This window comes from Acipenser ruthenus, chromosome 12, assembly GCF_902713425.1.
Source record: "Acipenser ruthenus chromosome 12, fAciRut3.2 maternal haplotype, whole genome shotgun sequence".
NCBI classification, from domain to species: domain Eukaryota; kingdom Metazoa; phylum Chordata; class Actinopteri; order Acipenseriformes; family Acipenseridae; genus Acipenser; species Acipenser ruthenus.
The window spans coordinates 16,783,944-16,917,596 of NC_081200.1; the positions used below are offsets into that span (position 1 = coordinate 16,783,944).

The 133,653-nt window shown below is 40.5% G+C and overlaps 3 protein-coding genes across 5 annotated transcripts in view; 2 read left to right on the plus strand and 1 right to left on the minus strand.

Annotated features, from left to right (window-relative positions):
• Positions 1–19,659: 19,659 nt before the first annotated feature.
• Positions 19,660–103,007, plus strand: LOC117416464 (sushi, nidogen and EGF-like domain-containing protein 1). 3 transcript variants are annotated; one of them, XM_034027546.3, is made up of 34 exons: positions 19,661–20,155; positions 47,118–47,405; positions 48,239–48,379; positions 49,917–50,079; positions 51,592–51,717; positions 52,155–52,268; positions 52,738–52,851; positions 54,950–55,063; positions 55,480–55,593; positions 55,984–56,100; positions 57,402–57,494; positions 58,437–58,550; positions 59,499–59,615; positions 60,558–60,674; positions 66,556–66,672; positions 67,662–67,778; positions 68,968–69,141; positions 69,814–69,927; positions 71,608–71,721; positions 72,434–72,547; positions 72,964–73,080; positions 75,231–75,518; positions 77,248–77,431; positions 79,697–79,809; positions 80,400–80,678; positions 82,050–82,191; positions 89,819–89,901; positions 90,684–90,779; positions 91,382–91,498; positions 91,891–91,978; positions 98,765–98,844; positions 100,091–100,123; positions 100,695–100,718; positions 101,909–103,007. In XM_034027546.3, exons 1-32 carry the CDS (start codon positions 19,943–19,945, stop codon positions 100,117–100,119), a joined length of 4,311 nt encoding a protein of 1,436 aa, XP_033883437.3. In that variant the 5' UTR covers positions 19,661–19,942; the 3' UTR covers positions 100,120–100,123; positions 100,695–100,718; positions 101,909–103,007. The 3 variants fall into 3 exon arrangements, with proteins under 3 accessions (XP_058890597.1, XP_033883437.3, XP_033883436.3); XM_059034614.1 differs by having other exon boundaries at positions 19,660–20,155; positions 90,690–90,779; positions 100,695–103,007; XM_034027545.3 differs by having other exon boundaries at positions 100,695–103,007.
• A 9,314-nt stretch (positions 103,008–112,321) lies between these two features.
• Positions 112,322–117,993, plus strand: LOC117416536 (RING finger protein 227-like). The gene is made up of 4 exons (XM_034027672.3): positions 112,322–112,454; positions 113,998–114,357; positions 116,063–116,164; positions 117,009–117,993. Exons 2-4 carry the CDS (start codon positions 114,038–114,040, stop codon positions 117,046–117,048), a joined length of 462 nt encoding a protein of 153 aa, XP_033883563.2. The 5' UTR covers positions 112,322–112,454; positions 113,998–114,037; the 3' UTR covers positions 117,049–117,993.
• Positions 117,994–118,111: 118 nt separating this feature from the next.
• Positions 118,112–133,653, minus strand: part of aire (autoimmune regulator) — an 18,105-nt gene continuing 2,563 nt past the window's right edge. Inside the window, exons 3-14 of the mRNA XM_059034214.1 lie at positions 133,037–133,211; positions 132,214–132,366; positions 131,146–131,217; positions 130,099–130,224; positions 129,510–129,649; positions 128,179–128,300; positions 127,118–127,199; positions 124,880–125,026; positions 124,015–124,160; positions 123,831–123,927; positions 120,232–120,321; positions 118,112–119,512 (exon numbers count right to left, since the gene is read on the minus strand). Of these exons, the coding sequence (XP_058890197.1) occupies positions 119,432–119,512; positions 120,232–120,321; positions 123,831–123,927; positions 124,015–124,160; positions 124,880–125,026; positions 127,118–127,199; positions 128,179–128,300; positions 129,510–129,649; positions 130,099–130,224; positions 131,146–131,217; positions 132,214–132,366; positions 133,037–133,211 (1,431 nt within the window). The 3' untranslated portion in view covers positions 118,112–119,431. The remainder of the gene's footprint in view (positions 119,513–120,231; positions 120,322–123,830; positions 123,928–124,014; positions 124,161–124,879; positions 125,027–127,117; positions 127,200–128,178; positions 128,301–129,509; positions 129,650–130,098; positions 130,225–131,145; positions 131,218–132,213; positions 132,367–133,036; positions 133,212–133,653) is intronic.

A 133,653-nucleotide genomic window follows, 5' to 3' on the forward strand; every position in this document is an offset into this window, starting at 1 on the left:
GGAAAATACAAATGTAATACCATAACTGTAAAAAGCAACGTGTTTTGAGCTTGAGAGTGTTTTGAAAGTGACTAGTAGTGTGTTTTGAGTGTAAACTACGGGTGTATTGCCTATGCATGCACTGTTTCAGTGCGGCAGAGTAGACATCATGGAACAAGTGACTAAGAAAATGATGAAAAAAAATGTAAAAACGTGATGTGTCAAAGACAACTTTTGTGTCGATCCCCTGTCGTTTACAATGGTCCCACAAATGGGGGCCCACAAATCTGTTTGGCGCCAGGCCCACAAAAGGTTAATCCGGCCCTGGCTGTGGTAGTTGTAGTTAGAGCTCTGGACTCTGACGGCTGGGTTTAAGCTATATAATGGCTGTTCGTGTACAATATTTGTATGACTCTATAGTACTTTGACAAGGTATTAATAAAAAATAACAATAATAATAATAATAATAATAATAATAATAATAATAATAATAAAAATAATAATAACAATAATAATAATAATAATAATAGTGATGTTCCCACCTCTGAACGCTAGATCACCATTGACGGTTTACACAGTTTCTCACTCAATTCTAATATTCTTTTGTCACTATAAATCGACGATAGGAAGTAGTACAGTACTTCAGGCGGGGGAAACCGGTCGCAGAGGTCCTGGTGCTGCCAAGCGCAGAGGCCGGGTCGCTATAGATGCTATGACAGACTGGGGTGTTTTGTCACGGTTCTTTCGGGTCTTGAACAGTCTTTCGAAACCAAGCACTCTGGACAACAGTATTTTATTGTAAACAGGGCGGTGCCTGTATGTTTATTTTCTTATTATGGTGTTCTCTTTATCAAGAGTCACACAAATCAAATATCAACAACGTAAGCAAAATAAACCAAACAAAACCTAGCTCTTTATTAAGAGCACTAACTAAACCTTTTAATTATCTTTCTATAAGTCAGACAGCTAAGCTGTTTACTGACAAAACAGAACACCTAAACTAGGCAACAATTGTTTTTCCCCTAGGTAGAACACCAACCTTTAATCTATTTCCAGCATGTATCGGTCTCTCTGTATGTCATACCCTTTGCACACACTCACGTTTAAAAAAACCCATGCTCTTTTATGGCTGCCTAATTGGAGACAGGTGAAAACCCTTGTCTCAAAATGGTCGCCCCTGTGGAGCTCTGGGAATTGTAGTCTTTCTGACATTGGCAGTCAAAGACTACAACTTACTTGTGTAACCCAAATTCAATGGAGAGGATACAGGCTTCTCTTCACTCTTGGACCAATATACACACTGTCCACCACTTTCCCATATACTTTATAGTTCACTTTGTCACAATGCAAATACACAGCCACTATGCTATAATAAAACGCTATGCTATGGCAGGTAGGGTGATACTTGGACGAGCTGACTGTCCCGTTAAAGTGACAAGAAAAAAGAAAACATACAGCCAGTCATCCCGGGTTAAGCTGCACATTTAATGTCATCATAAAAACAGGTACTTGGATTTTTTCTGCGATGGCGTTAAAACATTCTACATGAAAAAAAAAAAGATTTATCAAAAGGTATTGCAGCTAAACATCACATTGCGCAGGGGGAAAACAACAATATAAATGATAAATTCACTTAACATTGATTCTTACTGTAGCAGGTGGGACATTACGACCCTGGGGAGGTGGCTTAGCCTTAACTAGTTTAGTGATTAGTGATTAATTATTACCTGATTGCTTTTACCTATAAAACACCATTTTTGGCTGTATTCAGGAAAGGCTGCTTAGTTTTTTTTAATCCTCTCCTCCTGTCTGCTGTGTTTTCCGATCGGAGTTCCATCTGCGACTTGGTAAGTTGGCTGCGCCGCTTCACCCAGTGCAATTTCATTTATTTGTTTAATGGTTTGTTTGTATAACGTGCTTTTTAATCTTGCCTCCTGTTTGTTTAGGATGGGTGTGTCTGTTTGTGTGCACCGTCTGGAGAATTCTGGAGTGCCAGCCACTGTTTCTCTTACCGTTGTTTTGTATTTTATTGTTGAACGGTATGTTGTTTCGTTTGATAGTGTTTTATTTATTTTGTGTTTTTTTTAAATTTCTTTTACTAGTGCACGCTTTCATGGTGTCTAGTTCACGGACTTAACATCACGATTAGACAGATTCTCGTTGAATACCTTTTATCAGAGCTATCGAAGATTGCTTTAATCTGGTTGTTGGAACTTTGTTCCTCCGACTGTTATCAATCGGGATAAATTGTCACTTTAAACTGAGTTTGAGTCCACATCATTTATTATGGTTTAAAGCATTGTATTGGGGTTTGTTTTGGTTGTTTTTGAGTTTTGCTGTGTTACTTTACACATTCACTTTGTTCCTGTTGAGCATGTATTCTTTTTTTTCTATTTTGAAGTTTACCTGGTTGGTGTGTGGTCGGAGGGAGGTTCTAATAGAGCTACAGTTTACATTATCAGTACATCTGATGAGCATAAACATATCTTTGTTAGCTAGAAGATTCTGTCTGATACCTCATTCAATTTTTGTGTTACTTGATAATAAAAAACTTTTTTAACTGCACTGCTGTCTCTGTTATCCTTCATTAATTTGAGGGGGACTTGAAGGTTTCATTATCTTTGCAACTTCAAGGCAGAGGTTACATTACCAAGAGTTGGCTTCTTTAGAAAGAAATGTGTAATTGGTTGTTTTTTCTCAGTTTCATGTTAGTGCTGCTCTGTACACCAGAGTACAGAGTAACTTGGGAAACTGACTAATGAGAAACGTCTTTGTGGTGCGAACTTTACTTTTTTGTGTCCTTAAGTCCGACTGTTTTTCAAATTCAACACAATGAATGAAACTTAGTATTCAGACTCACTTGTAACAGAGTAATAAAAAAATACAAGTCTTAATTATATATTATTATTATTATTATTATTATTATTATTATTTATTTCTTAGCAGACACCCTTATCCAGGGCGACTTACAGTCGTAAACAAAAATACATTTCAAGAATCACAGTACAAGTATTAATACAATTAAGAGCAAGATAAAATACAATGACTTTGGTTCTAGCAAGTACAAGTATATGACAAAATACGATTCAATAACGGAGCAGATAACAGTGTCAGTGATAGTTACATCAGGATATAATTAAATACAAAATACTACAGATTAAATAACACTTGTGACAGATTACAGTACATGATTAAATGCAGTAAAATAGGGAGCAGATAAGAGCAAGTAAAGCACATTAAGGAAGAGTGATAATGTCCAGTGGGAAAAGAGGAGTTCTACAGGTGCTGTCAGAAGAGGTGAGTTTTGAGGAGGCGCCGGAAGGTGGTCAGGGACTGGGCAGTCCTGACATCTGTAGGAAGGTCATTCCACAACTGCGGGGCGAGGGTGGAGAAGGAGCGGGCTCTGGAGGCAGGGGAGCGTAGAGGAGGTAGAGCCAGTCTTCTAGTGCAGGAGGAGCGGAGAGGTCGAGTGGGAGTGTAGTGAGAGACGAGGGTCTGGAGGTAGCTGGGTGCAATCTGGTCAAGGCATCTGTAGGCTAGTACAAGAGTCTTGAACTGGATGCGAGCGGTGATCGGGAGCCAGTGGAGTGAGCGGAGCAGTGGAGTTGTGTGGGAGAAGCGAGGCAGAGAGAACACCAGGTGAGCAGCAGAGTTCTGGATGAGCTGGAGCGGACGGGTGGCGGACGCAGGGAGGCCAGCCAGGAGGGAGTTGCAGTAGTCTAGGCGGGAGAGTACCAGGGCCTGGACCAGGAGCTGGGTGAAGTAGTTGGCGAGGAAGGGTCAGATTCTTTGTATGTTGCTCAAGAAGAATTGGCAAGTGCGTGCCAGAGTGGAGATGTGCTGGGAATAAGAGAGGCAGGGGTCCAGGGTGACTCTGAGGTTCTTAGCTGAGGAGGAGGGAGAGAGTGTGGTAGATTCCAGAGGAACAGAGATAGAGAGATCAGAGGAGGAGGAAAAAGAAAAGGAGGTCAGATTTAGAGAGGTTGAGTTTGAGGTGATTCGAGTGCATCCAGGAAGAGATAGCAGACAGACAGGTAGAGATACGGGAGGGGATGGTGGAGTCAGGTGGGGAAGGAGAGAAATCTGAATATCAACAGCATAGAAATGGTATGAGAAACCATAGGATGTGATGAGGGGGCCCAGGGAGCGGGTGTAGAGAGAACAGGAGAGGACCCAAGACTGACCCTTGGTGGACTCCTGTTGAGAGAGGGCGAGGTGTGGAGGTTGCTCCATGCCAGGTTACCTGGTAAGTGCGGTTGGAGAGGTAGGAGGAGAACCAGGCCAGAGCAGTGCCAGAGATTCACAGGTCAGCGAGAGAGGATAGTAGAATAGAGTGATCGACAGTGTCAAAGGCAGCAGAGAGGTCGAGGAGAATTAGGACAGAGGAGAGAGAGGCAGCTCGGGCAGAGTTTAGTGAGTTGGTGACAGACAGGAGGGCGGTTTCAGTGGAGTGAGCAGAGTGGAAGCCAGATTGGAGAGGGTCGAGCAGAGAGTGGTTGGACAGGAAAGCAGAGAGCTGGCAGTGTACAGCCCTCTCGAGGGTTTTGGAGAGGAATGGTAGGAGGGAGACAGGACGGTAGCTCTGGAGGGAGGTGGAGTCGAGGGTAGGTTTTTTGAGGAGGGGAGTGATAGAGGCTTGTTTGAAGGCAGGCGGAAAGAGACCAGAAAGGAGAGAGGTTGAGAAGGGAGGAGATGAAGAGAAGTAGAGCAGGAGCAGCAGCTTGAAAGAGGGGGGAGGGGGTCCAGGGCACACGTGGTGGGTTTGTGACCCTGGAGGAGGGAGGAGAGGTCAGAGTCTGAGAGGGGAGAGAAGGAAGGTTAGTTAGTAGGGGATGCAGTGGGTGTAGGGGTTGGAGCTTGAGGGGTTGGGTGGGAGGGAGAGGTGTTAAAGAGTTTGCGGATATCTGAGATTTTAGAAGAGAAGAAAGAGGCAAAGTCATCAGATAGATAGATAGAGGAGGGAGGAGGAGGGGGAGGGCTGAGGAGGGAGGAGAAGGTAGAGAATAGTTTACGTGGGTTGTTAGTGGAGGCTTGGATTATAGATTGGAAATAAGAGCATTTAGCAGAGGAGAGAGTAGAGGAGAAGGAGGAGAGGAGAGAGCGGTGGAGGTCTAGGGCAGCAGGGAGTTTGGTTCTCTTCCATTTCTTTTCAGCAGATCGCAGTGTGGTTCTTGCTGAGCGGAGCACAGAGGTGGGAGGTGAGAGAGATAGCGGTGGACGCAAGGACAGAGGGGGAGAGAGAGCGGAGGTTACGGCGGGAGGTGACAGTGGGGGTAGGAGGAGCAGGTAGAGAGGGGAGAGACAGAGAAAAAGAGATGAAATAGTGGTCAGAGAGGTCCAGGGGTGTGACAGAGAGGGTGGAGGGGCAACAGGCCCTGGAGAAGGTGAGGTCCAGTTGATGGCCAGCTTTGTGGGTAGGGGGGATGGAGAGAGACAGAAGTCGAAGGAGTGAAGGAGAGGGAGGAATCCGGCAGAGTGGCTGGGGTTGGAGAGATGGATATTGAAATCACCTAACAGGACAGTTGGGGTAGACAGATAGGGGAGTAGATAGTCGAGTTCATCAAGAAAGTGAGAGAGAGGTCCAGGGGGACAGTACAGTACAATTAGCAGGAGTTGACAGGGAGAGGTTAGTTGGACAGCATGCAATTCAAAGGTGTTAACAGAGTGAGGAGAGGTCAGAGGGGAAAGAAAAGAGTAAGGAGAGAGAGAGGAGAAGACCAGTCCCACCTCCCTGTCCAGTGAGACGCGGGGTATGGGACATGACGTAGAGAGAGGACAGGGCGGCAGGAGTTACAGTGTTATCTGGACAGCCAGGTTTTAGTAAGAGCAAGGAAATCGAGAGAGAGGTGGGAGGCAAAGGCAGAGATAAAATCTACTTTGTTAGCAGAAGAGTGACAGTTCCAGAGTGCACCAGAGAGAGTGCGAGGGGTGAGAGGGGGGAGAGGCAGAGGAATAAGGTTAGAGGGGTTGGAGGAGCAGCGGCAGAGAGAGGGCAGAGGACAAGAGTGAGAGGACAGAACAGGGATGTGAGAGACAGTCATAGCAGGACAGGCGAGACAAATAGGCACAGTGGGAGATTTGGGGGGGGGGGGTTAATCCTCCCTGCCTAAGAAAAATTAAAATAACATGTATGTTTAGTTATTGTATTGATTTATATTTGTTAATTGTTTTATTATTAATTATCCCCTGCACCTGGGGATCATTGTAAATTAGAGCCAGATGCAGGGTATTTAAAGAAAGCAGCCAGTCTGGTCTGGACTGCTGTGTGAAGAGCCCGACTGGGTGTAATCAGTCGTTGCACCTGAAAAAGGTACTGTGTGTTTTTTTTCTGTGTATTTTTGTGTTATGGCAGGTAAAGGGCTTAGCCATCCTGCGAGCTAGTCAGGTACCTGCATAAGTTTAGTTAGTGCTCGAAAAGAGCTAAGTGTTTGTTTTATTTTGGTTATTGTTTATTAAAAACAGCGCGAAAGCGCTTTAAAACCTCCATTTCTGTGTGTTGGGTTTGCTTTTAAAGGGGCAACAAACCGCAGAGAGTGCAGCCGGTTCACTATATATATATATATATATATATATATATATATATATATATATATATATATATATATATATATATATATAATTATTATTTATTTCTTAGCAGACGCCTTTATCCAGGGCGACTTACAATTGTTACAAGATATCACATTATTTTTACATACAATTACCCATTTATACAGTTGGTTTTTACTGGAGCAATCTAGGTAAAGTACCTTGCTCAAGGGTACAGCAGCATTGTCCCCCACCGGGGATTGAACCCATGACCCTCCGGTCAGGAGTCCAGAGCCCTAACCAGTACTCCACACTGCTGCATATATATAATGTGTGTGTATTTTACTGTACATTCTTGGGTTCAATAAATGCAGGGGGAAAAGTGTGGAATAGCCTCCCCAAACGAAAGACTCAAGTGCCACCTTGATAAAACTGAAATACTCGCGCAACTTTTATAAGGGTAATGCTGGTTTTACCCATAATATTAATACCAGTGCTGTGTCTCCTCCTGTGATTTGGCATTAACTTTCAACCACTTTTAACACACCGTGGGTAACAAGCCCTGTGGTGGTAATCCCCCCAGCAGGTTTACCAGTGAAGTGTTTGGAATACATTTGAGAAAGTCCTGGAGCAAACAAATTGATTGTCCTTTAAAGTAACTTCCATGAACTGTGCATACTGTTACAAACTTAGGGTCCAATTCGTTGTTGAATAGCTGAACCATTATTAGCAGCGTTACCAATGAAGGCAAAACATATTGCAGTGACCATTATTATTATTATTATTTATTTCTTAGCAGACGCCCTTATCCAGGGCGACTTACAATTGTTACAAGATATCACATTATTTTTACATACAATAACATTATTTTTTTTACATACAATTACCCATTTATACAGTTGGGTTTTTACCGGAGCAATCTAGGTAAAGTACCTTGCTCAAGGGTACAGCAGCAGTGTCCCCCACTGGGGATTGAACCCACAACCCTCCGGTCAAGAGTCCAGAGCCCTAACCACTACTCCACACTGCTGCCCTATAGCTGATACAGAATCACATTCATACTGATATCACAGGAACACAGTTGCCAGTGTGTATTTGTTCACTATTGTAGCCTCCTGTGTGCTGTCATAGTCCTGGACCATTGGCAATTTTGTACCACTGCATCATCTATAAGAGCACTGGACTTCTACTCTTTGGGGTTCTCTTAGAGATATAACATCTTTTACCTCTTTTAACCATGAATATTGCGCATTAAATCCCTTTATGAACCCTTTCATGCATGAGTTATTCACTGAAAGAAGTAATTTTGGACACATAATAAATACTATATTTTTCAATGAAAATTCCATTGCTTCATATGAGAAGACATTGCATCCTCACGAGGCCATCATGCATTTGTCCCCATATAAAGACTAAAGGGAGTTTTTTTGTCTCTGTTTTACAGAAACTTTGTTCAAGTTTCTGTAAAACAGCATCCCCACAATAAAGAGTTGCATGTTGTGTCATCATGGTCTCAGAACAACATTGTATGAATTAAGGTTTCCATGCAAAGTATGGATTTTCACCAGCACTCATTCAGTAAGATAACGGAGCACAAAGAAACTGCATATTGGAATAGCAAGTCGTCTCTTTTGGATCTTTGCTAACGACTAGTTTTAAAGTGCTATCATTATTTCAGGTTAGTTTAGTTTACAAAGGCTCAAATGTTACTTATTTACAAATAAAAAATACATTTGTTCTCCATAAACAAATATTTAATACCTCATCTAATGACTGTAATTGTTAGACTGTTGTTGTTTTTGTTATCCTGTTTTGTAATACTGTGTTAATTAATTACCTTAACTGATTACACAATGGAAGCAGAATGACTGAGGTCACTCTGGGTTGCTGTAATGCGAGTTGCTGCAGCTCACAGCTGCTGTGACACCAGCACAGGAAGGCCTGCTGTGATGTCAGTGAGCCAGAACAGACCAGGGCTCTGCTGGGGTCATTGTTACAGGAGGGTTCAAGTGCATCTCTTGTTTCAAGTTCTGTTAAAGCCCCCAGGGCCTGCCTTGCAGTGATTCTGATTGTTTTCCAGCAGCATCACCCCTCACACCTGGCTAGGATCATGGCATGGAGTCAGCATTTCCAACCCACATGAAAAATTCATAGAAGAATGGCTGTGGCAACAGTTAACCCTTGCCTGTCTTGTGGGTATTACATAGCAACCTGTGAATGATATGGCACATTTCAGAATTTTTGTCTCAGGAATTATTTCTCCTTATAGTAACTGTTCAAAACTTTACTTTTTTTAATTATGCCCCACTTAAGCTCAAATATCCTGTCTCCCGGTTGAACCCTGTGTCTAAAGGCTGTTTCATACTTCAATTGTGCAGTATACAAACCATGTGATACAGAACTCTTGTGTGATTCACGTTATTGTCTGACCCAGATCTTTCTAAACCATATTGTTACACCGTGTTTTCTTTCATGGTTCAACCATGATCAGCCCTGATTTGGCATTGAGTATTGGTATCACAATGTGCAAGTCTCCTGACTTTATCACTTTGTCAAAAATCTTTGTCAGTGGGCTGGAGAGAATATCCCAAGTTTCTTCCAGTACTCTTGGGTAAATGCCATCTGGTTTGAGGCATGTGTTGGTCTTGAGAACCCCCAGTACTGTTAGTACTTTGGTTTGATTTATATTACATGTATCCAGAATAGTGTGAGGATGCCCTCACTGTGAAAGCCTGTAAAGTAGTGTCACAAAGACGGCCAGAGTGGGTGGCGTCAGACCAGACAGGAATACACAGACAGAGACGGTGGTGATGATGAGCTGAGTGCAATGGCTGCACTCAGCGTTTATTAACAAATAAAAAGGTTTTAAACGGTACAAAATAGGACACGGCACTGGTAGCCAAAAGAAACATATAAACAAAATGGACTAAACACTTAACAAACGGTGCACGGAGACAAACAAACACGGTGAGTACAAACAACTATTATATTTACGATCTTACTTTCAATTACTCCTCTCTCTCTCACCCGTTCTCCACTCCCGAACACCTAACCCTGACTGAACGAAATGTGCGTCTATATATACTATTGTGCTGGGATTCAATTACTAATTAATTATTCACTTGAATCCCAGCACGTGAATTAATTCTGTGCAACCCCGTGCTCACATATTACATTTAACCAGCACGTGAAGTGATTTGTGCTCTCCTCGTGCCTAAATACAAATCTACAATTTAAACACACGTGAAACACAGACCTGTTTATATCCCGTGTACCAATCTATACACCGACATTAACACACGCAACATCCAACATACAACATAGATCACACAAATGCACACAGGGGCGGGGCACTTTGCCACATATACCCCCCCTTGTGCGCAGCACACATGGCCTCAACGGCCACCTCCCCCCTTAAAAACCCAGCAGTCCAGAACAAAGTCTCGGGCTGGGAAGGGAGGCTTCAGTGGGCCCTTGGCTGGCAATGCTGTCAGCACCCCTGCCGGTAGTGGCACGGCTGACAGCCTGTTGGTCCCGTCCTGCAGCGAAAAAGCTGCGGGGGCAGGTGGTCCCCCGACCTCCCCCTTCTTCGTAGCCGGCAGCTCCCTCCTGTGGGGCTCCGGCCACAAGAACTCCTGCAGCGAAACTGCTGCTGGGGAAAGTGGTCTCCAGACCTCCTCCCCCTTCTTCGTGGCCGACAGCTCCCCTTTCTGGGGCTCCGGCCACCGTACTCCCTGCGGAGGTACGGGCAGCAGAGGCAGCTTCTGCTCCTCTGCTCCGGGCGGTGGTGGAGGCAGAGGCAGCTCCAGCTCCTCTGCTCCTGGCGGTGGTGGAGGCAGAGGCAGCTCCAGCTCCTCTGCTCCTGGCGGTGGTGGAGGCAGAGGCAGCTCCAGCTCCTCTGCTCCTTGCGGTGGTGGTGGCGGAGGCAGAGGCAGCTCCTGCTCCTTGCGGTGGTGGTGGCGGAGGCAGAGGCAGCTCCTACTCCTCTGCTCCTGGAGGTGGTGGAGGCAGAGGCAGCTCCTGCTCCTCTGCTCCTTGCGGTGGTGGTGGCGGAGGCAGAGGCAGCTCCTGCTCCTCTGCTCCTTGCGGTGGTGGTGGCGGAGGCAGAGGCAGCTCCTGCTCCTCTGCTCCTGGAGGTGGTGGAGGCAGAGGCAGCTCCTGCTCCTCTGCTCCTGGAGGTGGTGGAGGTAGAGGCAGCTCCAGCTCCTCTGCTCCTGGCGGTGCTGGCTCCCTCTGCTGTGGCGGCTGGGCATGTGCGCGCCGTGCTGCCTTCAGCAGCATAGCGAGAGGCTGCTGGGGGACACCAGCATCCTGCCCTTCTCCCCCCAAAAAATTTTCAGGGGGTTGAGCCTGTAACCCCTCCCCTTCCGGCTCTTGGGGCTGAACCAGCAGGCATTTTCCCTCTGCTGGTGGCTTGGGTCCCAGGGCTGTGGAAGCCCCGACTTGCCTCCCTTTGGGCTGTGGACGCACCGACTCCTCCCTTTTGGGCTGTGGACGCACCGACTCCTCCCTTTTGGGCTGTGGACGCACCGACTCCTCCCTTTTGGGCTGTGGACGCACCGACTCCTCCCTTTTGGGCTGTGGACGCACCGACTCCCCCCTCTTGGGCTGTGGACGTTCGGGCTCCCCCCACTCAGGCGTAGGACGTTCGGGCTCCTCCCACTCAGGCGTAGGACGTTTGGGCTCCTCCCACTCAGGCGTAGGACGTTCGGGCTCCTCCCACTCAGGCGTAGGACGTTCGGGCTCCTCCCACTCAGGCGTAGGACGTTCAGGCTCCTCCCATTTGGGCTGTGGACGCTCAGGCTCCTCCCGCTTGGGCTGTGGACGCTCAGGCTCCTCCCCATAGCTGCGGAAGGGACAGTGGGCGAACAGGTGATCCTGGTCGCAGAGGAGGCACCCCGGCGATGGCTTGTTACATCGCCGTGGATGCCTAGCCCTTAGGTGGCACTCCTCCTCCCTGTCCTTCACCTCTTTATCCGTCTCTGCCTCCCGCTTGGGCTGTGAAGGCAAAACCAGCAGGCATTCACCCTCTGCTGGTGGAGATGGGGACAGCAGGTACTCACCCTCTGCTGGTGGAGATGGGGACAGCAGGTACTCACCCTCTGCTGGTGGTCCTGCTACCTGGGCTGCTGTTCCATTTATGGTTGCCTCCAGGTAGCTGAGGACAAACTCCACACCTTCCTCCAAGGTGTTTGGGGTGTGTTCCTCCTGATAGGCCTCCCATCTCTCACTGTCCATCATCCACAGGGCCCAGACGACCATGGGCAGAGACTGGGCCTCCAGCCCAGCATTCTCTAGGAACCAGCCCCGCAGTTTGATGGCGTCTTCTGCCATTTACTTTTTTTTTAATCCAGACCCCTCCTGGTCTGACGCTTGGAGGCGCGGTTATCCCACGATGACACCACGTGTCACAAAGACGGCCAGAGTGGGTGGCGTCAGACCAGACAGGAATACACAGACAGAGACGGTGGTGATGATGAGCTGAGTGCAATGGCTGCACTCAGCGTTTATTAACAAATAAAAAGGGTTTTAAACGGTACAAAACAGGACACGGCACTGGTAGCCAAAAGAAACATATAAACAAAACGGACTAAACACTTAACAAACGGTGCACGGAGACAAACAAACACGGTGAGTACAAACAACTATTATATTTACGATCTTACTTTCAATTACTCCTCTCTCTCTCACCCGTTCTCCACTCCCGAACACCTAACCCTGACTGAACGAAATGTGCGTCTATATATACTATTGTGCTGGGATTCAATTACTAATTAATTATTCACTTGAATCCCAGCACGTGAATTAATTCTGTGCAACCCCGTGCTCACATATTACATTTAACCAGCACGTGAAGTGATTTGTGCTCTCCTCGTGCCTAAATACAAATCTACAATTTAAACACACGTGAAACACAGACCTGTTTATATCCCGTGTACCAATCTATACACCGACATTAACACACGCAACATCCAACATACAACACAGATCACACAAATGCACACAGGGGCGGGGCACTTTGCCACAAGTAGTCATTCAATACTTCTGTTATTGCTTCATCATCCTCAGCTATGTTTCCCTTTTTCACTTTTTCCTCTACTGTACTTTTACAGTTGTGGTATTGGAAGACCTTTTTCTGCCTGCTTACTATGCAGTAATACTCTGAGATGCCACAGGCCAGCGGTATTATTAGTCTCACAGACCCAGGACACAGGAATTGGATTTTAAGTGCGGTTGCGCTATTTTTAATACACGAAACAAACAAAAACAAAATAAACAAAACAAACACCTAGCTCTTTTTTTTTAGCACTTAACTAAAACAGAACACTGGAACCTACCTATAAACAGGACAGCTAAGCTGTTTACCTGTGACAAAGAAAAAAAAAAAAACACTCAAACAAAACAAAACCACACCGGTTTTCCTTTCCTTTCCTTTCCTTTCTTTTCTTTTTCTACGCTTGTGTACCAACAAGCGGGCTCCTGTACACACCACACAGCAGCCCCAAGCAGACGGACTGCAATCTTTAAATACCCTGCACCTGGTTCTAATTTACAATAACTACCAGGTGTAGGGGGTAATTAACAATAAAACAATCAACAAATCTTATTAAACAATAAAGCAAAACAATTAAACTACTAATAAAAATGTGCCTGCGCACATGTTTTACGCAGAGAGGATTTTAACCCCCTCCCTGCTGTGTTACAATATATATATATATATATATATATATATATATATATATATATATATATATATATATATTACTGTACATTTTATGCAATATTCTAGGAGTTTTATTAAATGTTTTATTTTTATTTTTTTTAACGTTTGGTCCATAGTGAAATACTGTAAACATTATTTGTTACTTAAAATGTTATACAAATGCTTATTTATAAAGATTTATTAGACACTGATAAGGCATATGAATGTATAACAATACCTGTGCTTTTTTTGGTCACTATTCACTTCTTCACGAACTATAACTTTCACTGTATTTCTAGATGTTGTACCCTGTGTGATTAAACTTTGAATGCTTTTGATTTCATTTTATAAACTATACTATACTATTAATTTTATGAAAACACAAAATATCCTGGACTATGTGTATTTCTGGGCAGTGAAATAAATGTTACTTGAATGGTGATGCCTTGCAATCGTGTGGGTGAAGCCTGAGTGTTTAATCTGGGGATAACATACAATCAGGTCTACCCTTGCACCTCCATGCAAGGAAAAGACACCTTACACTCCCTGGGAGTGGATGCGTTCTCTTGCATTTCAGTACCAATCCCTGCTTTTCCTATGACGGATGTTTTCAGTGTCGATCTTATTCATTCACTATAACCAAAGGAACAACAGAGGAGTATCTGCAAGGATTGTTAAAACAAAAACTATTGCTTCAAATAAATTACCAATCAAATTCACCTTTAACACAATGCGCTTTTCATACAGGAAAATCTGAGACTAAAGAAATTACATTAAAATATATATATATAATATATATATATATATATATAGGTAAGATTTACTGAAATGATTTTGTTAGCACCATGTACTTTAAGTCTGCAACTTTTAAGAACCCACAGGGCTCACATAGTCAAGGCACCCACAGAGAGATACATTTGTATTTGTCCTCCCACAAGAGAGGAAAATTGAATGGGGATAGTTCACCTCGCCATGCCACAGTGACCCTCTACTGGTCAGATGCCAACATGCGGAGACCAGGGTTCCATAAATATAGTAAGTGAAAGAAGCAATTGCTTTGACAGCATTGATCTTTTAGTGACATTAAAATCGGAATGCTGAAACTTTAGATCCACTTTATGGAATGCTTTCATATTTCTCAGAAGCAAATGTATTCTATAGCATGAGCACAGTGGATTAGTTAGACCAATTACTGTACATACCCTTATAAAAGTTTACCACAGTAAATTTGCAGTCCCTTTTCTGTTTTTTAATATGCTTTACCATACCACTCTGCATTTTACAATGTTTATGCTTTACCACATTTTCACTATGCTTCATTACACTTTGCTATCCTTTCACTATGGGGAACTGTTATAACGGCAGTTGCATTTTCTCTAAGTTACAGTTTTCCCTAAAGTCTAACCTGTATATGTAAACTGCACTACATTCAGATGGAGACTTTAACAGTGTTCACTGTTTCAACGTACAGTTCATGTCATTACTGACTAATAAAGGGATTTATTTCATGCCTTTATCTTATGTGTTAATGTTCTTTCAATGGAATATATTGAATCCACTGACATTTGCTAGTTTCATGCTCCTGCTGCTGTTCCAGAGGTGTAACAGTGTTTGATGAAGTCATTTATAACCTCCTACTGCTGCATAGCAAGAGCATGCCTATTTGACTCAAAGAGGAGATAATAAATATGGACCGCTTCGCTCGGAGTGCGTATGGTAATACCAGAGCAAACCGCCCTCTCAGGGATTAAATAACCATGATTAAGGGTCCTGTGAAGTGGTTATCTGTGGCTCCCAGGGGAAGAGGGCTGCCCCAGTTTGTGCTGGCTCTGGCTCCACAGTGAATAGACACATCAAACCCTTAAATCTGAAGCTATTAGATGTGTGCTTTTCACAGCATTCCCGCTGTGCTCATTAGACTGTGTCCCTGCCTTTTTCTTCCAGTCACTTCCCTTCTGCAAACACCACTCATCAGTGTTAAAAACAGGCTGTTCCTCAGTACCTGTCTGGAAACTCAGAGGTATCACACATTTAGGCTGGACGGTGGTGCAATGGGTGAACACACTAACTTGTGGGGGAGTCCTGTATGCTTCTTTATTTAATGTTAAAATATGTCTATTCCTTATATCCCATACTTTACAACATATTGCTTGTGTCTTTGAGCAACTTGTAAAACTTTTAGTACACGGTACAACTCCACCCCCTTTGGGACATGCTTAGGTTACCTTGAGGTTGATCTTGATTGCAAAAAACGTCTGTTCAATACAGGCTGTATTTCAGTTTTAGTTGTGACTGCAAAATGAATGGTGTCATTGTTATAGCACAATGGTGGCCAATACACCAAGCACTGCGATCCATTTTGGTGGTTCTCAACAGGCTCTGCATTCCACCAGTAAGCTATGAGCAACAATTACCGGGTTTTAGTATAATCGTGTCCAATATGTTAAGATAGCAATAATAAAACAAAACAACCACAATAACAAAAATGTAACAAACGCGTAATCAAAGTATTTTTAATATTAAGCATAGGTAGTTATAAAACAGAAACCTACCAGCATTTTTCATCAGAGAGTCTTGAAACCTGGTGTAGGCTCAGTGTAACTTGTAACATGTTGTCTATTAAAAATCCATAACGGTAACGCTGAACATTTGCCTTTGACAATTTTTTCCAACTCAGGCTCAAAACATGTTACAGCACATCAAAGCTCAGCCTCCAGGTTTGGTCAGAAAGTTTTCCGGGCTTTTTTGACTTGAAGTCGGTCATTGCTGAAAACGTGGTCTTGCATACATACGTAGAACCAAACATTGACATTATTTTGGCATACACAAGCTTCATTTCTTGGTAAGCTAAAGCTTTCCAATATACAAAGCTGGATGAAGTTCCTACAGATGACTGAAACTCCAGTAGATTGTTCTCCAACGAAGCCACGTCAACGATGAACAATGTAGCCAAGGACGGTACAGAATCAATGGGAAAAGTTTGCAGTGAATTGATGAATGCAATGGCATCATTAATCCTATAAAATCATTGAATCTTTTTTCAAAATTGATTTTCAGAGCAATTACCCATGTCTGGTAACACTGGAAATCGGCTGCAGGTTGTGGCTTATCAGGCAGGGCCTGGGAGAGCTGTTTAAAGTGAGTCACATCCCGTTGTCTCAGCTTCCGCACATACAGGTCGAGTTTACAGACAAAGGCTTTGATCAGGGCAACCGGGTTGATTACGCACTTGTCCTTTCTCTGTAATTGAGCATTCAGGTCGTTCAAGTCCTTGCTCACGTCGGTCATAAAAGCCAGATCACGTACCCATTCAATATCTGTCAGAAATTCGTCAAATTTGTTTATGTTTTTACTATCCAGATATTCCTTGATCTGGGGAAGCAATGCAATGAAGCTCTCAAGAACTTTCCCTCTACTCAAACACTGTACTTCAGAGTGCAGAATCAGATCACCATGTTCTGTGTCAACTTCCTCCAGAAACAAAATGAACTGTCTGTGAAACAGCACCTTAGCTCGGATAGTGTTGACAATAATGACAACAGTATTCATGATTGACATAAGTCGCTGATCTGAAGCCTTGGAACACAACTCTTCTTGGTGGAGTATGCAATGAAACTTCAAAATTGGGTAGTTTTTGGCGCATTTGGGCTACAAAACCACTCTACCAATCATTGCAGGACCTACATCTGTGGTGGTAGATACAAGCTTTTCCAGAGGAAGTCCATTTTCCAATAAAACACTGTTGACAGCATCAAAAATTTCATGACCTCTGGTACTGTCGTGCAGGCCTCACAGAGCCAACAGGCCTCGCCAAGCTTTCTTTGTTCACACCTCAAACCCAGATACACAGCTGCACTGTATCACAAATGTCTGTACTTTCATCAAGCGCACTTTAAGCAAACCCATCAAGTTTTCAGAAATTTAATTGATCCTGCGCATCATTGTGTTACGACTGAGCTATAAATATCAAACTCGCTGCATGATTGCATGATTCATAGACTGAAAAATACAATCCTTGACTATTTCAGTATCAGAAAATTGTCATTTTTTCTTTGCAAATAGCCAAGCGACCTCAAAGCTAGCCAACGTGATCATTTCTGTCTCCATCATGGCTATTTTTAGCTCTGCTTGCTGAGTGATTAGCTGTTGTTTGAAACTGCCGATTTTAACTGCCCGTTCAGCAGACCCAGGTAGAAATTTATCTGCAAAATCAGCATGGTTTGTGGAGATATGGTGCTTCAGATTACCAGTATGAGCAATCCCCAAATTTGTATTGCACAGTTGGATAATGGCATATTCCTAAAGCTACCAACCATCCTGATTTTCCCAGGACAGTCCCCTTTTTAGGGAGCACGTCCTGGTGTCCCCACAGGTTTAGTAAAATGTTACTTTTGTCCCGCTTTTGGGTAGTTGTCCTGCCTATGTCCCATTTTTCATGAACGTCTGTGTTTGGCCATAGGCTCAACGGTAATAAGGCACCACCATGATCAACTGTGGTAAATCTAAAGCAGAACCAAGCCGTTGTGGGCTCTTTCTGAGCTGCTCTGACTGGGGGGTTCAGTTATTTAACGCACCCACTGTTGCTTAATTACCACTTGTCACCATGACAATCCTAGATGCAACTTCTGCCCTTCATTCTGTTTCCTGACAGATGGTGTCAGTCAGCTCGCAGGCAGTTGCTGTTATCTAGAAGTTCCGTGGCGCGAACAAAATTATTAAGGAGGTGAGCGGAATTTTTTTTTTTATCAAAAATGTGTGACACAGATACACAGTTTTACAGGGTTAAAGCCGCTCATCTAAACTCCCCTGGGTTTAGGCTCCACACAGTTGGTAGCTTTACATACACTTTTCATTAATGTTTCGCTTTGGAGCCAGTTTTACCTTCTTTGAAACTGTTGGGATATTTTCATCTGTGCTACTGGACGACACAGAAGGCTCTCCCGCATCTTTTAAAACTCGTACCACAAAACAATCCATTGAAACCTCAACACAAACTCCTAACTGCACACCAGGAGCCATTGGAGGAACTTTCTTTGCTGACCTCACTGTAGGTGAGACTACTAGAGCCTAAAGTACACACATAAAGTATTAGTGCCATCTATTGTTAGAAGTTAAGATTTATTTTAATGTATGAATTGTTAGTCAGGGTTTTTTATTTGCCATCCGTAACAAAAGCTGTTGTAGGCATATATGTTAGTGCTTGTTCTGATTTGTCCCGAGATTCACCAAATATCTTTTGCAATCCACCCGTGGATGCACATATTGGCCACCACTGTTATAGCAACTTGGTGTGCTTTGTTTTCTCTGAGATGGTGACTGAACTTGTCACCCTGGTGTCATATGATATGGAGCAACCCTTGTCTAGATACAGTATTTCTTATTGTCCACTGTAACGTTTTCACTGATTTTCAAAACTTTTGTATAAAGCTGTTTAATGTCTATTTTCTTCACCTGCTTACTGAGTGAGGTATTTCTATTGTATTGATGGCAGTACAGAGCTAATCTAGCCTACGTTATATATGTCTGTGGGAGGCAACTTGAACTGAAAAGCAGCCTGTACCTAGGTAGAAGCACCTTAACACAGATGATATGAACAGCTTTTTGATTGAGTAATAAGAACAGGATGGTTTCATCAAAATTTAAAGCAACTGTGGAGCAAATGTGCACCCTGTTTTTAAAGTGATAAAAAAGCAAGCTAGTTTTCTTCCTGGCAAAAACTCTTCCAGTACTATCTACAGCTATGGCCAAAGGATTTGCATCACCCTATAGAACTAATTTTGCTTTGAATAAAACCTGCTGAAAAAGGTTATGTTACCATATTGAATTACAAACTGCTTTGCAGTTTTCCATATACTTAATGATAAACTGACAAAAAATGTGACATTTTGAGATCTAAAATGCTATTATCATTTTGTAGTTTTTTTTTTTATTACGTGATGTTAAATAAAATATCTAAATTATGTTCCTATATTTTTTTGTGTCTCAATCTTAAAATTCTAGGTGATGCAAAACTCTTGGCCATAGCTGTACACTAGGGAATTCCCTTTAACTGTTTTGGCACACCTCTTCTGGGGCATATGAGCATGCTGATTGTTTGCATTCAATTGAACTCAATTCTTCACTTAAATCTGGGTCTGTGGAGCCAGTCAGTGCTAGTTTCAGAGCAAGAAAGTTACTGTTTCTACCAACACTTAATTGATTTACAAAAAATAAATATAAATAATCTCTGAAGAATTAGACCAGAAAGACATTTAGCTTTTTTTTTCAGTGGGAAAAATTGCTGTCAGGTTTCCTTTAAAAGTGACTCTTTGATTATCATAGCCCCGCCCAGTGGTTATCGAGTTACTAGCCTCCCTTTTCTGATAGGCCATGGGGATCTAATTATGCAACCTAGGGAATCCCAAAGGGGCGGAGCCAGGACTGAAAGGGCACTTTTGGCAGGCAGAATAGAGCTTTTATTGAGCAGATTTTTTAGCTAACCACCAGGGACTAACACTAGATTGTAAAAATTTCAGAGCTGAATCACTCCACTTTCTTTCATTTTTTTTTTTTTTAAATATTCACGTTTACCAAAAAATAGTTTCTGAAGACCCAGCCGGTACAGGAAAACAAGAATCTGCCCTAGTGAGAGGGGGAGCGCTGTGCTGGTGTCTCTGGAAAAGCCAGCTGGAAAGGAGCTATAGGTTGTAGCCCCCACCCCCTCCCCACAAACTCTTTGCAGGAGGTGTGGAGATGGGGCTGGGAGTCACGCTGCCCTGCTTGTGGACTTTAATCTCCCTGGAATTGTTGGCTCTGGTGGAGGGGACTGTGCCTCTGGAGGACTTCTACCCCTTCGGAGTCGAGCATGGAGACTCCAGCACAGGAAAGCAAGACGACGGGGGCTCAGGTCTGCTGGAGATCTCTGTCAACTTCCCCTTCTTTGGGGACAGGCACTCAGGGCTCTATGTGAGTACACACATTGAATTCATAGTTCTGCGGTATTTCACCTGCTTGTGGCCTGGGGCTATTGTGGAGTGTAGATAAAGTGACTAGTGCTTTGAAGCCCAATGGAATCGGTGACATAGATAGTGGAGGGTCCTGCATAGATGAGTTTGTTTCACCTGTTGCATCTATGAGCATCCTGAAGCAAATTAATGGCTGTATAACCATTGGTACACTCTGTAGGCTGCCTGCTGCCTCAAAGTTAGATTTAGTAGTAAAGGGCTAAAGATATGGGATGAGGAGATGAGACTATGGATCAGGGGTGGCCAATCACAGTCCTGGAGGGTCATTGCTCTTCAGGATAACAGGTTAAATAGTACACTTAACTGCTTCAGGGTCTGGATGGAGGTTTAATTGGTTGAAATAAACAATTCAGGACTGGAAGGGCCAACCTTGGTCATCCCTGCTATGGATGGTCTGGGATATAAACACGTGTCCAGTATAATTGATGAATTGATGGTGCATCTATAAAACAGGAAACGGGCTCATACTCAACCAGAGGCAAAGTGTTGTGTTATAAAATTGAATTTGTAGTATCTTTCGAGGTTTTCTGTTTGTTTGTTTGTTTGAGAAGCATTTGGAAATCAGGTGTGTCATTTATTTTTAAGCAATTTCAAAAGTGAACAATATAAGCCCACAGACATTATTTTACAGGGTGACTCTTCTGGGATGCAGATACAAAATATGGCTTTTTTAATGCTGGTATTCAGACAGCCCTGAAATCTGAGTGTGCCCTCAAGTATGACTAACAAAGAATGGTTCAAATTCTAACCCGCATAAAAATGAGTAAACTGTCAAGTGTGGTTCTCTTCCTAATTTAAAATGTGTTTACCCGAAACACATTACTTTACTTTTGCTGTATCTCATATTGTCCATATCACAGACTTTTTTTTCTAAATATTCTCTATTGTTTAGATGTTTTTTTGTTTTTATTCACACATCATGGGTTAATAAATTAGGGAATTACTTTTTTCAACTTTTACTTGGGAGTGTTCGCCAGTTCATGCTCCGTCCTACAGCAATGCTGGTTCTCTGATTGAAGTGAGTGGTGTATTGTTATTATTATTATTTATTTCTTAGCAGACGCCCTTATCCAGGGTGACTTACAATTGTTACAAGATATCACATTATTTTTACATACAATTACCCATTTAAACAGTTGGGTTTTTACTGGAGCAATCTAGGTAAAGTACCTTGCTCAAGGGTACAGCAGCAGTGTCCCCCACCAGGAATTGAACCAATGACCCTCCAGTCAAGAGTCCAGAGCCCTAACCACTACTCCACATTGCTGCCCCTAAGATATCACATTATTTTTACATACAATTACATTATTTTTTACGAACGTCTTACCATTCAAGAGCAAGCTCACTAGTTGAAAGGCAACTAGTATTAACCCATCAGCAACTAGAAGGAGATCCATTACACTACTGCACAGTTCATTTTCTTTATCATTTAGTCAATATTACAGCAGCGGGACCACATGTTAAGGATCCATGATGAGAACTCTGAGTTTGCTTTCTGATTAAAGCCCGTACTTGTGGATGTATTATTGTAATTATCCCTCAAATGTTGGTGAGTGTAGAAGCTGTGAGATGTGGAGAACACATTTCTGATGCTTCATCCAGTAGTTCAGGGGAAGCTGAGAGATATTATGAGATGTGGAGAACACATTTCTGATGCTTCATCCAGTAGTTCAAGAGGAGCTGAGAGATGCTGTGAGATGCTGAGACCACAGGTTGCTGCCCAGAGCTCAATTGAAACTCTCAAGGTGTAGGTATGAAAGACAAATGGCCAATAGCTCAATGGAAGCTCTATCAAATAATGTGGCTTGTGTTTATGAGGTGAAATAATTTCAGCCATTCTTGTTTGACTCTCCAAATATGGTAGAGCTGTTACATTTCTGATTTCTCATCTAAAGGAATAGTGAGGAGTATCTACATTACTACATTTAAAAACCAAGAAAAAACACTTTATTGATGACAATTTGTTGTAAATATATCCCCTGGTTTCTTCAGTCGGGCAATGTTGAGTCTTCCTGAGAGATCTTGAATGGGTCTGGTATTAGCTTCTACTGTATACTGGAGCTAAGTGAATCAGGGCAGATCCAGAATAGATATGAATTAAAGACAGGTGCTGTTTAGCTAGCTCAAAGTTCTAAGGTAAAGAGATTAGTGGCTGGTGTCCCAGAGCTCAATGGGGAGCTGTGGTTGTTGCTTATAGCTCTATAAACTGTGAGATACAATAATTAATCACAGCTGCTCCTATAGCTCTTTGTGAGTATGTGGACTTCAGATATCAATGTGTGTGTCCTAAAAGCAGTGAGGTATGGAGATCAGTTTTGGACTTGGTTACATACATTTTGAGACATGGATGAGACTGTTTTTTAGTCATATATATATATATATATATATATATATATATATATATATATATATATATATATATATATATATATATATATCATAGCCTCGAGGGGGAGCTGTATCTCAATTTAAACTTGGATTCAAAAGCTGGAATCCTGTGCTGTTGTTCAGAAAGAATAAAATCCACTATACTTTGTAAGAATCTTTGGAACTGCTCGCCCAAAGGATGATTATCAATAAGCCTTTCTATTGGCCCACAGCATGAGTTGAACATAGAAACAGCTAAATCCTAGTTAGAAAAACACTTTTTTAAAACAAATTTGAGCTGAGATTTGGGGGTCCTCCATGTGTGTGGAAGTGTCTGTTCAAACAGGTCAAGCTGACAGAAAAAGTAATGTAATTTCATACATCTTGTGTCATTTTGCACATTATCACAGAACTGCTCAGCTTCGCTTTTCAGTCCTGTTGTTCCACATGGTATAGAACTTTCAAATAGAACGTCCAGGTTTAGAAAAGCAAAACATTGAAGCGGTACATACATATTTAAATGAGAAAATAACATTCACTGGTTGTCTAATTGCTATAAAACCCACATTATCGGTTATGACCTTTATACGTGACCTTGTCTATACATTAGCTCTTACCTTTCCCACACAATCAGCTACCTGTTGGTAATGCCTTCTAATCAGGGTGCTGTTGCTTAAAGACAACCAATTGAAAAAACTGACATATAACATTAAAGTACAATGTATAAAATGTTTTTATTCCTGGGACAACCTGAAATACCCCCCAAAGGTCAATGTAGAGTCCTGCACGATTTTTACGACCCGCTTCCGACCTGGACCCGCTACTACAGGACCCGACCCGAACCCACAACCCGATACAACACCGACTTCTTAGCCGCGACCCGACTCGACCCGCTTTAATAAGACCTGCAACCCAACCCAAACCCGCAAGTGTTTGTCCTTTACCTACCATTCTCCACGGATTGAGTTTTTACAATAGGCTATACAGCGTGGTAGCTTTTTTTAGTGGTCTGAATGTATTTTAAAATTGTAACATTAACTCTACTATTAATCTCTACTTACTTTACTATAAAATACCTGTCTATTCCTTTTGTGCCACTAGTTGAAAGGGAGCTACACCCTTGCATGGCTATGACATTATAGACCAACTTACTTACCTGATCTATTAATATTACTACACCTTAATAGTAACAATTATCTAAAATGTATTTCTGTAGGTAAAAATGTCAACATCAAACTGAAACAGCATTTAAATCACTCGACAATCTTTTTTTTTTTTCATCTCTGTCACTAAGAATTACAGAAAAATTGGCAAATATACTGTGGTATTTATTTAGTTAGAGAACAGAACAAAGAAAACTCTGAGGCAAGCAGTAGTAGTAACTATTCAAAAGCCATCTGAGAAATCACCACGCAAGTCTCACTCATCATGTAATATACTGTATATGCATCAGCGGCATCTACTTATTAAACTAAATATAGCCTTATAAAACTGACCAGTGAGTATGCAATGTTTAAACTTCCTTAAAAAAGCTATTTTGTGTAATTATTTTCAAGTAAAAAGTGTAGCCATTTTATAAGCAAAATAACCCACCCAGGGCGTGCGGTAATAATGGTCTTACCGCACACCCTGTCATGGGTTATTTCTTACATAATGACAGGTTTTACAAGCAACGAATCCAGTCACATTCATTATTTTCATTCGCTATGATTCCAAAAGAATTCCACACTTCTGATTTACCTCTCAAACTGTTATCCACTACATGATATAAACCGAGCTATCTTTTGTTTCACCTCGACCACAGGCATTTTTAATATCTGGTGGTAAAAAGCTATGTATCAAACAAGCGATAACAACACTGCTTAGTCAGCTGACTCCTCCCTAATTGCCTCCTGCTTTAATGCTGGAAATACTGGTACATTTACATTCTAATACGTTATTTGGGAAGGGTTATAGACGAGTACGCTGAAAGGACAGAAAACGTTTTAGGTGATTCAAATTCACCCGAAAATTATTTTTTTGACCCGAACCCGAACCAGAAACCATGAAAAAGTTCACATTCTGACCCGAACCTGACCCGCTTTTGCGGTTCTCCCACGGGTACCTGACCCGATGCAGGACTGTAGGTCAACGTATCCCTTACATATAAGCCCACCCTACAGGGATAATTAGGTACTGCAAATAAACAGAAAATAGGTCAAATCAGGTCAGAACAACTGCATTGAAATAATTAAATATAAACCAGGCAGTTTTATTATCTAAAATAGCTCATTTACTATCACAATTCAAGAGTTTCCTATAAGGGGGGCACACGTGGCACTTAGGCTTGCTCAGGTCGCTCAGCCCTGCTTTATGATATAGTAGAGTTCTTTATAATGAAAAACAATTCAGACTCAGAAGTACCAGACTGTATATCTGTGAAAGGGGCTCTTCATTATTTTTGGATAATCAGTTAATTACAAACTAAAATAAAATCCCCTCCCTCCCTCCCTCCCTCCCTATTTTTGAATAATATAAAAACACATTTTGATAATAAAAGTAATTTTGATTCTAGATTATATCACTGTCCCCTTTTAAACACAGCCCCATAATGAAACCCGGCAGTTGCTGGTTGCTTAATAAATCAAGGCTTGGCACTTCTCTGCGGTGGTCTGCTCTGGCTGATGTTCTCCAGTGTTTACTCCAGATCCTCTCCCTGGATGTTTAGTTTATTTTAGTTCTTGACGCCAGGATCACTGCTCCTTTTTGTTTGTGTTTATGGGAGTTTAGATAATTCGTCTGATCCTTTCCCTACCTCAAGATTATTTGAGGAAACAGAAAGAGGCCCTCCCTTTCAAATGAACAGCTGCTGCATTTTCACCACTGCAACCAATTCAACAGAACAGAACGATACTGGTAATAAATATGTTAGTCTGAAACTACTGTATGTCTCATACAGTGCTGCACAAGAGGCATTACACATCCAATAAACAACAAAAACTGCATGTCAGCAATCAAAACCTTTTATTGTTCAGAACAACAATGACGATAGTGTGTTCTGTGCAGTAAACAACATGCAAGATAATGTGTCAAGGATTAAGCTGTAATTATCTGCATTTTAATTGGTTATGATTATTTAGCTGCTTGTAAAGGTAGTGAGTATCTGTCTGTATAGCATGGTCGGGTGTATCTGTTTATGTAGCACGGAGGTCAGATATATCTGTCTATATAGCGCGGAGGTCAGGTGTATCTGTCTGTATAGCATGGTCGGGTGTATCTCTTTATATAGTACAGAGGTCAGGTGTATCTGTCTATATAGCCTGGAGATCTGGCTGGTTTTATCCAATTGGGATTAAAGTTGTAAAAGACTTAAGTTAACTGATATTATCAACATTTAGGGATATCAGTTTCACAGTTAGATTTTAACACATGCATAGTGAATGTGTAGGTCACAGTGATCTACTTTTTTATGACACAGACCGCTTACATTTTTTATTTACACCTGTGGTGGGGGGTGAATGCTACTGACATACTTTGAACTTGTAGCTGGTAAACTTAGTCGGTAAATGAATCATGAAAAAGTACTTATTTTGATCGCACCTACAGTACTGTGTCAAATTCTGGTCACCACAGTATCAAAAGGACATTGTGGCTCTGGAGAGAGAAGAGCAACCAGACTCATCACAGGGCTTAAAGGAATGAGCTCTGAAGATAGACTGAAATAACTGTATCTATTTAGCCTAGAAGAAAGAACAATTAGGAGGAATTTAGCTTAGCTTTAGAATCTTAAAAGAAGTTGACAAAGTTAACCCTAGCCAATACTTTAAGAGCAGCCAAAAAATCAGGACTAGATGGCACAGTTGTAAATGAAAATATACTTAGGACAGAGGGTAGGAGACACATCTTCACACAGGGAGTGGTGAAGGTATGGAATGGGTTACCTAGTCATGTGTTGATGCTGAATCATCTGGAATCTTTAAGATCCAACTAAACAAAGTTTTGAGATCAATCAACTACTAGGAACCGGATGAGTATAGATGGGCCGTATGGCCTCCGCTTGTTCGTAAATGTTCTTGTGTTCTTATGTTCTTATGTAAATGTTCTTGTGTTCTTATGTTCTTATGTAAAAGTTATTGTGTTCTATGTTTTTATGTAATATGGGCTGCAGTGTGGAGTAGTGGTTAGGCCTCTGGATTTGACTGGAGGGTTGTGGGTTCAATCCCAGATGGGGGACACTGCTGCTGTACCCTTGAGCAAGGTACTTTACCTAGATTGCGCCAGTAAAAACCCAGCTGTATAAATGGGTAATTGTATGTAAAAATAATGTGTAAAAAATAATGTAATTGTATGTAAAAATAATGTGATATCTTGTAACAATTGTAAGTCACCCTGGATAAGGGTGTCTGCTATAAAATAATAATACTATCTGTGCTGGTCTAAAATGTTATTACAGTACCGGTACTACACCACTGGATTAATACAACTACAGTATGCCTTGTGTGAATGGATTCATAACCTTGACATTTAAAACTGAATTAATTATTTTTGTAATTAAACACATATTTCAACAGTACTGAAACCTAGTTTCTACATTAAAGCCAGAGCTTTTGCCTCCCAAAACCTTATGCTGGGGGTCCCTTATTGAGTTACATTTAGAGCTTACAGTACATCCAATAACAAACCAAAAGCAAAAGGATTTGGTTGTTGCATTGCTCCTTTGGATATCATCATCCAAACTAAATGGTTACAGTCAAACATAATATGTGTATATACTGTTTTGAACAAGTTACAATGACATACCACGATCATCAACGTGTAATTAAACCTCAGTACCTGACAGCTGTTATTACATGTAAGATAATTGACCACAATTACAATGAACTTGTCAGAGCTAGGGGCAGGATAAAGATCTATACCTTATTTTCAATAGGTGTGTGTGTGTTTTGTTGAGATTCTTTTGGCCAAGAGTATATAATAATAAATATCCCTCCTATTGCTGAAATGCAGTTATTTCTTTTTAACATTCTATTTCAATTTTCACTCTTTTACTCATAATCTTTTCTGAAACATGTGTGACAATGATGGTAAAGCATAAAGAAGCATAGGAATTAACATAAACTAAACATATATGCACTCGACATTACTATCTGCTTAGGACTGTACATATGCTGTTATAAACAGGACCTCGTTTCCAATAGTGACGCAACTTAGTAAGGACCCTCCATATCACGAGTCAATTGAAAGTATAAAAAGGTTTTCATCTGTCTCATTTTAACTGCTTATCCAGTTGTGGAAACTTGGAAACAACATTCTTTACTTGAGAGTGTCATTTATATGAAGGAACAATACACTTAAAGTTTTACAAGGGCGTACTCTGAATGCAGGTCACAGTGATCAGCAAATCAGATCCCTCTAGTAGGGGCAAGTGGCGTGCTAAGAAGGGATAAACGTTGATGGGCCAAACTGCCTCTTCTCGTTCCCAAAAGTTTCTTATGACACTGACAGCTTAAATGTTGTATTTAGAGCTGTGTGGGGGGATGAATGCCTCTGACATACTTTGAACTCAGGCTAATTGAATCATGGACAAACTCTCCCTTTAAAGCTTGACTCTGAAAATATTTTTAGACAAGCACAAATCTATATACCATGTTTTTCTAATTGTATTACTCCATCTTTATTATCTGAAACAGGCAAAAATCCAGATTTTTTTGTAAAAACAGATACACGACATCAAATGGAATTGTTCGCCCCTATAATTTCAATATAATAACTTATAATAATAAGTGAAATCATCCAATTCTGATTCCCAGAAGAATCAAACATAGAGCAAAGCAGACCAATCCCAGGGCTTAAAGGAATGAGCTCGGACACTACTGCATTTATTTAGTCAAAAACAAAGAAGAGTGCGGGGGGACTTGATTGAAGTCTTTAAAATCTGCAAAGGAGTTCACATAGTTAACCCTAACTATCCTCCACATTACTCACAAGTATATTCTTTCTTCTTGTACATTTTTGTTAACATACTGGACATGCATTCTCTGGCAGTACTGATGTAGTTCCACAAAGGATTTCACAAGGATGTCATCTTTTAACAGCCTTTTTGACACAGAAATATTCTTCATACTCCAAAGACACCTACTGGAATCATTGATACCCCCTGACACTCTAGGGATACCACTGTTTTTTTTTTTCATCTATTTAAATCCATTTTGGAAAAAGTCTGTCATATAGAGTCAATATTAGCCTTTTTGGTGAAAGTTGAATTATGGATTAGCAGTGGAGAAAAAAGTGGTTTACTTTTTAAAACTGGTTGTCATTTTTATGAGTTTATAGCAAGTATTCTGTGAGAGCTGTCACTCACCCATAATTTATCCACTATTCAATAGTGCTAAATTAAATTGATTGTAGAGAAAAATTATTTCATAGATCTTATGGGTCATGCACTTTCATTCATTATATACCTCAAATGTGCAGCTTTGGAAAAGAAACCTCATGTTATAACAAACACACATTGTATTTTAAACATCAGGTACTACATTAAGTAACAGAAAGTTCTCAGTTTGCTCACCTTGCCTTTAGGAAGTCTGTTACTGGCTTTGCTTGTCATGTCTCCCCAGTAGTGTCTTTGAGGTCAAAGCATGTCAGTCATTAGGGGAAGCAGCTGGCTGGTTACTGAAAGGAAGGATAGCCCTGAAAGGGTGGGGGCGATTTCTTTTCTCTAGGTGAAATGACCCTGGAAGTACAAGACCGTCTAAAAGCATGGCTTGCAAACAGAAATTTTAAACAGAGAAATACTACAGAAACCTAATAAATTAAATGACAGTCATTTTCCACTAGAAGTCATTGTCATGCCTGGCGTTTGTCAATTAATTTAATAAGTTTCTTTTTGTATCTTTTGATCTTCTACCATTGCTTGTTCTTATGGTTAACCCAATTAAATTAGAACAACCAAGGCGGTCATTTTGCAAAAATTAGGGAGATAAAATACTGTCATACCTATTCTGACCAGGAGCAGTCAAATTGACCGATACATATAAACCATATTATAACAATTAAATGTTGCAGTATTATTTATATTCATCAGTCAGGGCTTGCCGCCATGTATTGAAGTTTGATTATATCAGTCTGCATTCCTCAAGTGAGCGGCCTTCTGACATTTCTATTGTTTCAATGAGCCTCTTGATAGCCCATCTCAGCCTTGACAGCTCACTCTGGCTTGTCTGCACTCTGGTTACTATACAAGTCACTTGTTCTTCTAAGAAATTAATTGTTACCCCAATACATATTAAAATTGGATTGTGGAAGATGCAGGACAGCAAAGCAGTGTTCGTAATTACTGCAGATTTTGCCAAACAACGATTCTGATGCAGCAGAACGGACAATGACAAAGCAGACTTAGTTTGCGAAGATTAATCTTCCAGCAGCAGTGACACCGAGGCCGCAAGAGAGCCCATGGGAGAAGAAGCAATCCTGTGGCAGCCCCTGCTAGCATGCCAGCCACTTCACCTGCACCAGCCCCTGCACTTGATCCAGCCGCTACTTTACCTGAGGCAGCCACTTCTTCAGCGGTAGCGCCAGCTCCACCTGGCACTCAAGAGGCTGGTAATGCTGGCACTGTTTGGAACAGTATAAATCCTGGTGTTTAAGCTGCAGGTAGAAGGGGTGAACATAATATTTTGAAGAAAGTTCCAGTGCCCATGGCATATGCAAAACGCAACATTGATGAGAGCGCATTGAGTGCTTTTCGGCTATTGCTTGAGATGGATACGCTTCACCACATACAACGCTGCACTGAAGCAGAAGCCCACCGACAACTACAAGATGATTCCTGGTCAATGCCATTGGAGGAATTAGAAGCTTTCATTGCACTAGTATATGCGCATGGAGCATTTGGTGCCAGAAGCCTGGGTTATTGTTGATAGCTGTGCCAAATGCTCAAAGACAGTCTGCGGTAAGTGCACTGCATATTTTGAAAAGCACAGGAGCTGCATGATTTGTGCCAGCACTTACACTTTGTAAACGATTGTAAATGAAGCCCATTTTGTTGTTTATTTAAATAAATCCATGTTTATTTATTCATGTCATCGATTATAGTACGTCTGTCTATAAACGCATAGTTTTGGTTGCATATATGCGCTTTGTTATGTAGGCAATATAAACCTGTTTATTTTAAATCTTTTTTTATACTTATTTACATCGTTTCAGTTGTACAGTTTTGTATGTACATGATACACCTGTATATACACACATTTATTTTCAAATATTAGTTTATTTAATTTTTTACCATTTTTTGAGGTTGTGCTTTATGTAATATGTTTGTATGTAAACACATTTCTGTTCAAATGTCCGTTTATTTACAATGTTTTGGTTGTGTAGATGCTTTGTATGACGTTCCTGAATAAAACTACGACTTATATTCAATTGTTTGTCTTTTCATTATAATATTTATGCTGTTTTTAATACGCCGGTCAAATTAACCGCTCATGGTTGTTCTAGGTATGCCTATAAACGTGGTTGTTCTTGTGTTAAGGGGTTCATATTTAGTTTTTGTCAGAAACCCTAATAGTTCTCGATTTAATTCAGAATTGGAGTGACTTACTATTCATGAAGTCAATATTTATAAACACCACTGTAAATTTGCAATTTATCAGACTACCTTAATTGCCTAACCTCTATTGCCCACTGAATGTAAACCTACTTAGAAATGTCTGCAATGGTTAAATGAATCAAAGCTGATAACTGTGCAGGTGTTCCAGGACGATTGGTTCTGTAGCTTGTTATGCTGGTTCAAGAAACAGCACTAAATTAAAAGTCCCTTTCATTGTAGATTATTACAGCCAGCTGAAGCTCATGGAAATCATTGTCAAGCAGGGCCTGAGCTGGCCTCTCGACCTGGCAGTGGCATGCGGAGCATGCAGGGACTGAGGCTGCCAAGTCTCACTGTTAGCTAGCAGTGCCACGCTACACTTCACACATTGTTCAGATTTCCGAGCAAACACACGTTAAAGCCAGTTTGAAACGCTTACCAAACAGCATGCACAGCTGCCCCACTCACTCTGTCAATCAAAGCACATGACTTGAATTTCAAGACTTCCGTATATGTTTTAAAAGGGAAGTCTCATTTAAAGAGCTTATTTGAATTCAGCTCCCATAGTTTACTGTAGAGGTGGAACGACTACTATTTTGAGTCAAGGTAAAAATAGTCAACCAGTCACCGCTTAAAAAAAATATTAATAGGTAATGTATTTGATAATGTCTGCTGCTCTATTTGTGAACATACTGTTTTATAACACTTTGCTGTTTGTGTGTTATATTTTAAAACCGCATGGAATCTGAACTATTTATTAATATTCAGAAATGTCATTTGTATGTTACTTGCCTTTTCCATCCTTCTAAAAATGCTTCACAATTACTTTCTGTTTCAATTAAAACAGCTGAATACAATTAAAAATATTGAAATTGCTAGTTTGCTACTAGTGTACACTTTAAACACACACAAACATTGTTATTTGTGTTAAGTTTGTGATTTTGATGGTCGTGAAGTGTTTTGCAATTGAAGGGTGTGATTGGTCGATTACCAGTTTCTGAGGTTGTCTGTCACTTTTCTTTCAACTAGTCAGCTGTTGCCCCTGCAGTGGTAACATGTGAAAATAGACAGGTATATGGTCATTAAAATCATTGAATCCCCACATAATTGGAGTAGGTAGTATAACAAAATGTCAAAGTCTCAATAACAAGTTACAGTAACATGCACCCCACAATACATTTCCAAACGAAAAATTGCAACTCTCAGTATAATGAAAACATTAATGACCATTACGTTGATCAGCCATGGGTGAAGAACATCACTAAATATTAAACTTTCACAATTATTATTATTATTATTATTATTATTTATTTCTTAGCAGACGCCCTTATCCAGGGCGACTTACAATCGTAAGCAAAAACATTTCAAGCGTTACAATACAAGTAATACAATAAGAGCAAGAAATACAATAACTTTTGTTCAAGTAAAGTACAAGTTTGACAAACCACAATTCAATAATACAGCAGGTAATAGTGATAGTTACATCAGGATATGATTAAATAGTGATAGTTGCATCAGGATGTGATTAAATACAAAGTACTACAGGTTAAAAACTTGGCAGATTACAGTATTCTTAAGTACAGGATTAAATGCAGTAAAATAGGGGCTGATAAGAGCAAAATAAAGCACATTTACATGAAGGGTGATAGTGTCCCAGGATACAAACAGAGGAGTTCTACAGGTGCTCTTTGAAGAGGTGAGTCTTAAGGAGGCGCCGGAACAATATTGTATACAGAGATCCAAATCAACACAGATTCAAACAGGCAGTCTGAAAGACTGCCTCCATACACCCCAGATTAATGATAAAGGTCCTTAGAAAGTTTCTTTTCATTTTGACATTTTCTAGACAGATGTAAAAATGTTAGTGAGTTTAATGCTTTAAAAAGTTTGAGTCAGGCACAAGCATATTGTAATGATTCCTTTAAGACCTGTCTAGGGCATATATATGCCTTTAATAAATGTCCCTTATTGAGCCCCGCCCCTGTATTGTTGTGGGTAGGCTTGCACATCCTGGCTTAATGAAGCATTGCAGTGATCCTGCTCCCTGTTAGGTGAAGAAGGGTAAAACAACCCCTGTACTGTAACAAGCCTTGTTAGCTTTAGGTTTATGCACTGGTAAATATGCTGGACTATGTTCAGAAGCAGTGAAATAAATGTTACATGACCCGCAATCCTGTGTGTGAAGTGAAGTGTTAATGCTGTGGATTGTTGTACAACCTACCCTTGCACCTCCACCCACTAAAAATACATCTTACAACATGTCAGTCCTGATCTGAACACCCCTTAATACAACAGCTGTAAGTGCTGGAGAGCTAAGACTGTATTAATATACAATGCAAGCAAGCTCTGGTCATAATACATTATTGCATATGGGCTCAGCACTGAATCCAGCAGGTTTTTGATCTAGTTGAAATACAGTTGGGTTGGGGAGTGGAGAGTAAATTACATTTATCAAATCCCAGGCAGTGCAGAGTAGGTCAAGTTACTATTTCAAAATGACTATAGGGCATAAATTCAAGTTGAACATAAAAATAATTAAAAACAGAAGTTAGGAAGCTCTTTCTTTCTAGAAAATAATACATGTGTGGAGGAGCCTACTGGGGTTATTCAACTAACAAGTGCTGCACTGTGGTTACAGTGTAAAAGGAAAAGTCTCGATGGACTCAATGGCCTCTCATTTCTGACAGCAGCAGAGCCCATGATATCTTGTGAACTGTTCAAGTGATTGCAGCTAACAAAGGAATGCCATAAATCTGACCATTTGTGCTCTTCTATTTGTTATAGAGGTCTCAAATGTGCAGTTTTGAAAGTAAACATTTTATTTTAAAGCATACCTGGTACTACAGTAGATTAAAGAAATATCTGTTTGCAAACCATGCTTTCAGAGTGTGTTGCAACTTCATGGTATTTCACAGGGACAGTAAAATTGTCCTCACACCTTCGACAGCTTCTTTCTTGCCATTAACCAACCTTTTGCTTCCCTTATTGACTGATATGCTTTCAGCCAGTAACATGCTTTGACCCAAAAGATGCAGCTGAAGTGAAATGACCTAGGAAGTGCTATTTTCCAGAGAATAAGGCATGACACATGGAGCCTGAGCACTTCCTTGTTTTAAAATGAAAATATAACATGTATTTCTTTCAAAGCTAAACATGTGAGATCTGTGTTGCTAATGGAAGTGCACAACATGCAAGATTTATGGAATTACTTTGTTAGATACTATTACTTTAATGTAGTTCACACTTTTTATTAATCAGCCCTTTTAACTGTCTTAAGTAGCCGACTAAACAATTTACTGAAAAAAAACATTGTATTTTCTAAATCAGTGTGAAGTTGGCTATGATCGTCGCTATTGAGTTATTTTTTCACAGTTCCTGTTTATACTATATATTATCAATTCCTCAACTTTCAAATGGGACACCTTCTACTTAAACTACAGCACTTAGTGTCTGCCAAAGAAAATACACATTGCAATTAGATATTTTAATCCAATCTGCACATTGGAACTGGAGAAACTCAGATCGTCTTGCTGGATTTCAGAAATCCAATTCCTGCTAGTTTGTGGTGAGATTTCCATGCTTTTACCCCCAAAACTTGCTCATTTAGACTCACAGGATAAAATCCCATAATAAACATTGGTAAATACATGTAGCAGCAGTGTGTGGATTAACCGAGGTGTGCCATTCTCATAAAATTGAAATGCTAAACCTATTCAGCAGACCTGCATTCAGCCCTGCAGTCCACAGCCACTATGAGGTTCCAGCAACCCAATGTGCAGGAACCCTAAGTATATCATAATATCCTTACTGAACACTGTTTTTGTAGTACATCTTACGTCTACATACTTGTCATACATTTTATTTTGATGTTTTTTCTAAGACGGATAGGGAAAGTTTTTTAATTTTAATTTCTTAATAGAGCCACTTTTAAATAAGGGATAATGGTATTAGGGTGTATGAGGTAAATATGTAAACAATACAATTATCACTGTTAGACTACAACTTATTGTAATATTTATATAATTATTTAGCTTTTTTTAATTTAATAGTCACCAATTTGTTTTTTGTATTTTTCTCTCCAATTTAGTAGTGTCCAATTATTTTGTTTGGCTCAGCTCACCGCTACCACTCCTGCGCTGACTTGGGAGGAGCGAAGACGCGCACACGCTGTCCTCCAAATCGTGTGCCGTCAGCCGACCGCTTTTTTTCACACTGCAGACTCACTGTGCAGCCACCTCAGAGCTACAGCGTCGGAGGACAATGCAGCTCTGGGCAGCTTACAGGCAAGCCCGCAGGCGCCCGGCCAAACTACAGGGGTTGCTGGTGCACGGTGAGCCAAGAACACCCTGACCGACCTAACCCTCCCTCCCCCCGGGCGGTGCATGGACAATTCTGCGCTGCCCCCTGAGAGCCCTCTCCTCGGTCGGCAAAGGAATAGCCTGGACTCGAACCGACGACGTCCAGACTATAGGGCGCATCCTGCAAGCCCCCAATTATTTAGCTTTGTTTGTCTGGAATAATCACTGTACTCCACTAAAAGACTTTTTGACAGCAGGATTTGATTGTCCATGTGAAGCATTTCATCAGTAAGCATTGGTTTTAGAACAGGTGTCATTAATTAGTGTTATCTTCTCAACCATTCCATTATTGAGTAATAATCATCTCAGCCAATAATGTTTCGATTAGAGCAGTCATTATCCCACAGGTAGATGACCTCTAAAAGTTAACAGGTCTTTAGAAAATGTTTACATTTTTTACTGGATCTTAAAAGATATAAGAGAGCTGAAACCAGAATTACCGTCTTTAGGGTTTGGTCATATTAAAGAATGGTGGGCTATTGGTTAGATCAGGTAATTATAGATTATAGAAAGATTGATTGATATTTGTAATGCTATTTCCTTTTAGTGTTCCATATTGTTTTGTTGCTTATTTCTGTTTCCTTTTGGCTGTCTAGCAAAGCAATGTGTTCTCTTGTTTTGGAAAGGGATCTGTGGCTGATAAAAGTAAAGGGCAGAAATAAGACAACGTGATTGATCAAAGTGATTGCAGCACTCATCTGCCATATCTCATCTCTCTTACTGTAGCGTCAGCGTCATCCATGACAATCATTGTTCATTGAACATATCCATCAAATGCTGCTTTCCTTTAAAACACCACAATCATTTCTTGAGAACCCCCTCTGTGAAGAGGAACCCAGCTGGTCACAGTTGAGCTCCAATTCAGCATTGTGTAAGTTTGTGTTATTTTAGGAAAGATTGCCAGAAAGATCCTGGGTTTTGCTTTGGGCAGTTTTATTTGGAGCCAAGCAATTTATAGACTAAAATAAACTATCATCTGGGAAACCTCAGGCCAAAATAAACCCAGGGTAAAAAGGTTCCCAAGAATCTGTCTTGGAAAACATCAGAGCTTCCCCCATCAGAGACAAGCTTTCACAAAAGAGCTATCTGTCTTTCCCCAGGATTATCACCCCAGTATTTCATTATACAATAGAAAAGTCTACACATACATACACAGCTGGGCATGCTGTACCCACAGTGCACCTTAATAATGAAAACTAAAACTGTCCATTCTACAACTCTCCAGCACTGTCACCATGTTTAATGTTCAGTGCTGTTATGCAATGTCAGTGAGATGAGATGAGGTTAAAAGCTGTATAATAATAATAATAATAATGTATAACCACGAATGCAGAAGAACATTTTGAGTTTTGAAAGAAACACATGCTGTAGCAAACTTAAAAAAACAAAAAAAACATGGTATCTAGTGCTGTTTTGGGTTATGTTCTCAGTTTCTATGCCTTATTCTCAGGATATCTGTTACATTTGCGCTTCCTGGGTAATAGTGGTTGAGATGCTTGTTTGCGGTGTGCGAGGTCATCAGTTCACCCAACCTCCGCCCCATTACATTGATGCTGTGACTCAGATATCATAGATTTATTGCATTTGACCACTGAGGTTAAAGATGGGAAGCGTATAAGTGACAGTATTGTGTACTCTGTCAGTGAGATGAGATGAGATTAAAAGCTCTATAACCATGAATGCACAGTGGTTAAGGTGCTCACTTATGGTGTACAAGCTTGCAGGTTCTCACCCAGCCTCAGCTTTCCAGCACTATTACTCTGCAACCCAATGGATGGAACTCAAAAACTCCAGTCTTAGCTCCCCAGACTGCCAACCAACCAATTTGCCTCTGAAGGAGAGACAGAAAGACAAAGGGCTGCAGTTTCCAGTGCTATCAGCCCCTCACCTGATGCAAGTGCTTTGTCTATCAGTGTGGTGTAACTGTGCCCTGTAGCAGGCAGAAAGACACAGGGTTTTAGTCACAGGGTTTCAGTCTCCAGCTACCGCATGCCAGGCATCACAAAACCATCCGGTCAGTGGTGTTAATGCATTCAATTTACAAAGTCAATATTTTAAAGAACCTAAAGCTAATGAAATATTTCCAGTAAATGTTACCTAATACTGTATGTATTACAACCACTTCGTAGTCTCAAATTTTCTTAAATGAAAGCCAAACACAGGACAGCAAACATGCACAGTATTTGACTTTTCAATGTTTTTTTTTCCTGATGCAATTGGTGAATAATAGTTGAACTCTGCTCTGTGCTCATAGTTCATTCTTGCATTCCCATGTTCACTTAGCTTCTCACAGTCTTTCTATTTCAGGAGGTGTTGTGACGGAACTTTCCCATTGTGATTAGTAACAGAGAGAGACCAAGTGAGAAGATTAACAGTGACCTCTAGGAGATAAAGTTCACAACGTCTGGCCTACTCATTAATCAATCTCTGAATGCTCTGAAATACACACTTACCATAATGTCTGCATCTTTCATGTAGAAAATGTCAAATTTGGTAAGATTTACTATTTAATTAGCTATAACGATTAGGAATTATTTGAATGAGCTGGTTGTTATAATTAAAATTGTACAATACAAGTATCACTTTATTATCTTCCCCATATTACAAACTACCTGGAATGTAATTTTACTGTTTTTGCAAACCAACTGTTATTACACATCCGCTAACTGAAGTCATGTTGTGATTCTAGGGGCGAGGCTACGATCTCCCTTTGTTACCTTCATCGGCTAAACTACTGTGCCTGCCTACTTCCACAATGTCCTGATGTTCTTTCTTCCCTGCTCCTTCCCTCCGCCTCCTTTGCAACAGAATCTCCCTTCCAATGCCCCATATCACAACAGATAAGATTTATGGAATTCTTTTGAAAAAAGTATTCCACCCGTCCTCGCTCTCTCCATATTTAACCCAATCTTTGTTCTATCAGTCAGCTCTCCCCCTCTCTCCTCTCTTCCTCCCCTTGCACCCCTAAGCCTTGTTAGCTCCAATCCAATCTTCACACAGTCCACTTATTGTTAACAAGGTCTTGCGTTGTTCAAAATACCTCTCAAAGATCAAGAAGGGCTTTATCCATGAGTGTAGCCAAGTCAGCTCAGAAATGTTTAAACTCCCTGCCTCCGGAATGAGATGTGGGGGTGGGGGTTGTAAAACAGTTGAACGTTTAAAGTTAGGGTGTTAAAGGCATAATTCATCTTTACTGGCTTCTGTGTAATGATACGCTAGTGACATGTGCCATGGTGCTATAGGATTGCTATAGTATTGCCCTTCATTTTCATTTTCTATTTATCAGAGAACTGTTACATTTATTTAATATGTTCTTAGGTATTGATGTGTATTAAGATGACAGACAGAGATCAATACTAAAGCAGTAAAAGCTGCAGTATTTTGAATTATAATAATACAACGTATGATATGGTAACAGAGCACACAGATGTTTTATGATCCAATATAGCATTAAGAGACATGTATATTGTATTTTCTAAAAAAAAAAAAAAAAGTATGAAGCATATCTTACATTTCACAAACCATTTCAATGACTTTTTATTTTCAGTACTGTGGAAACTTCTCAGTTTCCTATATTTGACTTCCATATTCTGGTTCTGTGACTTTTTGCTTTCTGGATGATGAAGACCTAATACTTTAAGATAGTGGCTTCATACTTGGTCCAAAACTGTATTCCATGATTCTATATGTAAAGTTTGGTCGTGGCGTCGTACAAGGAAAATGAACCATGATATAAATGATGCAGATCTTTCTTACATACCAGTATACATTTTACATCAGGTTTAAAAGCCATTTGATCAGAGAAGCAGTGTGCACCTGTATGCTTTCTTTTTCACATAAAGTATGAATACTTATTTTCTTATGGCTGAGTGAATCAAATGTTTCATTTCTGAGAATTGAGGTCCTTGTTATATTGTATGATATTATATGCATTTATATATAGAAATGCAGACAGTTTTAGTTTGTTTGAATGCGGTTTTCCCTAAAAGGTCTTCAAATTAAACCAGACTAGGATTCCATGTATTCCTCTGGTATATTCAATACTGCTGGATTTGTGATTCTAGGATTACATTTGAAAAAAAAATGAAGTTTTATAAGCATCAGAACATAGCCTACTTTGTAAAAACAGTTCCACAATAACAACAGATTTGCTAAATGTCTTAATTAGTCAGATTTATATTAAAGTATTTGTAGCTTCTAAAATAATGTCGCAAATCTTACCTGTTGTGCACTTTGATTGAATTGATATCACATGTGACATTTTCTATAATTTTTTTTCATAGTAAACGTGTATTTTAATTATAAAACAAGATATTTGTTGCTACTGAGTTTAATTAACGTCTGTTTGCAAGTCATGCTTTCAGGTAATCCTGGATCATTTATCCTGTCATTAATCAACCAGATACTCCCACTATTGACTGACATGCTGAAAGCCAGTAACATGCTTTGACCCAGAAGACACTGCTCAGGTGAAAAAAATGGAAGGGGGAACAGACTTCCTGAGAGTAAGACATGGAAGCTGAGAACTTTCTTCAAACTAATGCATTACCAGATATCATGAATTAAAATGATTAAAAGTGAACACAACTTATGTAGCAAATTGACGTGTAAGGTTTATGGAACTATTTGTTGGTAAGCTACAACCCCTTGGAAACTGTATGTTAATAATATTGTGTTCAATGGTGAATTTGAGACAGAGCCAAGGATATGTTGACAGGCTCATAAAAGTCACCAATTTAAACACAAAATTCAGAGAAGTTGAAATCCAGGGACCCTACTATACTGTCTTTTGTCTCCATTGGGTCAGTTAGTGTGACTGATATATCAGAGCAACACATAGTACACTGGTACTGGTTCAGCAGTGTAATATTGATGGTAACGAATCTTACATTTTGTAAACAACGCTCACACTCCAGTGTATATTAAAAACTTCTTTCACACCACAGAGTAAAACTTCTTTGGGTGGTCTCTGACTTGTATGCATCTTTAGAGGAGCTGTAGGGTAGTTAAGAACATAAGAACATAAGAAAGTTTACAAACGAGAGGAGGCCATTCAGCCCATTTTGCTCGTTTGGTTGTTAGTAGTTTATTGATCCCAGAATCTCATCAAGCAGCTTCTTGAAGGATCCCAGGGTGTCAGCTTCAACAACATTACTGGGGAGTTGGTTCCAGACCCTCACAATTCTCTGTGTAAAAAAGTGCCTCCTATTTTCTGTTCTGAATCAAGGGTGCCCGCAGCCGTACGCACGTTATGCACTGTGCGTACCATTGGATCTTAATATTTAAGTAATCTTGTGCGATCCGCAGACGGATATTGTATTTATGAAGCAACCCGGGGTTTCGCTCTGCAGTTTATTTACGTTCTGAATGTTTCGCCGGGTTACAGAAGGAAGGAGGGAATACACGGCCGTCAATCTGTCTGGGTCCACCAATCCTGCACAGGCACTCAACCGCCTGATTTTTACTTAAGGGGCGGAGTTCAGCTAATGCCTTACCTGGTTTGTTGAACACTGACAGGGGCGGAGTTTAGAGGAAGGGGAGTGTTGGTGTGTGGAGAGGAGATAAAAAAAAAGTTGATCAATAGAGAAGTGTGAACGAACGATTATTTAGAATATATAGAGACAGTTATTTATTATTGTTTATTTAATTTGACATGGTCCACGTCGGGCAGTGGTCTTTTTTTATTTTATGCTTTTCAAATAGTACAATATGAGCAAACGGAAGCAAGTGAGTTTATTTGATGCCGGCTTCAAAAAAGTGCTTTATTCTGATGATTAGAGCAGGAAGGGTGAATCAGATCAAAATAACAATATTACAACAAGTACCGAATCGTCTGTTTCAGGGACTTTCAGAAGTGAGATTTTCAGTACTGAAAAGACGACAGGACCAGCATTCAGTGTAAGTACTAGTAGTATATCTGAGATTGAAGATGTGCAAGATATTGGCCTTGTCAGTGCAGATGCACTTAAAACGGCACCCGACGCAATAAAATTAAGTGCTTTTCAAAACCGGTTTCAGCCAAAAAAGGGACGGACAGCACCATTCCGCTGTATTTTTGGAAAGAAACGACGAGTCCCAGATGAATTCTTTGACGAGGCCTTGTGTCCAACATTGCAATACAGTGACGCAAAGGATGATGTGTTTTGTGTTGCCTGTTTCATATTTTCATCTGGTGACATAGTACTACGATCACGACCTCTTGTGGACTGGAGCAACGCAAAGAAAATCATTACAAAACATCTTACAACACAAACGCATCTGAGTGCTCAAATACGTGCTGTTGAATTTTTACGTGTTTGTGATAACAAGCAACAGTCCATAATTTCATCTTTGAATAAAGCCCACCAGGAATATGCAGAATGCAGTAAGTCAGCTCTGAGAGCAATTGTAGATTTAATAGCGGTTTGCGGTAAACAAAACGTTTCAATCGGGGGTTACACCGACGAGCGTAGCAACTTCAGAGCTTTTTTAGAGTACCGAGTGAAAGGAGATGAGGCACTGACAAGGCACTTACAGCAAGCACCAGGCAACGCGAAGTACTGCAGCCATCGTACAAAACGAAATTATTGATCTGTGCGGAAAGCAAATACGTGATGGCATTCTACTTAAATGCAGAAATGCTAAATTGCTCTCGTTGCTGGCAGACGAGAGTGCTGACATTAGCTGCACAGAACAAGTGTCCCTTATTCTAAGATATGTGGATCAGTCACCATCAGGGCAGTTCTCTGTGTGAGAGGACTTTGTGGCTTTTATTTCAACAAGCGATACAACAGGTGAAACGCTTACCACCCTGCATCTGAACCACCTGCAGCAGTCCAATTTGAACCCCTCCAACCTGGTCGGACAAGGCTACGATGGTGCTGGAAATATGAGTGGCAAAATACGTGGAGTGCAGGCCCGCATCAGAGAGAAATACCCCTCAGCAGCATATGTGCAGTGCAGAAACCGCAATTACACACTCAACAAGAATCCCTTTAGTTCGCAATACACTGAATACCGTTCAAGAGATTGTGGCTTTTGTGACTGCATCTCCAAAACGAATGCAGTGTTTTTGGATAAAAGTGACACAAAGCAGCATCTGCAGAAGTTTTCTGACACCCGCTGGTCTCAGCATGATGCGTGCCTCTCCACTGTCATCATAAACTATGAAAATGTGTTTGCCACCATCGATCATTTAAAAACAGACACAGACCACAAGTGTAGTGACACCGCTGTATCCATAGCCAGAGCAATGGAGTCATTTGAATTTCTGGTCTGTATTATTGTGTGCCAAGGGTTACTGCAGTATCTCACTCCACTCAGCAATGCTCTTCAGAACCCGTTTTGCGATCACGTGAAAGCCAGTCAACAAGCCAGCAATGTAGTTTCTCTGCTTGGGGACAAAAGGGCGTACAGCACCTATACCAACCTGTGGGAAGATGCATGTGCACTGGCTGAAAAAATGGAAATAACTGTCTCAATGCCTCGTATTGCAAGACTTCAAACACAGAGCTCGAATGTCCCAGCTGTAATGCCACAAGAATACTGGCGCTTAAATCTATTTCTTCAATTTTTGGATCATCTAACCACACAGTTGAATGATCAAGTGTGCAGTTCTTTGCCTCGACTTAAAGCCCAATATCTTCTCCCCAACAAGTTGCCAATGCTGACCCAAGCAATGTGGAGTGAGATAAGAGGAGTACGAGGCTATGATGCCCCGCGTGTACAAACAGCTGATAGAGCTTGAGCTCTGGAGGCACTGCAATACTGCCAAGAGCAGCAGTGAAATATGTGAAATATGAGAGGACACAGTGATACTGTACCCTAACATCCACAACATCTTAAAAGTACTGCTTACCATGCCTGTGTCCACTGCTTCAGCTGAACGCTCCTTCAGCTGATTGAGGCGCTTGAAAACTTACCTGCGCAGCACCATGTCAGAGACGCGACTCACCGGACTAGCACTGATGAATATTCACCACGATGTAGCGATCGACAGTGAGAAGGTGTTGCGGGACTTTGATGCAATGGGAACCCAAGGAATTCCTCTGCTCTTTCAGGATTGAGCAAAGTAAAAACACATTTATAGTTCTATTAATATTAAAATGAAAAACACATCATTATTATTATCATAATCATTATTATTATTGCACAATTTTTTTTGCTACAACATGCAGGAAAATAAAGTTTTATGTTTAGTTAAATGGGATGAGTAAAGGTTACATTAGTGATTGTAAAAGTAATTAGAAATGTATGGTTTGTGGTTTCCCCTCTGGTTTAAATATATATTTCAAATAGATTTATGTATACTTTTTATTGTTGTAGTATGCTATTTGGTTTACCGTTTAGTATTTTATGCGATGTCAGTGTGATTCAGTTTTTCGTACCATGTGAAATATTTCTGGGGGCGCTCCTGTTCTGAATGCCCCTTTATCTAATCTCCATTTGTGACCCCTGGTCCTTCTTATTATTATTATTTGTTTATTTAGCAGACGCCTTTATCCAAGGCGACTTACAGAGACTAGGGTGTGTGAACTATGCATCAGCTGCAGAGTCACTTACAGCTACGCCTCACCTGAAAGACGGAGCACAAGGAGGTTAAGTGACTTACTCAGGGTCACACAATGAGTCAGTGGCTGAGGTAGGATTTGAACCGGGGACCTCCTGGTTACAAGCCCTTTTCTTTAACCACTGGACCACACTGCCTCTATACACTGCCACACACTGCCTTGTTTCTTTTTTCAGGTCAAAAAAGTCCCCTGGATATTGTCTATACCTTTTAGGATTTTGAATGCTTGAATCAGATAACCGCGTAGTCTTCTTTGTTCAAGACTGAATAGATTCAATTCTTTTAGCCTGTCTGCATACGACATGCCTTTTAAACCCGGGATAATTCTGGTTGCTCTTCTTTCTAGTGCAGCAATATCCTTTTTGTAACGAGGTGACCAGAACTGAACACAATATTCTAGGTGAGGTCTTACTAATGCATTGTAAACTTTTAACGTTACTTCCCTTAATTTAAATTCAACACTTCTCACAATATATCCGAGCATCTTGTTGGCCTTTTTTTATAGCTTCCCCACATTGTCTAAATGAAGACATTTCTGAGTCAACATAAACTACTAGGTCTTTTACATAGATCCCTTCTTCAATTTCAGTATCTCCCATATGATATTTATAATGCACATTTTTATTGCCTGCGTGCAATACTTTACACTTTTCTCTATTAAATGTCATTTGCCATGTGTCTGCCCAGTTCTGAATTCGGTCTAGATAATTTTGAATGACCTTTGCTGCTGCAACAGTGTTTGCCACTCCTCCTGTTTTTGTGTCGTCTGCAAATTTAACAAGTTTGCTTACTATACCAGAATCTAAATCATTATGATTTTCATTACACGAGAGTAGATGTTAAAACTTCATGCTGATTTGAACTCGGCTCTCTCCAAGATAAGCACCAACTAAGATGTAGCTTTACAGTAAACTAATGTGATCCATATGTGTCTCCATCCATTTATGTTTCCTTCCATATGATGATGTAGATATCCTTCTGTCTGGTGTTAATGGCTGAAGTGTAATGCTGGCTCCAGGGATCAGCTTATTTTGCCTCCCTAGCGCATCAGCATACACAACGGCTGTGATGCTGGCTCCGGGGATCAACCACAGTGCGGCCTCCCCAGCGCATCAGCATGACAACCGTCTGGATTGAGCTAAGTAGGGTACATCTCTGGGGTCTTCAAGTGGGCACCTTCCATCCTCAGTGTTTCGTCGACTAGCCCACGACACCTCAAGAGGGCTCGACGGTGATTCTGGCGTCCCAGCATCACCCCCCTCCGTCCCCCACTCAACTCAGCCCAGCTTACTTAACTGTACATCAGCGTTTCTTTCTTTCTATTGTGCTTGAGATCCCCAGCCAGAATCTTTCCGTCTCAACCACAGCCAATTGCTGCTCCTCTCTGCTGCTTCAGATAAGTTCTTCACTGTGCGACGCAACTCTTGGCCACTGAATCCGACGTCTCTGAGAAACCGGGTTGTAGAGTGTGCCACAAATCCTCGACAACCCACTTCCACTGGGTAAACCCGAACTCTCCATCCTCGCTGTTCCGCTTCAGTGGCTAGTTGAGCATACCGCAGTTTCTTCCTCTCATACGCCTCATCTACAGCATCCTCCCATGGCACTGTTAACTCTACCAGGTGAACAAGGCGTGCTGATCCAGACCACAAGACAATATCTGGTCGAAGGTGGCTGGTAGTGGATCTCTACTCCGAATCCCTCGTTCCATCTCATCCCACAGATGCTCAATTGGATTGAGATCTGGTGACTGGGCAGACCACTGCAGTAAGCTGAATTCACTGTCATGTTCATGGAACCATTCCTGGACAATCCTAGCCTTGTGGCATGGGGCATTATCCTGCTGAAAAGCAGATGGTTACACTGCTGCCATGAAGGGATGCACCTGATTGGCAATGATGTTCAGATATCCTGTGGAATTCAAACGTTCCTCCACTTTTATCAAGGGTCCCAATGTGTGCCATGAAAACACACCCCACACCATCACACCACCACCACAAGGCTGCAATGTTGACACGCGGCATGATGGATGCATGTACTCATGTGGTTTTCTCCATACCCTAGTCCTCCCATCAGCGTGAAACAGCAGGAACCGGGATTCATCAGACCAGGCAATGTTTTTCCAATCCTCCAGTGTCCAGTGTTTTCGTTCCTTAGCCCACTGCAACCGCAGTTTCTTGTGTTTTGCTGAAAGAAGTGGAACTCTGGTCATCAGCTGCCATACCCCATTCGTGTCAAGGTACGACGAGTTGTGCATTCTTTTATGGGTCTTTCGGCACCAATGTTGTACTGTACTGTCAGTTGACTAACTGTAGCCCGTCTGTTGCTCTGCACAATTCGTGTCAGCCTCCATTGGCCTCTTTCATCAATGAGCCATTTTCGACCACTGGCCTGCCGTTGGCTGGATGTCCTTTGGGTGGTGGACCATCCTTGATACACACGGGAAACTGTTGAGCATGAAAAACCCAGCAGCATTGCTATTCTTGACAAACTCAAACCGGCGCACCTGGCACCTACTACCATACCCCATTCAAAGGCACTTAAATCCTTTGTCTTGCCCATTTACCCTCTGAATGGCACACATACACAAACCATGTCTCAATTGTGTCAAGGCTTAAAAAATCCTTCTTTAACCTGTCTCCCCTTCATCTACACTGATTGAAGTGGATTTAACAGGTTACATTAATAAGGGATCATAGGTTTCACCTGGATTCACTTCGTCAGTCTATTTCATTGAAAGAGCAGGTGTTCCTAATGTTTTGTACACTCAGTACATATTTCATTTGATGGACAACATATTCGTTTCTTAAGTTGATTAGAAAGTATTCACTCTTTTTTGTACACCACACATCCCAACCAAATATGAAATATAGACTTCATATCTACATGGCAAATGCATTGCAGCCATGTAATATTTTGCTTTCTGAAAGATAAGACCACATGTTTTGAGATATTGACTTCATATTTGGTATATTTGGTGAGCCTCTAGGTGTATTAAATGTGTCCCCAAATATGTAAAAGTCTTCTGGTAAACTTCATTATGCTTTGTATTTGTGTGGCACAGGTGAACAACAATGGTCTGGTCTCATTCCTTCGCGAGGTGTCCCAGTTCACACCAGTGGCGTTCCCCATTGCAGGAGACCGGCGAGTCCTAGCACCTTTCTGGTCTGATGTGGATAACAGGCGCGCCGGGGAGGTGTACTACCGCGAGAGCAAGGACCCCGCCGTCCTGCAGAGGGCGACAGAGGACATCCGGCGCTACTTCCCAGAGTTCTCTGAGTTCACCGCTACCTGGGTTCTGATTGCCACCTGGCATAGAGTCACCTTCTTTGGGGGCAGCTCCTTCTCACCGGTAAGGGCTCTAAAATCTCCAAATACTTTTGGGGTTTATTCATATGTGCAGACCAGACTCAACTTGGAAGAACATGCCCCTGTTTGTGAACACATATTGAAATGGGAGGCCAACCAGTTCTGTGTTGTTTATGATTTTTATTTCACATCTTTTTCATTTGGATAGCCACAGTCATTTCCAACTGTGCTGCACCTAAAATACTGACTAGGGTTAATTACGTCACCCCTGACCCTCCCCTGATATTGCGGAGTGCTTTGTGAAATTGACTGGCAGTATATGTGCGGACATATATATATATATATGTATATATATATATATATATATATATATATATATATATATATAACAGCTAATTGCTACATAACTGCAAGATGACTAATATTAATTTGGATATGAATATCCAAAGAGTGCAGTTGGCCCTCAAGATTGCTATTCAGTCCCCTAGCATATGATTTGAAATAATATTCTCTATATAACAGATGCTAGTGAAAGTATCACCAGCCAGCCTTGATAACAGCACCTATTCTGCAAGCATTTCAAATTTGTCATTTAAAAATTGTTGTCATTGATAGGTCTGTAGCTTGACATACAAATTGACTGCAAATTAACTCTCATTGAGTTTTGACCAGGTTATAATGTATCTCTTATAAACACCCAGCCTCCTTATAGTCCTGGCTGTCCCTCCTAAACCACCTGAACCCATTAATTAAGTATGCCTTTCCATCTTTAGGTAAAAGGTTTCTCTAATACTAGTAATGTGTAAAGGAATAGAGCCCTACATTTAGGTGCATAGCAGCAAAAGTGTGACCGCTCCCGTGCGCCTCCTCTTTCAGGTGAACACGTTCCAGGGGGTGCTCATCACAGATGGGGAACTCTCCTTCACTATTTTCCACTACGAGCAGATCACCTGGACCACAGGGATGCACGCCAGCAGCGGAGGTGATTTCGCTGGGCTGGGAGGGATCGCTGCACAGGTAGGATCTGAACACCAGCAATGTGTTTGAGAACACCAGCAACATGCCATCTTACACACTGTGTTGTTTGTGAAGTATCTGCTATGCAATGTGGCATTTACATGGCTTGTTCCTTTTTGAAGTTTATTTTTTGGGGGCTACAGTAGTAAATTACTCACCTGTTGGTGTATGTATTTGACTGGGGTTCTTCATTGGAACACTATGAATCCTGAGATTGTCCTTGCATGGAATTTTCCACCCTGGCCACATTTTGCCAGCTGCTTGACAGTAACAACGAATACATTGAAAATGATCATAGTAAGCAGCAGAGCCTGTAAGCCGTGTAACAGGATTTATGTGTAACAGGATTTATTCAGAATATTGTAATCTCCCAAGTGTTTAATCTGTAGTATTTTGTACTTAATCATATCCTGATGTAACTATCACTACTTAATCATATCCTGATGTAACTTTCACTATTATCTGCTGTATTATTGAATTGTGGTTTGTCACACTTGAGAATTATTGTATTTCTTGTTCTTATTGTATGACTTATATTGTAACACTTGAATGTATTTGTATTTGCTTGCGATTGTAATTCGCCCTGGATAAGGGCGTCTGCTAAGAAATAAATAATAATAATAATAATGAAGTTCCAATAAAGAGAGGGCTCAAAATAAAAGGTGAGTCCTTTGTAACAGTATTGTGTGAGCCCCTGAAAAATAAAAGTTGAAAAGGCGCCAAGTCTTGTAATGTTTTTGACAACTTATATAAATAATTTAAGTAAAATCACAGGCATAAGGGACTCCCTTCGTAACTTTTCAGATGCTTTTTAGTTGGACATTGTACAGGGTGATTAGAAAATAAGTTTACCACATCAACGCACCATATCATTAATGTGGTAAACTTACTTTCTAATCACCCTGTATAGTAGTCATGTGACAAATGTAACAGTTTCAGTTCATTAAAGTCCATTAAAAAGCTGAAAAATGTCAAGCACTCACCAAACAGTATCAAATATTCCTTTCTTGTTTTATTTACAAAAAGACATTTTGCTAGAAGATTCAAAACAAGCTGAATACAAAAATTGACAATTTCAGGTCAAAGCAAACATGTTGTGACCACAGGCCTTCATCAGTGTGCCAGAGACAAATCCTCTGTGAGAAAACAATACCTAAAGCTTTAAATACAATTAACACAGATTATTCCAATTCACCATGTTAAGTAGAGTAATTAATTGCAGCCATGCAGCTTCTCTTTGTAACAGAAGTGTGTTATATTCACCTCCCCGACGTGGGTTATCCACAAGCTCAACACCCATACATCTCAGAGTACAAGCTTGTTGTTGTTGTTCATTAAAGTGCCTTGCTACTGGTGATTTCTGTGTCCTTGTTTCTCTTGTGTTCCCTGATTGTCTTTCCAACATAGCAAAGACAACAAGGGCATTTCAACAAGTACACTACATACTTTGACACACACATTTGGACATTGTATAGTTATGTGTCACAAATGTAACAATTTCAGTTCATAAATTAAGTCCTCCCTGCTCTGCTCCCAGGCAGGCTTCAACGCAGGAGACGGGAAGCGATATTTCAACATCCCAGGCTCTCGTACCCAGGACATCGTGGATGCGGAGGAGACCACTAACGTGGGTGTCCCGGGGCGTTGGGTCTTCCGCATCGATGACGCCCTGGTGCTGATGGGCGGCTGCAACGACTCGGGTATGAAACACCAACAGATCCACCAGGGATCAGACAACCTCCAAGGGATATTGGAGGAACATCTAAATTATTTGAATTTGTGTGAGATCTTGTGAAAGCCTGATACCAGCACCTCAGTATCTCAGTATCTCAGTTTTCCTATAACCCTCAAGTTCATGTAGGACCTGGTTGGGCTGCTCAATGGGATGAGAAGCTTTTAATCTACAGTAGGTGAAATCAGCAGGGTGAGTTAAACTGTATGGGACTGTGTGAAAAAGGGTGGGAAGAGGCTATCTGGGTGTGTGAGCTGGTATAACTTGCAACAGGAAGTGAGGATATGGAGTAGGATCTTTTAAAACCCAACTTGACAAGGTTTTGAGAACAATCAGCTACTCAGAACTGGACAAGCTTATATGTAGAGCCCCGTGCTTTTCACAAATACGAAATAACACGAAATGTAACATATAAAACAAAATTACACAAAATGCAAATGAAAATATAAAAAGAAATAACACGAAAAATCATTATAAAACAAACAATTTTTAAATTGTGAGGTTTATAAAGAAAATACGTTAAATAAATACTTGCAATCTTAGTTGTCAAGGCTCAGCCATTACCATAGACACGGTCTGAAGGGAAGCAGAAACTCTGACTAGCATTTGTGCAGACGTATAATTTGGAGCGAGTCGTTTGGGAATTAAAATTGTGATGGAAGAGAAGAGACATTTGTTTCTAAAATGCCTAAACCATGCATAACAATTAAACAACGCTGCAAAGAATTTGAGCATGAGGGGGTGTATGCAGCTTATGGTGACAAAATAATGATGTGCAGATTTTCCAACTGTCGGCTGGAATGGGAGTCGAAAGATACCGTCGTTAAGCATCATTAGCTGTTTATTGCTTTTGGGGAAATATGGCTTGTTTGCTTGTACTGCTTGTATTTTGCATTAGTATGATAATTATTTGTTTTATTTCAAGTGGTGCAAACATTGCACTGGATCAAATGCTGTTTTGGTTTTGAATAGATTTGAAAACCTAAGCTTTTGTTGTATACTGCTTCAGTGCAATGGGATTGAAATGCAAATCCTGTACTTTACCGTTACTGCCGCTACTGAGAAGTTATGGTAACTAGATTATTTTTCTGTGCGAGGTCCGTTTGTCAAAATGTAAAAAAGAAATCAGATAATGTTTAATAAAAATATGTATGTAGTAAAAACATGCATTCTTACTATTATTGATATACATATATTTGAGTTGTTTTATTAATGTGTATCTGTAATAATCTGAAAAATAAAATGAAATAAAACCACATTTGTGAAAAATGAAATGAAAAATGATAAAAAATAAAAATAATTTCATGGAGCTCAGATAGTTCCTCTAGCCACTTTCAAACGGATAAGAAGAGCTGTATAAATGGTAAATGGTGCTATTTTTTTAGAGTGCGAGAAGAGAGTATGCAATAGTGTGAAAGGTGGGAGAATGATAAAGGAGTTCTGATCATACATCCTTGCTGTTTCTTTCTTCCTCTGCCAGGCTCTGTTTGCCTTAACCTGCGCCCCTGTCTGAACAGAGGCCGCTGCATTGATGACTGTATCACTGGAAACCCCTCGTACACCTGCTCCTGTCCCTCTGGCTACACTGGCAAGAGGTGTCAGATAGGTAAGACACTGGACCCACCTTCTGTAATTAGTCTAAATCCCAATAAATCCATAAACAGGGGTGCTCTGCACATCTTGTCATGAAACGGCTGGTGGTAAATAAAGTTCAGACTCCTCCTTCAGCCACTCTTTGCTGCACAAGGAGGTGGTTGCGGCCATTGAGTTTCAGTTTTAATTGGTCCATCTGTCCACCATGTTTCAAAGATGTCATTGCATTGACAAGTGCAGTTGAACTGAATAAACCAAATCCAACTCCATTGTGCATCAAGGCATAGCTTTGTGGAGGAGTCTGGAACCAGCTTGCTGCTCATTGTGACTGGAGAAACGTTGACCTTCCTATGCTACTTTGCATATCTGTGACAGGTCTCCACTCAAATGCTGGAGACAGACAGAGAGGATCTTTTTTTTTATTATTCACCACTTGTATTTCATCCCTAGATGTTAATGAATGCTCTGCGTACCCCTGTCAGAATGGTGGATCATGTATCGACGGACCAAACAACTTTACCTGCCTGTGCCTGCCTGGGTTTAGAGGACCACTTTGTGAGATAGGTATGGGCTCTTCCATGCATGTAATTAACTGGCAGTGCCTGAACCTGAATTAGACCAGGATCCAGTACAAAGAACAAAACCTCCTCCTACAACACACACCTCCTAACATCATGCTTGTGTGTAAGATCTGGCCCAGATGGAAAAGTACACATTACTGGGTCATCAGCTTTCCTTTGCAGTTACCCATCTGATCAGCATGTGACCTGGCAACATCATCTGTATGCAGTACTGATTATCCGGTTGTAGTTTAACTGACGACTCAGATATTGTACACAAGCTTCATACCACCATTTATGCTTTTAAACATCATACATTTCTAGTTAAAGCTATAAAAAAGTAGATAAATGTTTTGACAGACACCATCTTGCATTTAAAGTTAAGACACTGAAAATTACATTTGTCGAAGCTTTTGTCCCTTAGATTATTTGGGGGTGTTTTTAGTCCAGCTCTTGTTTTTTTTTTCTTCTAGATATTAATGAATGCTCTTCGTACCCCTGTCAGAATGGTGGAACATGCATCGATGGACAAAATAGCTTCACCTGCCTGTGCCCGCCCGGATATAAGGGACCTGTTTGTGAGATAGGTAATGTAGGGGCATTGCCATGTTGGTCATGAAGTGCAAATATCCACAATCAACATTTGGGGTGCAACTGTTTTTTACAGTGACACTCAGTAAGAGGTAGACTGTAAAACATTACTTGAACCGTCTGTGAAGATTCCAGGCAGTCTGTATCTGGGGTGTGTCCATTACAAAGCTGTCAAAGGGAGGGCATAGAACATCATCAAGACTATTTTTAATGGAGAAAAGCAAATTATTTGTTTTTACGGCATTACGGAACAAGAAATATATATGCTAGTAAGTTTGAATGGACTGGCCCAGGGGTTACCAAAGTGCGGCCAGTGAGCCAAATGCGGCCCGGAATGAAACGACTTGGGCCATTACATGTTAATTTTCTGCCCAATATCGGTACAAGCAGCATACATCGCAGCGTGGCGGGAATGTAGCTTTAACTTATGAAAACAAGACACACATGCAGCCAAGGGGGAGGGGTTTCGGCGATTACTGTCCCAAATGATCGCTGAAAAAAGTCAGCTGCATAAATCCCACTCAAGCAGAAACTAAGTAGTGGGTTTCATTGGCTCCGGAGATGGGTGGGCCAATAGGCCACTGCCCACGCACCTTTTAAACAGGGGGGGCCCTGCCCACCTACTTTTAAAGAAGATATATTATAATGACCCGTGCCCTTGGAGGATAAAGCAGCAGACGGAGAGGTTGCCAGGTGCGATAAATAAACAATGTATTGGTTGAATTAACACGGTCCCTGTTTGAGCCAAGACCACGCTACAAAAATAATAAAAGACCCTATTTTTCCTACTCACTGACTCCCATTTTCCCTTACTCAGGCACTCGCCCCCTCTCTCTGTCTCAGTCCCACGCAGGCCCCCCACCACACACTGCTCCCGCACACTCCACCCGGACCAACCAACCAGATTCCACCTTTCTTCTCTGCCTATCCTAAGTGGCATGGTGGCACCCGTACAGTACATGCAACACATACACAGGACAAGACAAACCAGACAAACAAACGGGACAACATAAAAGTTCAGCAGACACAGAACGGTGCTTGGGTGTATATATACAGTATATATATATATATATATATATATATATATATATATATATATATATATATATATATATATATATATTTTAATACCTTGAATCTCATCGTTCTTCCAAAACACAGTGACACAGATAAGTCAAATAAATCCACAAATTAAGACGACACCGGAACTGTGTTGATAGACAATAATCCTAACGTTTCGCTAGCTGTGCCGCCAGCTTCTACAGAGGTACATTGAAGCTTTTAACAAATCATATGTACGGTGTCCATTTTAGGACATCCTTAGTCGTCACCCCTCCAGTCGTCAGGTCACAGTTATGTCTGATGCCATATGCTGAGAAGATTTGGCTTACAATTTAAATCCAAACAAATTCAAATAATGAAATTGCACATCGTAACTTTTAAAATATTTTTTAAAATGCTTACAGTATACATATTATATGCTGAAGAAAGGTAAAAATGTATGCACCAAATCAGCAGCTACACGGACATCTGTTTCATCCAATGGAAGCACCGAAAGTTTATTTGCTCTTGTTTGATTGGATGATTCAGATGACTCCGTCCAACCCCTCACTCTCCCTGAAAGAAAAAAAAAACTCGAGGAGGACTGACTCAAGGAGGGGTAACGACTGACTTGAGGAGGGGTGAGGATTGACTCGAGGAGAGGTGACAAGTGAGGATGTCCTAAAACGGACACCGTACATATGGGAAAGAATGAGAGCAGAGAAGCCGAGTTTATGTGTTTATGCGGCCCACCACCCAATGTCCCACCTGTTAAGTGGCTGTCCTTGAACAAAACTTTGGGAACCCCTGGATTGGCCCAGTGGTCTGTGTAGCCCTCTGTTCAAGCTATCTTCAACAAGTTTTACAGTGCAGCCTGGTTAACCAATATATTGCATGTCCACAGATCAAGGAGGAGCTACTAAAATGTATTAGCATAGCTAGAAGGAAGCAACTGTACATGCCACACTTACCATTAATTAACAAACACTGTATTATCTGTAGACCAAAAGCAAGAAACTGGGTTCAGTAACGAACTCTCTCTTTTACCCCTAGATGTTAATGAATGCTCTTCACACCCCTGCCAGAATGGTGGAACATGCATCGATGGACAAAACAGCTTCACCTGCCTGTGCCCGTCCGGATATAAGGGAACTGTTTGTGATATAGGTATTGTAGGGGCGTTACAGCTGTGTGTTTGGATGTAATTAACCTCCATGATCACCAGGGGTCAGTCTGAACACTTTCTCATACAGTAACACCTGATATATGAGGTTGTCTTCATTTTAATAATACCTTTATGATTTTCTTCATGTGACTTTGATAAAGGCTTCTGGTCAAAAGTTTCTTGTTCAGATATCAATATGATATTATCATTGAGTGTTTATTTACATGTTTACCAGGTAGAACAACTTTTTGTGCCAAGTGTCTGCAAAATGGTTCTGAAAATATAGCCTATATATGCTTAATCACAATTGAATGAGTGGTTCTCAATATATAACTTCAAAAGTAAGTGCAACATGAAGCGACAGAGTGGCATATGATAGCCAGGGTGTGTTCTGAATGGCTGTGTTTGTTTTCTGTAGATCTGGATGAATGTGAAGGGAGTCAGTGTAAAAATGGAGGGATGTGTGTGGACGGAGTCGGTCATTTCACCTGCGTGTGTGAACCTGGCTACACTGGAGAGACCTGTGAAACAGGTGAGTGCGCTCTGAACCATTCACTATTGGACAGTTAGGGTGATGCAAGGGTTTATAGGTTGTAATGGTTTATACTGATTCCTCTCATTCATTCAGATAAGTTATGGATGGAAATCTGTTCCCTGTGTTCAGTTTTTCCTTGTGAAAGCAAACCATGTAGAGCTGGTTAACCTGTTTTAGTACTTAAGTTCAGTTTGTTAAACATACAATCCAGTATTACAATAAAACAAAAATCCACCACATTTTACCATTAAAATGGAATTCCTGCCAGTTAAAATTACACATTAAAAAAGATGAAATATGTAACAAAAGCACAATTTAATAAAACCCATTGCTATAGATCCTCCAGTATAAACTCCATAGTGACATGGCTGAGATGTTTCTTTTCAGAGGAATTCGAAGCATGCCCCCTGAAGCCCTGTCTGAATGGAGGGTCCTGTTCCAGAGCCAACAGAACTGCAGTCTGTATCTGTCCACCAGGGGTCAGTGGAGAGTACTGCGAGGAGGGTAGGCCACTTACACAGATAGCATTATTACAATCACTCACTAACAGAAGTGTAATATCTTTGAAGCATGGATATTTCTATATTAAAAAGAAACCCACACAAAACATGCTCAAAGTAAATACAGTTTTGAAACTGCTTTTTTATGTAATAAACACACCTTTGAACAACTGAACATGTTTTATTTAAGCTGGCTGTATTTTAAAACTTTTCATTCATTCATTTATTTATTTATTTATTTATTTATTTCTTAGCAGACACCCTTATCCAGGGTGACTTACAATTGTTACAAGATATCACATTATTTTTACATACAATTACATTATTTTTTTTACACATTATTTTTACATACAATTACCCATTTATACAGTTGGGTTTTTACTGGAGCAATCTAGGTAAAGTACCTTGCTCAAGGGTACAGCAGCAGTCCTCCACCAGGGATTGAACCCACGACCCTCCGGTCAAGAGTCCAGAGCCAAGCCACATATGTTTGTAAAATGCACTACATGCTTTAATTTCTACCTACTTTATAAAGTATAAAGACAAAATTATGCCAACTAAATATGTGTTCAATGCAGACGGAAACCTAACCTGAAGTAAATAAATAATAAAACAAGTAGGGCCTACACTTTACCTATCAGGAATCAGTCTGGAGGTAAACAACTCTCCCCAATGATTTTAAACAGTGTGAATTGGTTAGCGCTAGCCAAAAGTAGAAGACAAAAAGGTAGCAAATCAGGAACAAATCACATCTCCTTTAACATCATAGTTGCCCCTGTGCCTGTGTTTGATTGCACCCATTCCCATAATCAGACACTAACAACCCTTATGCTAGCTTTAGGGCCTTACACTGTGATCCAAATCAGGCCCTCAAAATTATCAAGTAGACGCATGCAATGCCTTCACGTACGAACATAAGAACATAAGAAAATGGACGAATGGAAAGCGGTCAGTTGGCCCATGTATGTTTGTCTGGTTCCTAGTAGCTGATTGATCTCAAAACTTTGTCAAGTCGGATCTTAAAGGATCCCAGGGATTTACCATCAACAACATGAATAGGCAACTCATTCCATACCGTCACCACTCTTGTGTGAAAGGTGTCCTTTTCCCTCTGTCCTAAGTCTATTTCCACTTAATAACTGTGTCCTGATTTCTGTGCTGCGTTTAGTATTGGTATTAGGGTTAAAGCTCTCTTTCACTCTTTCCTAAGTCTGTCTCACTTAATTTCCTCTGGTCCTAGTTGTCATTATCTAGTACCTGTTTGTATACTTGACCACATTAATTCAGTTCTGCAATGCTTTTCAGAGGGATGTCTGTGCCAGAACGGAGGCTCCTGTACAGGCATCAACTACACCTGTGAGTGTCCCTCACGATTCACTGGAGACTACTGTCAGTTTGGTGAGTTTTTACTGCAGTACAGTGTTTGTGTTTGAGATCTGATTCCCTGGGATTTAAATATTCTGAAGTTTGCCAATGCAAGTTACTGGGATCAATCCACCCTGGTCCACACAAGGTATCCACACACAGGACAATTTGCCAAGGACCTTGTATGATGCCTCCTCCTGCCATGTTTTAAAGCTCCATTGTGAATGGCCAAGTCAAGCCAAGCCAAGCCATTGTGTGTATCCATATTAAAAAGGAGTTATATAAGAGGTATGGCATTTCGTCTAACTGGCCCTGTGTTTTCTTGGTTGCGAAGGTGGAGGCGAACAACTCTTTTGACAATACAACCCAGATAATAGACATGTAGCATCCTCTCCACTATAAACAGGAGACATCTTTGAGATGCCCACACCAATACAACTGGAAAATATGGGCAAACAGCCCTGTCATCCTGAAATGGCATATGAAATGGCAACACGTATAGTAGGCGCAATGGTAACTGGGATGTGCAGCATCCTCCTTGTGAAGATGCCTCCAGTCATTAGGTTGTCAACAGAGGACTGTTCCTGACACAGCATATCCTGACGTCTTCTTTGAAACATAATGTACTTTGTTGTATGCAATTCCAATTTTGAACAGTATTGGCAGTGAAATCAAATACATATTACAGGCCATGCTTTAAAGGGTAGGTTGCTTCTGATGTCAAAGATCAAGGAGCTGGTAACTAGGATTCTACAGGCTCAGATAATGCCAAGTGGATTCATCACTGGAGAAACACAACACAATATAATGACAATTGAAACTATTTACCATTTTTAACTTGAAGTGTTCTTTAATTTAGGTCACTTTAAATATTATTAATAAAAAAAACTGATCCTTCATGTAGCCTTAAACACTGCAGTCCTCCAGCCCTGTGAGAAGGGTTCTAGGGTATTAACCCGTTTACTCATTTTCCAGAAATCACTCAGACCCCCTGCAGCTCCAACAAGCCATGCCCGGATGGGGGACCCTGCATGGAGTATGGGGGGACCTACCTGTGCACCTGCCAGACTGAGGTGGTGGAGAGAGACAGTGAGTGGGATGGAGGGAGACGGGAGGGCTCCAACAGTGTGAGGGAGAGAACAGCGATGGTTAGAAACTCCATTAAATAATTCTAGACTGTGTTCCATTGTAGTGGACAGTTGAAAAGGGGAGACTGGATGCCTTGGCACACGAAAATCCAGTCTGTTTACAATGGGCTGTATACATTTAGGTCACTTCAAACTAATATTGAGATTTCTAAGGGTTCCTCTGGGTAGGGGGTCCAGGGTTCATTGCAATTTCCCCTGACTGTAGAACTCCACAACAGAGACTTGTACATTTACATTTTGCATACATGATCAGCAGGTAATCAGCAGATAATGATGAACAGTAATAATGTATTTAGAACTCATTATTATTCAAAAGCAAAAGGCAAATGTTGACCCTTAATGAAAACCTTCAAATACAACTGAACATTTCATAGTAACATCAAATATACACAAGGCTCCAGGTTGATCCATTGATCAGTGAATGTTTCCTTGTGGCTTGCAAAATGAAAACCATCAAGATTAATAATTGATTAATAGATTAATTAGTGCATCTGTTTTAAAAACATTTAATTAACTCCCTTAAACTGACAAACTGCAGTAAAATATCCTCAAATCTCATAGTTAGCAAGCATACTTTAGCTATTGTAGCTATAGTGAAGTGTACTGTTGAATGGGCCTATTCAATTAAAAATGACAGTATTAATTGGTATTATTGATATTCACAGATTCTTTCTATCCAAGACCATCCTGACAGCTTCATGCTTAACAGTGTATACTTCTAATCTAAAAAGAGTACAGTGTCAAATGAAATACAATGATGTGAATGATGTAGGCATCACAGAGGGAGGGTGCATGTATAGAAATATATGAACAGCAGTGATTTGTTCAGAAACCTCAATGCTGTTCATTTTGAATTGATGATCAGAAGCACTTGCTGTTTGTTTTTCAGTACTGCCCTATGTGTGTGACTCTGGGCCCTGTCTAAACGGTGGCTTCTGCTCAGAGAGGGACGGTGGTTATATCTGCGACTGCAAGCTGGGCTACAGGGGCAAGCACTGCGAGAAAGGTAGGCAAGCTCAGTTCTCTCGGTGACATGCATCCACTGCCACGACTGTAAATTCAAAATTACAGCTACAGGGATAAAAAGGTTGATCACCATGATATTGTAACCCTTTACTGTTCTGTGACACCTGTAAGTCGCCTTGGATAAAGGTGTCTGCCAAATAAATAATAATAATAATAATAATAATAATAATAATAATAATAATAATAATAATAATAATAATAATAATAATAATGTCTACAGAATAGTATAGAACAAAGAAGGAAAGACAGCTCTATACTGTATATCCTCAAAACCAAGTTTCATGACAGATTATATTTCAGATATAATGGGAAAGCTATCAAGTGTGATATATGTGCATCTTCCCTATCTCTTTAGCATACCAAGCATTGGCTAAGCCTACTAAATAAAACTAAATTAGCTATTATAATACAGGCACAATATGAAGGATTATGCAATAAGACTGAAAAAGGTGTCACTATCATAAGCCTAGATGGAGAAACCAGGGCACTGGTCCCAATTGTTTTCAGGGAATATCCCCAAACTGTCAAAGCTTTGTTCCCCAGGCTGGTACAGTAGATCAATTTATGCACAGGAACGCTGCTGTTAGGTGCTTGGAGTTAATTCAAAAGTAATACTTGACGTCAGCTTTATCGTATTTTTATTATCTTCATAATTAAAATGCCTGTGTTAACGGTATAATACAGCATTATACAGCAAAAGAGGATTGTTGTAAACTGTGCTTTCTATGAAAATACACACTATTATGTACTAGTGCCGCAGTAAACAAAGAATCTAATTGACAGTGCATCTACAATACGTTTATAATAAGCAGTGGCACTGTTTAATAAAACTCTACTGGCTTATTAGCTGAGTGACGTGGGAGGCATCCGCAAAGTGCCACAGAGGAGTACGTGTCTGTCTAATGTGTCTTTGTCACCTCAGTCAGGCTGAGTATCTGTGCTTCCAGTCCTTGTCGGAACGGAGGGTCATGCCGCGAGGAGGCTGGCGGATACCACTGCTCCTGTCCCTACAGGTTCACTGGGAGGCACTGCGAAATAGGTGAGTCTCAATCCCAACATTTTGGGTCTGGGGTAGCGCAATGGTGCCTTACTTAACGCAGTGTTCTCAGTAGTTCCATGTATAACTTTCAACTACACATTAAATTAAGATGAGTAAATTAATTTAATTTAAATATGTAAAAGTTGTAAATCATTTTTTTGATTGTGTGCACATTGCCATAGAAAAAAAATCCACCAGGGGGCGGCGTTGAGACAGCACTCAGAGTTTTTTTTTTTTCTTCCTGTCAGTGCAGACATACTGAGCAGAACAGACGTGAGGAATAAGAGTAGTCAGAGAGTAGTGGTTAATGTGCACAAGTGTCTTTTTGTGTTTCTTTAGCGTTTATAAACTGCTAAAAATACATTATTTGAAGTGACAAAGTCGGGGAGAGTGACCATAAAGACAGCGATTTATTTATTTATTTATTTATTTATTTATTTGTATTTTATTCTGTTTTGCTGTGTTCCAGTTCATTTAATTGGTTTCATCCAAATTGGCTTGTCTAGTTACTAATGTGGTATTTTTTGCAGGTAATTGGTGAGTGTAAGCAATTCTCTGAGGCAGCGCAATGATTTAATATATGTGTAAAGGCTCCAACTGTCCGTATCCATCTCATATATGGACAGCTGGAACCTCGCTCGACCTGGATTATGCATATTTATAAAATGGCTTGGAAAAATTAAGTGCTGTGATTGGCTGAACAAGATCACATGACCGTGCGGTAATAATTGTCTAACCGCACGGCTATTTGTTTATTTAGCAGACGCCTTTATTCAAGGCGACTTACAGAGACTAGGGTGTGTGAACTATGCATCAGCTGCTGAGTCACGTACAACTACATCTCACCCAAAAGGCAGAGCACAATGAGTTTAAGTGACTTGCTCAAGGTCACACAATCAGTCAGTGGTTGAGGTGGGATTTGAACCGGGGATCTCCTGGTTATAAGCCCTTTTCTTTAACCACTGGACTGCACAGCCTCCATGACGTCATAGACCAACCAATTTACCTGATCTATTAATATTACTATGCCTTAATAGTAACAATTATCTAAACACTGTTTCTGTAGGTAAAAATGTCAACATAAAACTGAAACAGCATTTAAATCACTCAACAATCTTTTTTTTATCTCTGTCACTAAGAATTACAGAAAAATTGGCAAATATACTGTGGTATTTATTTAGTCAGAGAACAGAACAAAGAAAACTCAAGAGGCAAGCAGTAGTAGTAACTATTCAAAAGCCATCTGAGAAATCACCACGCAAGTCTCACTCATCATGTAATATACTGTATATGTATCAGCGGCATCTACTTATTAAACTAAATATCACCTTATAAAACTGACTAGCGAGTATGCAATGCAGAAATTATTGGTCAGCGTCTCTTGAAGACCGCATATATATATATAAGGTAATATCCTTTTATGGGGCTGTTTTTTCTCTAATGGCACAGGAAATTTCGTTCCAATACATGGTAAAATGGATTCCATAGCATACTAAAAAATATTGGCCAATCATCTGAAACCCTCCGCTACAGAACTTGGTTCAAAGCGCAACTGGATGTTCCAACACAACAACAATCCAATCTACTCTACACATCAAAATCTACTTCATAATGGTTAAAGAAGAATAAAATCAAGGTTCTGGAGTGGCCTAGTGAAAGTCCCGATCTAAATGTGATTGAGAATCTTTAGTATGAGTTGAAGAAGGCTGTACACAAGAGAAGTCCTCGGAATTTGAATGAACTGGAACAATTTTGCAATGAAGAACAAAAATCACTAAAGAATCATGCCTAAAGCTCATTGACAAATATCCTAATCATTTAAAAGAGGTTATTATTTCTAAAGGTGCCTCAATTAGCTGTTTAATTTTCCTTGTCAGGGTAGCATTTTTAGCATTAGCATTTTTGGAGTTTTGCTAAATAAATTGCTGAAATAAATAATTGTAGACATATATTTCTTCTAACTTTTTTTCCTCATCCACAAAAACAAACATTTGCTACAATTCTTTGTTTTCGAGAAATTTTCTGAAATTATAAATTTCCATTGGGGAATGTAAACTTTTGACTACAACTGTGTGTGTGTGTGTGTGTGTGTGTGTGTGTGTGTGTGTGTGTGTGTGTGTGTGTGTGTGTGTGTGTGTGTATATATATATATATATATATATATATATATATACAGACGTGCTCAAATTTGTTGGTACCCTTACAGCTCATTGAAATAATGCTTAATTCCTCCTGAAAAGTGATGAAATTAAAAGCTATTTTATCATGTATACTTGCATGCCTTTGGTATGTCATAGAATAAAGCAAAGAAGCTGTGAAAAGAGATGAATTATTGCTTATTCTACAAAGATATTCTAAAATGGCCTGGACACATTTGTTGGTACCCCTTAGAAAAGATAATAAATAATTGTATTATAGAGATATTTCAAACTAATTAGTTTCTTTAATTAGTATCACACATGTCTCCAATCTTGTAATCAGTCATTCAGCCTATTCAAATGGAGAAAAGAAGTCACTGTGCTGTTTGGTACCATTGTGTGCACCACACTGAACATGGACCAGAGAAAGCAAAGGAGAGAGTTGTCTGAGGAGATCAGAAAGAAAATAATAGACAAGCATGATAAAGGTAAAGGCTACAAGACCATCTCCAAGCAGCTTGATGTTCCTGTGACAACAGTTGCAAATATTATTAAGAAGTTTAAGGTCCATGGAACTGTAGCCAACCTCCGTGGGCGCAGCCGCAAGAGGAAAATTGACCCCAGAGTGAACAGAAGGATAGTGCGAATGGTAGAAAAAGAACCAAGGATAACTGCCAAAGAGATACAAGCTGAACTCCAAGGTGAAGGTACGTCAGTTTCTGATCGCACCATCCGTCGCTTTTTGAGCGAAAGTGGGCTCCATGGAAGAAGACCCAGGAGGACTCCACTTTTGAAAGAAAAACATAAAAAAGCCAGACTGGAATTTGCTAAAATGCATATTGACAATCCACAATCCTTCTGGGAGAATGTCCTTTGGACAGATGGGAACGCAAAGGGTTCAAAACTGGAGCTTTTCGGCAAGTCACATCAGCTCTATGTTCACAAACAAGAAAATGAAGCTTTCAAAGAAAAGAACACCATACCTACAGTGAAACATGGAGGAGGCTCGGTTATGTTTTGGGGCTGCTTTGCTGCGCCTGGCACAGGGTGCCTTGAATCTGTGCAGGGCACAATGAAATCTCAAGACTATCAAGGCATTCTGGAGCGAAACGTACTGCCCAGTGTCAGAAAGCTCTGTCTCAGTCGCAGGTCATGGGTCCTCCAACAGGATAATGACCCAAAACACACAGCTAAAAGCACCCAAGAATGGATAAGAACAAAACATTGGACTATTCTGAAGTGGCCTTCTATGAGTCCTGATCTGAATCCTATCGAACATCTATGGAAAGAGCTGAAACTTGCAGTCTGGAGAAGGCACCCATCAAACCTGAGACAGCTGGAGCAGTTTGCTCAGGAAGAGTGGGCCAAACTACCTGTTAACAGATGCAGAAGTCTCATTGAGAGCTACACAAAACGTTTGCTTGCAGTGATTGCCTCTAAAGGTTGTGCAACAAAATATTAGGTTAGCGGTCCCATCATTTTTGTCCATGCCATTTTCATTTGTTTTCTTATTTACAATATTATGTTGAATAAAAAATCCAAAGCAAAGTCTGATTTCTATTAAATATGGAATAAACAATGGCGGATGCCAATTACTTTTGTCAGTTTCAAGTTATTTCAGAGAAAATTGTGCATTCTTTGTTTTTTGTGGAGGGGTACCAACAAATTTGAGCACTGGTCTGTATATATAGTGACCAGGCTGGCTGGTGGTGACGTCAGGCCAGGAAGTAGTGACAAACAGTGCTGTGAGTAAATGCGCTGTAGCACCAGTTTATTGAAAATAATAAATGAACAAAATACAAAGTTTTAACAAAACAGAACAAACACTGAACAAACAAAACAAATCAAACACTCAACCAAACAAGTATAGTGCTGGTGTTGAACCAGCACGAATAGCAATTGTTTTCTTTTAGTTTTCTATCTCCTCCTCTCTCTCGTACCTCGTCACTGTACCCCAACCCCGACTCATGCATCTATATATACAGCTGTGCTGGGATTCAATTATTAATTAATCATTCACTTGTGCAATTCCTGTGCCCACATACAAATACACACTTTACTCTACATGTGAAGTGATTGTGCCATCCTCGTGTCTAAATACAAATATACATTTTAAATCACCCGTGCACCAATACGTACACCAACAATAACACACTACATACAACATACAACATAAAACACAAAATACGCACAGGGACAGGACACCCTGCCACATGCACGCTGAGTAACCAGACCAGGTAGCTCCAACAAAAGTCAGAGTTTATTATGGGGTTTTTGCATGTAGTTTCAACAACTCTTCAGTGCAAACTAAATGAGATTCCAGAACACAAAATATAGTTCACAGTAGCAGCCCAGCAAAGAGTCAAACACAAATGCAGGCTGTTCAGCTGCTGTCACTTTACCCTATAACAAGGGTACCCCATGCAGTACCAGGAAAAGGAAAACACAATAATTAAAGAAATAGTCACAATGGTGTCAAACCAGAGCTAGGAGAGGAGGTGTGTTTGTATTCAGTAACCCCTGATTTTTTTTTAATATATATAAAGTATTTTAACACAACTAGCCCTGCATAAGACCCTTTGCGTTCCCACCACCACATTAAAAAGAAAAAACTCCCGTACTGCACACCGAGCCGATGTGCTTTTGTTGTGTAATGATTGTGTATCCAGGCGCTGTTAAACACTTCCTTTTGATTTGAACTTTCGCATTTCATATTTTACTACACCAAAAAGCTGAAAAAAGGCATAGCAATTTTATGTATTTTTTAAAGGCTTTTAAAAACTTTAAAAGAACCCTAAAGTTGCACAATATATACCACAGAATGAATTATTCTATTATTAAGATCTATAATTTGCTTAAAACAACGTGGTGCAGCAGTTTGTTAGAAAAATTGTATTGTGTAAAATAAATAAAGTACTCTCTTCAGCTGGTGCAAAACACAATTAGAGAATGATCAGTTATATTGCTTAAAATACAAATATATTTACCAAAACAGGCTATTAGTTAAGAGCAGAGATGAGGTTTATTTTTGGCACAGGATAAATAAAATAGTGTATAGCAACACCATTAAAATGTAGTTTATGCTAAAAACATATGTTATTTGATGTTTAGTAAGCTTCCAATTAATGACTATTACACGTGGAGTTTGTACAAAAAAATATTTATTCACTTACCTAAAAAAAAGGTTGAATACTGTAAATAAAATATTTACTGTATTCAGTAACCCCGCTCCCTGATCTCTCCTGTGTTTGTATTCAGTAACCCCTCTCCCTGCTCTGTGCTGTGTTTGTATTCAGTAACCCCTCTCCCTGCTCTCTGGTGTGTTTGTATTCAGTTACTCCTCATCCCTGCTCTCTGCTGTGTTTGTATTCAGTAACCCCTCTCCCTGCTCTCTGGTGTGTTTGTATTCAGTTACCCCTCATCCCTGCTCTCTGCTGTGTTTGTATCAGTAACCCCTCTCCCTGCTCTGTGCTGTGTTTGTATTCAGTAACCCCTCTCCCTGCTCTGTGCTGTGTTTGTATTCAGTAACCCCTCTCCCTGCTCTTTGCTGTGTTTGTATTCAGTAACCCCTCTCCCTGCTCTGTGCTGTGTTTGTATTCAGTAACCCCTCTCCCTGCTCTGTGCTGTGTTTGTATTCAGTAACCCCTCTCCCTGCTCTGTGCTGTGTTTGTATTCAGTAACCCCTCTCCCTGCTCTGTGCTGTGTTTGTATTCAGTAACCTCTCTCCCTGCTCTCTGCTGCAGGGAAGCCTGACCCCTGCTCGTCCAGCCCCTGTGGGAATGGAGGGACGTGTTTCCACTACATCGGGAAGTACAAGTGTGAGTGTGCTGGCGGATTCACCGGGAGACACTGCGAGAAGGGTACGAAGTGCACTGTACGGCACAGACTTCTTCCACTATAGTAATGCCTGTTCCTTTGGAAAAGGGGATTTGGGCAGTGACACTCTAACAACCTAACAGCACAGGTTGAGTACTGCTGTGCTCAGATTGGTTGACATACTTTCAGCATGAATTAGTGATGTCATTATTTAATTTATTGTGTTATATATCAGTCCATTTAAGTAGATGATCTAACAGAGTAGAAACACGTGCTTTCCAGTATAAATAGAAGTTCCAGAGGCACTCAGGCCTGTGAATTGTTCAAACCCAATTCAGGATCGTCACAATATATATGCCACCAGTACAAACTATATATTCCCAAACTGGATGTTCATATAAAGTATAATGCATTTAGTGATTTACAACAGCAGTAGAGCATGATTTACTATTAGTAATGACATAGCCTAATTTAGAAATAGTAAGTTAAACTTAAATTCAGTGACAAATGTTTCGACTAGAAGCGACATTGAACACTTTGAAAAGTCTTCTAGTCGAAATGCTTGTCATTGAACTTCAGATTACTATTTATAAATTCTGCAGTATTGAGTGTTTAATAGTAATGGGTGAATGATAGAGCTTACAGATCTTGCATTTTTTTAATGTCTAATTTATCCAATACTAAACCAGTGTACAAAAAAACTTGCCAAGTAGCATGGCTGTTGAGAAATACAGTAAAAAATATTCTGTTTAGGATAACGTATGTATGGCAAAATTCAATGATAGTGATAGTGCTCCTGGGCTTAAAGTGTACACAAATGATTGATGGTAAAATGTAATGATGATGCTTATCGAAGTATGAATTAATTATGCCAACTAAGATAAATATGCGTGGAATGGTGATGTTGAAATTGCAAAAACTGATTTATAAAAGACAAGACTATATTTTCAGACACAAGATCAGTAAAGATCTCTGTGTTCCTGGCCATTCCAGTATGTCAGTAAGGGTTCCTGTGCTCTCTCTCTCTGTCCAGCTCTGGACCCCTGTCTCTCAGCTCCCTGTAAGAATGGAGGGAACTGCACTGAGCACATCGGAGGGACTTACCAGTGCCTGTGCCAGCCTGGTTACCATGGAGAACACTGCGAGAGGGGTAACTGCAGCTACAGTACCTTGGTGTTCTATGGAAGCCTCAGTGACCCACCTCTTAAAGTCATTGTAGCTATCAAAGCAGTTCCATGCATTGCCATGCACCTCCCTTTGCTGTATAGGTCTCAAATGTGCAGTTTTGAAAGAAACACGTTTTAGCAAACATGTATTTTCATTTTAAAACCTGAATCTGGTATGAAATGTATTTGCTTACAATTGTAAGTCGCCCTGGATAAGGGTGTCTGCTAAGAAATAAATAATAAATAATAAATGTTATATCTTGGTCATTTCACCTAAAATGTAAAATTGTCCCCAACCCTTTCACTGGCTTCTTTCCTGTAAATAAGCAATCAGCTGGATCTCCTTTTGACTGACATGCTTTCAGCCAGTCATATGCTTTGACCAAGAAGACACTGCTGGGTGAAGTGATCAAGGAAGTAAAGCAGTAACAGACTTCCTGGAAGACAAGGCAAGCAAACTGGGAAAGTTCATTTAACCCAGTGTAGCACCAGATGTCTGTTTGCTAGAGCATGTGTTTCTTTCAAAACTGCACATTTGAGAACTATGTAGCTAATGGAAGTGCAACACGAGGAAGTTTTATGGAAGTATTTTGTTGGCTACTGTACAATTAATTTAATAAAATTCTTGCTATGCACCAAAGCATCAGAATACCTTGCTTGTGCTATTTGGGAGATTTCTACCAGGAATTCAAGTGTAATAAAATGTAGTAAAATCTTTTTAGCAGAATTATTCAGCTGTAGCCCAACAAAGTGCTAACAAGATGACTTGTACTGTAAGAGTCTAATATATATTTATACAGGAGTCTGCAGCCATATTATTTACAATTGTCTAGTGACCCTTGTAAGATAGTAAGACTGTGCGTGACACCTTCAGTTAAGCCTGTTTCTTTAACCACTGGACCACACAGCTTTAAAAACAACGTGCCATTTGTCAGAGCGCAGCTACACTGCACATGGTTTGGAGTTCTGCTCTAAAGTGAATTGATTGTTCACCCTCATTCAAACGGGACATACAGTATATGTTATATGCATTCGCCAAAAGCCCTTGAAGGAACTTTATTATGTACAGATGGGTGTATATTGTTCCTTGTATTACAGAATGTTAAGATGACTCAGTACTTGACACATGCTGTCCTGATTGCTGTAAGCCTATGCCAATGCTGTGTGTTTCAGAGATGGACTGCGGAGCCCCTGTGCAGGTGAAGCACGCCCAGGTCCAGTACACCTCCTCCCAGCCCGGCTCCAGCGCCCTGTACACCTGTCACCCTGGATTCACCCCCATCCCCAGAGCCACAGTCAGTGTCTGCGGAGGCCAGGGGGCCTGGAGCCAGCCCCCCGTGTGTGAAGGTAATCCACACACTCTGATCATACAGGAAGGAGGGTCAGGAATGTTTAGTGCTGAGCTGCAGAGTTCTGGTAGTGCACTAGGTGGCGATAGCTCTGACCTTTCTACAGTCCCTTTGGTTGCTCTAGCCTTTATTATACAGCGCTGCTTCTGTATTTCACCATTCAATAATTCACAGTTAGGCCTTGTTGACAGTAAATTGTAAAAGTGCTATATTTTACCGTATAAAGGCAGTAATTCACTGTGTAAAATAGTTCCTGTTTTTTTAAGTCTTATAGTGATAAAGAGGGAGCGCTGTATATCTTAGAGCTAGAAAAATCAAAGTGCAAGGCACACTTCTTTGAAGTGACTCGCATTTATTCACAGTTACATTGTGTAAAACTGGGAGGTCTGATTTTAGTGTTCAATCATAAAATAGGTTCCTGAACATTTATGTTGAAAGTAGTCTTTAGTATTAAAAGTCAGTAGATCTACTCAAAATTACCTTTATACCCAAAGTCAGTTTTGGAAGTATCTTTACTCGCTTCTATTATTTTAAAATGAACTTGAATCTTTATCTTCCACATACATTGTGTTTCCAAATGAACCCAGTTAAGTTTGTTTGGAAATGAAGAACAAACCCCTCTCTTTTGAACACTGAGAATTTCAGACAGACTTTATTTCCTGACATTCAGAAATCAACGAGTGTCTCTCCCAGCCCTGCTTGAACGGCGGGACGTGTAAAGATCGAGTCGACACCTACCTGTGTGCTTGTGAGGAAGGATTCACCGGACCCAACTGTCAGACAGGTAAAACAAAGGCATCCCTGTAGAGCAGATACAAGAACAAGCTTTGTCAAGTTGGGTCTTAAAAGATCAAAGTAATTTTGCCTCAACAACATGATTAGGTAACCCATTCCATACCCTTACCCCTCTCTGTGTGAAGAAGAGTCTCCTTCACTCTGTACTAAGTCTGTCTCTAAGTCTAATTTCCAACTGTGTAGTCTGGTCCTGGTTTCTGTGCTGTGCCTAAAGTACTGGTAAGGGTTAATTATATCAAACCCGTGGCAGATCGGGCTTCCGAGTGGCGCATCTGGTAAAGGCAGTCAATGCAGAGTGCAGATGGGTCCTATAGCTTGGAGGTTGCCAGTCCAAATCCAGGCTATGTCACTACCGACTGTGGCCGGGAGTTCCCGGTGGGCGGTGCACAATTGGCCAAGGACTGCACGGGCGGTGGGGGTTTAGGTCGTCTGGGGAACCCTTAGCTCTCCAGCATCAATGACCCTCATGGCTGGCTGGGCGCCTGCAGGCCTGCCTGTGTGCAATTCAGAACTGCGTGGTCCTCCAATGCTGTAGTTAGTGGCTTCACAGTGGACTTGCAGTGCGAATAAAAATGGATGGTGAGTCCTCGTCTCTCCCGAGTTAGTGCGGGGGTTGCAATGGTGAGCCAGGTTGAATAATTGGGCATTCCAAATTGGGAGAAAAATTAGTGGAAAAATAACTGCCGATTCCAAATTTAAAAACAAACAAACAAAAAAAAACTGTGGTAGATCAAAACTCTGTAACTCTATATAAATCTCACAGGGGAATTATTGTCCCCCTTATTAACAATAAAAATATGATGAAAAAGGTCTTCTGTGGTTTTAGGTTTTTAGGGTGGCAGGATCTGACACTGTTAACTTCTATATTTTAGAATATTTAAAGATATCCTTGCTTACCTCAAATTTCTTACCTCTCATTAGTTTTACCCTCGTTAAAGTTAGAGGTTATACCATGGTAAAAGAATAACAAAGAGCAGTGAAGAATAGTGAAAGCATGGTACAGGCATATGATATTGGAACATGTGGTTCATCACTGCTCTGTATTTCACTGCAGGTGTTTAGGTTCAGGTGTCAGTGAGATCACAGCTCAGTTTTAGACATACTTTCAAATTGTATGGGCAATGTGTATGTTTGCAACTTACCATCAGGACAAAAGAGAAATGTAATTGACTATTGAATATCTAATCATGTTTAGTGTCACTAAACACTACTGAATATAATTATATATTGTCAAAACCTTCACTTAATTTATAGAGCTATGTTACTGACTTTGTTACCATATGATCACATGCTTTAAAGAAAAATATCTGTGAGTTATTACACGTGGATAGAAACCCATTGAGATGTCTGATGGTACCTGAGGTTTCTTGGTTCGGGATTCTGTCACACTCAGAACCATTCAGAATTATTGCAAACATCATAAAAGGGTGAAAAATAAAACATACAAATTAAGAGCATTGTAGCTTAGTGTATTTTAAAGTGGAATGTGTTTTATATATATATATATATATATATATATATATATATATATATATATATATATATATATATATATATGAACATTTTGTTTAATCTCTGTATTAGGGAGGTTTGGTCCCTTGACATTTATTTTGTGTGTGTGTGTGTGTGTGTGTGTGTGTGTGTGTGTGTGTGTTTTTAACTCTTTCAGAGCTAGATGAGTGCCTCTCGGAGCCCTGTAAGCACGGAGGGAGCTGCGTGGATCAGCCTGGGTCCTACTTCTGCCAGTGTCCACAGGGGTTTACAGGCCAGGACTGTGAAACAGGTACCAAACCACCACAACCCACCCACTACCAGAGACATCAACTCACTCCAATATGAATGCCATCACAGCTGATGAAAGTCAACCTACAAACTAACGGGCACCATCATCAGATAGTAATAATGTACTTGAGAATGTATTGTACTGGCAAATTGAGGATGGCTCAGGTCTCACCCCTCAGTCCATCAGCCTGGATTCACTGGCAGAGTGCATTCATGCCTGCATTATTACTACCCGTCATGGGTTAAAGCTTTGTGAATAAGGCTTATTTGTTTCTCTTACAATGGTTGTAAATCTATTAATACTGTATGAACTGAGTATTACACCAAATAAAATCAAAGTTACTGTAGGTAATAACTCCTTAACAGGGAACTGATTTTAACCAGCTATTGTTTTGCACATCTTTGCCCTGGTGCTCCATTTTATTTTCTTGGGGAAAATAGTTAACAAGATAAGATACAGTTCCGAGCAGCTCATGGATCTCAAAACAAGTCTGATCTGAAGCAATCCCAATGATTCAGCATCAACAACATGGCTTAGTTACCTATTCCATACCCTCACCACACTGTGTAACAAAAGTGTCCTCAATCTGCTGTCCACACCCCCTGTTTGTCCAGTCGGAAGCAGCAGGGGCCGATCAGACAATAGCACTGCTGAGGGGGTTGTGCGATCATTTTCGATGTTGTGTTCAGTGTGGCTGCTCTGTGTCTTTCAGAGCTGGACGGCTGTGGGTTGAGCCCCTGTTTAAATGGTGGAGTTTGCAAAGGACGCAGAGAGAGCTACCTGTGTCTCTGCAAGGAGGGCTTCATGGGAGAGATTTGCCAAACAGGTACGGACAACAGAGTTCACTAAGCCTGTGTATATCACCCCCTGACCACAGGGACCAGGCTGTTGAAGCCTCCCATGTCTACCGCAGTTCTGTCACATTCTGCTGCTCTGCACCTAGGCTGCGAATAGCTCTACTGGAGCACAGAAAAGCAGGTACCTAACATGAGATATTTAAAACTACAGGTACATGACACATATTTATGAAGAAACTCCAGGTTCATGCGTAGTGTAAATACATATTTTATAACATGAATTTGTATTTTTAATAATAAAAAGGAAGTGTTTTATATTTATTTGTCCTAACGGCTGCTAATCCTTTTGTAACAAGCAAAGACTACATGACTTCATTTTAAGATGCCTTGTTTTTCCAGCAGGAATGTATTATTGTTGCTGCTCTGTTTCTCTCTCCCCTTCTAGCGGAGGACCCCTGCTCACTGCAGCCGTGTGGAAGCCGAGGGTACTGCCGCAGTGACAAGAGTGGGCAGTATGTTTGCACCTGTAAAGTAGGACACACTGGGAGGGACTGTGAAAAAGGTACCTCTAGAACTGAGTGAAAAACACACTGTAGCAATTCAAAAATCCTATAGGGCTCATAAGCTTGTTTTATTATATGCATACTTTATATATACTAGATATTCATTGTAAAATAGGAATTATACTGATACCAGCAATAATTATTTTAAGAAAGAAGAATAACATTACCTGGGGCCTAGTCAAAGTTTTAAGGACTGTTTTTATTAATAACATTCTCTTAGTTTTATCCTCTCTGAAACATATAATAAACCTTCTTAAAACAAACTTGATCAACTATAGTGCTAAGTTTATAAATATTAAAAGAAACCAAGAACTCTAACCTTCATTTAGTTAATCAAAATAGCGCTTTAAAAAAACAGCCCTTAACAATAAATTCCTTCATACATTCCTTAAAACTGTGAATATGGGCCCCTAGTAAGTTATTCTTTACACAGAATAGCAGATATGCTGTACAGACGTGCTCAAATTTGTTGGTACCCTTACAGCTCATTGAAATAATGCTTCATTCCTCCTGAAAAGTGATGAAATTAAAAGCTATTTTATCATGTATACTTGCATGCCTTTGGTATGTCATAGAATAAAGCAAAGAAGCTGTGAAAAGAGATGAATTATTGCTTATTCTACAAAGATATTCTAAAATGGCCTGGACACATTTGTTGGTACCCCTTAGAAAAGATAATAAATAATTGGATTATAGTGATATTTCAAACTAATTAGTTTCTTTAATTAGTATCACACATGTCTCCAATCTTGTAATCAGTCATTCAGCCTATTTAAATGGAGAAAAGTAGTCACTGTGCTGTTTGCTATCATTGTGTGCACCACACTGAACATGGACCAGAGAAAGCAAAGGAGAGAGTTGTCTGAGGAGATCAGAAAGAAAATAATAGACAAGCATGGTAAAGGTAAAGGCTACAAGACCATCTCCAAGCAGCTTGATGTTCCTGTGACAACAGTCGCAAATATTATTACGAAGTTTAAGGTCCATGGAACTGTAGCCAACCTCCCTGGGCGCGGCCGCAAGAGGGAAATCGACCCCAGATTGAACAGAAGGATAGTGCGAATGGTAGAAAAGAACCAAGGATAACTGCCAAAGAGATACAAGCTGAACTCCAAGGTGAAGGTACGTCAGTTTCTGATCGCACCATCCGTCGCTTTTTGAACAAAAGTGGGCTCCATGGAAGAAGACCCAGGAGGACTCCACTTTTGACAGAAAAACATAAAAAAGCCAGACTGGAATTTGCTAAAATGCATATTGACAAGCCACAATCCTTCTGGGAGAATGTCCTTTGGACAGATGAGTCAAAACTGGAGCTTTTTGGCAAGTCACATCAGCTCTATGTTCACAGACGAAAAAATGAAGCTTTCAAAGAAAAGAACACCATACCTACAGTGAAACATGGAGGAGGCTCGGTTATGTTTTGGGGCTGCTTTGCTGCGCCTGGCACAGGGTGCCTTGAATCTGTGCAGGGCACAATGAAATCTCAAGACTATCAAGGCATTCTGGAGCGAAACGTACTGCCCAGTGTCAGAAAGCTCTGTCTCAGTCGCAGGTCATGGGTCCTCCAACAGGATAATGACCCAAAACACACAGCTAAAAGCACCCAAGAATGGATAAGAACAAAACATTGGACTATTCTGAAGTGGCCTTCTATGAGTCCTGATCTGAATCCTATTGAACATCTATGGAAAGAGCTGAAACTTGCAGTCTGGAGAAGGCACCCATCAAACCTGAGACAGCTGGAGCAGTTTGCTCAGGAAGAGTGGGCCAAACTACCTGTTAACAGGTGCAGAAGTCTCATTGAGAGCTACAGAAAATGTTTGATTGCAGTGATTGCCTCTAAAGGTTGTGCAACAAAATATTAGGTTAGCGGTCCCATCATTTTTGTCCATGCCATTTTCATTTGTTTTCTTATTTACAATATTATGTTGAATAAAAAATCAAAAGCAAAGTTTGATTTCTATTAAATATGGAATAAACAATGGTGGATGCCAATTACTGTTGTCAGTTTCAAGTTATTTCAGAGAAAATTGTGCATTCTTCGTTTTTTGTGGAGGGGTACCAACAAATTTGAGCACGTCTGTATATTGGCTGGTGTGGTCTGGTGCAGTAACACAGTAATGCTGACCAGGCCCTGCTTTGTCCACAGAGCTGATGCCCCCGGCAGCCCTGCAGGTGGTGAGGGTGGAGGAGGGCGAGGTGGAGGTGAGCTGGCGCTCGCCTGATGCCCCCCAGGAGCTGATTGACGGCTTTGCTGTCACCTACACACCCATAGGGGGAGGCGACCGCAAGACCGACTACCTGGACAAGCAGCGTTCGACCCACCTGCTGCGCTCGCTGGCGCCCGGGCGTCTCTACAACATCTCAGCCTTCTCCGTGAAGCGCAACACCAACAACAATGACATCAGCCAGCCCGTGCTCACCATCGTACGCACCAGTGAGTACTGCAGCTGCTCTGCTGAATGTGTATCCAATCATCTTGCTTGATACCAGTTTTACAAACAAGAAATGAGTGCTCCTTCTCAAAGAAGCTGAAACGCATGCTTATGCAGGTCAGAATAAATCTGGGGCAATCTGAAACTCTTCTGGGGTCATTTTATGTAATCCATACTGCTACTGGTAGGCTATCTGAATTAAGAAAATTTAAAAAAAGTGAATTACCGTAAAACTTCAATTAAACGCCACTGGTGTATATTTACAATATTTACCAGCAGACCCAGCGTGTATTTGAGACCAGCATTTATATTAGATCACCAGCTTCACATGCTTCATGCGGTCAGTGAGAAACCACTAACACACAACCCTGTAGCAACATCGTAACTTAATTTAAACATTCCAGCAACTTTGTTAATAGGTTGTGTATCAGGGGGAACAGTTTTGTTTTATACAACATTAAATTGTATTGTACACCCGCAAGTACAAAGCGAAAGTATTATTACAGTCTTTTTATATGCACTGGTTAACAAGGATACGGTATGCAAAACGTTGAAAAATGAACAAGCAGAAGCACAACTTTGTATTTAAAAACGGAATTAGGTCTACCATTGTTAATAATAATAATAATAATAATAATAATAATAATAATAATAATAATAATAATAATAATAATAATAATAATACAAACTTCTAAAATGTTTTTTAAAATGAACAATAAAAGCAATAAGTATCATTATCAAAAATAATTTATTGTTTAATCTCAAACTTGTACATTGTTAATACAAAACACGTTAAAATACACCAAGGTTTGCATCTAGCCTACTTTCAGCATGCTTAAAATTATAAAAACTTTTAATAACATAATAACTGCTTTAAACAAGTATGCATTACATGTAGGCCTACCTTAAATTATGTTTTCTGTGATTATTATTTATTAATCCTGAGAGTCACTTTCACTGTTGTCACTTATTAGCAGTTCATTGGCAATGACAGAGACCTGGCGTTTAATAGAGACCCAGTGTATATTTACAATATTTGCCAGCAGACCCGGCGCATATTGGAGACAGGCGATTATTTGAGACCCGGCAATTATCTGAAGTTTTACGGTACTTATGTTCAGTTATGTGCTATATATTTAACCATCCCTGGCAACAGAGGTATAGTGGAGGCAGGTCAGCCATACCTTAGAGTTTTAAATATATCTAGAGAGCCACTTATCTATAGTCTTCTGGTTTTTGCTTTAGTAATCAAGGTAATAGATGATAGATTTGAGGAGCTGATACTGTTTTTTAGATTAACTGTGATATCTATACAAACACCAGTGGTTAAGACCTCAAATGTCTCTTCTTCATGTGCAAGTGGAAATTAAATGGAACGGGTGTTAATGTTGTGAAACTTGGTAAGGATATTTATTAGGCAGTTATTGAGTCTGTATCAGGAGGTTTTCTGTCTGTCTGATTTACACTTACTTGTGTATTATGGTGAGTGTAGATCATGTCTATCTCCTGATTCATGTTACTGTTTTGTTTTTACAGTCACGTAGGGGGATGTATGTTATGAAAAATGTTACCAGTTTCAAGTACAGTAAATAGCTAAAAGTATTGCAGCGTCCTAATTCTGTATAAGAGTGTGTGTGGTGTCCTAAATGTTGGGATCCAGCTCTCTGTCCACGTGGTTTCACATTCTTTGATACAGCTGACAGTGTTCTCTGTGTGTGTGAATCTCTGCAGGGCCACGCAAAGTAGAGGACTTCCATGTAGCTAACGTGTCCACGTCCCGCGTGTGGCTGAAATGGGCCCTCCACAGCATCAGACACTCCACGGTCAGCAAGGTCTGTGTCTCGCTGCGCTCGTCCCAGAGTGCGGAGAACATCACAGTGCTGCTGAACACCAACACCACAGAGCACAGCTTCGGGTGAGTAAGCCTTCATCTCCAGAAACACACACTGTCCCACAATCATTTTCAAATGGTTCCTTCATGTCTGCTTGCTCTCTTTTCCAGGTTAACATTTTCATGTGCATATTATTCTTAATGCGACCATTAAGAGGTTCCCCAGTGCAGTAAGACTGACTCAAAACTAATTTCAACAATCCATCGAAAAATACTTTTATTCAAAACATTTGATTGTATAGTTATGGATGACACATGAAATGTAATATAGGAGCTATTCTAATAGTCATTGGTATACTACAGGCACACATTTTCATCAGACAGTGCTGAGTGGTTATTCCTCAACCTTAACAACAACTGCTAAATAGCTTTACAATGACAATAAACTAGATCAATGGTTTTTCTTTTTTAATCATTTATCATGTGCAAACCTCCCGGTAGTATTTTCAAGTTAAAATAAATTCACTGTATAACATTATTATTATTTGTTTATTTAGCAGACACCTTTATCCAAGGCGACTTACAGAGACTAGGGTGTGTGAACTACGCATCAGCTGCAGAGTCACTTACAACTACATCTCACCTGAAAGCCAGAGCACAAGGAGGTTAAGTGACTTGCTCAGGCTCACACAATGAGTCAGTGGCTGAGGTGGGATTTGAACCGGGTACCTCCTGGTTACAAGCCCGTTTCTTTAACCACTGGACCACACAGCCTCCTGATAGCATTGTAAAACGAATAAGAAATTACAAAATGTAGACAAGCCAAAACCAAACCAGCAAGTTGTTACTTCACCCGCCATTTTATATGCCCTCTGAAAACCCACCTCTGAAGCTGGAGCATTCTGAGCTCTCTCAGAGAGTTGTCCGAGGGGGCCTGTGAACAGCATAGAGAGCTCTCCTGAAGCACATGAATGATAGTACTATCTGATACACTAAGCGCAAGTTTACAAATACAACCTTATTGCAAAATGATAGCCTACCATGTTTGGGGCTAGGCACTACTGCCCTTTGAAGCCTGGGTTTCAATCAGGCTTGGTTGAGTGACACGTGAAATAAGTCTCCACTGAACCCAATAGTGGGATGTAGTGTATTATACAATTACAAAGCAGCACGGTTCAACTTCACAGCAGTCTCAAAAAGGATTGGATTGGTATGGAGAATTGTTTACTCCAATGCCCCTTAGAGAAAGGCAGGCTTGTGGCTCTTACCCTGAAAATAAAGGTAATTGTTGGGAATCTAATAAAAATGGTTGGGTCTGTTCAACCCCCCAGTACTGTACCTTGACTTAAAATTACAGAAACGTACCTGTTTTATTAAGAAATACTAAAAGAAATGTAATAAATTCAATGACAAACAAACAAAGTATTTTCCATTGTCTTCCAGTCGAAATGTTTGTCATTGAATTTGTTTATTTTAGTACTAATTTCCTAGGCCCAGTACTATTGGGTGTTTCATAGTTCTGGTTGAAATGCCTGTTTTATGTCAAATCTAGCTGTCAGCTCCAGTGACTGTTTGTTGCACATACATTACACAGCATCAAATAGTTTTATTCTACACACCAGCCACAAATGAGTGCAAAATACCAGGCACATTGCAGCAACTTTTCTCTCATTTACTGTGCCAAGCTGGTATCTGTATCACATCAAAATAAATGAATCACTAACTATGTAAACAGCCTTGTTCGGAGACTTCAATTGGGTCCATGGAATGTTCATTTTAAACCGTTGATGGATCAAACAAAGTTAAAACACATGTCTGCTTTATTTACTGGTTATTGGCTGTAGAGCAATATGCTCTGATTTATTATTAAATATTTTTCAATAAACTTAATTTAAAGTACCTTACCCATCAGGAAGGAGGGGAGCGTAAAGCTGCCTCCTCCTTTCATAGCTCAGGAACCTCAGAAGGTCTGGGGTTTTGTGAGTGAACAAGAGTAGCCAAGGGTCTGTCTCTACAGTATAGTAATAATGCATTCAAAATTAGAGCCATCTGTAGTATGAAAGAGTTAATCACCATGACCTATTATCACTACATATAGATACAGACTGGCAGCAGCCTTGCTATACTCAGATTCAGATTCTCTTAATGCAAAGACCAACTTTTATCATAATTGAATAAGCATTTCTCAAAATATATGAAGAGACTTGTTGGGACATACAGAGACAGTCCTAGATATATCCCCTTAATAACTGAAGGGCAAAGAATGCTCTTTTCAGGGTTGGTGCAGCACAGGATGAGGTTGTCGTCTAGGCAGAGCAAGCAGAGTAACAGGTTGTTTTGTGTTTCCAGATCCCTGCTCCCTGGGGAGATGTACACTGTGGACATTGTGACTCAGAGCGGGCTGAAGCCAGAGGAACTGCCGACTGTGAGCCAATCAGTAGGGCCGATTCGCCTGTGGACCCGTAAGTAACCCCACAGACGCCCTCTTCTGTGCCAGACCTCATTTTCAAATAATTGTCAAGAATAGAATACAACCATATGAGCATAAATGGAAAGTGTAGACCTTTCACAGAGAGTGGTCAGGGTTACCTAGTCATGTTCATGCTGAATCATTGGGATCCTTGAAGACCTGACTTGAAGTTTTGTGACCAATCAGCTACTAGGAACTGGACAAGCATCGATGGGCCGGATGGCCTTCTCTCGTTTGTAAAATGTTCTTATATTTCTGTAGGTCTGGGGTACCATTGAAATTTGAAGTTAAACCTAAAAGTACTGGGGTCCCCGAGTGGCTTGCCTGGTAAAAAGCATGGCTGTGTGGTGTGCAGGGTGAGTCATACAGTCAGGGGAGTGCAGGGTCGTGTCCTGGCTGTGCCAAGTCGCCAGTCTGCAATGGGGATTCCAGAGGGAACATTGCATTGACGCTCCCACGGGTTAGGGAGGCAAAACAAGCAGGCTGTTTCTTCCTGAAAATGTATTTGTGTAAAAAAAAGATATGTAGTCCGTGCATTTTAGATCCATTTTATCTGTCAAACCCTTTCTGCTTCCACCCTAGGCCCCCTTGCCCCTGTGAACATGTCATTGTCCTTCATTACCGCGACAACGGCACAGATAACTTGGGAACGGCCTTTAATTGGCTCCCTGGATGGCTACGTGATCAACGTCACATCCAGCCGCACCAAGAAGAGCCGCTACCTGCCAAACGGCAAGATGAGCACCTACACTGTGCGAGAGCTTTCCCCGGGCCTACAGTACCGCCTGTCCCTCACAGCCGTGCGCAGTACTGACAGAGAGCAGCTGCACAGTGACCCGCTCCGTCTCAACATCACCACCAGTGAGTACCACGAGCAGGCAGGGGGCAGCCTCTCAGTGGCTAATTTCAGTTTAACATGTTTACTCCTCACATTTATTGTTCAGTTGAAGTTGAAGAAGACTAAGCCAGGGCTTAATGGAATGAGCTATGAAGGTTGAAGGAAGTGAATTTATTTAGTATAGAACAAAGAAGGTTACGGGGGACTTGATTGCTGTCTTGAAAATCTTAAAAGTTGACAAAGTTAACCTCAACCAATACTTTAAGCGCAGCACAGAACCCTCAGGAGTATGGATGGGCTGAATGGCCTCCTTTTGGTTCGTAAGTTAACATTTTGGACAGGTTAGCTTATGCTGTCCATCATGTAAAATTAAATTTAAAACATGAGAGAAAGTTTGCACATTAACATTTTTTTCAACCACAATGGGACCGGAGCATGAAGTGAAAATTGGTGTCTACACCAAAAACAAGTCTGTAGGAATGGTGGGGTAGTGGAATGAGTTCCGGCACCATTGATAATGACCTAGGACTTGTAAATAAACTGGGGCTGGGACAAACATGTTACAATTAAGCTGAAAACAATGAAAGTTTCAGATAATGCTGCTAATTAAATTTTACAACTAAAAAATACAATGCACACAATTACAGAAAGGAAGAAGTGTGTTGGGTTAGCATATACTTCAGAAGTAGCCATTTGGTTTTCAATTTTAACGTCCATTTATACAATAATATTTGAGTTACTTTCAATACATTAAACATGTGGCCCTGTAGTCCTCAGAAATATATTAATATTAATATATTAATAACTTAATATTATTTTTATATAATATTAATATATTAATAACTTAATATTGATTTTTATAAGATTTCTGTTAGACAATAACAGAAGTTTTATGTTTTCAAAGCTGAAATAATATAAAGTTATTACTTAATAAAAAGTGTATTGAACCTTCAAACTATAACCTGTATATGTTAAGAAAGACAGAGTCGGTATTGCTTCAGTGCTCAGTTCTGAAGCGCAAGCAACAACGGCAGTCTATATTTGTCTACCTCAGATGGCACCACCAACAGGCTGCCTCCCAGACTACAGGACCTTAGTATACACAAATAAATATGCATTATTCAGATATTTCACAAGCATTGCATTATACTTGAAGGTAAGTAATTTATCTTTTTAATCTTGTGGGTGCTATAGTAGCACCTTGAAATGATACAGTGCTTTGTTCCAGCCTGTATCACAGTAACTTTTAATTCTCTTAAAATAAAGACATAAAATTGGGCACATCTGTTCAGGGCACTGTGATCATTATGAGACTGGGAATGAGGAAGTGACATCAACACTTTCCTATGGTACGCATGTGTCATGTTGTTCCTGTTTTACCTTTGTTTCTGCAGTGCTGTCTGATGAAAGGTCTGGCAGGAGAGAGAGTGCTGGGTCTTTGGGTCGAGGTCCCCAGGTGGTGAGCGGCCGAGCTCCCAGCAGCCGTCATCTTCCCACAGTCCAGCTGGACAGGGAGAACTTTGATGAGCTGCCCAGGTGGGTAATTTTGCAAAACACTATTTAAAATAAAACAGCAATGCTTCTTTCAAGATAAAACTAAAAACACTTCTACTGAAGAGGATGTTGGCAGAATTAAGAGCACAATGGGACCCAGGAATGGGAAAAGAAAAGTAAAACAACATTTGATGGACAGAATAGTACATTTAAAATCATGACAGGGTGTGTGTCATTGTGAGATATCTCCACATCTCAGGGTTCATTGTGAGACATGAGGCAACATGCCTTCAAGCGCCTGAGAAGTTGTGATACCCTACAATGACACACACCCAGGAGTGGCGTATTGCAGTTACACAATGGCTATGAGTTAATGAAGAAAAAAAAAAACAGCTGACAGAAATAGGTTTAAGGAGATCCGTGGCGATGTCCTGACTGCTATGACATCACAAAGCCCATTGAAATGAAGAGTAGGACGATCCTTGCCATTGCATAATTTAGAACTGGGGTTGTAGTTCTATATGGTTTTTCACCAAATTGAGGGTAAGATGTCAAAAGGAGCACTGAAATCTGCAGACAAGCCAAGCTGTCTAGAATCTTTACAACAGTACAGATTCGTATCCTTCCCTACCCAGTTCTGGTTTTAAAATGTAATGTTATTGGAATAAGAAAAAACTACTTAAAGAGTGACTTCTCCTTCTTTTCTAAGACGGCCTTGTTGTGGTGTTGAATAAGTCGAATCATTTTGCTTTGAGGCATTTATTGTTTTGGTGTTGGTATCTATGTGAAGAAATCTCACTTTGATTGTCACGGTTTGCACAACAGTGCAGTTTAAAATCTGAATATTGAAGTAGTCCGGCAGACATGGGGATCAAAGTTGGACCGATTAGATGCTGATGTGAAGGCTGAGTGCTAACTCTGTACCTTGTGTTTCACAAACCAGCCCCTTAACCACTGTGGTGCAGTTACAGAGGGTGAACTAATTTCTTTAAGTGCATTACCTCCTTAGCCCCACAGGGGCCAGTCACATACCAACTATCTACTGTGTCTTTTTTCCTCAACATCCTAAAACATGGTCCCAAACAATGGGGAGCAAGATCCTGGGACAAACTCTGCAGTAACGCAGCCCCAACAAATGTTCTCAATCAATGAGAGTTTGGAAAGCTGTGTTTTTACAGGGACACACAAGGAAACTGCAAACATCTGCAGCAGCAAGTGTAGCAATTGCATGTTGTTTCTTTTAGCCATTTTCTCTACTTCATTACAGCAAAATAAGAATAGGGCTAAGGCCCACGCAAAAAACATTTTGAATTTCACTAATGCACGCTAAAAAATATCATCTCATCCTACCATATTCCCACTGTGACGTTGTCATTAACACTGCACAATTTATAAAAGTTTCCCATAGAGAAAGCATAGCAAAGTGTAATAAAGCTCAGTGAAAAAATGGGAAAACCTAGGCAAGCACTGTAAAACCCAGAGAGATATGGTCAGTGTTGTAATCGAGTCACAAAAATTGGGAGTCGATTCCAGTAACAGGAGGGTAAGACTCGAGTTTTTGCAGTGCTGTCTGATGAGCGGTCTTACCTTAACCATATGAAGGACATTTTGTGGCATTTAATTTAATATTTGATATATAGATCTTGCTTCTAGGCCTTAAAACATAGCAGTTACAAAGGAAAACAGTCCAAGTAATGCAACTGATGCGGAATCAGAGTTTTAAAACCATTGCATACTCACACATACAGTATATGCTCCTGTTCAAAATCAATAAACACAATCTAATTTGCTTACTGTTACAGAAATAAATGTATCTTGAAATGCTAAATGTTTAGCATAATAATTTGTTTACAAAATACCAGTAAGTAATTTTCGTTATTTTCAGATAAAAAAAATCCACAGACCACGTCTTACAAATTCATTGAAAACAATACAGTTCTGTCTTCAACCTCGTTTCTTCAGGCAATGTTGATTGTGCCTGTTCCCAAAATCATGCTGCTGTGGTCTGGTCTGCCCATTTTTTTTTTTTTTTTAATTTATTCTTTAGAAAAGCAAAACGTTTTTAACCAAACTAACTCTAAAACATCTATCCAGCATGCAAATCCCAATGTATTAAATTAATCAAACATGTCTAGAGCTGATTAACTCAATTCAGGAATTCTGGAAAACAAAGATGACCGTGCAACAGCTTCATTGGTCATCTGTACCTTGTGCTGCCGTGCCAGTGGTCGTAGAAGGCTATGAGAATGTAAAAAAAATAAATACAGTTATTAAAGCTCCAGAGGGTTGTTTTGTGTGTTCATTTCTTGTACAGTGCATTATTACGTTAATTGTCATGTGCCATTTTTTTTTTTTAATTATTTTTTACAAGTTTACAAGCTTGTACATGAGTTTGGATTCGCAAGTGGTAGTTTGGATTTTAAAAACAACAAACAATCATAGCAAAATATGGCTTTTTTGCCAGTTCTTTTTTGTTTTCTAAAACAATGATTTTTCAAAAACATAGTATAACTTTAGATCGATATACATTAAACCAGACAACAAACACTAAACCCCTAGTTTTTCTACCGCATTTAAGTTTTAAGCTTACTTAATAAAAATCTATTGATTGACCCACCAAATAAATAATTTCTTATTGATTGGTAAAAAATAAAAAAAAGGCCAAAAAATGATTTCCGTTATTTTAGACACAGTTTATTTTAGTTTGGCATTTCTCAGTGCTGGCAGGATGCAAACAGCTTATTTCTGTCCCTGTCTGCTCCATAGTTCTTGTGAACTCGATGAGCGCAGGTACTCTAGATTTACCTTCCATGCTGCTGACGCTCTTCTCTCTCTCTATGTTGTCACGTGTTCCTGTCACTCATAAAGAGGCAGGGCTTGTACGCACCAGAAGAAGGGCTGCGGTTATTGAAAATGAAACTGATCGTGTAATTAATTTTATCATAAAGACTATGACTTGAGTCGAGTGGAGACTTTTGGGCCGGGACTCGAGTCGAGTCTTTTCTTGCAGGGAGTCGAGTCATTTGATGACTCGAGTCGAGTCACTGATTCGAGTCATTACAACTCTGGGTATGGTAAAGCAAATTTAAAAACATGGTAAACTGTGGTAAATGCACAATATGGCTATAGGAAAAGCTGCAAATTACTGTGCAAATTTACAATGGTAAACTTTTCAGTTGTTATTTTTTAACAATTTTTCAGTTGTTATTTTTTTTTAAATTTAGTCGTTGCCAATTATTTTTTATTATTTTCTCCCCAATTTGAAATGCCCAATTATTTTTAGGCTCAGCTCACCGCTGCTACCCCTGCGCTGACTCGGGAGGGGCGAAGATGAACACACGCTGTCCTCCGAAGCGTGTGCCGTCAGCCGCCCGCTTCTTTACACTCTGCAGACTCACCGTGCAGCCGCCTCAGAACTACAGCGTCGGAGGACAACGCAGCTCTGGGCAGCTTACAGGCAAGCCCGCAGGCGCCCGGCCAGACTACAGGGGTCGCTGGTGCGCGGTGAGCCGAGGACACCCTGGACGACCTAACCCTCCCTCCCCCCGGGCGACGCTTGGCCAATTGAGCGCCGCCCCCTGTGAGCTCCAGTCCACAGTCGGCTGTGGAATAGCGTGGATTCGAACTTGCGACATCCAGGCTATAGAGCGCATCCTGCACTCTAGCGAGTGCTTTTCCTGGATGCGCCACTCGGGAGCCCCCTGTTATTCAGACACCTTTAGTGATATAGCATTGCACACCATGAACACTCAGAGTAATTAGAAATGGGCTGTCACAAAGACGGCCGGAGTGGGTGGCGTCAGACCAGAGCCAGGAAATAAACAATGGAGACTTGGAGTTTGGTGGAGCTGAGCGAATGGTTTCGCTCAGCATTTAATAAAACAGCACAGAAAATAAAAGGTTTGAACAGAACACAAAACAGGACACGGCACTTGTAGCCAAAATAAACAGACAAACAGAACGAACTAACACTTAACAAACGGTGCACGGAGACAAACAAACATGGTGAGAACAAACACTTTACCTTTATGTTTACGTTTTGCTTTTCTTTCTCCTTCTCTCTCTCCCGTTCTCCACTCTCGAACACCCAACCACGAGTGAAAGAAACGTGCATCTATATATACTGTTGTGCTGGGATTCAATTACTAATTAATTATTCCCTTGAATCCCAGCACGTGAATTAATTCTGTGCAACCCCGTGCTCGCATATTACATTTAACCAGCACGTGAAGTGATTTGTGCTCTCCTCGTGCCTAAATACAAATCTACACTTTTTAAATACACGTGAAACACAGACCCGTTTATATCCCGTGTACCAATGACTATACACCAACATTAACACACGCACTCAACATACAACACATAATATGCACACAGGGCAGGGCACATTGCCACATATACCCCCCCCTGTGCAAAGCACACATGGCCTCAACGGCCACCTCCCCCCTTAAAAATCCTGCAGTCCAGGCCAAAGTCTCGGGCTGGGAAGGGAGGCTTCCAGGGGCCAGGTTGCTACTGGCCATGCTGTCAGCAGACGTGCCGACAGCTCCCAGACTGACTCCTTCAGCCGGGGCAGTCCTGGCAGCGGAAAAGCTGCCTGGGGAATGGTCTCCTGACCTCCCCTCTTCTTCGTAGCCGGCAGCTCCCTCTTCTGGGGCTCCGGCCACAGTATCTTCTGCAGCACAAGTGCTGCAGTGGGAGCAGGTCTCCGGACCTCCCCCACGATCTCCGGCAGCGAAACTGCTGCAGTGGGAGCAGGTCTCCGGACCTCCTCCCACTTCTTCGTGGCCGACAGCTCCCCTTTCTGGGGCTCCGGCCACCGTACTCCCTGTGGTGGAGGTACGGCAAGCAGAGACAGCTCCTGCTGTTCTGCTTCTGGCAGTGGCGGAGGCAGAGGCAGCTCCTGCTCCTCTGCTCCTGGAAGTGGCAGAGGCAGCTCCTGCTCCTCTGCTCCTGGCGGTGGTGGTGGCGAAGGCAGAGGCAGCTTCGGCTGCTTTGCTCCTTCCGGTGGAGGTGGCGGAGGCAGAGGCTGCTCCGGCTGCTCTGCTCCTTCCGGTGGAGGTGGCGGAGGCAGAGGCAGCTCCGGCTGCTCTGCTCCTGCCGGTGTAGGTGGCGGAGGCAGAGGCAGCTCCGGCTGCTCTGCTCCTGCCGGTGAAGGTGGGAGCAGCGTGTAGTCTCCTGCCGATGGAGGTGGGAGCAGCGTGTAGTCTCCCCCTTTTCCAGGGGACTGGTGCTGCTCTGCCTCTCTTGCAGGGAACTGGTGCGGCTCCGCTTTTGACGAGGAAACCAGCAGGCATTCTCCCTCTGCTGGTGGAGGTGGAACCAGCAGGCATTCTCCCTCTGCTGGCAGCTTGGGTCCTAGGGCTGTGAAAGCCCCGACTTCCCTCTCTTCGGGCTGTGGACGCACCGACTCCTCCCTTTTGGGCTGTGGACGCACCGACTCCTCCCTTTTGGGCTGCGGACGTTCGGGTTCCCCCCACTCAGGCGTAGGACGTTCGGGCTCCTCCCGCTCGGGCTGTGGACGCTCGGGCTCCTCCCGCTCGGGCTGTGGATGCTCAGGCTCCTCCCGCTCGGGTACTGGTGAGCTGGCATAGGGGCATCCCGACCAGTCGTGTCCCCCTTCCTCACATCGCCCGCACCAGCTCGGTGGCACCTCGGAGCAGTCCCTCCAGCGGTGATCCACCTCTCCGCACCAGGTGCACCAGGGGAACAGGTTCTCTGGCTCCTCTGGCCGCTGTTGCAGTTGTGGTTGGGGCGGTGGGAGCAGCAGTCTACCCCCCCCTGCTGGTGGTGGAGACTGAGGCGACCCCTGCTCCTCCCTCTCCTGATGGACAGGGCAGTGGGCCACGAAGTGCTCACCTCTGCAGATGGGGCACCGTTGGGGTAGCTGTCCGAGGGGGTACCAGGGGCAGTTGGTGCTGGAATGCCCAGGCTCAGCGCAGCAGTAACACCCGGGCTGCTATTCCTCCGGCTGGTGTTGTGGTTGCTGTTGCTGCTGCAGCTTTCCTTTCCCCCTTCTCTTCTTACTGCTCCTCCCCACCTTCCTCTCCTGGGCCGGTTCCTCCTCCTCCTCACCTTGGAAGGGGCAGATCGCCACCGTGTGTCCATAGACTCCACAGGCCATGCACCAGCCTTGGTCCTCGAGGCCCCCGAGGAGGTCCTCCAGGTCCCGGCAGCCGTCTCTCCAGCCTTCCAGTTTCACTTTTTTTTTTTTTTTTGAAAAACAGTCCTGTGTTTTTTTTTTTTTTTTTAAACACAAAACCCCCTCTCCTGGTCTGACGCTTGGAGGCGCTGTTTATCCCACGATGACACCACGTGTCACAAAGACAGCCGGAGTGGGTGGCGTCAGACCAGAGCCAGGAAATAAACAACGGAGACTTGGAGTTTGGTGGAGCTGAGCGAATGGTTTCGCTCAGCATTTAATAAAACAGCACAGAAAATAAAAGGTTTGAACAGAACACAAAACAGGACACAGCACTTGTAGCCAAAATAAACAGACAAACAGAACGAACTAACACTTAACAAACGGTGCACGGAGACAAACAAACACGGTGAGAACAAACACTTTACCTTTACATTTACGTTTTGCTTTTCTTTCTCCTTCTCTCTCTCCCGTTCTCCACTCTCGAACACCCAACCACGAGTGAAAGAAACGTGCATCTATATATACTGTTGTGCTGGGATTCAATTACTAATTAATTATTCCCTTGAATCCCAGCACGTGAATTAATTCTGTGCAACCCCGTGCTCGCATATTACATTTAACCAGCACGTGAAGTGATTTGTGCTCTCCTCGTGCCTAAATACAAATCTACACTTTTTAAATACACGTGAAACACAGACCCGTTTATATCCCGTGTACCAATGACTATACACCAACATTAACACACGCACGCAACATACAACACATAATATGCACACAGGGCAGGGCACATTGCCACATATACCCCCCCCTGTGCAAAGCACACATGGCCTCAACGGCCACCTCCCCCCTTAAAAATCCTGCAGTCCAGGCCAAAGTCTCGGGCTGGGAAGGGAGGCTTCCAGGGGCCAGGTTGCTACTGGCCATGCTGTCAGCAGACGTGCCGACAGCTCCCAGACTGACTCCTTCAGCCGGGGCAGTCCTGGCAGCGGAAAAGCTGCCTGGGGAATGGTCTCCTGACCTCCCCTCTTCTTCGTAGCCGGCAGCTCCCTCTTCTGGGGCTCCGGCCACAGTATCTTCTGCAGCACAAGTGCTGCAGTGGGAGCAGGTCTCCGGACCTCCCCCACGATCTCCGGCAGCGAAACTGCTGCAGTGGGAGCAGGTCTCCGGACCTCCCCCACGATCTCCGGCAGCGAAACTGCTGCAGTGGGAGCAGGTCTCTGGACCTCCTCCCACTTCTTCGTGGCCGACAGCTCCCCTTTCTGGGGCTCCGGCCACCGTACTCCCTGTGGTGGAGGTACGGCAAGCAGAGACAGCTCCTGCTGTACTGCTTCTGGCAGTGGCGGAGGCAGATACAAATCTACACTTTTTAAATACACGTGAAACACAGACCCGTTTATATCCCGTGTACCAATGACTATACACCAACATTAACACACGCACGCAACATACAACACATAATATGCACACAGGGCGGGGCACATTGCCACATGGGCCCATTTCTAACTCTTCACACTTTACTTGCAGATACACTGAGCTGATTGACGGCCGGGGAAGAATCACTGCCAAGTTTAGCAACCTACAGAACAAGGCCATCACACACCGTGCACGTACGTATAACCATCGCCACAGAATTCACCAGGGCTGCATTTAACAATCGCTGTGTCCTTTATTATTCTTTTCATCGTTCTGACAATGGTCCTGTGTGGTGGGGCTGGTTCTGAAAAAACAAATTCAGATCACTCTGTGATAGCAAGGATGAATAATCACAAAACAACCTCCCAGGTTTATGTGATATGGGTACTTTTTAAATGAATGGTGGTCTGTCCGATTTACTCAAATAACTTCCGATAAGTCTGTGTCAAAGCACTATGAGTTCAGGAGCTGCTCTTCAGTTCTAGTTGTCTGTTGTAGACATATGTAATGTAGGCTGGACCCACCAAAGTGCATTTATATTAGTTAGAACCAATCCAGTGCACAGCAGCAAAACAAAAGGAACCCTGATTCAAAGTCCCTGATCAGTAGATAGCGCCGGATTGTATTAGAACTTTGACCACTGATCTAGTCTGCAATACATTTATAGCAAGCAACTATAACTCTTAGACTCCAGTGAAATCATCTTAGCACAGACTTATCTGTTTGTTTTTAAATAAACACAGCGTTTGAGCAATCACAATAAGAACCACTCAAAATAACTGCGAACATCAGAAACACTCAAAGAATAAGAAGAAATTAAATCTGAAGTTACTTACTCTCTGATGTCAATCAGTTTGCTCCAATAGTACATTAAAATGTATATCAATTAGAAATCTATAGACCAAAATAAATTGTACATTTCTGTTCATAATTGATCATTTATTTTCTGAGTATTGTATTGTGTATTCTGTTCAAGGACCAGAGTCTCCAATGAAGTTAGAGAGCATAGAGGAGACGACCAATAAAATCAGCCTGGCCCTCGAAATCCCAGAGGCGGAAAACAGAAAGACAGGTGGGTCCTCCGCTGGGCCGGTATGAAATACAGTGGTAACTGCACCCAGGCCTGTTGTGCAACTGCACTGCAGTTGACCCAGACACAAGAACTGCAGTTTTATTCACAAACACAAATAAACAGAACACTACAACAAAGCAAAACAAAAACCTAACTCCTCCTTTGGAGTGCTAACTAAACTTTTCACAAGTCTTAGCTAAGAAAACCGGACGGCTCAGTCATTTACTGGTTACAAAAACAAGTTACACACAGTGCACATAATATTCACTGTACCTTTGTTCAGGTGCCTTCACAGACCTTCACAGACAGCTGACACAGCCCTGACCTGCTTTTATACACCTGCCTGCCTAACTACAGGCAGGTGTCCCTCATTCTATTGGAGACCGGTGTTTAAAAAATGATCAGTATGACTGTTTATTTGATTATTTTTTTTACTGGTGCAACCTAATAAATTACTATGCCATTAACTTGCTGAACACACAGCTACATTCGTGTCATTAAATATTTGAATAAAATAGCAAACAATTTGATTGAGTCGAACCGAAAACAGGGATGTTTTCCCGGGAAGTCCAGTAAGCCTGTCTTGTGTTGGTGTGTTTCAGAGGAGCAGACGGGCTGCAAGTCAAACCTGTGTCGAAACGGAGGGACATGCATTAAAGGACCGGACTCCTACCTGTGTGAATGCAATGTAGGCTTTAAAGGAAAGCACTGTGAACTCTGTGAGTATGTAGAACAATGAGGTTCACTTTATTGTATACCTGTCTTAAATAAAATGATCTGCAACCTGCAAAGCATTGCTTGGCCTGCTATTACTAGAGTGATTTATCAAATGGATATTTTATCTCTTTCTTTTGGACACCTCATTGTACCTAAACTTCATACACATATAAACACATCACCAAACCCCATTCTCAGCTGCAGTACTGTCACCATCTTTCTTCAAGCCCTAAATTATGGGCTGTCCCTTAAACTCTCGTTCAAGTCATGCAGTCATACATGTTGCCATCATTAAGAGCTGACCTCATCATAACATGACCTTATTGTGTTTGTATGACTGAACAGTTTGTATGCCTGAAGAGTCCAGGGCCCTGACTGGTGTTTCTATTTGCAGTTTGTCAGAGAGTTTCTCACCCCTGTACACGACTATACTCCGAAACAAAGACCATCCCGGTCTGGGAGGGAGGGGTTTGCCATTACTTGTGAGTACAAATTATTATTCCTGTATCTTTACCCAGCTTATCTATTATTGAATGGAGGACAAGAGGCTTGTCTCAGTTGTTATACTATAGGAGAGATTCTCAAAGATTTCGACATTAACAAATATTTTTCAGAAAGGAAGAAGTGCAGCTGATTAAGTTACAAAACAGAAATAAACAAATGTTATAAACAATTTCTTGTAGGGGTTTGAGTTGCAAGTTGTCTTAAGTTACTTTTTCATCTAAGAATTATAATTGGTGTCTAACAATTTAGAGTGAATTGCTTTGAGAAGGTAGCCCTATGAATATTTTATTCAGAATATAATGCATGTTTTAAGTGTTCGGTGGCTGCCTTTGTGTCAGGCCCATAAGTGAAAGGTCTGGTCTGTCAAACAAAGAGTGCGAGAGAAAATAGTCTAACTTGATTAGAGGTAGCTTATAAAAATACTAGAAGTCAATAAATCTGAATAAAAAAGATGAAAGCTGGCATGAACACAATTAATTTGTTTATGTAGATTATTTTGTGGTTTATTATTTATCATTTGGCATGCTGAGTGTGAGATCTACAGTCTCAGTAAAACTATACAGTATGAAGTGTACAGTAGTTTCTGCTAATATGTTCCTATGGGAGCTCGAAAGAAAAGGTAAGTACGGTTTTGAGTTTGTCACAATGACAGCGACCAAGGAGGACAGAGTGAGGAATCTAACATTTACAGACCAGGAGCTAAATGTATTAGCAGCAGGGGGTGGGGCAAGCAGGGGCACTGGCCCCTCCAATAATCATCTCCAAAATATTGATTTCTGCTTATCAATGTGTTGCGTTTGCCCTTTCTGTCACTGACACTCACAAACTGAACGTATTTCCTCATAACTATGGACGCGCATGTACTCGGTTTGCACACGCTCTGCCATAATGTGCAGTTAAGGACCGGCTCGTGTGTCCCCTTAATGTTTGAGTCCAGCTGCAGTAGTACAATTAGTGGAAAAAACACACATTTTTAAAATGATGCTATTTTATGCTAAACTGAAAACCTGAAAACTGTTCATATACTAAAGGGAAAGCACTTGTGAAGTTGAATCAAGAATTTTAATGCAGAGTTCCTGAAATGCAGTACGATTTATTTGCACACCACATTGCGCCTATTTTAACGCTCGGCAATCGGACAATGTAATGTCTTTGCCAGAATTCATGAAGGTCTGTAAAGACAGTCAAAGCAGAGAAAGTAATTGTAACTGAATATGTATGTTTAACTCTGCAAATCAAACAAATATTTGTTTGTTCAACTTCATCTCTCTCTGATCTATTTTGTAATATTAATCAAAAGTCAGTAAAGCACTCGCTCAGTCAATTAAAAGTTAAGTACAACGTCGCATATCTACCCCCCTGTGGACTGGGGTATAGGCGGATATGTGAAAGTCGGATCTATAAAAAAAGTATTTACACATCCATAAATAGGTTAATGAACAAAAACAACACACAAACTGCTTTAAACATGGGGACATTTTTTACTTTAAAAGTAAGCAAAAGCTGCATTTGCTGCCAATGCTATTACTCGCGTAGCCTACTTTTAATATTTATTTATTTAGTGAGGCGATTAATTGAACAGGGCAGTTATGTGGCGGTCGGATATGCGACGCTTTACTGTATTTACATTTCAAAAGGTGTTTCGCGAAACGTCACTTTTTTTTACATTAGATGACATCTGATTGCTTGTTTTTATGACTGCACCTCAACTCGCACTCTGTGTACATTCATTTATTGGACATTTACAGTTTCTTTTGTATATTTTAATGCTATTTTAAGCATTGCCTACTTAAATATCACAAGTACATAGTGACTATAAAGTGTTGCATATACACCTGCCTTGTAATCTTCGTTTTTTCTGGACTGTCTGAGGATCTGCGAGTACATTGTAACACTGGAACGGAAATCGCTATTGAAACAATCTTTAAAAATGAAACAAACTTTTGCAGGAAACAAGAGTCATTTAAAATGGTCTGTGTTGGCTGCAAAAAAAGTAAAGCAGACAAAATAGATTTTTTAAAAACAACCTTGAATGACATTTTCGAGTTTTGTAAACCTTTAAAATGTATGTTGACACATTAATTACAATGAACGTGTAATTCCCATAGACTGTTGCAGTGTATATACTAAGTAAGCAGTAAGTTCATCTGAATTAGCAGTTGTAAAGCTCTGTGGGATGAAAATAATGTACAAAACAGTTGTCTTGATCATCAGTGTCCTCGTCGCATACAACACAAACAGACTCAGAATCGTTCATTTTGCCATTTAAATATTCTTTGTGTGCTGCATACACTTAGGGAGATACTCTCATCTGAGTGTGTCAATGTTAGGCACGGCTCCACAATTCAGGATCTATTTCATTAAAAAACTTCATAATATTTCATTGACCAGCCATTGTATCTGTATGTTTGCTGCACAAAGGCTTCCACTAATTGAAACGTGTTGACATTACATGTTTCTCCACTTTCTGTGCTCTCTTTAAACAATCCTGTGATTGTGACCTGCTTGTTCGTAATTGTTTAGCCTGAACTTCAAGTTTGTTTTTCTTGTTTTTATGTACTGCGCTGTCAAGATGCTTGTCAATAATATCTTTTCTTAGATGATCCAAAGACACATTACAAGTTGAGCAAAAGAGAATCCCACCATCTGCATGCAACTTCCACTTTTCGTAGCTCTGAACGCAAGCTTCTATTGAAATGCATTTAGTTTTTTTTTTATTTGTCAGCTGTCTACATTTTAATGTTAATCATACACTGCAAGCTAATAAATCAACAACATCTAAACAACCATTTTAAACTTCCCGCCTCTGACTCACATGTTACGTCATTGTACAGTATGAAGAATTCACCAATCATGAAGCCGTTATTTGTTTGACTCTGTTGCCATGGTAACCAAATTCACGGCATTGACGTCAGACCGTGTACAGCTACTGAATTTTCCGGGCCCCTACATAAAGGCTAGTATGATCTGTGCTCAATCTGTATCTAGTTATTGCCTCCTTGTCACACAGACCTGGTAACATCTGCCTAGTCCGAAATACTCTCCCTGACTCTTCTTCTCGCTCCCCTGTGCAGCTTTTCTGCTGGTTCTGTGACAATGCCTGGTCTGGTGACCACAAATAATAACCTCAGGGAATACACAGCAATGTGTACTGCACTGTTCTAAATAACGGGCTGCAGCCCCAAATAATAACACAATCAGTTTACACACACAAATACACACACGATCACAAGTCCTGAGTGAGTGGTTTCAGTGTAAGTGGACAATGGTGCAGTGTTGTCCAGGTTTGTACTGGCCTTAAGCGACAGCTCCTGGATCACGTTTAGCCGTCTAATAATCACAAATCAAGCACAGTATTAGCAATGACAAAACAAACAGACACTCACAATATTATCAATCTCCTTTCTGGTTCATCCTTAACCATAACAAAGGAACAGATCACCTCGCTACGTCCCCTAATGTACTGTCAATCACGGCCCATTAGTAAATGATTGCAACCGCTCCTCCAATCCATCGCTGCCACATCGCTTCCGTTCCGGGTTGATGAATTGGTGTACCGTACCTCCAACTTCCACCTAACCCTGGGAATGAATTGCCTATCCATCCAGTCCAGGGCACTCTGTTCCCTTTATACAGCGCCCTCACAGGTCAGGACAGAGATTTATCACCAAGAATCATTCTGTCTCTGTTACAGGTTTGCATATCAAATACCTTCCTCACAGTATTTTGTGACGTAATTTGCATACATTTCCACACATTAACATCATTCATTATATTTAAATGACTCAAACACGGTACTTTTTCCACGCTTTTTTTTTTCCACACGCTAGGTTGCCTACCACTGGTTAGTGAATACAGCAGGTGTACACAGCACACAGTAAAGGGGCTGACTGCGTGCATAACGTCTGCTCTCAGACACAGGATAGATAGTTAAGGGTCTGACAGTAGGGATTAGGCTCTGTGGTTTACTGTTCGAATTGGGAATGAACAATGCAAAACAATATGCAACTGAAGAGCACCTGAGCAAACAGACAGGTGAGTTTTAAACGTGTAGTAATTAAGATTTTAAAAATGTTCTACTTTTAATTACCCTCCTTACCTTTTCATTGCCCCCTTTTTGTTTGGATACAGTAGTTATATTTTTCATTTCCAGTACATTTTCTTAAACATCCCTGAAGGTAAACCATTTTAGTCCACCATCTTGCTCCGCTCAGCAAGAACCACACTGCGATCTGCTGAAAAGAAATGGAAGAGAACCAAACTCCCGGCTGCCCTAGACCTCTACCGCACTCTCATCTCCTCCTTCTCCTCTACTCTCTCCTCTGCTAAATGTACTTATTTCCAATCTGTAATCCAAGCCTCCACAACTCACGTAGACTATTCTCTACCTTCTCCTCCCTCCTAAACCCCCCCTCCTCCCGCCTCTATCTCCTCTAATGACTTTGCCTCTTTCTTCTCTTCTAAAATCTCAGATATCCGCAAACTCTTTAACACCTCTCCCTACACCCTCACACTCCAACCCCTACACCCACTGCATCCCCTACTAACTCACCCTCCTTCTCCACCTTCTCTCCCCTCTCAGACTCTGACATCTCTTCCCTGCTCCAGGGTCACAAACCCACCACGTGTGCCCTGGACCCCCTCCCCACTCACCTCTTTCAAGCTGCTGCTCCTGCTCTACTTCCCTTCATCTCCTCCCTTCTCAACACCTGTCTCCTTTCTGGTCTATTTCCCTCTGCCTTCAAAAAAGCCTCTATCACTCCCCTCCTCAAAAAACCTACCCTCGACCCCACCTCCCTCCAGAGCTACCGTCCTGTCTCCCTCCTACACTTCCTCTCCAAAACCCTCGAGTGGGCTGTACACCGCCAGCTCTCTGCTTTCCTGTCCAACCACTCTCTGCTCGACCCTCTCCAATCTGGCTTCTGCTCTGCTCACTCCACTGAAACCGCCCTCCTGTCTGTCACCAACTCTCTAAACTCTGCCCGAGCTGCCTCTCTCTCCTCTGTCCTAATTCTCCTCGACCTCTCTGCTGCCTTTGACACTGTTGATCACTCTATTCTACTATCATCTCTTGCTGACCTGGGGATCTCTGGCACTGCTCTGGCCTGGTTCTCCTCCTACCTCTCCAACCGCACTTACCAGGTAACCTGGCGTGGAGCAACCTCCACACCTCACCCTCTCTTAACTGGAGTCCCCAAGGGTCAGTCTTGGGTCCTCTCCTGTTCTCTCTCTACACCCGCTCCCTGGGCCCCCTCATCGCATCCTATGGTTTCTCATACCATTTCTATGCTGATGATGCTCAGATTTTCCTCTCCTTCCCCACCTCTGACTCCACCATCTCCTCCCGTATCTCTACCTGTCTGTCTGCTATTTCCTCCTGGATGCACTCGCATCACCTCAAACTCAACCTCTCTAAATCTGACCTCCTTTTCTTTCCCTCCTCCTCCCCCTCCTCTGATCTCTCTATCTCTGTTCCTCTGGAATCTACCACACTCTCTCCCTCTTCCTCAGCTAAGAACCTTGGAGTCACTCTGGACCCCTGCCTCTCTTATTCCCAGCACATCTCCACTCTGGCACGCACTTGCCGATTCTTCCTGAGCAACATCCGAAGAATCCGACCCTTCCTCACCAACTATGCCACCTAGCTCCTGGTCCAGGCCCTGGTACTCTCCCGCCTAGACTACTGCAACTCCCTCCTGGCTGGCCTCCCTGCGTCCGCCACCCGTCCACTCCAGTTCATCCAGAACTCCGCTGCTCGCCTGGTGTTCTCTCTGCCTCGCTTCTCCCACGCAACTCTATTGCTCCGCTCACTCCACTGGCTCCCGATCACTGCTTGCATTCAGTTCAAGACTCTTGTACTAGCCTACAGATGCCTTGACCAGACTGCACCCAGCTACCTCCAGACCCTCATCTCTCCCTACACCCCCACTCGACCTCTCCGCTCCTCCTGCACTAGAAGACTGGCTGTACCTTCTCTATGCTCCCCTGCCTCCAGAGCCCGCTCCTTCTCCACCCTCGCCCCGCAGTGGTGGAATGACCTTCCTACAGATGTCAGGACTGCCCAGTCCCTGACCACCTTCCGGCACCTCCTCAAGACTCTTCAGACAGCACCTGTAGAACTTTTTTCCCTCTGGACACTTATCACTCTTCCTTAAATGTGCTTTACTTGCTCTTATCTGCCCCCTATTTTACTGCATTTAATCCTGTACTTTAGAGTACTGTAATCTGTCACAAGTGTTATTTAATTGTAGTATTTTGTATTTAATTATATCCTGATGTAACTATCACTGACACTTATCTGCTCCGTTATTGAATCATATTTTGTCATATACTTGTACTTGCTAGAACCGAAATCATTGTATTTTTTATCTTGCTCTTAATTGTATTTTTACTTGTACTGTGATTCTTGAAATGTATTTTTGTTTACAACTGTAAGTCGCCCTGGATAAGGGCGTCTGCTAAGAAATAAATAATAATAATTAGGCAGAGATAGACTTAGGACAGTTCTGTACACAGAGAGTGGTGAGGGTATGAAATGGATTACTTAGGTAGGCTGTTGAGGCAGAATCTCTGGGATCCTTTAAGACCCAAGTTCTGAACTCTGAGTTTAGAAACCAGAGAAGTTTAGATGGGCCGAATGGCCTCCTCTCGTTACTAAACCTTTTCTAGTACATTTGGTATTGTGCTGGAAGCCAGTGAAGTGCATTGCATTAATGTGGTCTAGGTACTTATTAGGCCTGTGACGTGTTATTTTCTCCCTACAGGTATAAACGAACCTATAAGGTTCATCAGGACATTTGTTATAGGGAAATCTGTGAGCCGCTTTCACAAAAGAAACTTCCAAGTAAGTGCTTTACGTTTCTCAGGGAGGCTAATTGCATTCAGTCCCAAAGTTGACTGGACCCATTGTCGTTGGTTACAATTAAGATCGTTCTAGATGTTGTATATCAAACACGCCATGCCTATTCAATAAGGACCTGAGGTTTAATATGAACCGCCACTAACATTCTGTATTTTTGGAATCTGAGCGTTACCTTCAGTCCTCTGATTGGTTGAGATTCAGAAGTTGGGTGGTTCACCCAATCACAATACAAGAACCTTCCGTTTTCAGCACTGGTGGTAAATTAATCATATTTTGGGTACCGCTGAACTTGTGAGATGGATTGCTCACTAAATTATCTTGTCAGGATAAGAGAATATTTAGTGAGCAAGTAGTCTAAGTGAGGTTATCCTGCAACAAACTCCCCATCCTGAGTTGTGCTGCCTTCCTAGAAACAGGAGAATATTTCAGGGGATCCGTTCTACTTGTGAGATGTCTATCTTATTAAAATGTGCTGCATGTTTAAAGAGGAGATGATTATCTTTTCAGAGTTACCAAGACATTTAGTAAGTGAGGGCAATAATCTCTCCCCCACCAGTCACTCTCTAAATAATTTGTTGTTTCTGTTATGTCGGTTATATAAAATCCACTATAAATACCTTGTCTATCATCAACCAGTACATTACGTCTTACTCTTATTAAAGTTTACCATGTTAGTACAGTATAATATTGCACTTTTCTCTGCTCTCCCCTTGTTATACTATGTACTGTATATAGCTGGCTTTACCATGACTATTGAGGGTTTTTGCAATGACTTGACATGCTTGCCTGTGCTTTACACTTTGCTATACTTTTATAATGGCAATCAACTTTTATAAGGGATATCCTTCATTAATTTTTTGGATCTAATGCTAAACAGATGAATTTATTCGATAGATTCTTTAAGAATATATACTGAATTTCCATTTTTTTTGTGTTGATGACCCACATGTTAACCATGTGTCGAATTATTGCAGAAAGCTGTTTTGTTTAATTCATCTTTGTTTATTGTGTGAACCCGTGAAATGCTTATTCCCAAAAATTATTGGATTGGGCACTAGATAACATCCCTAGTGTCACATTCCCTGTAAGTGCTAAGATTAAGGTGTTTTATTGAATATCTCAGAATAGGTGCAACACATCAACATGGAATTGAATTCCTGAACCATGTTGGGGGAAGAAAATGTAACACCTCCCTGATTTTAATTGGTTCTCTCTTTCTTTCAATCAGGAGACAGGCGATTGTATAGGCACCAGTGAGTTAGTGAGTATTTGAAAGTTAAATACTTACTGTATGTTCTGTTTTCAGCACAGTTTTAGCTGTAGGAAAGAATGAAATACAATGTAAGTGGTTGGCAGATTTACTAAGCTTGGGCCCCAGTGTAAAGTTTACACTATTTGTGTGTTTTTCAGACAAATCTAGAAATAAACCATATTTAGAAATAATACCTAAGGTAGCAATGCTCATTTATGTGTGAATATATCCTGGAATATTATGGATATAGTATTACAGTATTCTAAATGGCTCTGAAGCTATTTGTATATCAGTTATAAAATGTATATCAGTGTTATTCTATTCTATGGATGTACAGATTAGAAATATGCTCTATATTACAGCAAAGGTGTCTTTGAGACTCATAGGAACATATTCTCAAAGGTATTTACTCAGTTAGCATACTTTTTTTTCTGGAAGATACACATTTAGAATGAATTATTTTTTTATTTCTACTTTGGTCATTTTTTACCTTCTGATACAAATGCTGAATTGGTGTAGAGTCTGAAAATCTAGTCCATAATTTCAGAATACCTAGGTTGACATGTGTTTTGTTTTTCAGAAAGGAGCATTTAACAAGATCAAGGTGAGGGTCTGGGATTCCTTGGCAACCAGTTTGGTTTCCCTAGCAACCTCTCCCCTCCCAATTGCATACACTGTAATCTCTCAGAGCTATTCAACTGGAATCCAAAGTTCCAACTCAAAAACATTGAACCCTTTACACATCTACCAGCTTCAAGAGGCAATCTATGACAGCCTCAAATAACCCACAACCTGCTGTTCTTTCACATTGCAGGTTATTTCTCCAACACTTCTGAATTCTAATTTCACCTCCTTTTCATGTCATTTCCTTGCTTTCCTTACTAGCTTTTTTTATACCTGAGATTTTAAACCTTCTGAACCAAAATTCATAGACTGACATTCAGTCTCCTGAAATGGAGCCAAAGAAGAATACTTCATAAATAAATCAGTAGCAATGACAGATGGTTATCAGGGACCAACAGTGCCTCAAATCCAGAATTACAGCGAGAAAGCATGTTATTGTTGTCTGATATTGAATGCGAGTTTTTAATCTTTAGTTCTGGGTAAGGGGACAACCCCCAATGCTCAACACACCCCTCTACCAATTAACCGGTGCATTATAGACATATCCCAGTTGTCTGTCTTTGCTTTTGTTCTATTGGGACCCTCCACCCCCTACCTCTCCACCATTGTAGCTTGCCCTTGTTCTAAGATACCCTTAGTCATGCAAATTGAAGTTTATTAAACATAATCCATTCAATAAAATAATGTGTGTTATTGCGGGGGTGGCCTTAACCAAATAGAAGCTACAATATGTGTTTTTTAAATTCTCTGTGCTTTAAAGAACCATATAGTTGCTTAGTCTTTAAAGAGGGGCATCAGAGCAGTGAAGCAGTGCCATTCAGTTGGTTGGAACCGTGGACTGGATGCCAGGCTATCTTGGATTCAGACCCCTGCTTAGCCACTATGTGACCCTGGGCCCAAGTCACTTATCCTGCATGCTTCAATCCCAGAAACTCCCCCAAAACAGTCAGTAGGGCCCACCTGGGTAATTAATTTTAATTACATGAAAGGTATATTTGTATTTGTATATCTCGGTTAAACTCTGTCAATGAACCACATCCCGAGCTAATCTTTCTCTGCTAGTGATTTTGTAAATAGTGTTTATATGATTTTTTTTTGTTTGTTTTTTGTAGGTGAATATTTTAATAAAGTCATTTTTATTTCTTTTTTTTCTGTTAATATTTTAATCAGGAAATATCTAATACGTGCAAGTTGGAGGACTGAAGGATTTTTGTTTTGGTATATCACATTATTTTTATTTCCAAATTGGAAATCAATGTTCTTGTAAATATGTCTAGACAGATGGATTGATGGCAACAGGTTGCTACAGGTCACATACTGGTGGCACTTTTCTGTATCTATGGAAACCAGCTTCCTCAGCTTTCCAGACAGTGACAGAACTCTTGTTCTGCAATTTCTAACAAAAATAAAACAAACCAAGTTTGAGTGTGCCTTAAGTCATAGAGTGGGTGTGTATCTCACTTGCTCTGTTACACTCACTGAAATAGCCTATTGTAACTATGAAGCATTCGTATTAGTCTCGACCATAGCGGTGTTGTTTTTTGCTTTTTTACATGATGGATTGTCCTTCTATGTATGGAAGTTTAATTCAGCAGCACCATACATCACTGTTATAGACATTGTTATAGGTCGTAAAGCAGTGCTAAGTCTTGTGAATTATACAGTTGTGCAGGAGAAAGCATAGCATGGGAAAAAGCAAGTTGATTCTCTGCTTCCCTGCTTTAAAGTAGAACAAATATCTGAGTCAATAGATTAGAAGTTGTCCTCCATGGATAAAATGAAGATCCCAATACATTTGTGTTCTCAATGGAAGACATCTTCCAATCTCAGCTCTCATGACATTCTGTCCCAATGTTCAAGACAGGTTTCAAGTACAGTTCTACAAGACAATCACCATACCATGATTTCCTAGAAAGGGCATTTTCTCAGCTACAGTATCAATTGATGTAAAATTCGAAGAGTCTTCCAGAAATGTCTTTTTTCTTTTTTGGACCAAAGCACTTGACATTCCTTTGTTAGTGCAGGACTTGCATGGAGAGAAGCAAAGCCAATCCACTAGATACTGCTTTCCATTGGCTTCAGCCAGCAGTGGTCCTTCAGCTTCTCAGTTAGAGATAAGTTGGGAAAGCAAACTGGACTGGGTGCAGAATGGATTCTTCCACAACTCAACAGTACCACCTGCAAGGGACCTGAAGTATGAATTAACCTGTAAACTGTTACACACTTGGAAATGTGATTTTAATGAGAAATAAATGTACAGAATGGTGTAAACATGTCTGGTTTGTGTATACTGTCCTCTCTCGTGAACACACTTACAAAATTTACAGAATCAGCCAAAGACGTGTTTTGTGAGGGCAGACCAGGTAGCTGAGAAGGGATAGGTACCAAGAAACACCTGTTTAAACTTGCTAAATCTATTACAAACCTCTGCATGTGCCTAATTACATTTTAAATAGCCAGATAAATCATAATGCTACACACCTCACCCTCCACAGAGATCTGTGAGTTGCATGTCCAGGGCCACCACTGCAGAAACCTTTTAGGGTAAAATAAAGAACAAATGTCCCACCCAGTTGTTTCGCAGAAGGGAATATTGCTCATGAAAATCAATGGCTTGTCTTTGCTAATACACAAATAACTGGTAGTAACTGCAGTTAAGGATGGAGTTAAAAACATTATTTTCCATTCTCCATCTCCTCTCCCCCATCCCTTCTGTTTAAACCCCTTTTCCGTTACCTTTCCTGCTAAAGTAGTTGGTTTCAAAACAACATTTCTTGTTCTGTAAATCATTAAAATGCTGCAATCCTTGTAGGAATCCTATCATAAGAATCTCATCAAGTTTTATGAAAGAGATCCATCCAAACTAGCCAACCAGTTCTGATGTCCTGCTACAGACCCCTTGTCTGACCAGAGACTTCATGAAAAAATAGGGCTCACCTTTTCATCACATTAGCTAGCCTTCCTATATTGCATGTTTCTATTTGCATTACAATATTACAAATCACAGAATAATCATTATTTGAGTATTTTGTAGTACAATGCTTAAAATGTTTTAATAAAACAAAGGGATTAGTGTCCAGAATCTCCTGGGAACCCCCTGGGCAACTGCCAGGGTGGAAGCCCTGTGCTGCCACCTAGGACTGGACTGTATTAGAGTTGCAGCCAGCCCTGGTTTATCTGGGGCATTCACAGAATTGTATATTTGTTCTTGTGCAAAGAGTTGATCTGTGTAAAGATGAACTATAACTTTATACTGTACCTTCAGTGCCAATCTAACTTAAACATGTTGGCAAATTTAATTCCATGAATGATGTGTGACCCTGGTAACATGGCTAGCAACTCCTCAATGCTATATTACAAACTCATACCATATTGTACTGATCAAATAGTTTTGCATATGCATGTTAATAATAGTTTCTCAGAATATAATCTACCCTCCACTACTGGGGCCTAGGGGTAGCACCAACTGGTCGACTAGAAAAGTGACAGTCGACCTCAGCATCTGGTAGTCTAATCACATGCTTCAATTTCAAAGCAGAAGCAGCAATATAGTAATGTTTTTGTGTTTAAAATGTATACTAGTAACAAACTAGCAATTTCAACATTGTAATTGTATTGAGCTGTTTGAATTGAAACAGAAAGTAATTGTGAAGAGTGTGGCTTCAGAGGGATGGGACTGCAGTTGTGGTTGCAATTCATTATATATAAATTACATTTGCAATAGTTCTAAGCCATTTTAAAATATAGCACACAAACAGCAAAATGTTATAAAGCTGTTCTTATTCAAATACCAGCCACGATCAAATACATGATTTAATAATACATCTTTTTGTAAGTGGCAACTAGTCGATTTTTACCTTGACTGTAAATAGACATTGTACCCCTGTTGGAACCCAAGCTGTTACTCCCCAGTGCTTGATTAATGTAGTGCATTCCATGCCTGCACTGTCTGTGTACTTAAATGATAAAACAGATCTTGTCCCCACATAGACATCATCAGGTCAGAGTTGAAAAACTGGGGTCAGATATAAACCTGTTAACTAATGAACCACAAACACAAGCTGCTGTCCCTCTGGCAGCAGGATCAGGTGGGGCTGTGGAGTGAGACATGCCTGGCTTACTCAGGAAAAAGGAATGATAGTGACGATATAACAGGAGATCACTTTGAAATATATTTGAAATATATTCAGAACTTTTAAACTAATGTACCTCCATTTCAGTCATATGATAATCCCCTAAATATGGATCTGATACTTGCTGAACAGTTTTATCTGGCTCCCAAAAACAGGCTACTATTAACATGTTAGCAAGCTCATTAATGAACTATAAGTGTCCCTAAAATAAAACGTGACCAATTCATATTTTCAAACAGTATATTATAGTAAAGCTGTAGCTTTCTAAATGTTTTAGTTATTAAGTCTACTTATCTTTTTCAGTTCTAGTTACAATTGGGAATTCAAGTTAGCTTTTTTTTAAAATAAATTGAACCTTAAAACTAGAAATTATGGATACTGAAATGTATTGTGTCTTTATACTTATTGGTGCCACTGTATTTACCTGGGAGATATCTAACATTCACATATTTTAAATATGTGAAATATTTTAAATATTTTAGAACATTAACTATGGCTTAAATATTTCATCCATATGCTTATAGAATATATTCAGTACAATATATTATATTGCAGTTTATGACTTCACAATACAATTATGGGAAACATATTTAAATATGTACAACATGCAATGTATTTTTTACCAACTTATTTTGTTGAAAGTTTTGTTGGCAGTGGACCCTTATAAAGTAATCTTGTAGTTTTCCCATGCTTTCCCATGGATCTACTACTAATTTACCACAGTTTACTATAGCTTGGTTTGCTATGTTTCGTCTTTAATATGCTTGACGATAACTTCCTGGGCTTTACCATGGTTTCAGTGTGCTTTATCACGCTCCGCTGTTATACAGTACTTTGGGAAACTTTTATATTCCCATTATTAGCACTAGAAGTTTTCCTCGAGCTTCTGTGAAACTGTGATGAGCAGGATGTTTGAGTCAAGCTGTGTGAGCTGTGAGAGGCCCCTTCCTGACGTTAAGGACTCCCCCAGGAAGAACCCTGCAGTGAGGGAGGAGGTGACTGAGGCCTCCATCATCACAGGCCTCCAAGAGTGAAAACCCCACCAACCTTATCAGCAAGCTCTGCTCTGCTCCACTGGGGATTGCTTTATTATTATTTATTTATTATTCTAATACTCCCTCATATAAGGAAGGATTCAAGTCCAGGAAAAGCCTACACTGGTGTATATGTTACTGTGAATATTTACCATTAAGTGGCCCCATCATTTGTGTGGATAGTCTTTTTTGGATTGTCCACTGCTAATATCCTAAAGGTCATTTTTCCACATCTATTTAATATATTATGATTTCAATAAGTTGTCTATATTATGTATATCTATTTGCTCTATTACTTCCAAAACTCTAAATAATACTTTAAGCATAGTATAGAAACCAGGGCCAGAGGACACAGATGGAATTTAAGTTGACTTATGACTAAGTGACACAAAAAGTATCTCATTAAAATACACATTTAAACAAAATCAGATCTATCTATTCATCTTCAAATCAATGTGGAATGCACTGTTTTGTTTGTTTTACAGATAACTTAGTTCTACTCGCTGTAGCTTAACTTTACAAACCCCAAAGCAATACAGATGTATCCAACAGTGATTCCTCTTATAAAAGCTCACCACAGTTAATTTGCACTCATTTTTAAGGTTTCCCATGCTATGCATTTCCCATAGTTGAACATGTTTTTTAACATGCTTCACCACACAATTACCTGCTTGGGGTTTACAATACTACCTATGCTTAACCATGCTTTCAAATTCTAATTCTAATTCAAAGGTGTTTATTGGCAGGATAACATTAGCGGTATTGCCAAAGCAGTTACAAAATACGGTATATAATATAAAATTACATAAACATTATGAACATCAATATCAATAGTAAATAATGAAAATAAATAATTAAACAGAAGTAGGAAATTAAAATGGAACACTGGGAAATAAACAAACATCTGGTCAGGACTTTGTGATGGTAGGATTTTGGGTCACTGTGGTTTAAATGAACCCAGTATTTTATTGCTCTTTTTTGAATATTAAGAATTGTGAGTAGTGGCCTAATTCAGCCCTGCAAGCATGATTTGCTGTATTTCTTTGCACTTTTAGTTTATTTTTACAGAATTCTGCATGCATGATTTCTGTTGGGTGTTTGTCCCACTCTGTATAGTCCTGGTCTGTGAGTGGACCCCACACTTCACTACCATATAGGGCAATGGGCTGAATAACATTTTCAAATATTTTTAGCCATATTCTTATGGGGGATTCATCTTATTCAGCTTCCTCTTAATGGAATAGAAAGCCCTGTGTGTGTTTTCTTTTAATGCATTCACTGCCAGGTTGAAGCTCCCTGACGCACTGATCTGAGCAGACCCAGGTATGTGTAGCTGGTGCTGTGCTCTAGTGTATTGTTGCCCAGAGTGAAGCGGTACCTGTTTCCCTGTGATCTGGCTTTCTTCTGGAAGACCATCACTCTGGTCTTGTCCAGACTGACCGGCAGTGCCCAGTTCTGACAGTACTGCTCTAGCAGTGCCAGGCTCTGCTGAAGACCCTGCTCTGTCCCAGTTCTGACAGTACTGCTTTAGCAGTGCCAGGCTCTGCTGAAGACCCTGCTCTGTCCCAGTTCTGACAGTACTGCTCTAGCAGTGCCAGGCTCTGCTGAAGACCCTGCTCTGTCCCAGTTCTGACAGTACTGCTCTAGCAGTGCCAGGCTCTGCTGAAGACCCTGCTCTGTCCCAGTTCTGACAGTACATGCAAATATTTTTCCTTTGTTTGTGTGGTGGACGTGTTTCTTTATTAGGGTGTGTAGGGTGTAAATATGGTCAGAGGTGCGGTGGTTTGGTAGCTTTCACTGTGCTGTATTACACTTTGCTATGCTTCCACTGGAAACGTTTCTAAGGACTCACTGCTGCTCATCATACTCGCCAAATACAGGATTACATTGTGTTAATATAGTTCCTGGAGAGCTGCATTGTTCTTCATTATATCACACTACAGGTTGATCTGTTTTAAAACAATCTGACATACAGTATATTGTGGATTTTATGCAATATGGCATTCATTAAAGCACCACATATACAAAAGGGGTGTTTTTGCTTCAACAGACAATATGTAATATAGTACAATTAACACAGTTTAATGTACTTTTTCATTTTCTCATATAAAGTATGAATGATGTTCATCCAGTACATTACAACATGCACATAAACAAAGAAGTATCAGCTGCTGTCAGAAATTTTGAAATTGCAAAACTTTATTTCCAGTAAAAATGTTTTCTGAATTCCATGATACAGGCCATTTCCACTTCTCTCCAAGACTATAACCCCTGCAGGAACCAGATTTCTTTTAAGCTACAGTACAGAGCCTAATTTGAAAAACCATTCTAGAAAGAATGTGAAAATAAGGGCTAATATAAAAATACAGGGTGATTAGAAAGTAAGTTTACCACATCAACACACATTATCATTGACGTGGTAAACTTACTTTCTAATCACCCTGTACTACGAACATTCTAAAATGCCAAAATATTGTTTATCAGAACTTGTTCATCTCACTCAGACCACATTCTTGGTACCCCAGAATACCTTCAAAGACTTTAAAGATTTGATATGCAGTGCCACCCCAAAAGTTATCTATTTACTACAAATGTAATGATTGGGGCCTATGATGTAAAAAAGAAAAATAAATCATCAATGATTTGCCTTAACAGTGTAAACTAAGTAAATGCCCCTTAAAAAACGTTACCGCAGTAAATTTCCACGGTACTGTAGCAGTTTTCCATGGTTTTCCCGTGGTTATGAATTTACCATTGTTTACCAAGGGTTATGATGTTTTGTTTTTTAATATGTTTTATGAACCTCTCTGGGCTTTACAATGCTTACCTATGCTTTATTACACTTGTTACAGACATGAATGAAGCGTTTAAGATCTTAAAATGAGTTTAAGATCTTAAAATGAGTTGATGTAGTTAACTGAACCACAGAAACCAGGACCAGAAGACAGAGTGTGGTGATGGGATGGAATGGCTGGCCTAGTCATGTTGTTGAGGCAGAATCACTTGGATCCTTTAGGAACCAACCTGACAAAGATCTGAGCTCAATCAGCTACTCGGAACTGGGCGGGCTTAGATGGGCCTAACAGTCTCCTCTCGCTTTAAAGATGGTAAACTACATTTAAAAACTACATTATATAGGGATGATTATATAGTTTATTAAGCCTTAAAAATATGAGAGACATGCTATGTAAATCTAAGTTTGATTGATTGATTGATTGATTGATTGATTGATTGATTGATTGATTGATTGATATAAACCCTACAGGATTCATTTGATTGTATTCAAGAGTGGTTTATAAAGAATAGTCTGTTAATGAATTATGAAAAGATTAAATCTGCATAGGCCTAGAGGTAGACTGAGAGTGAAAATGTGATTCTGGTTTGATAATGGAAACAGTCAATGGACCATATTTTCAAAGCATTACTGCAGTCTTTAATAAACTCTTTTTTGAAAGATGAAAATCCGACAGTAATGTAGAAAACTGAGAACCAATCCACTTTAGAGTGCTTAAGACCTTTGATTATATTACTTGGATGTTTGATAATAGTTTGTAACGTCAATACTGTAGGTGTTTCTCTACTTTAAAAACATAGGAGTAATTAAATATTGGAAAGTTCACATTGAAGCCATCATTAAAAATGCATAGGGTTCTACAGAGTTGAAGGCTGTTTGACACAGGACACACGCTCTATACCAGAGGAAATAAAGGTTACTGTCAGTTGGTATAGTGATGTGATTTATAGTCAGGCTATAACACAACCTAGCACAAAACAGATATACTATACCATAAATCATTTTTATTCAAGTTACAATCTTTACACATCACTATGATAGAATTGGATGGATGATACCACTCTCTAGTACACTTTGACTTACATGTTTCTGATAGATCTTTTCTTGTCTGGAAAGTGTCTCTGTGCTGTGATACCCTCACTTTCAAATGTCTTTATGATATAAAAAGGATAGGGGAAGCTTTCTGTTACTGTCCAAATGGAGGCTGAAGAATTTTGAAAAACAAGGTCAAATCTCGACTACAGCAACCTTCAGCTTAGGATCTGTTCATTTAAATGGGAATGCTTGTAGGTTTGTCAATGAGGTTTTATAGCTCTGCAGAGCTATTCCAGTTAACGAATGAGGTTAATGAGCCACTGTCTACCCACGGTTATTAATAGAAAATCAGCTCACTCATCTTTTTCATGTATTAAATAGGCTGACAATTGTCTGTTCCGGAATACCAAGATATTTATTTAGCAGGTGATCCGACAAAGAGAGCCAACAACTGCCATACTCACCCACACACAGGCCGGTAGGGGGGTGCAAATACTTTTTGTGCCCACTGTTCATTACATATTGCACATTTTGGGCATTTGACTAGTGAGGTCTGATTCAATTGCATGTTTTAATGTAGTTAAATAGTGTAGATTTCATGTTTGCTAAGTACAGTTATACAGATTGCTAAAATGTAGGTGAAACAAAACACTAAACTATTATATATTTTTTTTAACCAAGGATTTATAACATAACAAACCTCCTAGAGTATTTAAAACTTCCAAACTGCATTTGAACTACATCCAGAATTGTCAAGAAATTAGGTCAAAAATTAAAGCTTTTAGTCAAATGTCTGAAAAATTAGGATCATATTGAGCGTCTAAAATCTTTAAAATTCAGAAGCACCTGAATGTTGAGCTCTGGCAATAAAAATGGAATTGGACTCGTCACATTGCAGTCCCTTGATTATGCAAACACCCACCAACTCTTTACACAGATTACCTAGGGAGCAAAATGTCAAAGGGACGGTTTAGTCTAATAATGGCATTCCTGCCTAATGCAATTCTATGTGATGCACATTGTTAAGTAGCTACGGGTCAGGATTAGCTGACAAAAGGAGGCCCAGCCGTGATAATTAAATTATGCACTGGGAGTAAAGCCCAGTAATTATAGCTTTCAATATTACATCTGTTCTCTAGTATTAAATAACTAATATTTACAATATAGCTTTACTAAAATGTGATATATTCTTTCATTTCTGGTTTTAAAATCGCCCAACCATTAATGAGTTTCCTCTTTACTGCCTGTCTCTGATTCCCATCCATTTCTTTCTTTCTTGTTTTTTTAAAACATATTCTATTCTATATTCATCTTATATGTGCTTGAAACCACACAACAGAGAAGGGCTAAATAGGGCTGGGCGTAGTGGACATAGTGTCCCTTTAAGAGGAAATATCAAACTCTATTTTCCACTTTGGGTGAAGCAGGATGGCAGAACATATATTAAATCTAACTCTAAATATGTTCAGCAAAGCATGGAGGGGAGAGCAATGCACCTACAAATACTTTTAAAATTAAGAAAATCTATCAGAAAAAAATCAACATTAATAATGGGACTGTGAAATCATATTGAAATGAATTAAGAGGGGCATTGCATTTGTTACAAAACAAATGTTTCTGCATAGTCCCCTTTAACAGGCTTGCCTCCTATTATCATTAAAACTTGTGTTTAGTTTTCTAGACTTCATTTTCACTTTGACTAGAGCCCTATATTATGATACCACCTGACCCCACATAAAGTTTTGGTGTTTCTGATCCCATCTCCTGCCATTCATCAGCTGCACCCCTCAACTGGGCAGCCCCTTTGGATTGTGAATAGCATAGTGCCATGTCACAATAGACCCTTGGACTGTCGTCCCGCTCTACTGATACACATGCTAAATTTGTTTAGGGGGAGCATGGCAAGCTACACAATGACATCCACAAAGTCATGACAGAAAAGGATTGTCTTTTTCTCAGGGGTGTCAGTTGTGCTGCTGAATGGCGACATGGGACGGCATAGATGTCTTGTCAAGGCAATGAAATGACATTGTCATATGTATTGTTTTTCCAGATCGCGTCTGGGTCTCCTTTTCGTGTTAGTGATAGGGTACTTTTTTATTTGAGTTCTCAAAGACACATCTGCTGGCCTGTGCGTATGACAATTTGTCAGTTGAGCTTGTCTGTATATGATAACCCCTATCCCGTTAGACTATATTTGTATATAAGTCCTTGATTATTTATAGTTTTAAACAAATGTAGGGTTTTTGCAAGGGAGCATATTTGAGGGTGCTCACACCAAACTCAAAATATCTGGTGAATTTGTATTTGTTTATTATTCCAGAGGGTGGGAGTTCAAGAAAGACAAAGAACAGAGTGGGCCTAGTCAAATTTCCATGTCACCCTTCAAAATATGAATTTGTTTACATGGTTAATTTACTTTCAGGGCCTGGTTGTGGCCTCCTTGTTGCCTTGGCAACTTAGCCTCCAGGCAGTGACTGGGTAAGTGCTTAATGGCTCCTCCACCTGCCACAAGCCAACTGTCACCAAACAATAGTCCATCTGCATAAACACATTGTGTGCCCACCCCTTTCATCCCCAGACTGCTTTTAAACCCCCTTCAAATCATCCAGGCTCCCAAAACTCAGTGTGCCTGTCTGCCAGCCTGTCCTGGAGGACATTAAAGAAACACTTTTGGGAGCTGTGAGGATTATTGGCTGGAACTGAACTCCGATCCCGAGGTATTTTTTTTGTTTGTTGTTTTTTACTGGTCAAAATGAAATTTTTCTTGAAAAAAGATTAAATGAAAATAGTATGCTGAATCAAAAATTGTGTATAGCTATATTATATAGATATAAAAAGGTGAAATAGATTTTATAAAATATTTATTTTTTCTTTCATGACACTTTTTTTTGCATTTACTGGTACAGTAATTTATTTTTAAATCTTTATTTTAATTTTCCTAATACAACATGCATTCTTACTTGATAGCACTGTAAAATTTAGATTAGCTTTTTCTAACATTGTTTTTAAATATTAATCCAAAACAGCTACGTTTTATTTTTAACATTTTATATTAATTTGCAATTGTTTTCTAAGACTAAAACTAGAAGCAAAATAACCTCACCAGTCTCAGTTATGTTAGTAGTTTGCATACTGTATGAAAAATAAATATGTATGAAATAGGCTGACAGTGTATTGATTACATTATAGAAACATCAGGATATATTTTTTTACAAAATATATTTTTTACAAGATATATTTTGTATAATGTGAAATAATGTATAATGTGATATCTTGTAACAATTGTTATGCCCTGGATAAGGGCGTCTGCTAAGAAATAAATAGTAATAATAATAATAATAATAATAATAATAATAATAATAATAATAATAATAATAATATGTATAATGTTTAGAATATATTGAGAATACATGATGGACTCAGATAGCAGATCTTTCAACACATGAAGGAAGGCCAAACAATTACCAAGTGAGACTCCCAGAAACATAACCACTTCCACAACTTGGTGGCCAAACTGTTTTAGACATTTTACTCACCAGAATTATTTTTCATTTTGACAACAATCTGTGCACTGACATTGAGTCCCAATAACACACAAACAGACAAGGCTGTCATTGCAAGCCCAACTGATTTGAGTAACAACAGAGTTACATTCCTCCACAATTAGCTTGTTTCTTTGTGTGAAAAACAACTGTGTTTCTCTGTATAGTGAGCTCAGATACTTTGCTTTGTTACCAGTTGTAGTCCTGATTTAATATTTATGAGATGCCGTTATAAACAGTCACTGTTTAGATCAGTGGAATAAACCCAAATAGCTGAAGGTTCTATTGAAGCAAAATCCTGAAAACATCTCCTGAAAATCATCATATCCACACCTTTCCATTTCAAACTCACTACTGTGTAAGTTACTGACATTTACATCACATACTGAAACTACAAATGAAGTCTCCGGAAGTCAAAATAGTATTAGATTATTTCATGTTAGATTTCAAAATATATATATATTTTATTTTTGTCACTTTTTTGTGAAGTATATGGAAAACTACAGTGATATGTAATTCAATGTTAACACAACAGGTTTCATTCGACTTTATGAAGCAAAAAGATAATTCTATTGGGAAATGCAAAACATTTGGCCATAGCTGTATGAACTGCACTTTGCTATTGTGATTCCCAGGTATACAAAAGAAATGGAAATTTCACTGATTTCCAGTCCAACATTTGGAGATTTGACAGCCTGTTCTTTGTCTGTTAACCTAGGAAAGACCTGTCATCTGTCCAAACCAGGATCCAGTTAGCAATGGTGCCATCCGAGGAGATGGAGTGCGGGGTGTGCTACCTGCCCTACTCCCGCTGCGGCCGCGAGCCTCGTCTGCTGCACTGTGGCCACACGTTCTGCATGGCGTGCCTCGGCTGTGTGGCGCGGGAGAGGGGGGGCATGCTCACACTCAGCTGCCCGCTGTGTCGGCAGACAACCAGTGTGGGGCGAGGGCTCAGACTGCAGGAGGCGTTATGGGTGGACACCGCGGCGTGGAGCCGGATACCAGAGAGCGAGGAGGAGGAGGAGGAGGGGCAGGAAGAGGAGCAGATCAAAGTGCTCACTCAGGGGCAGCCTGAATGGTAAACCCAGTTGTTTTTTGGGGTTTTTTTGCATTTATTTCCGTAACATTATTTGCTTTTCAAAATCAGGAGTCAGATTATGAAATATAATAGTTTTAATTTGAACGGTGCAATTAGTAGACTGTCACTTTTCTAGTTCACTTTTTGGCGTTACCCCTTCTTCAAACTATACAGTAATCCGTCGCATATCCACCTGCCGTGGGACCATAAGGGTGGATATGTAAAAAGGCGGATAAATGAATCCTGTTTTAAATACCATTATACACAGCTGTAACAATTATTATTGTAGCGACTCGGACAACTGGGGGCTCAGAAGACCCGCTGCTGTGGTTGTTATGTGTTGTACGCGTTGTGTGTATTGTTAAACTGGTATGCATGTGAGTGTGTATGCGCAGCCGGGAGTGAATGGGGTGAAGATTGCAAGGCTCCGTGTGTGAATGGTGGAAGAGGAGCCGCTAAAAAAGTGTGTGACAGTTTTTTGAGTGAGAAACAGTACCTGTCTACAGTTTGAGACTGGAAGCCACCTACAGTTGTTTGTGGCTAATAAATAAAAGACACTCACCTTGTCAGGGACTTTATTGCTGGCGCTGCAAAGGGACGGCGATACATTATATTCACACAATTATTGTTTTGAGATTCAGCTTTTATAAGGGAACTCCCCTAAATCCCTTGTTTAGAAGGATGCAGGGTATTAATGCTGAGTGACAGGCAGGAGAGCGCGACGGAGGTTGAAGTTGATACGCCCCCCGCAGGAGAACAGGATTTATTTACATATCAAGTCAACACACTGAACAGCTCACGTGACACTTCCAGCAATGGTTGCGCACGCAGCACATACAACACAGTGTAATTATAAACTAACATTGCTGAAGCGATTGATCATGGCGGGTAAACGGGTAGGGCGGATATGTGACGGGCGGTTATGTGACAGGCAGATACGCAACGGATTACTGTATTAGAATATCGCTGGCCCATCATCATCATGCTCAGTACAAGCAACTGCACAATTTCAACCTATAAGTCGATGGAGCACCAGGGATAGGAGTTAGGATCAGGGAAGCCATGTTCATTCTGATTCCATCTCATGCTGACAGAGTTTTAGATAGAATGTCTACTGAACACTTTTTACAATTAAGAAACTGGAAATCTATCAATTGTTTAGATTAGGGCTGGTATATGCTATGACAGAAGGAACTTGTTGAAAGGGGCCAGAGAAACATGCCAATAACATTGTTCATTGTGATCAATGTTACTCTTCCTACCATGACCACGATGAAGATGTGATACAAACGTGGGAAGACCATTTTTAAAACTTCACTAGATCATGATTTCTAAATACTGAAAACATCATAATAAATATGATATCATTTTGCTTCATCATTTTCAATCCTGACCTCACCATGATTATCAACACAGAAAGGAGGGCAGCCAGTTCATATGCACTCTGGGATTGGGGTTTGGTGTAATCGTGGTTTATCATTATGTAACACAATTTGCATACATCTCCCTGGCAGAAGTCCATAGAAGATAATCATTTACATGTTATTACATATTGGACGTAACAATATAATTGCTGTTTTTTGAGCGGTTTGTTCTTAGATATCAGTATATCTCAGGACAGTGAACAGTCTCTGGAAAAATAAATAAAAAAAATTAATAAATCAGGACATCTTATCACTCTCATTCTCTGTCTTTCTCTTTGCAGCTCAGCCCCACTTTGCTTGAGGCGAAAGCTCAAGATCCCGTCTTTCCTGAAGAAACTCAATTTCCTGAGGTACAGGAGGAGCACCGAAGAAAGATGTAACATGTAAGTGTGATCTTTCTTTTAATCAAAATTGTGAACTGCATGGAAGTGTGATCTTTCTTTTAATCAACATTGTGAACTGCATGGAAGTGTGATCTTTCTTCAGATCAATTGGCTGTTCACCTTCAGTGAGAGTTTCTATTGAGGGTTTAATGTTAATACACTCCCTTAACCTTAGGAAGTTTGCAATCAGTCCTCAGCGCTTCATGGATATACAAAATTTAACTATAGACAAAAGTGGACTTTAAGCATGAAATCAAAACACAAAGGTCTAAAAGATGGGAATTTTGCCTCAGATCCGCCCCTTTTTTTCGGCTTCTCTCGCTCCTATCGGTCTCACTCGGCCATTGAATAGTTTTCTCGGCTTTTTCCGGAGAAAAAACTACTACAGACCTGTGCTTTACATGTTTTTGATGATGTCGGACAGGGTCCGACATCGGACTGGAAAGGGAAAATTGTAATGTCGGACCTGGTCCGACATGGGACCACAAAGGGTTAAACAATATCATCTTCTAATCTTTATCAAGTCATAATGCTGAATAACATACCGATGACTGAATATGTTTAAAGATTGTAGGCAAAATTCACATATTATAGACTCTCATCCTTTTATTGTTTAGACAAGAAAACCACAATGAGAAGTTTTGGGTTAAAGTGTAAATATATACAGCATTATTATTTGTTACTATATGCCAATATACAACACGTTACGAATATATGTTGGAATTATATGGGGGAGAAGCTTACAGTCTTGTGAAATATTTTATTTTCTCAAAAGAAAATGAGAATGCATTTTCTAATGCACTCATGTGGTGAACTCATGGCTGCCATCTCTCTCTTTCCACAGTGAAATGAGAGCCTGGCGCAGGAGGTCCAGTGAAACATGAGAAGGATTTCCTGTACCCCTGTCCTCACATAGAGAGATGAGAACAGGGGGACAAGGGAACAGGGGGAAACCAGACAGGCCTGCTGGCAAACAGCTGCACAGCCAGGCAAGGTACCACTGCTCCGGAAAACGAGTTGAAGTCACCCCAGTTCAGATGCTGCCCCTGTGCATACCTGATTACCACAGTCATGAGACCTCTCATTACACTACAAACACAGTTATACAGGGCGATTCATAATTCACTCGAGGGTACGTGGAGGATGATATGCAAAGAAAAAATGCCTACAATAGACCCTCTGTGACATGTTCCCCAGAGGCTTGCTCAATAATGTCAACATGTATGTAGAATTGAAAACAATGGAAAACAATGTTGCAAGAATTCTGAATCACCCTGTATATAAATGGGATAACAGCTAGTAACAAGATGGACTAAAAACTGACTGCTAACTTGTCTAAGACCTCCTCACAAGAAACTGGAAACAGAAGAAGAGTAAGAATTGTGCATTCCTTTAAAAGATTACACTGATAAATTAAAAAGCACATTCAATATCAAATAATAGCAATACTCCACATCAAGAGACACAATTGCATAGCAGTTTTAATGACAAAACAGGTCTATAAAAATCATACATTTCCCTAGCAGGTAATATTTCTTAACAAAAAAACAGTTCATTAATTTATGATTCATTCAAAATTTCAGAAATCCATACCATTAAGACCTGACACAGTCAAAGTGTTTCAGATCCCTCTCCTGTTAAAGTAATCAGTAACTTGGAGTGACAGCTGGCTTTCTGTGAATTACACTCAGCTACTCTCACCCCTTCCAGGGATTATCAGATTTCAGCGTGATATTTAATTGTCAACATATTTTATTTATTATTTGCTTTGTACACTTCTAACAGTTTTTTTTGTATTTGATTTTTAATAAACATGTATTTAATGAAAACCCTTCAGCTTTGAATTAGACATTTATTGTGCATTTAAAAGTTGTTTGCAGAGTTCTCATTAACGAGGCGACCTTCCTCGGAAGGTCCTGCTAAGATTGTAAGACAGGGCTAAGCAGATTCTGTTTACACAAGATTTTCAAGGACAAGCTAATAGAAATTAAAAGGTGTTCAGTAAACCAGTGGATTTAAATATTGAGTGCAAACTCCTCCCCCAGCCCTCCTCTCCTCCCATGCGTCAGTGATAGCACTGACCAAATGATTTATAAGAACTGAAACAATCACTGAAAATAATTCTATAACACATTTCAATTAAAGGGTTCTACAAATCAAGAACAAGCACTTGATTTTTCCTATGCAGCCACTTCCCTACTATTTAAACATAGTGTAATTATCTGCACATTGTTTTGGTCTGTATAGTTTGCTCACTACTTACAATCAGTGGTTTATCATGTGTCAAAGTCCCAATAATCCTCTACAGCCATTGTCTTCCGTTATTGATAAGTCAATTGCAACCTCAAGCATGTCATTTCTAGTTGCAGTGTCACATATAGAATGTCTGACTCTCTCTCCTTTTATATATCCTGTGATTGACTGTATTCAACTCCCATGAGTTTTCTCCCTTTTTGATAAACAGGGATTAGGTGTCCTAAATCACATGGAAACAGTGATTCATGAAAGTTTTCATCCAGTAATATGGACTTGCACCTGAACTCTATATAGTTTCAAGTTTAAACATTTTCCCAGTGTTAAATGTTTCAAATGTTTCCAAAACGTAATCGTTGTCAAAGATATGCATGTCAAATATAGATGTGTTTGTAAAGTAAGGAGTGTTCAGTGCAAGTTATGTATTCAAAATGTATTAAGGTTATGAATTCAATAATTATTTATCATATGCATCATAAAAAAGTAACAGCACTGGAGGGTTTCTCATGGCTTTTTTTGATTGGCTACAAAAAATGCCAATATGTAAATGTTTACTAGTGTCTCAGAGCGGCTCACTTGGTAACAGCCCAGCTGTGGTGTGCAGGGTGAGTCAGGGGAGCTCAGGTTTGCATCCTGGCTGTGCAAAGTCGCCGGTCTTTGCTGAGGATTCCAGAGGGAGCATCGCATTGGCTTTAAAGCTTGCGCGGATTTAGAAGGCCAAACCGTCAGAGACTGTTCCTCCCCATCATGCTACAGCGGACCCTACTGGCCAGGCGTCTAATGGGCTCAGGCAAGTTCCTCTGTGTAAAAGATTAAATTGGCTTGGTCATGGGATTGGAGGACGCCCACTGAACCTTCAGTTCTCCTGGGCTGTGTGGGGAACTGCTGCATTGAGGGAACATAATTGGTGGTAAAATAATCCTAGGCTAAAGCTCAAATGTTTAGGAAATTGAACAGAATCTAACACCCCTGCAACAAAGTGCATCCCGCTGTCCAGTGTCTTGTTCAGAGCAGTTACTGGAAATATCCTTGGCTCTCAGAGAGGGGACGGGAGATGTTCTGAAAGGCCCATTGCAGGATCCCATCAATGGAGCTCTGCAAGGAGACGGGACAGGGAGACAGCATTACCTTTCACTGCATTTTATCTGGAGTCAACAACTGCAATTCTTTAAAAGACTTTCAATCTGAGACTATTATTGGGAGTCAGTTTATCTTAGTTACAAATAATTATTCATCATTAAATGGTATATCACACATGAATCTGTAATCTAAGTAGGAAAAGTCTTTCTGATTCACATACCAGGTCTAGATGAAGGTTTCTTTGTAAACCCTTTAACAGCGGGATATTTACACAACTGGCTCGCCTTCAGGTTGAAAGTGGAAACTGGCGGTTTATTTATATCTATCAAGAATATACCTTAATCAAGTGAAGATGATTTAAAAAGAAATGGTATGGTAGGTTTTAAAAATCAACACTTTTCATGCCTCATCACTTATCCATTTTAGGAGCGACACAGATATCCATGTAAGAATATAACAGCATGCCATTATAACTTATGTCGAGTAAATCTTTGTTAATACATTTCTAGAATTAATCACATTTTGTGCTGAAATACTCAAACATAGCAGGTAAAATACATTCACCGTGAAATATAAAAGAAAAGCATATACTTTTGTAAATGATTAAAGTAAATAAAAGTACTAGTTTTTGAATCACAACCCATTCTCCCTGCCACTTTTCCTAAACTACCATATGCATTTAGCATGCTGTAGTGCAATTGCTTTGTGACCGAGGACAGGAAAGCATGATTTACCTCTCCCAGCAGGGTGTCAAATTCATCCTTATTCAAGATTTGCTCCGAGAGAGAGGTACTCTGCTCAGCTGTGTTCCCAGCAAACGCCACCTGAAAAGGTCATTTATCAGAGCTTGTATTATGTGTGTACAGCTATGGCCAAAAGTTTTGCATCGCCTAGAATTTGTTTTTAAAAAACTATATGAACATAATTTAGATTTTTTTCTTTTTAATATCACAAAATAAAGTTAGTATGGTCTGCTAATGAGGTACTTTGTCAGTTGATTTCTGTTGTACAAAATATGTTCTTTTACAGTCTCATTTGTGTTTGTCTGGACTGATTGACTCAATCGTGTAAAAAACAATCCTTCCTGAGTTTGCATGTTCGATTTAATCATTGGAGTGTAACTTTCCTTTTAGACTCCATCAATCCTTTGAAAACAAGTTATCACAGTGCCGACTCATCCAGAACTATTAAAGTATTTCTCGCTAACAAAACAGTTCCATAAAACTATCATGTACATCCATTATTAAAAACAGGGAGTGCAAGTGCAAACAGATAATCCACCAATAAGGCATAGAAATTGAGAGCTTACACAGGCTTTTTTGTCAAAGATGAGAATCATGATGCACATCAGTGGCGTAGCGCCCGGGCCCTGAGCCCAAAGGGGCCCTTCTGACAGGGCCCAATAATAATAATAATAATAATAGTAATAATAATAAACACAATTAGAAGTCTTAACAATGAACATATATTTGTCAGCTGTAACTGTAGCAAAGGTGTAAACTAACAATGAATGACGACACAGTGTTGCCACGCAAAAGAATTTCCATGCATCATTTCCTTTGACAAAAATATAACAAAGTGTATCAATGTGAACTAGCATGTAATAATTTTTAAAGGTTGCCACTGTACTTACATTCGTTAGGGTTGGTAACAGTGGGGAAGTGGGGGTGTTCTGACAATCTGAATTACCCTCTCAGGATGAGCTACCTGGTAGTTCAGATTGTCAGACTAGTCTGAAAAACTGCACTACCCCTCAGAATGAGCTACCCTGATTGAAGTATAGCAGAAGTTCATTCAAAGGCTGTAAACTATACCCTGAGAAGCTTGCAGTCTATAGTGTCTATGCATTTTTTTAACAAAATGTGCTTTTTTTAAGGATTTTTAATACTATAAATCAGGTGATGCTTTGCGATGCGTCTGTGAGTTAAAGACCGTGGAGGATTTGGCGAATGCTTATAATCAAGACATTTCTTCATCTTTGCTAGGACAGCTGTTATCATTGAGATCATGCATGAGAGCAGAGACTTCCAAGCTTGATACTGTGCACGATCTTGCAAAGCTTGCTTTGATTGATAACCAAGTCGTAACGTCTACATTTCCTGACGTATGCAACTTGCTTCTTATTCCTGACAATTCCAGTTACTGTGGCATCTGCAGAAAATTACCCTAGGACTTCAATGTCACAGGCGCGATTGTCTGCACTCGCTACAATTTCAATTGAAGCAGAAAAGGCAAAGAAACCGGACACATAAATAATTATAGATCGTTTTGCAGAAGAGAAAGCAAGGAAACATCAATTATAATATAGACGGGTTTTAATGTTTTTGTTTTAATGTTTAATATTTTTGACAATTTGATACAAATTGTACCAATAAAGTTTTTCAATATTTTGGAAAATAATTATTGATTTCATATTCATATGGATTACTGAGTGAGTGTACTGTGTACACGGGAGGGGTAATATGCAAAAAACACTATCATATAATAATAGATGTATCCCCTCAACTCAACACCACATGACCAGCATGACAGTAAACATCAACACAATGAAGCGTTCTTACCTTTGTATACCGGTACGTTAGTGATCAGCAGATGTGTCAGCAGCACGAAGAGCACAGCGTGTGGTTTTCACTAACTCTACTGTGCAGAATAAATTAATTTTTTTCTATGTGCAAATATCAGGACTTTCTTCCTAAGCATCGGGACGCGGGACATTTGCTAGGAAATCGGGACTGAAAAAAATTATGTACTGTAGGTACTTTTAGTTACATAAAAAAGGACTACGGCTAATGCATAACATGGAAATCATATAGCGACACAATACTACGAGACGAACCGTACATGAACACGCTTTTCATATCATCTTGTTAGAAAATAGCATTAGAGGAGGGAGGGAGTGGGTGCGCTAGCTGGATCGTCAAAGAATATTTTAAGGCTGTAGCTTGACCAAACTGAAAAAAATGTCTCTGTAAAATGTAAACTGTGTCTGAGAAGTAACTATTTTTAACTTTAACTAGTTATGTTTTTTCAAAGTAATAACTAGATAATATTGTGGTGTGCATGGGGGTAGGCAGAAGCAGGGCTGGTAGGTGACGTAATCACACACAAAGACATAAGCCCGTATACGCTCTTTGCAAAGGAGCCGGCTCCTTTGTACAGCGGTATCGGCGCTATACTGTGTGAGAGGTCCCGGGTTCACGCCCGCTTGCCTGCATGTGGATTGCCTCACCCTGTGTGATGTGCCTGCCTGCGTTAACCGAGATAGCTACAATATTTTGTTTAAGTAACTGGTAACTGTTAACTGGTAAATGATATTAATTAATAAATGAGTCACTTGTATTTCTTAAACCATTAAACATATACACTCCCAGAAGCACAGGTATTTACACTGTTCTTACATATCACGATGGATTCCCAACAATGCTTGGACTAAACGGCACCATATTTTAAAATACGCGCTGTTTTCCCAATGCGTTGGGACAGAAATCTGTTATATTACTTTGTTTCCAAAATTTCAAAAGAGCATACTGAAGTTGTAGACATCGTAGTTAACACACAGTTTTAAAAAATGCACTTTTAAGGCACTATATCATTTAACCAGCTACATAGCTACAACCCCTAAAGAGTCAATGATTGTGAGTGTGGTTTGGAAGCAGCTGGCCCTCTGTTTTGCAGCAGGCGGTTATTAATTACCAGAACAAATCACTTTCTTTATTCACCCCCAGCTGTGCAAGGCTTGCTTGGACAGATACAGTTCGCCGCACAACACAGATGTCAGGTTAAAACATTTTTAGAATGTAAAACAGTCAGGTCCCAAATAAAGTAGCAGTGAATGGACCCTGGTGAACTAAAAAAAATAAAATAGCAGATGAATTATAGGGTTATAATTTGGGTTTTTAATCTGTTAAAGTTTGATTAATCAAATCAGAGTTAAATTAAATATAATAATGTAAACACGAAATACACAGAGAGTGATGAGGTTATGGAATGGCTTATAAAGACACGTTTTTTTCATTCTCAATTGTTGGGTGACTTTAAGAATTGACTTGACTAAGTGTTGGGGTCAACCTGCTACTAGGAACCGAACCAGCCCTGATGGGCCGAATGGCATCCTCTTCCTCGTATATCTTTTTAAACACAAAAAAATAGCGTCTGCATGAAATACCTCAAAATCAGATTTAAAATGATGAATGCATTTACTTGAACAACTGTGTTTATCCTTATTTTAATGTAAACATTTATGTATTTTAGTGAATGATTCATATAATAAAGAATATCATATTCCCTTGCATGGTATAGACAGGCAGATAAGAGAAGAGACAGATAGACATACCTGGGCCCCCACAGCAGTGGTGGACAGCTGTCTGCTGTCTGTCTCTGAACCATTCCACCAGTTCCGACTGCAGGACTTGCACCTCAGTTTCTCGATGCTGAGACAGAGAGGGAGAGGAGCACAGTTAGTGTCTGGAGCCTGCAGCCTGAAGAGTAAGCATTACTGCTGTACAGGGAGTACAAACCTAGCTCTGTCTGCAGTGCTGGTGGAAGGGAAGTAGCAGCGGGAGTGGAAGTGCTGGAGGCACTGAGAGCAGCGACTGAGCTCTCCTCCCTGTCTGCACACCCCACACCTCTCCCCAGGACCCCCAAACTCAGGGGCGCTCCACTGCTGTGAGGGACAAAGACAGCCAAGTTGTAATGTAGTTTTGTGTTATCATCATGCTTTTCTTATTTGTCATGAGAACGGATTAGCATGTAGGTGTGATCTTTGGTATACCAGTTAGGATTACAATCGTTGCTCTTTTGTAAAAGAATAGGACCCCAAATTCTGAACTATTGTATCATTCAACAAGATGTTTTTAAAGTGTTATATCTTTATCTGTCATATTACAAAGGAGCAGCAAGAGTGTCTTTATGCCAAGCACCAGCGCCATCTACTGAACTGGCAAAACAGTTGAGGTCTTCTCTATGTTACACATATCTATGGATGTCAACGAAATCTGTAGAGCAACTTCTGAACTCAGGACAAAGCACTTTAACACAGTACTTGAGTAATTACAATAAGAACCGCTTGTAAAAAGTGACAGTAGTAAAACTATGAAAATGTAATTGTAGCAGCTCACTGTTTATAATCACAGGTATAAATGCAGAAACATACTATACAACTTTTTTTTTTCAAAGAAATGGGGCCACTAAACATTGTTGAAAATACAAGAATAATGATAGCATGACAAATAAATGCATAACTGAAGTGTAATTGCTCAATTACATGGTATAATTACAATTACAAAGGTGTGAAAAGGTTAAACTACAATTCCACAATTCCAATTGTAACTGACCCCAGTCTCTCTTCCCGTGGCTGCTGTGTGGAAAGCTCCAATCAGTTACCTGGGCAGCTGCCCCTGTGGTCTGGCTGCTCTTGGTTGCTGTAACACTGGACAGGGAGGTGGAGGTGAGAGAGGAGAAGAAGGAGATATCCACAGTAGAGCTGGCACTCTCTGTCACTCCAGCACCCCTCGGATCAGACAGGGGGTTCTGACAAAACAGAGACTGCTGTCACAACCAGAGGCAAATTGGGAACTCCAATAAGTGGAGGAGCTGATACTTAAAGGGGTTCAACATAATGAAGTAATTCCATAAATCATAATTAATGCACTTCCATGTAGGCCTCACACATGCAGCTTTGAAAGAAACTTGTGTTACAGTAAATACAGTAATCCAATTAATATAATTGTGACCCCTTTATATCACTTGACACCTTGACCAATCAGGCTGAAAACGCAATTAATCATCATCAAACTGGCAATATTTGACACTAACAGAGCTGTTCTCATATCACTTACAATGTTATTCATGAGGTTAAAACCTCTTTCACACTCTGCAGTGCTACATGGAAAAGTCTGCACACAGAGCAAAAGTGGTTTCAAGCCCTCAGGTTCACTGTTGGGGTTTTCTAGATAGTCTTGCATTCCATGAATGGCTTCTTGTTCTGTACTCAAACTGAAGCGTTGGCACAGTCTTCTCACTTGTTCCTCACCATGGCAAACACTTGGAGTTGATGGCCATCTACTTGAAACCAAGATGCTGAGATCTGCCAAGATGTCATCTCTGTATGAAAGGCGCTTTTCCATAGTGTTAATGAGACTCTGAAGAAGCTGCCCAACAATAATACATTTCAGCTTTGGATTTGGCTTCAGAGTAATTGATGCTAGCCACCCAGCGTTCATCTAAGATTTGTCCAATGCGTAAGATTTGGTATCCTATTTCTGCTGTTGCTTCATTGAACTCACATTCATTTTTGTTTGACTGGCTGTAAATATTAAAGAGCTTTTCCATAAAGGCTTTGAAATGGTTGAAACTGTTGACCTCATCAATAGCATCTGCCACTGCTAATTCAAGTCTATGGTTCATACAATGCCAAGTAAGAAGTTTTGTGTATTTTGAACACAATCTTGTCGCTACACCAATAAAAAAATAAACATTTAATTTGCTTTTGTTAACTTTTAGATAATTACTATGAAAGATCTATGTGACGCTATGTGTTTTTTTCTTCTCATTTTTACCACAGGAAACAGGGTAGGTAGGTTATTTTAGTTTAGTGAAATAAATGAACATGTGTATTTATTAGAAAACCATTAGAAATGTTGTTGCCTAGTAATTATGCAATAATAATAATAATTTAGCACATTTTAAATTCTTAATGCACGTGAAGGGACAGTGAATTGTGTAAAATCACAGTACTATTAACGTGTACTCACCAAGCTTTTTTTTTTTTTTTTGCAGTCCAACCAGGGGTACTTCTTGAACTCTTCCCATTTTTTTTAGTCCAAATTCCCTGCCAATTTGTATCTGTTGTCTCTGTTGTCTGATGATCGCTTTCAACTTGAACTACCGGTATGTCAGACTCAACACGGTCTTCGGCTGAAGACCGCGAGACTTTATTTTTGGTATTTATTGCAAAAAACGAATCAATGGTTCCCTGACACTTCATTTTAAAGTGAAAATAAAAAAATATATATATAACTTGCAGTTGTAATTGTTTTAGTGCAGCGTACTCAGACTAGCCAACCAGAGCCCTCTTCCCGCAGCCACCCCTCTACGTTTCTTCGCACTGCGTTCACGTGAACAGTCAACAGTGTGCTTCACGTGACTTTCGGGGGCTAGGACGGCCCTCTGTAGGTCCAGTGTGCTGGTTTGTCTGTGCCTATCATCGACAAGACACAGCTCTCCACATCGAGTCTCATGTACAGCAACATTATAGATGCTTATACATTTCCTCTTATATGATAAGTGGGCGAACGCTATATCGCCCAAATTAGAAGTAGGTAAACGCCATTTACCTGAGTATACCCTCGACTACACCACTGTGAAAACGTAAAATGTGCGTAAAAAGCCCTGTCACGCATAGAATGTTTATACTGATTTTCCTTAACTGATACTTGCCGCAGCACTATTAAATATTCTATGCAAGACATGAATTTTTTTTTTTTTTTAAATATCTCAATGAATAATTTAACAATGGGGCCCGTATCTACTGCATAATCTCTTGTCTAGTGTAAAGCATAACGTGGTAAAAAATAGGATAGAAAACGGAGATAGCACAAACTGATATCAATAAAGACCTACCTGGCCTGGAGTAAAGGTCCTGTCTGTGGCCAGTGGGGTCTCGACTCTCTTCACGCTGCAGGACTGGCAGCGCCACGTCCCACTGAAACAACAACATCAAATGGGTAGGACAGAGATTTTCATAGTCCATACAGCAGGCTAGTCTAATAAGCAAATATTGGGGCACCAGCAGTACTGAAACAACTAGGTCAGTCAGACATGCCAGAAAACAATATTCCCTTTCCTTTAAGATGTAGCACCCAGTATTAAAACCCTTTTGAACTATTTAAGAAGGTTGTTATGATTTTGTCAGTGGTTTGTCAAACTGTTGTCTTTCTTCACAAAGTTGTCGATCACCTCATTGTAAAAGCTCTCCTTTGATTTAAAATAATCAAACATCATGTAATCAAAGAAACTACAAAATTATACCGGAAGCAATAATAGCAGCACAGTAGTTTATGTTAGATTTAGAATGTAAAATTTTTCAATTCTTTTCAGTTTTAGTTAAGTACATGAAAAACTACACAGCGCTATGTAACTCAGTTTGTTAATGTAAAATTATTCAGCATGTTTCATTCAAATTTATGAAGCAAAATTAGTTAATTCTATCGGGTGATGCAAAACGTTTGGCCATAGCTGTAGAAATCAGAAAATGTTTCAAAGGTGCAAGTCAAACCTTACACCTCACATGAAAACTCTTCTAGTATCTACTTGACAGAAAATAGCATCAGAGGGAAGGAGTGGGTTCAATAGCTGGATCTTCAAAGAATATTTCGAGCAGCAGCCTGACCAAACAAAAAAAAAATATCTCTGTAAACCGTAAACTTTGCCTGAGAAGTGACCATTTGTAACTGTAACTGTAGCTAGTTACATTTATTACAAATAAATCAATTACTGTACCTAGTTGCAGTTTTCTTCAAGTAACTTGCAACTGTAACAGATGAGTTATGAAGTAACTTCCCCAACACTTTAGATAATCCAGTACTGCCTTCCAGTAAACCCCTATTTGTTGAGCATTTTCCAACCCAGGATTATAGCACTGGACTGTAATAATGAGTGTTCCCTGAGTACCCCCTACCCACCTGGGGATGACTGTGAGCGGAGGCACCAGACAGTACAGGTGGAAGGCTTTGGGACAGCCGTCACAGCAGATGAGCTCCCCCCCGTCCTTACACACAGCACATTCATCATCGTTCTTCAGGACCTGCAACACCAAACACAGGGGCTGGCATCTCAGCAATGATACTTAGAACTTTACTTGCAATGTCTGCACTGCCGTACAGGATAACCGAAGATAGCTGTGATTCTGCTGGCAGAGTATTGAATAAATTAACCCCTTTGTTTCTTTTTGAAGTCATGCATGGATTCTATCCATAGAAAGAATATGAAGTAAATAAGGTTTGCATTGTGGATGATATTGGGGAGAGAACTACTGGGCTTCAAAACCCAATTCTGCTAAGCAGCAAAAACCTGAGAAAACAGGAGACAGCAGATAGCCTCGTTCCCTGAAGTCACTGTGAATAAAGGAGCTCATTCCATCTGGGCAAAAGCTTATACATCACTTAGCAAGAATCCCTCCCAGGCTATTTTTGTTTTAGATGTTGTTTAGATAATATTTAAGGTGCATAAAGTTCATGTCTTTACATTTTTGCTTTACTTCCATGAGCTACAAAGGATCTTGCAGGTGACATATTGTACACAGCATCTTACTGGTGAAGGCATTTGCAGGAACAAGTCTGTTTAGGTAAGAGAATGATAAAGTGTCTACACAACTTCAAACAAGGAGAAAGTCTGTGTCTACTGCAACTACTTTTTGTGAATGTAACAAAATGGAAATCCACATGATCAGGATTAAATAAGAGGGCACACAAAGATGTACTGTTAAATGATGATCAAACAGACACCAAGGACTTATATATAAGGGATAATGGCATTGCTGAGGCGTGTTATGAGTTAATAATGGAACTACTGAGTTAACAGAAGGTTGAGGGAATTATTTGAACAAGGGAATTATTATTGAAAGTTATTTATTAATTTACCTTTGTTTGTCTGAAATAATGATTGTAGTCCACTGAAAGAGTTCTTTTTTGAGAGCAGGGCTCGAAGCAGAGGTTTTAGAGCAGGTTTTATTAATTAGTGTCATCTCTCAGCCATGCTGTTCCGTTATTGAGCAATAACAGAATGGCTGACCTCCAGAGAAAACAATGAGAGAGCAGTGTCCAAGTATAATTTAATATCAATTTGGACATAATTGTCAGGCACTGGAGCTTTTAAATGAGCTTTTCAATTGTCAAAGTTTTATCAGTGATGAACAATTTAATAAAGTATATCATGTGAGTAAATCTGATTTCCTGGTGACTTCAAATACAACATTCAGAGTAGGCATGTTTAGCTGCTTTCCTTGTAGATTTACCTCAGTTGTCCTGGCAGATGGCACCCCCTTTTGGCGAATATGCGTCTTTGCAGTCTTGGTCTGTTTCCTACCAGTCAAGTCCTCAAACTTGCTTGGGGAGTAAAACTCGCTGCCAACTTTAATGCACTTCTTGGAGCTCCCTTTAGGAGCAAAGCCTGGTTAGTGGCAACTACTGAAACAAGTACACTGAAGGTTCAATAACCTGTTATCTGGAACTGAACTTCAACTAGAACTAAACTGTAACACATGTTATATTAAAGATTGTTTGGTCCAGGCACTTAGGATTCCCAAAAAATGATTGGAGCATCAGAACCTAGAACCATCAGAATGATGGCAAACACCACAAAACAGTAAGGGAAATATAGAAAAGAAATGAAAATGTGAAGTTAGTTATGAAGTTTAGTTGTATGTCCCTGTACTGTACCTGTGCTGTTCCAGACAGACTGACAAACAGTCAGACAGACAGACAGGCAGGCAGACAGACAGACAGAGGGCTGCAGTCTCCAATGTTGCCAGCCCCACGCTGCTCTGCTGTTATCTGGTACAATAGGGAGGAAACAGCCTGACTGTGAGGCGGCTCGCTGCTCACCTGACTCAAAGACCTGTTTAATGAGGATGCCCTCGACGGCCCCGCGGGTCCCGGGCAGCTCGCTGGATGACAGGGTGACAGCTCTCTGCACGGAGGTGGAGGTGGAGGTGGCAACAGCCTGGATCCCTGCAGAGGAGAGTCTGTACTCAGTAACCCAGCGGTGGCCAAAGTCGGGCTTCCACTCTTGGTCTTTGTTTCTGACCCTGTTCTAAATTATTTAATTGAACCAATTAAATGTCCATCCAGACCCTGAAGTAGTTAATGATCTCATTTTACCTGTTAACCCTGGAGTGGAATGGCCCTCCAGGGCCGTGACTGGACACCCCTGTAGTAAGTCATCAGAAGCACTGTGGCTGTGTGGCAGGGTAAGGTGGAACCTGTCATATTGTTACTATTTTTTCTTGCAGTTTAGCTGGGATGGGGTCCAAATTCCCTCTTGCTGGATGTAAATTGGTTCCTGGCTCCCTCCATTGTAGGCATTTGAAAATGTGGCTGGAATGGAGGAAACTGTGGGGCTTGATTGGTGGGCTAGTCAATCAACCAAGTGTTCAATTTGATTTAAATGGTGAGGATTAAAGGCAAGAGGGGGTGGGTTATAAGAACAGAGTCAATGAGAAGCATGCATTTCATTTTAAATATGATATCTGGTACTACTCTAGGTTTAAGAAATTGTTGTTTGCAAGCCATGCTTTAGACTGTATTGCACCTGGAGGGTAAAATGATCCCCACCCCTTAACTAGCTTCTTTCCTGTCAATATCCTGCTTCTCATGTTGACTGACTTGCTTTCAACCAGTAATATGCTTTGACCCAGAAGACATGAGTGTGGTGAAATCACAAAGGAAGTAAAGCAGTAACAGATTTCCTGGAAGTCAAGGCAAACAAACTGGAAACGTTCTTTAACCTAGTGTAGCACCTCATACATGTCTGCTATAACATATGTTTCTATGTAGCCAATGGAAGTGCAATATACAATATAATAGAGTTAACAGAGAGAAAAGATGGAGAGTGCCTGAGACAGCTGGGGCCGACTGATCTTCCTCACTCACCATTTCCTACTGGCATTCGAGGGACCTCAGGGCCATCAGCTTTCCTTATAGATTTTGCCTTCACCAGGGTTCCTGTAAAATTATAACAAAGACTTACTTAACTCATGGTAGCTGCTGTGCTTATTATTATTATATTATTATACTGATGCTTGTAACACTTTTGTAGTTGCTGCATTTCTTTCAGCAGCATAATAACTGTTTAGAGTAAAAGAGAGGCCTGAGCTATAACAGTCATCAAATGTTTTCGGAATATGCATAATATATCAACAAAGATACAGATAATGTATGTGATAGATCTCTCCTAATAGTACAAATAACTATTTTTGTTTTTACATCCCTTTTCAGTGCAAAATCATGAAGCTCACTGTTTTAATATGCCTTGCAGGAAAGGGGGTACTGTAACATGCAGTGTTGTGTGATATGGATCCTGACCCTCTTTTGCATTGTGGCTGCATTGCTGCATTAAAGACCCCATGACACTTTCACAACCACTCAGTTTCAAATCATCACACTACCAAAGAGATATTAGGCCCTGGAGAGAGTCCAAAGAAAAGTCACCAGGGCTTAAAGGACTGAGCTACAAAGAGGCTATGGAATGGGCTACCTAGTTTTGTTTTAAGCTTTAAGACCCAACTTGACAAAGTTCTCAGATCAATCAGCCACTAGGAACCAGATGAACTAAGATGGGCTGAATAGTCTCTTCTAGTTTGTAGATTTTCTCATGTTCTTAAGTTTGTCTGTTATTAATTATCAACACTTAAGCGCCCTTTAGTTCATGCAAACTTCTGTTATCTTCGTTAGAGTTCAGATTTTGTTTTGTTTATAAATCATGACACATAATATTCTTAATATTTCAATAAGACCATGACAGCTACAAAGGATTGTGACTATCAAAAGCTTCAATCAACACTACCTATACCTTTATTAGTTACAGAAATAGCATAAAGATGTTACTTTAACATTATTTATATTCCAAAGACACCAGTAAGACTAAAGGAGGGTCCAGGTTATGGCTGAGCAGGATTCATACTTTAATACTTTTCATGACCCCTCCCTCAAAATACAGACCTGGACTGGTGGTGCTCTTGGATTGGCTGCTGGGCAGGGCTGGTTCCGCCTCCTCCGGGTGTCTCCTCTTGGCTGCGGGGGCTCGAGGCGGCTGGGGGGGTTTGGAGCTACTCTGGGTCTTCCGGCTTCGCTTCAGGCTGCTCATGCTCAAATCTGTCACAGAAACACCAGGAGTGACACAGTACACTTATCTCAATGTTACAGTTAAGAGGGAACTGAAGCCCAGTGGGGGAAATTGTTCAACTAGGGTCAGATTAAAAGAAATAATACATTTAAGTTGATCATAAAATGTCTGATGTTAGATGTTAGAATCATAACAGAATTTTGAAGACAAGACACCAATGAAGGCACTAGCTGAAACATTTTTCTACTTGAACTATTGGGATGAAATGTACTAAGAAAGTTATTGAAAGTATCATAATGTGGTGGTGTCTGTCTGTCCAACTATCATGAAACTTGCTATGGACATTCTGTATATAGAGGCTGGTTGTCTATTTGCATATGTCTAGAAAACCATGTATCCAACAAGCATGCCAGTGACATTAATAACCCTGCCATTGGAGAGCATTTTTGGTGATGTAATGTCATTTTTGTTGTTGTTTTATTATTATTATTATTTTCTTTCATTTAAATAGGTCATTTTAGGTGCTTTGGGGTGCTTTAATTAGATAATTTTCAGTACACTGGAAACTCTCTGTGTATCCACAAGCATTTTGTGATGGGACACCTGTCCACTAGGAACTGAGCTGAGAGCCCTAGACACCCTCTCCAGTCCAGTTAACCAAGCCCAGGCTCAATAACCAGGTCCCTTGGGCTGCACTACCTTTGGGGAAGCTGGCTTGGATGCTCTGCAGTTTGGGGTATCGCTCTAGGTTGTACTCCTTAAACAAGGTCCTCCAGAAGTCCTGGATGGTGGGGAATTCTTTTCCCAGCAGCCATGTTAGCACTGAGTAGACGGCTTTGTGGATCCCCTCTCGCTTCTTATAATCCAGAGTCTCCTAGAAAGCATGGCAGATAGACAGGAAATAGCTAGCAGCGTATTTATCAGGATAATAAAAAGTGCCCGAGTCACAGCAACGGTATCCCAGCCTGCAAGTGTAACTGAGGAGTCATGGCCATCTTCACTAACAGTCTATTTGTGATTCAAAGTGAGGAGGATACACTCTATGAAGCTTCTTTTTACAGAAGCAAAACCTTCCATTAAAGATTGGTGAATCATGTGGCAATGTTAATGATATTTCATATTAGCTTGAACATATTTCCAAGAATATATCAGGCTATTATCAAAGGAATATTTCAACAAATTTATTGTTTGTATTGCAATGATGATATTTCTGACAGATTGCATTTAAATCAGTGGCCTCTTTAAATGTTTGAATATTTGTGGAGACAATAGCCTGTTGTAAAGTACATTCCTCTTGAAAGATCATAAAAGCATTT

Coding starts and splice junctions, on each gene's coding strand:
- LOC117416536 (XM_034027672.3), top strand. CDS start 114,038: ATGGTGCCATCCGAGGAGATGGAGTGCGGGGTGTGCTACCTGCCCTAC. Junction 114,358..116,062: donor ACTCAGGGGCAGCCTGAATG/GTAAACCCAGTT, acceptor TTCTCTTTGCAG/CTCAGCCCCACTTTGCTTGA. Junction 116,165..117,008: donor ACCGAAGAAAGATGTAACAT/GTAAGTGTGATC, acceptor CTCTTTCCACAG/TGAAATGAGAGCCTGGCGCA.
- LOC117416464 (XM_034027545.3), top strand. CDS start 19,943: ATGGGGCTGGGAGTCACGCTGCCCTGCTTGTGGACTTTAATCTCCCTG. Junction 52,269..52,737: donor AGGACCACTTTGTGAGATAG/GTATGGGCTCTT, acceptor TTTTTCTTCTAG/ATATTAATGAATGCTCTTCG. Junction 80,679..82,049: donor CCGTCTCAACATCACCACCA/GTGAGTACCACG, acceptor TTGTTTCTGCAG/TGCTGTCTGATGAAAGGTCT.